Genomic DNA, 144,179 nt, shown 5'->3' on the forward strand with positions numbered 1-144,179 from the left:
GCTTTCCTTGACATATCTCAGGCTTTTGACAAGGTATGGCACATAGGACTACAAATAAAATTTAAGAAGCTCCTATGCTATCCTCACTTCCAGCTTTAAAAATCCTACATAGAAAATAGACACTTTCTGGTGAAGCACGGTACCGAGCACACTAAGTTATATCCTATTCACGCAGGCATCCCACAAGGCATCGTTCTCGGCCCAATTCTATATCTTTTATACACAGCGGACATTGCAACATCTAGTACAACTATTGTTGCAACATATGCAGATGATGCTATCCTGGCATCCCACACAGAACCATCAACAGCATCAAGAAATCTTCAACCAAACCTAAATAGAATTCAGCAATGGATAAAATAATGGCGCATTAAATCTAATGGAACTAAATCAATACATGTTACATTCACGCTACGTAGAGAAACATACCCCCCTGTATATATTGATAATTGTCTAATTCCTTAATCCGAGGACGCTAAATATCTTGCCATGCACTTGGATCGCCAACTTGAAAAAAACATATTTTTAACAAACGAAACCAGCTTTGCTTTAAATTGAGAAATATGTATTGGGTCATTGGACGCAATTCAAAACTATCTTTGGATAATAAAATTTTACTCTACAAGTCCATCCTCAAGCCCATATGGACTTATGGGGTTCAGCTATGGGGCACTGCTAGCGTCTCCACTACAAACATCTTACAGAGATTCCAAAACAAGGTGCTGCGTGCCATAGTCAACGCGCCAAACTATGTATCCAACGAGGTGATTCAACACATCCCCCTAGAATTCGTGAAAGAAGCCATACAACGTTTTAGTGCTAAATACTGCGAACGAGTGCTAGTGTATCCTAATGCGTTTGCTCGACAACTAAATGTGCGGAACGTCTTTGGAGACTAAAACGGCAATTGCCGTCCGACTTGTCCAACTGAACATAATAAGTGTATTCAACTAATAAAAGTGTAATTTTAGAATTGTAAAGAGGTTACTCACTGGAGTAACTCTCTACATGTCTGCATTTTTTACCATACCAAATGTTTAATGCCCAAAGGGCAGATGGTTGAACTCAATGGAGTTAATAAAAAAAAATTCTTAGAATTTTAATAGTTTTATATCCCTCAGATCTTAATGCCATCAGTAAAGAATCGCATACAACAAAAATATTAAGTTCTTTGTCACTGAATCTTATTTTATGTACTGGAATTTCATCATAAAATAGTTTTTGTATTTTCTACCGTTTTTTATTACGTATTAGTACATGCAATATCTTTAACTTTTTCTGCTTCTTTTGAATGAATGTTACTTAATGAATTATATTAAAACTGATGTATTTAGGCATTTGTCTTTTTGTTGAAGCCTTGTCTTGTTTTAAGCATTTATTTTCCCTAAAATCTTTATATCAAGTACTCAAAACAATGTTTAATTTTTTCATAATTTTCCTTTACAGATTTCACAGCATCGAAACGAGCAGACCACCTGGTGTCACAAATAGGTTTAATAGTCAAGTATTTGCCCTTACAAAATTTTTATAATGCATTCCACCTATGTGTAGAACTTAAAAAAAATACTTACAATTCCTGAACAATATTGAAAAAAATGCAAATTTTCATTTTCCATGAAAATTTCCGCAGAAGCGTTTCCAATTAAATTTATTGAATTATTTGCGCATGGTATGAAATTTTATTCTGGATTGGAGTTTTTATATTTACCTGACATATTAAACGCGTTATCATAATAGCCTAAGATCCCTCTGCAGGATCTCTCTACGTTCATAACGTAGTTAATCAAACTCACATTTTTACATACATTTAAAATTAGGAGAATACATTGATGATAGGTTACCAGTAAAAAAGTGTCCGCAACTATTTTTAATTTAATTAATAGTAATTAATTTTTGATAAATACTTTATTTCCTTCATTACTTTTTTTTAGTAAAATACGCTGCTCATAACGTATATGCATGTTTTTTATATTAAATTAAAGCTAATTTGTTTTATTAATATGATGGGACAAGTTTGACTGAGAATAAAATTATCAAAAATTAGGGTTTTCAGCTGTTAAAAACGCAAAGATAAAATAAAAGACAGCTAGCACGCAAGGCTACTAGTTTGAAGTGTATAACAATATACATATTATCACTTTTCAAACCAGAAGCGTTGCGCCATAGCTGTCTTTTATTTTATCTTTGATACTTGGCGTTTTTAACAGCTGGAAACTCTAATTTTGGATCATTTTTTCTCAGGTAAACTCATATCATTATATTAAGAAAAAAATTGCATTAATTTGATATAAAAAATGCATAATGTCATGAGCAGCGTATTTTATTTCAAAAATAAATAAAGGAAATAAAGTGTGTGTCAAACATTAATTACTATTAATTCAATTAAAAATATTTGTGGCCACTTGTTATAGTGTATTTTTATGTATGAGAGAGTAATAAAACAATAAATTATGTATGTAAATCCCTAAACTGTTGATACGGGTGACTCAATGAAAAACAGATATTTGTCAACAAGTTTACAGAAGTATATAGGAAAACAATTTTAAATTCAGTATGACCACCAGGTATAAAGGTTGGAGCAGAATAGAATACAATAGTTGTGAGGGTTACTAATCCCTAAATAAGGTTGCCAGTGTCGGAGTGATGGAGGTTAACAGGTACTAATGAATTTGCAAGAATTTGCAAGAAATGTAAGATGTTTATTTTATTGGTTATATATAACCAATAAAAGTTTAATAAGTACCTACCTATTTGCAAAATAAAGTTTAATTCTTTAGATAAAATAAAACGTTTTATTTTATCTGAAATGAGTGCATTCCACGAAGTAAGGGTTTCAACAATCAAACATTTAATTCTTTAATTCCAGGAATCTACGACAGTAATTGACTAGATAATTACCTTCTAAACTTATTCCACAGAAAATGTGATAGTGGATTTTTCCATTTTGTATGAAGGTCCAAGTGGCGTATTCAAAATTCTTAACAGTTCACTAAAAGTAGGTACTTCAGTTGCAAGGTGCAGTTTATTGTGTATACTAGTGTTATGGAAAATTTGGAAGTGCCGTGTAAACGCCGAAAAATTGGTCCTTTAACAGTTAATGAAAAAACATTAATATTTAATTGTTTTAAATCATTTACAGACAAACGTTTATGTGAAAGTGTTGATGAGACCGTTGAGTTAGTTAGCAGTACACTTGGTGTTGGGAAATCTACGATTTACAGAGTTATTAAAGAAGAGAAATGTGGTAGGTTTCAAATGCCACGTAATGCTCCAGGGAAACCAAAATTTCAAATAGAATATCATTTTAAAGAAGGACTTCGACGGAAAGTGCATGAATTCTTCTTTAGACAAGAATTTCCAAAATTGGATAAAGTTCTTGTCTCAGTTCGAGATGATAAGGATTACCCAGAAATGAGTCGAAGTACGTTATGGAAACTTTTAAAAGAAATAGGCTTCCGCTGGAAAAAGAATTCCAGAAAGTCTATTTTATTAGAAAGAAGCGATATTGTCATATGGAGAAGACATTTTCTAAGAACCATAAAGGAAATGAGAAACCAAAAAAGAAAAATATTTTATCTTGATGAAACATGGATCAACGAGGGTCATACACCAAATAAATTTTGGCAGGATGAAACTGTTACAAGTCAAAGGCACGCTTTTGTAAATAACTTATCTACTGGTTTAAACCCACCATCAGGAAAGGGACGCAGGCTGATAATAGTACACATTGGCAGTTCAGACGGTTTTGTTGAAGGTGGTTTATTAACTTTTGAATCAACTCGTACCGGTGACTACCATGAAGACATGAACGCTGATGTCTTTCAAGAATGGTTCGAACAAATGATAGATCTTCTTCCTAAGAACTGTGTAATAGTAATGGATAATGCAAGTTATCACTCCAGACTTATAGAAGGACTGCCCACAACCAAGTGGTTAAAAAAAGACTTGCAGAATTGGCTGAGTTCAAAAAATATTAAGTACCATCCCGGATCTATAAGAAAGGAACTTTATTCGTTGTGTGCCCTTCATAAAGAAAAATTTAAAAAATACGAAATTGATGAAATTGCCAAAAATCGTGGAATGACAGTACTTAGATCCCCACCATATCATTGTGAATTAAACCCGATTGAACTGGTATGGGCACAGATAAAGAGTAAAGTTTCAAGAAAAAATACCACTTTTAAAATTCATGATGTTAAACAGTTGTTTTTGGAGGCCGTAAATAATGTAAAACCTGAAAACTGGGAAAAGGCAGTAAATCACACTATTAAAGAAGAGGAAAAAATGTGGAAGCTGGACAATATTACTGATAAAATGATCGAGCCAGTTATTATAAATCTTGGTTCTGAAAGTTCATCTTCTGAATCTGATTTGGATTTGTAACAAGTAGCTGTAAGTTTTATATTAATATTTTTATTCATCTATTTAACACACCTTAGACGGTTTTAAAAACTTTTTTTCTCTTTTGTAATTTTTAAAAATTAAAAAAAATGTGAATTTTTTAAAACCCTTTTTAATGTAGGCCAATCAGTTCTAATATAGTGTGTGATAAAAGAGGTCACTTTTGTTTACATGCACATAACACTTTATAACACTGAAATAATTCATTTATTTTTTACAATTATTCAAAGTAATTTTTCAATTAATCTTGAGCACGCCCATGGAGTGGTCGGAGCTACCAGTTAAAATTATGCTAATTACTCTCTCGTTCATAAAAATAAACTATAGACTGGCAACCTATTGTCAATGTATTTTCCTAATTTTAAATGTATGTAAAAATGTGAGTTCGATTAACTACGTTATGAACGTAGTGATCCTGCAGTGGAATCTTACTATAACGCTTTCCATGACAATTAGTGATGGAGTTAATGTGCTTAATTTTTTATGTACATTTTTCCAATCATTCATCCCTTTTATCATCAGCGATATATTATTGAAAAATAATTTAAAGACACAACAATACAATAAGTTGTTGGTTGATATGCTAACCAATCTCTTTTAACTTTTTAATCGCTATTAATTGTTAGGAAGAAGGAGGCAATAGATAATTTGCTTGTAATCTGTTTTGACCCTTCGTTGAATCGAATAGGAGATGATTCCATTGATCCATTTATTGATTTTGTTGGATTTTTTATACAATACTCTCGTATGCTGCCTGTTAAGTATTGTGGCCATAATGCAATATCGTTTACAAAACTCTAAGTTCATCATTACTTTGATATGATTTTGCTTGATTGTTCCTGGTGGTGTTTTTACAGAATAGTTTCAGATGTATGTGATGTTTCTGGAGTTCGAGCAGGTGAAATCTGTGAAAATGATTATAATTGTTGTAATTGTTCTCCATTTTTAGACAAAATTTGTCCAACAATCTTTTCATTTGTTTGTCACTTTATTTCGATCTGCTTTTTATTTCTTTTTTCATTTGCACTTAAATGTTTATTGAAACTCAGTTTAAAGACTACGTACTAAAAAGAAAGAAGAAAATAATCTTCAATTAAATTTAGTTTTACTCAATAGCACAATCACAAACCAAATCACAATTTATGTTATTTTATATTATATATATATTATTTTAATTAAATAATGTAATACTATTATAAAAATTTTACATTTTTATTTTGGGAATTCCAGAAAGAAAACTTACTTGACTTACTATGAATCCGAAACAATTCATTTTGCAATCAAGCCTATGGTTTGTTTTTTAACCAGGAGGAGTAAACTAAAAAGACAGATTCACACTCAAGAAAGTTACTAGAAAAGTCACCAAATACATCTTCTTTTTTGGTTGATTATCTCGGCCTTGCGGTAATCCAGTAATCAGTATCGAACTACCAGACGTCGATTCTAACCTAACTTTGTTTGTTTATGTTTGAATAATAATTTTTTCCAATTCACTTCCAAATATTTTTTTGTTTTTCTAATTACAATAAAAAATTGTTGGATTGTTATGAAGAAGTTGCTTACTTCTTTTTTGAGTTTATTTACCACATTGTATAAGAAAATCGTCCAGAACGTATATGAAAGCGATATATTCGTAATAAAATTATATCTAAAATCCATGGCAATTTTACAATATTTCATCAGCGCAATAACTTTATAGGAATATAACCCGTTTTTATGGGATTCCTCATTTTGTAAATGTACAGGTATAGACTTATATTCATTATTCAGATCCTACATAAATGAATTGTAGCTCTTTCAGGTCATAGAACAAAGATTATATTACTTTAGTAAGTCTTGATTTTAACAATAACTATTCTGCAAAACTAACCTGTTACCTGTTTTATTTTTGCTACCATGGCTGTTATTTTCATTCCAGGATTATCAATTATTATTTGTTTGTACATGTTTATAATGCATTGTTTATTATTTAATGATAAATGACTTAAATCTACTCAGCGTTTTTTAGATGGAGAAGGATAATTACCACTAGTACTTGGCATTGAATCCATATTGTTATCTTAATAACACTAATACGTCGCTAAATAGTTCTGAAAAGAACTGTTTTTTGTATAAAAGCAAACGAAAAATCTAAAAATTAAAGGAATAACGCAGAAAATACAAAAAATCGTCGATATAAATTTTTAATTTTAAAATTTCATAAATATCATTAGTGTCAAAATGTCCCAACTTGGTGGAGTAAACTTGCCTGCTGTTGGATCAATTACAAACAAGCATTACGGCGCGGTAAATTTGAATTACTCCTCCTGGTTAAAAAACAAACCATAGTAACTTCAGTCGTAATTCCACAATTTTTAAACAAAACTTCACATACGCTGCATTCAGGAGACTTTTGACATTGTGAACACGTGTATAGTAAAAGCTCGATAGGCGCGAAGCTGGATCGCTATATCGCGATGGATAAGGACGGGAACGCTCGTCCAACCTTGTCGACTTTATCAATCAAAGATTCGATATAATTTGGATATGTTTCAGCAATAATTATGAATATTACCTTTTTCTGTCATATAAAAACAAAAATTAATTAAAAAAATTAAAAAAACTCGTTTTACCTAATTTTCGGCCCCAAAAATTACAGGCCCTAGGCACGTGCCTAGATTGCCTAGGCCTTAGTCCGCCCCTGCTTTACATTTCCTAACATTACAAAAATTATTATAGCCAGTCTCTTCGAATTTGTTGTGTTGCCTTGACTTATTTTAACTGAGGATTTTAAACGCTCTTATGACTTTTTCTATGACCGGTTTTGAGAGACTGACCATGCGTTTGGCTATGTGATCCGGCTTGGACGTGAAGAGTTTGTTATAGTGTTGTTTGAACCAGAATTAATTTTTATATAAAGATTCATGCAGTGGAAACTGTGTGTGAAATTAAGATTGCCTATAGTTTCTCCCCATTTTTTTTTCTTGCAGCATTTAGAGGTTCTAGGAATTGTTCACCATCATCGGGGTCACCGCATTGATTATACTTTTACAATAGGTCTTTACATTCGCCATTTTAGCATGTGATTTGGTTGTTTCAGGTAGAATGTTTTTTTTTTTCGTGCAGCTAATCGCAATCTCTGCGAATCTTTCATTTTCGACCTCTGTTTTAAACGTCTGATATCATTTACTAGTTGTAAATCTTCCCTTCTAGTCTTTTAAAAAGTGTAGCTTGGCGACGGAATCGAGTTAACAATGGCAATAGTTGAACCCATGTTGTAACTATTAGCATATGTTGGAATTTAGGAAAGTTCTCAGAAACTTCTTTGTCATCTTTCAGAGTGGAGACGAATTTTTATTTTACATACTGTATTTATTTTACATAAGAGATTAAGATATTAAAACTCAGCACATCCGCCAGTTGTTCCCTGTATGTACGTTGCTTTGGTTTGATCTCCATGCAAAATGGTGACTGTTAAAGTCTGGATGTTGAAAAGTAGGGAGCAAATCTGGTGGCCAAATGGTTTGTATAATTCAAGGCAACATATTCAAAATTTGGTTTGTATATATTGATAATAGTTATTTCGTCTTATTTTTGCTTCTTCATTTATATGTTTCCATTAATTATCTTAACTTAAAATTCTTTTTAATTGGAGTTTAAGAATTTAGGTATCAGTTTTACCATTTTAAAAGGATTTTATCTTTAAATGTAAATGCAGAATAACTAATTACACGTCTATATGTGTTGCAGATTTAATACATATCAATTCTAGAGGTCATTATCTCTTTTTTATTGACTTACATTGATTAAATATTAATTAAAATTGAGGATCGAGTGCTACTACAACGCCAGTGTCGTAAACACGGCTGGTTATCTTTAGCAAACTCATGAACTCACACCATAATCTTTGAACTTTAGACCCTCATTAAATCCTAAAACGCATTCAGAGGCGCCCTTTGATGAGAGATACGTGTACGCCTACGCGGAATACTCTTCTCGAAAAGATAGGTCAGTATTTGATACTATAAGATTAAAAAGGGGGACAGACACGCTTATAATAAATCCTAGCCGTGCTGAGAGAAATAACTTTTTATATAGGAAGTTATTAAAAACAACTAAAAAGTTCTGTTATTAGTTTTCAAATATCAAGAATCTATATAAAAACAATAAAAAATATTTTGGCAATAAACGAACAGGAAAGAAAATTTTAAGTATTTGAATAGAAAAAAGGCTAAGATGGAAGTCACAAAATGCAATAAGAATTTCTAAAAAATCTGTAAGTCTAATTTGGAACCAAGCATGAAAATCATTAACCCTCCGTTAGTCACTAGGAAGAACTGAGCATTAAGTGTCGCTACGGTGTCTGAGACCGACAATTAAAAAAAATAGTTATTGCTATAATATTCATACAAATATTTTACATTGTATATAGAAACGACTGAAAAATATTTTTAAAAATATTTTATTGAGAAACAACAGACAAAATGGAAAACACTAGTATAACAATATATTGTTATTATATCAGTGTGTCTAGCATCCCGACCACGAACGGGTATTTCTTATTGAGTCTATCTATTTGTTCGTTCTTTCCACAATCATTTCTAACATAGCGTGGTTCACAAAATATTTCCAAATATTACTGGGAGTCTTCAAGTCACGTGTAGGTAATCTCGACATCGGCAAACATAGCTACGTAATTTTCTTGTCTTGTTCTAACTTTCCGCGGTGGAACGGCCTTTTTCCATCTGTTAACTCCATCTTCTTCAATAAACTCTAAGGTATTACTTCCACTTTCTTCTTCCTCATCTGTCATATCTTGTTCCGTTTCACTTCCGTCATCGCGTTCCTCAATTTGATCGATTTCGTTTTCACTTTCCTCATCGTCAAAATAATTTTCATCGTCGGTAGGAACCATTTCCCATAATTCTAACATGAGTTTTTGTTCGGCTTCAAAGGACATCTATAAATAAGAATTGACAAAACTTACCGATAAAATGCAATAATAAGATGCTAAATATTTACCTGATCTGCAAGTTATGCCAACAAGTAATAGCTACACCGTTAGTCGCTACGGAGTCTCGCACCGAAAATAACTATAAAACTCGCACAACTGTACCCAGGCAGGTTGTTATAAGAATGTACATTGTACACTAACACGAGTTTGGTTGATAGGGAGAGGTATAGAAAGTGGCGATATAAAAATAACAATTATGTAAATTCCGAATGAATAATTCTGTCATCGGTGTGTAGCTAACGGAGGGTTAACAACTTAATGACATTAGAAATATATTAGAAATATCACCATTTAATCCTGTCCTGATGGCATTGAATTTAATAATCTCAAAACTCACAGAATTTTTGCTTTAAGAAAAAGAAAACGTATTATACCAAATTTCAAAATTTAATGCAATTAAATCGGTTCTTTTTTTCTAAATCTTACCAATAATCTTAACTAATCTGAAATACCAAGGGGAATCTACTTATGTACCAAGTTTCAAGATTAAAGAATTTTTCTATAAGAAAAATAAAACGCATAATGATATAAGAAAAATAAGACCTTTTTGAGGCCGTCTTCTCCTTTGGAGGTTGACGATCAGCAAAGCAATTCTAACTATATTTAGTTTTGTCTGATGACAAAAATATATGACGATATGATATAGGACGGCGTCCTATAGCTCAATTCATGGTTTTACCTTGAAATATAAATTGTAGGATTTCAATTTCTAGGAGTATGAACAACATATAGAAATCATGTATTTATGAAAATGGGAATTTTAAACAAATGAGGAAATGGGAAGCATATGCGGCCACCCAAGTATAATCAATGAGATAAAAGCCCAGAAGCTCAGCTGGACAGGACATCTGCAGAGAGCCCAAGACAAATGAGTCTTAAAACAAATACGAGACAAGAATCAGTCGGTAAAGGGGACTCTTCGGCAGACTCAGACTCAGATGGAACACTCAGTGTTTGTGTGTGTGTGTGTGTGTGTGTGTGTGTGTGTGTGTGTGTGTGTGTGTGTGTGTGTGTGTGTGTGTGTGTTTGTGTGTGTTTGTGTGTGTTTGTGTGTGTTTGTGTGTGTGTGTGTGTTTGTGTGTGTGTATGTGTGTGGGTGTGATAGCATGAGTTACGTGGGCTTTGAGGGCCACTGTGGTTAGTAATTTATTCATATAAACCTACGAAAAGAACCCCACAAGAATCTCGGTGGCCAGTTCACTTCACCTGCAATTGAGGTGACCTTGTTATCCAATGTGTCATGAGCTGTGTGGCACATAGCACCGTGCTGTTGAAACCACTTGTCGTTGACGTCCATCATGCAATTCAGGGCAAAAGAACGAACACAAGTAGTTTTCTAGGGTTGTCTGGGTCAGTTGAATTTTTTACGGGTACAAACCTCATGAGCAAAGTCATGACGTAAAGTTCGCCAAGTTGTGGTCTGTGAAAGGACCGGTTAATGCGACACTGTCACGGACACAGGCGATATTTTCAGCAGATCTTACATTCCATCGACGTATTTATACAATTTATCTACCATACTGCAAATAGTCCCCTGGGAAACAATTTTATAATTTCCACATGTTATACGCTATATCCACCCATGGTGATTTGGCAAAACAAACTGAATAAGTTATAGATGTAGCTTCAATAATATCGCCGTTACCAGCTGTCAAATATTTGGAAGTCTCATTTGAAAGACTCTGTAGTCGTTTCTTTATTGAAAATTCAGTCCTCCAATTTATAAAGCAGAACTGGGAATACATAAAACGATATCGTTTTAATTTGTAGTGTAAGAAATAATTTTGGTAATTTTAAAAATGTCTTTATTCTTATAAAAACTGGTTTTATTTATTCTATACGAGAAATGACTGCGCATTTATTTTCTAATGTGCAATTTTTTTTTTGTAAACATTACCTTTTTTTTATGCATTTATGTTGAAGCCATATTCGTTGCTAAAATGTGGTACTCTGTAAACCAGTCTCAAAAGATCTTCTATAGTGGCTTTGAAAAAAATATATTGAGCCCATTTAGCGTTCTAGAGTTCTTCCTTTTACCAAGAGAAACTTGTGTAGCAGGTATTAACACATTAGGGCTATTTCTTTAGGAAAAATAAAACTCATAAGAACCTAAAAAGAAATAGGGGGCCTATTACGCCAAATTCAACACAGATTTTTTATACCAAGAAATACTTTTATATAGCTACCAAGTTTGAACACTCTAAGACTAACGTTCAGATGAATAGACACAACCACGACACGAATTTAATAAGAACCTATCGGGTTTGTAATAAAGCTTCAAATAGAACTTGCTTTAAGATGAAAATCCTTATACTCCCGATATGAACGTCATAGATATAGATTTTACAATCCAATTTAGTTATTGCGGAATTAAGCTTTAAAACATATACAGTCATGCTGTTTAAAAAGAATTTTCAATTAAAGTGAATTAGGTTACACTGAGCCATATGTTTTACAGGGAGTAAATGGTGGAATACCATATTAGCAAAAGGAGGTGCGTATAGGAGAAGAAATTCTTAAGTGTATCGAATGAAGATCCTTTACAAAAATTGATTTAGTTTACTTAAAGTGATTAATCGGTTGCACGTGTGAGTCCATTTCAATAAGTTCAAAGAAATAATTATTAGATTTACTCACAATCAGTTTATTATACCTTAAACTACCGGTTTCGAACACTTAACTTTGCTGTTCATCGCCAGTTTTCCAAAAGGGTTATTTAAATGCTAAAAATATTAATTGCTAATATTAGGATTCTGTCAGGTATACTGTAAATGATACCAATATTATGTATGCATAGTTTTACGGAGTATATACATTGTACTTACATGCCGATAAAAGGAATGTAGATATATGTACAAGCATACTTAAAGCTCAATTATGTTCACAAAAAGCAATCTATTAAATAGGCATAATTTATATGATTATTTGTATAAGTGTTAGACGAACATAAGATCTTCTTCTATTTCTTGTTTTTGATTTCATTCTTGTTCTCCTCATTTTCTTTGTTTTCCTTATCGTTCTTCCATTAATGCCAAACTTAGAGCGATTCAATAAACTTTAAACTAAAATAAAACTGATTCAAAATAAAGTAATATCATAAATATACATAAAATGTAACACTGACAAAAGAAAATAAACCCCGAATCAAGTATAAAATTTAACTCAAATCCAGGTAAACTAATTATAAAAGGATTGAGGAATAAATACCTAGAAACATAAAATAAAATATCTAAAAGGTATTGCAGAGAAAGAGCTTAAAAATTATTGAAACATGAATATCAAGTTTAAGACACAGAGGTTAAAAATTATTAAAACGTAAAAATCATCCTACTATTCTCTGTTCACAAATTGTTGAGAGCACGAAATGTGCCTCAAAGTCATAAAACGGTCGTAAAATTTGTATCATCATAGGCGTTCCTGAGGTGTTTATTCATTAAATAATAATATAATGTTTTAATACTGTTATATATAATATTAATAATGTTTTAATACTAATATATTTAGCAAAAAACAATTAAAACTTTCACGGCTAATGTTGGTTATTATATTATATTAATAAAAATAAGAATTTTACCATTAACAATTTTGTAAATAAGAATACCTTATCTCTTTGGATATTTTAATACTAATCTTCGCGTTTAATCACTTTACTAGAAAACCTGGAATTCATATCCGAAGGTACTATTCGTTGCAAGATAATTAGGATGGAATTCCCCAGATTTTTATTAATATAATGGGTATAAAGATGCCAGCTTTGGCCACGTGTTACCAAGTACCATTGGCCAAGTTATTACGAACGAGAACAATTTTTTTGTGTAGTACGTTTTTGATCGCATGTAATTTACGGCTCGTCGGTGTTTCCGTGTCTACGGCAGTAATTAGCGTCTCGAATATTTCTTTTGCGAATTATATGCAGTGCGTGAGTGATTTTTTATTCCATATACCTACGAACATATACATACCTTTCGCTCGTGCTCGTTATGTTGGATTGTTTGCGATGTCTTCATCATCAACATCATCAAGTTTTACACCGGTACTGTTGCGTACAGTCAGTAAGTCTGGCTATTCACCAAGAGAGAAGACTATTGTCCTGAATGTTCACGATGCTCTGGTTTCTCAGAATCCCACAAACACTGTTCGCAACATAGTCGAAAGTTGTGCCAACATAACTGGCGTAGAGGAGTCAACTATATATAGGTTCCTATCAGAAAGAAAAAAACACGGTATAGCTAACCCAAACACAAACGAACACTTAAAGAGAGGGAAAAAGCCTATTGAAATTGATGAATTTGCCAAAAATGGTATTCTAAGGAAAATTCATGGATTTTTTTTCAAAAAATAAATACCAAACCTAATCAAAATTTTTATAAGAAGTTAGAGACGACCCGGATTTGCTTCATATCGGACGAACTAAATTGTGGCAAGGTTTAAAAGAATTAAATTTCCGGTGGGAGAAATCAGACCGAAAATCACTTTTGATTGACCGGGAGGAGATAATATGTTGGAGAAGAAATTACTCTAGAAAGTCATACTCTAAAAAAAATTTGGTCAGATAAAAATATATTAAGCTCCAGGCAAGCCTTTATGGAAGGTTGGTCTACTGGTATCTCCCCACCTTCTGGTAAAGGCAGTAAATTAATAATTTCTCACATTGGCAGTGAAAAAGGATTTGTTAAGCATGGTTTGTTAGAATTTCAGTCCAAAAGCACAAAAGACTATCACGAGGAGATGACAGCTGATGTTTTCGAAGAGTATTTTGTGCAGATGATTGAACACATACCACCAAATTCAATTATAGTATTAGATAACGCACCTTATCATTTACGACTAGTAGAAAGACTTCCAACTACTGCATGGAAGAAACAGGATATTCTTGACTTTCTGTGGAATAAGTATCTGCCTTACGAAGATGGAATGGCAAAAGCAGAACTTTTAAAAATTGCCCGGCAACACAAATCTAAGTTCAAGAAATAAGTAGTTGACAAAATGGCGGAAAGGCGAAACATCATAGTCCTTAGACTTCCACCCTACCACTGCGAAATAAATCCAATTGAACTCATTTGGGCACAAATGAAAAGTTATGTGGCTAGAAAAAATACGTCATATAAAATACAAGCTGTACGTGAATTTTTATACGAGTCTTTACAACATATTACAGAACAAAACTGGAAAGAAGCAGTAAGACATGTAATAGAAGAAGAACAAAAAATGTGTGATCTTGATAACATAATTGATGCGACCGTAGAGACACAACCGCTAATTATTAACCCTCAAGACGACTCGGATTCCGAAGTTGATCCTATTTATTTTGAATTTGAATAGTTTTCTAATCGTAATTATATAAGGTAAGTAAAAGTAGTTGTAATCGTAAGGTATTAGGTATACGGTATAATAGTTTTCCCCGGATTCGAAAATAATGGATACATTTAAAACACATTGAAAATTTTGCCAGGTGACATTCGGCGCCTTTCCCCTTAATTAAATAAATGTATCTTTTATAAATGGCAAGAAACTTTTTATTTTTAAATAAAATAAAGAAGTTTTATTAAAACAAAAATACAATTTACATAAGTACAATTTAAAAAATATATTTATTTAGTTCAAACAAATGTTTCAATCATATACTCTACGATACTGGTCGGTCATCTGTAACCATTCAAAATACCTTCGTAATCGGATTATAAGGTTGACTGCTGTATTGTGTTCCTTCAGATACAATGTGGGTTAGTCGAAAACATATTAAACCGTCAGTTTCAGGTTGGTTTTTACTATTATATCGTATTACCTATTCTCTCTGTATTTCAGTTCTCTAATTAGGGTTAAACTTGTAGTGAGCTGTCGACAAATTGTGAACCGATTATAGATAATATAGATAATATAGATTTATAGATCCATTATAGATAATAATTGGTCGAAATAATTGATCAAAAGAAAGATTTGAGTCGTAATTTTAAAGCAACTTGCATAGAAATGCAGAAAAAAGACTAACATAAATACATTTTAAAAATGAACAAAAATTTACTGGTTATAAAAGGAAGTAATACAAAAAAGTAACGTCTGTTTTTCAGAAAAAGTTTTCAATTTAAATTTTGATGAAAGCTTTTGAAAAATTCGTCAAAGATTGATTAACAAGAATGTAAGGAAAAATAATAAATTTAATGAATTTAAAACATTCTTACATTCGAAATTTACTGAAGTAGCATAGCGAAGGAAAATTAATAAAAGTAGTAAGATAAAATGAAATCAACGATGAACTAAATAAACAAAATATGCGTGGAAAGCTGATGCAGCGGATTTACAAATTAACAAAAATTTGGACATTGTGAAATATGCCAAATAATTAGAAAAATTCAAGAGGTTATGTTATTGAATGATATATCTATTAAATATTTGATGACTTTCTTGAGAAATAGATTACAGCGATACGTTAAAAATCCAGTGGAAGTATCAGCAAAGTATATAGATCGTCAGTAAGTCTTTGCGATAATAAATAGATATCAACTGTAATAAAGAATACAAAAAATATGATTATCACATATGATATTAGAGCAAATCTAACAAGATTAGTGAAGAAGGCAATAAGAGACTCTGTAGCAAATATTATATTAGCTGCGAGAAATATGAAAAACATCAATAGAGAATTTGTCCCTTATATTCAATTATTTCTCTGCTGTCCTTTTTCACGATATTTTTTATGACCACTTTACAAATGTTTACAGTAATAGAAAGTTCCATTTACCCTAGATATTTTCTTTGAATACACCAAATAATAATCCTTTTAAAAACGCCGTGAGGAGTACCGCTACCTTTCGACCACTCCAGTCTAAATTGGCTCGTGTTTAATATAATCCCCAAAATCAATAATTCAAGCTAGTTAGTTTTTGTGCAAATATCAATATACTCAAATTATCTTAAATATCTCTTTTTTTATTTTTCTATTTCTCGTTTCTGGGCCTGCCAAGTATCTTATTGTTACTACTCACAGGGTCTTAATTTCGACGGGTAATTTGCCAAATCTTTGCCCAAATTATTCTTCAATTCAACTAGATTTTATTCCTCATTATATTTCACCGAGATACTTTGGTCGCCGCTAATCCGATCACCTAATCCGCGAGTTGTAAACCTTCCTTTCAATTTGAGACTAAAAATTATACATAAAGTAAACATGTATTGTCACCTTCTTTATTTGAGTTAAAAGATTATTGCCCACTACGAAACTTGGCGTAATTACTTACATTTAATTTAGGCAGTACGTAGATTAGTAATTTGATAATATTGACATTTTCTTTGTACAGTTTTTAAAAATTTGAATCATGATTAAGGATAAATAGGATCAACTAAATATAAGTTTTACATTCTTTTTATAAAAAAAACTTTGATGATTTTTATTGCCCGCTTTTTTACTTACAATACAGTTATTCCGTTCCAAAGTTGACTAGAGTAAGTTAGGATTTTCTTTATTCTAGTACATATACATGTATTTGTATAGAGTATTTAACTATATCAAATATAGTTTTTTTTATTTTATTATCATTTGTGATATTTTTACACCTTTTAGGGGTATATTTAGATCTGGATATACATTGAACATATTGTTGTTTTTTTACAGTTGTATCGGTCTTCCTATTCAGTCTTTCTGTTTATTCTAAGCATCCCATTGGTTTGTTTAGGATTTCAATACGTTGCCCATTTTTTATGTGAACGATTATTCTTTTCCTTTTATTTTTTTTGTAGCTTATATTTTTCGCATGTTCTTTACTTCCCTAAACGACCTCGCCCACTATCTATAACGGCTGAGCGACGTCGCTATCGAGACACAAAATTTATCAGAGTTTTACCATTTCTAGTCTCAGTATTGCAATCCTTTTATCTACTATGTTGAATATTATTATGCTGTCTGTGAATTTTTTATTTATTCAAATAAATAGGTTACCGTCATAGGCTAAACGAAGAAGAGATGGACCAGGAGGATAGTCGGTCCGCTAGGTATACCTGGCCACATTTGGCAACAGGGCAAGTCTAGCCTACTCTATTGTATCTTTTAATGTTAGATGCTTAAGAGACGCCAATTGTAATGCATCGTTCCGTAGGATAGATAGATAGATCTATGAGATAGATGGTAGATCTTTACCATCTTAATTTTAAACTAGACATAATGTAAACTAAATTTCATTTAGTAATTTTTAAAGGGTTTTTACCCCCATATTTAGTGGCTACATTCATGTATTAACCTGACACTGATGATGGAATACTTATTCCGAAAACGTTTTGTCAATTTAACATAGCCCAACGGGGTTTTTTATATACCTTTTTATAAAGGATTTTATTGAAAATTTTTTATTATTTCTAGTTTTTACTTATACCAAAACAAATACCAATGTTAAGTTATGTTATACAATTTTCTTAGATTCTGATGTTAATTAGTAAAGAAACAGGCTTCAGTTTTCTAAAATGTGGTCCACCTCTCCTTTATTTACCCTATGTTACTATGAGACAAGATATATATAAATTACTCCAACTAATAGGCAACGTTTAGAAAAAAGACGGCACCTTAAAAAGAACTAACCGTAGCTAAAATACCTAAGATATATATTATTCAGAAAATATAGCATTTTTTACTAACCAAACTTATTTTTGTTTTCTTTTAACCTTCTTCCATGACGTACTTGATAAAAAGTATGTAAATAGAACTCTGACTCCCAGACCTACGCCTGTGTTGACTATCAACATATTGTTGATTTTGGCATACAAACTAACTTATCTTCAATAAAAAGTTCCTCCATATCGAAAGAAAAACCAATTACTCGGTATCAATCATGTTATTAACAAACTCGTTTGATATTTTGACAGTTTTCTACTCGACAATGAGCAGCTAGTATGATCGTTCGGAAATACTTGTATATAAACTTTTTGATATTAATGGAGTTGTCCTATTTCTACGCGACTTTCTGAACGAGTTATAGAATATAGTTTATCTAACATTTGGTATTTTTTTGAGTATTTATTAGTTGTGTTCAAAATGGTTAACTTTACGAAGAGACAGTGGTCAACGTTGATCGTTATTGGAATTGCTGATTTTTGTAACGCCGTTTGTGTGTCGCTGCAAGCTCCATTTTATCCACAAGTAGTGAGTATTATTTACCAGTTAATTTACCATAAATAAAAGTTTAAAATTATTGGAACTTTCGATCTATTATTATTTTAGATACATTTTATTATTCAAAAAAATGTAAGTGATTACTAAAGATCAAACTCTAATTTCAGAGCTAGCTGTAAATCTTGAATTAGAGTAGTTTAAAAAAGATTTTTTTCTCCAGTATTTTAGGAATAAAAAGCCATGAAATTAAATGGAGTAAATAACTATGAAATATAGTTCAAAGAAGTGTCTTTTTTTTCTTAGCATTCCATTGTCCATTTTTGAAAATAGGCCTCTCCCAACTCCTTCCATCGATCTCTCTCCTAAGCAACATACTTCTAATTTGTTCCCACAATTCTTCTTATGTCATCTACCTATCTGATCCATGGACTTCCTCTTCGTCGTCTACCTTTGTAAGGTCTCCAATGTTGTATTGTGACGTTCCAACGTTTGTTTTTTTGTCTAGCGGTACGACCTGTGAAGTTAAATTTGAGTTTGGCAATTTTTGTGGTGATATTCTCAACTTTTTTTTTTTTGATCTTACCCAGGTATTCCCCTTTTTCATTCCCAGACAGTCGTATACCTAGCATTGCTCTTTTCATCGATCTTCCTGTTGTGGCTAGTTTATTCATATTTGTCTTGGTTAGGGTCTAGGTTTGAAATCCATATGTCTTGATAGGAAAGATGCACTGGTTGCACACTTTGCTTCTCAAGTATTGAGGTATTTTGTGGTTTTTAAGTATCCAACTGAGTTTTCCTACATATGCCAGTCTTGCTTTTCTAGTGATTTCCGCATTTTGGTCCTCTTGGTCAGTGAATCACTCTGCCGTAACGCTGTGTGATCTTTCAAAGGTCTTCGACTGTGTTTCTCATGATATTTTGCTAAAAAAACTGCATTTTTACGGTATAAGAGGTACTCCTTTGGAACTAATTTTATCGTATCTAAAGCAATCAAGTATGAAAATTGTCTGAAATAAAGCATGGAGTTCCACAAGGATCAGTTCTGGACCCTCTATTATTTATAATATACGTTAATGACTTGCCCAATTTCATAGCTCCATTTAAAACGGTTTTATTTGCAGATGAAATTACTTTTGTTTTTTCTGATAAAAATCGTTCAGTTCTAGAAACCACGTCTGAGTATGTAAATTCCAATGTTCAATCATGGTTCTTAGCAAATAAACTTAAACTAAATGATAACAAAACTCAAAATTTAATTTTTTCGTCTACCTTAGATGTGAGTATTGAAAAAAATGTCAAATTGTTGGGCATAACAGTTGACAACACATTAACTTGGAATAACCATATTGACCTTCCCAAAGGTAAACTTTCTAGTACCTTATTTTTACTCAGACAATTAAAACTTATTACAAGTGTTGATACCTTGAAAATACCGTACTTTTCTCTTTTCCATTAATTTTTAAGCTATGGTGTTATTCTGTGGGGAAACTCTTGCAATGCCCTAACAATATTTAAATTGCAAAAAAAAGCAATAAGAATAATTGCAAAAGTTAACTACTTGGGATCTTGCAAACCATTGTTTATTAAATATAAGATAATGCCTTTGCCAACATTATGGCTATACAGCGTTAATGTAGAAATACATAAAAACGCTGATGCTTTAATTAAACACTCTGACTTACATAACTATAGCACAAGAGGTGCAAATAACATCAGAACAGTTAAGTATCGTTTGAGTAAATCACAAAAAAACTCAATTGACTATAATATTGTTGTGAATTTATTAATTGTTATGTCTTTAATTTATAATGTCTTTACTAATTTATTATATTGTTCCTACTTTAATTTATTAAAAGGCACGATAATTTATATAAGTTTATTTATCACTACATATACAATAATTTATTAGTAGGCGAGCGTAACAATAATATCGCGAGCGCGAATCTTCTTTATTAACTGTCCCTCCATAACCAAAATTCCTCTATAAATATAAAGTCCTGTTATTCGAGAATGAAAACAGTTGTTTCTCGAAACACATCGAACATAGACCGCTGTTTTGCTGAAAGGCCTTCTAGACAGAGCGGCGAATTGTTCTCAGAACCGGTATGGTTAAATCGGCTTGTCTCCAGAAGGTTCGAACTGTTATGTTTTTATTACAAAGGGGGACCCATCGTGTGTCAGGTAGGCATTACCTAAAAAATACGTGAATGAATGAAAATATTAGTAATAAATATATTTACGGTTTTGGGTCAGAATTTATCGTAACATTGCCCCCCTCTTAAAAGATTGTTCCTCCTGGAACCTTGTCGGGACTGGAACCGGAACGGTATGCTGGTATCGGCAACTGGACCCTCTTTTACAACTTCCAGTTGTATAAAAATGACAAGGGATGGTTTTCTCTCCGCACCAGTAACTATGCGGATTGCAACAGACTAACACCCGGACTTCGGTGTCTTTAAAGATCTCTTCCACCATATTTCGGATAACTCTCCAATCTAATTGGCGGCACTCCAACTTTGGCATGGCTAACTTTTGCACGTCGGACTCCAGTACGTGCTCTCTTAATTTAAGTAAGGCTTCCCATACATCTCGGTAGGTAGGTTGGTCACGGGCAGTGTCTTTTGTTACCAGGTAGAAAAGGTAACGTGAGGCATCTAGGAGTTTCAAGGTTTTACCGGGAGCTGGCACTTGGCATTGAAGTTCTGCAACTCGACCAAACTTCCTTCGAAAGACGGATGCCAACCCTGGTGCGTCTTTGATACTGGCCGGGATGGTAAGGGCCAGCGAGTAGTCATCGGGGAGCGCGAGTAGATCTTGCTTTTCTTCAGTGGTAACACCATGTCTCGCTTTACCGGTACCTCCATAGGCACCCATGAATTCCTCAAACGTGAGGTCAGACACATCGTGGATTTGGTTTACTTCCACTTCTTCATCTACGTTGTGGTCACCTTCGAAAGACGCCAACCGGTTATGGTGTACTATCATCGGCTTTCCCCTCGGAATCTTGCTTATTCGGTAGATGACATCGTTGATCTTCTCCATAATGAGGTATGGACCTTCCCGAAACTGCTGCAATTTGGGAGAACAACCTTTTCGCTTCTTGGGATTATACAGCCATACTTTGTCGTTCTTCTTAAAGCAACCCTTTTCGGCTTGTGTATCGTACCGTTTCTTCATTCGGTCGCTAGCGATCTGAAGGTGGGAACGGACCAACTCATGTACATCGTCCATTCTTTTTCGTAATCCGATCACATAATCTTCACCCGCTACATCTTCTCCAGGTCGACACCCAAACTCTAGATCACAAGGTAGTCGCATTTCGCGTCCGAATAGGACTTTGGCTGGTGTCTGGCCTGTTGATTCGTTAACAGCAGATCTGTAGGCCATTGTGAAGAACGGAAGGTATTGGTCCCAGTCTCGCTGATGATCGGACACCATCTTTGTCAAATACTTGCCAACTGTCCTATTCATTCGTTCTACCATACCATCCGATTGCGGATGATACGCGGTACTTCTTGTTTTCTTCATGCCTAGTCTATCACATATTCCTTGGAATAGATCGCTTTCGAAGTTCCTGCCTTGGTCACTATGGATCTCCAAAGGCACTCCAAATCGGCTGATATATTCTTGGATCAACTTATCTGCAACGGTGGCGGCCTTCTGGTCTGGAAGTGCGTAAATCTCGACCCACTTAGTGAAGTAATCCATTACTACCAGCATGTACTTGCCTCCATTTTCACTTTCTGGAAATGGCCCAGCGATGTCCAAAGCTATTCTTTCAAACGGGCTTCCAACATTATATTGTCTCATAGGAGCTCTCCTTTTTCGGTAAGGCCCGTTACTCGTGGCACAAATAGTACATTTCTTACACCAGTCTTTTACATCGTCGAAACTGTTCATCCAATAAAACCGTTCCCGAATTCGCTGAAGGGTATATCCCAGCGGTATTCTCTTGCTTCCTCTGTAAGTCGCGTTAATGGCTTAGCGATATCTGCAAACTTCTTAATAAACCTCCGGTAGTAAGTACATAGTCCAAGAAAACTTCTCACTTGATGTTTGTCAGTTGGTTTTGGCCATTCCTTAATAGAATCGATTTTTCCCTTATCCACGGCCACTCCTTCTTTACTGACTATATGACCCAGATAATTGACTTTACCTTGAAATAGCTGGCACTTCTTGGGGTTTAGCATCAATTGGGCAGCTTTAAGTCGATTAAAAACGTTTTCTAAATTCCTCAAATGATCTTCGAATGTCTCCCCCAAGACGATTATGTCATCTAAATAAACCAGGCATGTTTTCCTAGATAACCCTCTCAACACATTTTCCATAAGCCTCTCAAATGTCGCAGGAGCATTACAGAGTCCAAATGGCATAACGTTGAATTGCCACAATCCAGATCCTGTGGTGAAGGCTGTCTTTTCTTTATCTACTGGGTCCATTTCTACCTGCCAGTATCCAGACTTCAAATCCAAGGTAGAAAACAATTTACTTCCAGCCAATGTGTCCAATGTGTCATCGATCCGAGGCAGAGGATAACTATCCTTCTTGGTAACGTTGTTCAGCAAACGGTAATCCACACAGAACCTCGTCGTTCCGTCTTTCTTCTTAACCAGGACCACCGGAGAGACCCATGGGCTCGTAGAAGGTTCTATCACCCCGTCTTTCTTCATTTCCTGAACAATCGTTTCAGCTTCCTCTCTTTTTGCCTGTGGTAATCGTCGAGCTGTTTGACGAATTGGCTTAGCATTACCAGTATTAATTTTATGCTTAACAACGGTAGTTCTTCCCGTTTTTCCTCCTTTCGGTACGAAAATATCACGATACTGCCGAAGAAATTCCCTTAATTTCCTTTTCTCCATCTGGTTTAGAGACTGTCCTGCAACTGCAATCATTTGGTCGAATTTGTCGTTGGAATTATCAGATGTTGTCGCCTGACGGATTATGGATGTCACAGGTACACAAGTTCCTACTTTTGTCTCTTTCTTGATTGTCACTGGGTAGTCATTGACATTGATAAGCCTCACAGGAATTTCCTTAGCCAAAGTCACCAATTCCTTTCCAATTATGATTCCACGGCCAACCTCATCGTCGTGGTTCCAAGGCTCCATCATAACAGGTCTCCCTTCGTCTACAATTCCCTGTAGTCGCGCTACTATGATCGTTTCGCTTCTCGCAGGCACGACTGTATCTTCTGTAATGGCTGCTTGCACAGTGTTGTCATTATGTGGATGGAGAAATACCTCCTCGTTGCCAACTTTGATTACCTTATTCTTAAAATCCAATTGGAATCCATGCATATTCATTACGTCCATTCCTAATATAACATCCTCTTCGATGTCAGCAACTATAACAGTATGGACAAACTTTTCTGCCCCAATTCCCAATTGTACCTGGATTTCTCCATGAATGTTGGCATTTTCACCTGTAGCGGTCCGAAGTCATAACCTCGTTGGTAACAGTTTCTTTCGGCTGTTTATAACTGTCGGGCGTATAATGGTTCTGGTCGTTTCGGTATCCACCAACAACGTATGCTTTTTACCATTTATGTCTCCATCTACATATACACTATCTTCACGACATTTCAAAGAAGCTATTAGTATGAGAGGGTCTTTGGAAAAGTTTTGGGTCGAAGCTGCCCCCTAAGGCTGACCCGTTCTAGTTTTCCTGATGGTGCGTTTCTTGATTTGCGTCGTACCTAGGGTACTTACAGGAGCTTCGTACGTGTCCTATTTCGCCACAATTCCAGCATCTGATGATCTTCGTTTTCTTATTTGTCATGCTTTTCATCATATTAACGAGCTGGTCAAGTTTATCTTCATCTCCTTCCTCTTTTACAGTCCTAACTTTACTGTACCCGCCAGAGGCCTGTGTAGCTGACTCGTATTCGAGGGCGGCGGATAAGACATCAACCAGCGTCTTGTGACGAGCTAATCGTAGTGTTCTCTGCATTTCATGATCACGAAGACCATCAATAAACGTTTGAACGGCCAATTTTTCCATCATGTCTTCGGGAGCTGTTGGATAAGCATATCGTACTAATCTGGCAATATCTACCTCATATTCTTGAAGAGCCTCATCTTTCTTCTGTCTACGATTTTTAAGCTGCGACTGATATACATGCTCCAAATGTTCGTGGCCATATCGCATATTTAACCTCTTCTTCAGTTGTTCGAAATCATCGGTCTCCTCTACGGCTATGGTCTGAAGCACATCTAAGGCATCTCCTCGAAGAGCGATAGTCAGGTTTACCGCCTTTTCTTTTTCAGACCATCCATTTGCTCTTGCGGCTGATTCGAACTGTTTCATGTAGTTGTTCCATGACGATTTTCCATCGAAAGTTGGGACTTTCACATGGACAGAACCTCCACTTCCTTCAAATTTCGGCCGTGTTTCCAACTTACATTTCGTCTCTTCTTCTTTTGTCTCCACTGTAATTGGATTGTTTCCTCTCTCTGCTGTCCCTGTTTCCTCCATCTTCCTTTCCATCTCTTTAATCTTTTCTTCGAAGGCCGACATATCGGCAGCAACTTGGTTTTTTAGCGAAGACATTCTATCGTCGAGGGCAGACATCTCGGAAGTTACTTTAGAGATGTTAGCAGAAACTTTACTTTCCAGAGAAGAAATCTCGTTAGAAACTTTGTTTTCTAATGAGGCGATGTCGCCGGAAACTTTCGAAATATCGCCAGAAACTTTGTTCTCCAATGATGCGATGTCACCGGAAACTTTGTTCTCTAATGATGCGATGTCGCCGGAAACTTTCGAAATATCGCCAGAAACTTTGTTCTCTAATGATGCGATGTCACCAGAAACTTTCGAAATCGACGAAAGGGCAGCATCTTCAAATATATAAGTCTCTGGATCTAGTCCTTCTTCTAGCAAAGCGTTCTTTAGTCGTTGGACTAACTCAGCCTTTTTTCCGGTGGAAGCTAATTCTCTGTCTTCAAGATGTCTTCTTAAATTAGTCACTGTCAGCTCATAAATCGTAGCCATTTTCACAATTTATTTTATATTCACTTGTATTATTATTATAAGTCTAATTTATGTTCGATCTCACTTCTGGCACCATTTGTTGTGAATTTATTAATTGTTATGTCTTTAATTTATAATGTCTTTACTAATTTATTATATTGTTCCTACTTTAATTTATTAAAAGGCACGATAATTTATATAAGTTTATTTATCACTACATATACAATAATTTATTAGTAGGCGAGCGTAATAATAATATCGCGAGCGCGAATCTTCTTTATTAACTGTCCCTCCATAACCAAAATTCCTCTATAAATATAAAGTCCTGTTATTCGAGAATGAAAACAGTTGTTTCTCGAAACACATCGAACATAGACCGCTGTTTTGCTGAAAGGCCTTCTAGACAGAGCGGCGAATTGTTCTCAGAACCGGTATGGTTAAATCGGCTTGTCTCCAGAAGGTTCGAACTGTTATGTTTTTATTACAAAGGGGGACCCATCGTGTGTCAGGTAGGCATTACCTAAAAAATACGTGAATGAATGAAAATATTAGTAATAAATATATTTACGGTTTTGGGTCAGAATTTATCGTAACAATATATACAATATCCTACCGAAGGATTTAAAACAACTATCGATGAATAAATTTAAAGTAAATCTGAAAAGATACCTTTTGAGATTTGCTTTGACTCTGTTAGTGAATACTTTGATCACTTCAAGGCAGTAACATGAACATGGATGTACTCACTATGTTGGTATATGTCTTATTTTGCATATTTTATGTTCTATTTTATGTTATGCGCATTAATGTATTTTCATCTCCCATTGTATTTTGTGTATGTTGTCTATTATCTATTTTACTTATACATATAATTGACTTGCTACAAACAAATGTAAAATTTGTAAACGTAGTTAAATAAATCTTGAATCTTGAATGTTGAATGTTGAATCTTGAATCTTGAATCTTGAATCTTGAATCTTGAATCTTGAATCTTGAATCTTGAATCTTGAATCTTGAATCTTGAATCTTGAATCTTGAATCTTGAATCTTGAATCTTGAATCTTGAATCTTGAATCTTGAATCTTGAATCTTGAATCTTGAATCTTGAATCTTGAATCTTGAATCTTGAATCTTGAATCTTGAATGTTGAATCTTGAATCTTGAATCTTGAATCTTGAATCTTGAATCTTGAATCTTGAATCTTGAATCTTGAATCTTGAATCTTGAATCTTGAATCTTGAATCTTGAATCTTGAATCTTGAATCTTGAATCTTGAATCTTGAATCTTGAATCTTGAATCTTGAATCTTGAATCTTGAATCTTGAATCTTGAATCTTGAATCTTGAATCTTGAATCTTGAATCTTGAATCTTGAATCTTGAATCTTGAATCTTGAATCTTGAATCTTGAATCTTGAATCTTGAATCTTGAATCTTGAATCTTGAATCTTGAATCTTGAATCTTGAATCTTGAATCTTGAATCTTGAATCTTGAATCTTGAATCTTGAATCTTGAATCTTGAATCTTGAATCTTGAATTTTGAATCTTGAATCTCTTTGTCAAATTTCAGAATTCGACCTGGATAGATATATTCCTTGACTTGTTGCTATCTCACTGCCATTTATAATTATACGTGTGAGCTTGCCTATGTTTGTCATTGTTTTTGTTTTTGTCATATTCATTTTCAGTTCCTTTATCATAATTTGTAATTTCTCGAAGGTGCTATAATCACGATGTCTCCAGCGAATCTGAGGTGGTTTAACTTGTTGCATTACCCTTGATGCCATACGTTGTCCAATTTGTAGTTTTAAAGACGTCTTCTAGAGCTAAATTAAAACGCTTTGGAGATATTACGTCGCCTTGTTTAACTCCTCTCTTAATGGGGATGGGATTTATATTTTCATCTAGTTATAGTATTATAGTTGCGTTTTCATATATATTATGTATTAGTTGCCTATATCTCATATATTAATAGCTTATTCTATAGCATATATCTTGAATACTATCAAATGCCTTTTCATAGTCTACGAAGGCAAGAAATACAGGTAGTCGGTACTTCGTTGCCTTCTTTGTCAGTGTTCTCATTGTCACAAGATGGTCTGATGTACTATATTCTTTGCGAAAGATAGCCTGTTTAACTGGTTGGTAATTATCCATTTTGTAAGTCAATCAATTGTAAATAATTCGTATAACCAGTTTGTATACTTGACTGAGTAACGATATTTTTGCCCTTTTTTGTGTAAGAGTATTACTAGATTTTCTTTCCAGTCTTTAAGGATTTTGCTATTATGGAGACATCTATTAAATAGCTCTGCTAGTATAAGGATTGTTACTGTCTTGCTTGTTTTCAAGAGCTCAGCAATTATTCCGTCGTGTCCTGGAGTTTTATTATTTTTTGGCTCTCTTAAAGTGCTTTTTGTTTCAAATCCCTCTATATTTGGTAGTACCTCTGATCTCACGTGTTTTATTTTTCTTTTGACGTTCTCCTTTATTGATTTAATAGACTGGCTTTGCAAGCTCTAAGATTTTGTAGAAGACTTAGACTATCTTTGATATTTTATATTTGTTTATTTCTGCGTTATTATTGGTGTCTTTAATTTTGATCATATTTTGGAGACTGAGTGTTGGTTTCAGACATTTAGGCCTCTGTTATTTTTGCTCTATTAAGTTCCCCTTCCATTTTTTTACGTTGCGTTTTAATTCTTTTAAGATGCTCTATTAAGTTCTACGTATGCTTGAATATGGCGGTCGTTTTCCGCTGGTTCTTGACTTCGTTAGTTGTTTAGTTTCGTTTCTTATTTTGTCTTTTTTAGTTTTTGTTTCCTTTGCGACCTGTAGTCCGGCTTCGAAAAGGTTTTTATTTAAATTTGTGTTAATATCGTTAATTTGGTCTTGATTATGTGAAGAACCTGATTTGAACTTACCCGCTAAGCCCTTTCGGATTTCCTCTTCATGTGTTTGAAGGCTTCTATCCGCGTTACTTTTTTTAGAAGTAATTTTTTTCTCTTCTTTTATGTTTAATAAATATTTATTTTCGTTTTAACTATACGATGGTCATTATCACTTGTTCTTTTGTTTATTGTTATCACGTCTTCAAATATTCTTTTTTTTTTTTTTTTGTTTAAGAGAAAACAGTTTATTTCACTTTTGGTAATTTTTTCAGGTGCGATCCATGTCCACTTTCTGTTGAATTTCTTTTTGTAAAAGGTATTTATAGCATATATGTTTTCTTCTTTCAGGAATTTTATGTTTTTTTTTTCTCTTGCGTTTTTTGTGCCAAATCCGAAATTTGCAATCTTATTTTCGGAATCTCCAATTTTTCTTCTAATTTTGGCATTAAAATCTTCCAATATTATTATTATTATAGATTCCTTGTTGTCATCCATAGCTTTTTTAAGGTCGTCGTAAAAAGTATTTATTTTATTCTCAATGCTTTTTCAGTTAGAGCATAAACATGCACAATCTTTATTCTGGTTTGTAAATTTCGTTTTAAGATCATGCATGTTATCCTGTCCGAGATGCTATGAATTATTTGAATTTGTGATTTCCTCTTCTTGTTAAATAGGAAACCTATTCCATCATATGTATAATCTTCCTTGTCTTTGCAGAAGAGCCTGTTAGAGCCTGTTAGGAAAGTCGCTAGAATATAATATAGATACACTTCACATACAATCGTCGACTTCAAAGCAGCCTATGACAGTGTTAGACGAGCTACACTATATATAATGTAATGGTAGACTTTGGAATGGCAACTAAGTTAGTTAATATAAAAATTAAGGGGAAAATCTTAGTAGTTGGCTGTATACCATAGTTAAAAAACTTATACAGAAGTAAAAAACTTTAAAATTTGTATATTGGTATAAAAATATTTACTTTAAAACTTGTTAAAAGTGTCGTCCAAAATTTATAGATGCATAACGTTTTCGATCTAGCTCAGATCATCCTTAGTGCCTTTTTTTTGGTACTTGAAGCTTGCACTTAAATTGCAGCGTAGACATCAATATATGGTTTTACATATTTAAATTTAAATTATAATGCGACCCTAGGTCGATGACAATGGTTGAAGATTTTAATACTTGTTGAGCAACATGTTTCTTTGCTCAACTTGAACACGTGGTTCTTGTCAGTTAAACCGAGTTGGTCTGTATCGCTACAATTTTAGTGTTAGCTTCAAGTAACAAAAGAAGTCACTGAGGATGATCTGAGCTAGATCGAAAACTTTATGCACTTATAAATTTTGGACGACACTTTTAACAAGTTTTAAATTACATTTTTTTATACCAATATACAAATTTTGAAGTTTTTTACTTCTGTATAAGTACCATTGCAAAACGTAAGCTGGTGCAGCGGCGGCTCGCCAGGTGAAGTAGGTGAAGGTGAGGTTCACCAAAAAAATATAATTAAATTGAGACAAATAAATAAAAAATAAAAGCAACATTAATATATCTAAATTCTGAAATCAATTATTTATTCTCTTTTAATTAATCTAAAAATTAAAAAAGGCAGCTAACTTTATTATCGGTTAGGTAGGTACTTGACGGTCAAGTCCTGACCTGTGTCACTTGCTGTGTAGTGCGTATGATTCAGGAATAGGTCGGTGAAGATTATTTTTGAAATGCGAAATTCATCTGCATTAGCGTTCACGGTTGCCATGGCAATGTGACGTCAGCTTGTCCCTAGTGATAGTTGAGAAAAAAAGCAAGTGCAGTGCCGTTGAAAAATATCTTATTCGTCTTCACGCACTGGCCACTAGTTGCATGGATACCTATTTAGTATTTGCAGCGACAATATTTTGAAATTTAGTCTATTATATAGATATTTTTTATATAGTATAGTGTATAATATAGTATTTATAAGTTTAGTTTAGTCACAGTATTAAGTTTATTTGTTTAGTGCACTTTATTAATACATTTCTCTGTGGTTTGTTTCGGATTTCGGATATAAAGTGTTCTCGTGGATTTCGTTTGAACAAAAATAATTTTAGACAGACATAAATCCCATTAATGACTTGGTGTGTAATATATTAGAGACTCCGTTTAGCAGGCGAGGTGTTTTAATCGCCAAAAAACCCCCAATGAAATGTCAAGGTTCAGAACTAAAATACCCCAAGCAAGTAGAACATATCGTATCTAGTATAAGTGCCCTAAAAAACTGTTTTCAAGTTATTAGGGCCCTAAACTCTATTTTTTAACGAATTTTTAATGAGATTTGGACGCGAATTAGGTACCAAAACTCCTTTTGGCTCCGGCAAGCTTTCCTCATCTTCACCACTTTTTTAGGCCACGAGCCGCCGCTGAGCTGGTGTGTTAGAATTCAAGGAGAAAACACGTACGTTCTTTAATATTAATAAAGGTCCAAGGCAGGGAGACGCGCTAGAGTGCCTCCTCTTAAATATTGCCTTGGAAAAGGCAGTCTAGGAATAATCAAAACGATCAAAAATATCTGCCAAAACAACACAATAAAAGTAAAAGTAGAAGAATAACTAACTGACCCTATTCCTCTATTATTGTAGTGAACAGAAAGAAGTACAGTATATCCATGGTCTTTAAAAACATCTGAGAAATAAAAACCTAAAACGTACAGTAAAGACAAGATTACCAGACCTTAATAGAACCGGTGTTGATATATGGGGCTGACACATGGACTTTCTTCCAAAATGACGAGAGACGAATTCAAGTATTATTTGAGAGAAAAATACTTTAAAAAGATCTTTGGGGTCGTAAATGACAATGGTTTATGGCGTCAAAGACATAACTTTGAAGGTGTAGAGATTAAGATGGGCTGGACACGCATAGCCTAAGACATGATGTCTGTCATTTAGCTAATAATTAATGCATGACTACATTCCACAATAAAGGAGATAATATTCTGGTTCACAAAGTTAAGACTGTATCCCCCAGTAATCGCGAATCACGGTTGTTAAGTATGCAGTGTATCGAAACTAAGCCAAACTTTATATTTAAATTTATGTTTTTACTTGACTTTTATTTGGTCTGTAGAATTTAAAAGCTCCTTTCGGAAAACATAAAATATTTTGCGGTCTATATTGATATATTTGTTAGGTACATGCTAAATGATACCTACGCAAAAAGCAGCAACGTCCACTAATAACTAAAAATTATTCTTGAGTGTATTGGGGATATTTACCTCTTTTACGATATTTAAGTGACGACTTTTTTCTTTCCTTCCTACAATTTCATATAAAGTTCTAAATATTCAAGCTAACTTCCACTACGATGCAGCGACTAGGTCTTACGAAATTAGGAAAAGCGTCTATTTATGTTTCCAAAGTCACCACAAATGTATTTCTTATTTTTTATTTCTAGGCTGAAAGTAAGCATTGCACAGCGACAGAGTATGGATTGGTGTTCGGAATTTTTGAGTTTGTGGTGTTCTTGATTAGTCCTATATATGGAGCAAACCTGAATAGAATTGGACCTAAACTTATGTTTAATGTTGGAGGCTACACGATTGGTGTATGTGCCATATTGTTTGGGTAAGTATTATTATTTACATTATATTTATTAAAATTATTTCAAACGATCAATATGTTTATATGCGTATGCAGCTTTTGTTTACTTTATAGTATCGTCTAGTTTTAAATAAATAACTAAAGTTTAAATTGAGATTATGTTCTAATTACACATCCTTTGTTCTATCAGATTTTTATGCTTGGCAAACTATGTATACAATAAATAATTTGATACATAATTAAGGTGATAATTTTGATCATTTGACATCTACGTAAAATTATCATGTACAGATCACATAAATTATTTATTGGAATATCACAAGAATGTTTTTATGTAAGAGTTGGTCGTAAGATCTTTGTATCAAACAATTTCCGTTAATTAAACTTCACTATAAGTTATACGTTCTTTATAAAAGCCAGCAACTTTCTTTAATGATGTGTCTTAATTGTCTTGTTTTGCCGGTGTATAAGTGCCTCACATGTGTTTTTGCTTTTACCTACCTTCTGGTAAGAATAAACTAGATGATATTGCTAATAAACTTCTTCATATGATTTTGCCAATGCATGGTTCTAGATGTGTTGTTATGACCATTTTCCTTTACTTTTGAACCTTATTTTTATCCCTCAAGGAATCTTTCATGACGTCATGAAACGGTTCTGAGCTTTCCAAGGTTTTTCTGTAGCATGCTTTTGTCAATAAGTTTGTTAGTTCATTCTTTTCACCTTTCATAATATTGGCATCCACATAAGAGACATTTTATTGTCTTCTGCCGAATTAGTAAAAAGATCCTTCTAATTCCTTGTCTCAGAAAAATAGGGAGTTGGTTTAACATAGTAAATTAGAAACTTTAAAAGATATTTACATCACATTACAGGATTGCAAAATCGTAATGTTGATCTTCCACCACTGCAAAATAGAAAATGCTTAGTCTTTAATTAAAAAAAAATTATGATAAATGTAAAGTAATAGAGTAACCTTTTACTCTGCCCGTCGTAACAAATATTTTTCCAATTGTTTACTTTATTCTGAAAACAAAGAGATGTGGAAGAACGTCTGAAACATAATGAAAGATTATTGCGAGAAAATAATATAAACTAAGGCAAAAGGAGTAATGGCCTTCTTCGCCAAAAATAATGAAAAAAGGAAGGTTATAATTACATGAAAGGAAACTAAATACATGTTTTGACTTATTGGTCTACATCCAAATTAGAATAAGCAAACTGAGTTGGAAAACCACCCAAGTGAGCGGCGCCAGCACAAACAAAAATCAGAGTCGAAAGACTAAATACGGAATCCACAGAATACTTATCTAAAAAATAATATCAGCGAAGATTGCTGAAAATAAAATATAAGAAAACGGTAACATTGAGGAAAGCTAAGAAAAACTCAAAAATAACATAATTAACGCAGCAACAGAATCACGTGGAGGGAAGAAAGTAATAAACACTAACATATCAAAAAAGAAAATCCCATTAGAGAGGAAGTGAAGACAACATGAAAAGAAAAGAAGAAAGCCGTTTTACAATAGAAAATACAAAAAACACAACAGGCATACAACCAATATCAACGAATCATAAATAAAACGAATACTTTAGTTAGACAAGTAAAAAGAGAACGGGAAAGGGAAAAAAGTTGTCTCCATCTGGCAAAATTTTTGAAATAGATGAATAACTTAAAAATATGAAGTTTTGACCTAAAATACATCATACAAATTTTATTTAGAACCTTACACAGAATCTAAAAATGTAGTAACATACAGGGCATTCTATTATAATAGCAAAGATGCTGCTTAACTCTGGTTTAACCGGAAGTGGAATGTCTGTTAAAATATTTGTTTTTAGTTTGTCATAACTCAATATATAACCCAATATTCATAAATATCGTGTAACTACTTTCCAATATATAGATAGTGTAAGCTCGTCGCGAAACACCCTGTATACCTTTAATCTTTTGTCTAGCCCTCATATATGGTTACAACATGATGCATATTTTCTTCATACTCTTCGGATATGATATTCATTTCTTTTTTTAATTTTTCAGATTATTGGACAAAATTGAAGACAGATATCCTTTTATTATACTCAGTTTTATAATAAGGATATTAGCAGCATTAGGAAATGCAGCGTTTTTGACAGCTAGCTTTGCTATTATAGCTAAGGAATTTCCTGAAAACGTAGCAACTACTTTTGTAAGTATTTCGTTATGTTTAAACATATTCTATTACTAAGTTTATATTTTAAATGCTAATACATTTTTAATAATATACACAGTCCCTTGGTGTCACATTAAAGATATATGAGAGGAATGACACACATATTCAAAATTGAATAAAATATGTTTTAACGTATGGGTTGTATTGTGAATTGAAAAATATAACACTAAATATAAACTTTAAAATATTTTTTGTACTGTTTGTCTTAAAATTTTAATAACAAGTCGAAGTCTTCCCGAAGTTAGTATATTTCTCAAATCTCCGAAGCATTCGTGATTGAAGATTTCAAAAGGGTCATCATAGACATGGTGTGGAAATCTCGACTTTTTTGTATACTCTATATCTTAGGTTAGTCCAAAAGATCAAGGCTTCTCAGAAACCTTATTATTTGTTTAGGAGATACGTTTTTTACATTGTCGACTAAAAAGATCTATTCTAGATAGTCATGGCATTGGCGAACAATTTCCCTGCTGTTACAAATAATATATTTAGCTGTATCTTCCGCATTTTCGCATATGTGTTACTTTATCTAGTGTAACTAGCTAGAATTAGACCACCTATGATTATACCTTTTTCCTTTACCCTCTCGGCTTTTTAGTATAACATAGAGTGGTGTAAATTTGATAAAAGTAATAGTAACTCCTTTGTTAACATTACAGTTATTTTGTGATTCTTCGACAGTTGCTTTTTGCAGTTCCAAGCTGTTACGGACTCGTGAGTTTAGACTGTCCAGTGCACCTTGACTAAAGTAGACAACAAATATTTTGGTTTGATTAAAGCATGTTTTTTAGAAATTTATTCCTGGCAGTTCTACTTAAAGTATCTCCGAAGCATACATCGAATAAGATGATGAATTTCTTTTTGGGTAACATAAGTCGTAAGTAACATCAACTGTATGCCTTAAGAAACACATATCCATTATTAATTCAGGAAGAACAACTCTCGTATGACATCTTGGGTTATACTGTTAAAAAATTGCTTTCTCTAGTTACTGAAAATAATATTTACTGTAACTGCTTTTAGAATACTATGGACGTAGTCCTGAGAATTCATATTTTTTAACGAATATTACTGAAAATCTGCTTCTATATAAAATTGCATCACATACCATAACTTCTTTAGGTGTGTCCATTCATTTCTGTTTGTTGTTATTTGCATCCATTCATGACCAGCCATTCGCTCATCCATATCATCAGTTCATTCAGTTTGAGGTCTGCCTCTACTTCTCTTATTTGCTCTTGGTCGTCATTTAATAATTCGCTTCGTCCAACGGTTGTCTTCAATGCTTTAGATGTGTCCTGCCAGTTCCATTTTAACATGGCAATCTTTTGGATAGCATCTGTAATTTTTGTTGGTCTTCTTATATATATATATATATATATATATATATATATATATATATATATATATATATATATATATATATATATATATATATATATATATATATATATATAACTGTTGTGGATGGGTTGGAGTCAATAAAAGGGCTATTGGTTAACTATTTTTTTAATCTCGAGCTTTCAACTGTGTTTACAATTATTATCAAGAGCTAAAAAAGACAAAATATCTTACAAGGTTGAACTAAAAAGAAAAAACAATTTTTGTTAACTTACCAAATAAAAATTAGTTTAGTAAGTAAAAATTACTGCTAATACATCTTCAAAATAATTAATATAAAAATGCTTTAATCCAATAAATGTCTCTGAAAATTTTTATAATTTTGAAAACATTTTTTTTTAATACAAAAATAATTGAATTTATAAATTATAATAATATAATTATAATTATTATAAATTATAAGTTAAAATAGCAACCAATTACAAATAAGCCTCAATGTCATAAATGCCAACATAAAATTTTTATTTTTGACAATTATATTGCCAAAAATAAAATTTCGTTTAAACATTCTTTTTTGTTTAGTAACAAAAAAGAAGAAGATTTATTCACCGTTGACAGATGTCTGAAAAAATGTAACAGATATATGGAGAATTAAATATGACATTTTTACAAGTTTTATATATAAATCATAAAGAAAGAATATAATTATAAATTTTGCTTATATAAGCAAAATATTATATTTATATTCTTATATTCCAAAACAGTTATATACATATATATATATATATATATATATATATATATATATATATATATAAACTAAAACACTCGAAGAGTGGTGGGTTTTTCGGTCAAAGTGGAGAAATAAAAGACAAAGAAGGTGGCTACTTCATCTATTTATTGAAGACGTTTCGCTTTCTGCTCAGAAAGCATTATCAGTTCATCTAAAAAGAACAATATGAAAAACCAAACATCCATAGAGAAGTTATAACATGTGTGTTACCATAAAAAGACATGTAGCAGTCAATGATATTAAATGTGTGAAAAAGCTTACGATACTGGACATTTAGAGATAAAGTTGTATAAACAATTAATTGTAACTAGGTACAGTTTACAAATTAACAGACTTAGCACAGCAAAAGAACATGTGATAATCATACATGTATCTTCTTCTCATTGAGCCGTCTCCTTTCGAAGGTTGGCGATCCAAATGGCAGTTTTGGAAACTGCTGCGCGAAAGATCTCTGCGGATGAGCGGTCGAACCATCTACTCAGGTCTTTCAGCCACGAGTTCTGGCGTCTTCCTACTGATCTTTTGCCATGTACTTTTATTTCCAGTATAACTTGAAGTAATTCATATCTTTCGCCTCTCAACACATGACCCAAGTATTGCATTTTCCTCTCTTTGATTATTCTTAGTAATTCTTTTTGTTTACACATGCGACGAAGTACCTTAACATTAGTAACTCTTTGTACCCATGGAGTTCTCAATATTCGTCTTTATATATACATCTCAAAGGCATCTATTCTTTTTTCTATTTCAGAGTCCATTGTCCAACTTTCACAGCCATACAGTAAGACAGAAAAAACGTAACATCTGATCATTCGGATTCTAAGCTGTAGACTAGGGTCTGATCTTGTAAAAATGTTTTCATGCTCATGAATGTTTTCCTTGCTTGTTCGATTCTTGATAGGATTTCTTTTTTTGGATTACACTGACTATTGATATTTGTTCCCAAATATTTTATGGAATTTACCTGTTCTATTATTTGACCCTTGGCATACACCTGTACGTTTATTGGTGTCTTTGAAAATACTAAAGTTTTAGTTTTGGAAACGTTTAGATGTAAATCGAACATTTCGCTGTGGTGAACTACCGCATTTATTATGTTTTGTAGTTCTTGCTATTAAGAAGGTATCATCAGCATATGATGTTGTCTATGCTGATTCCGTAATCTTAATTCCGCCTTGGACCTCGTCTAATGCTTCTCTGAATATAGACTACGAATACAAATTAAAGAGTAGCGGTGATAAGACGCAACCCTGTCTCACTCCTCGTCGGATTTGTATGTCTCAGGATGTTGTGTGCTCTATTTCATTTGTTGCGTTTGGTGCCAGTATAGTTCTGAGATAATTCGCAAGTCTCGTTCGTCAACTCCAGTTTTCAGAATTTTAATCATCTTTGAATGGTTAGCGCAGTCAAATGCTTTTCGATAATCAACAAAACATGCATTTACATCTACATTCATGTCTCTGCATCGTTGCGTTAACACATTTAAAGCAAAAAGAGCCTCTCGTGTTCCCAATCCGTTTCGAAATCCGAATTGAGTGTCACTCATCTGGAACTCGCACTTCTGGTAAATTCGTGTATGGATAATTCTGAGAAAAGTTTTAAGGACATGAGAATAAGGACATGACATACATGTATATTAAAAATTATTATGAAAAACTTAAGTAAAAAACATTAAAATTGATATGTAGAGAACTACAAAGATCATTAGATGCACTTCCAACAATGTATTATCAGTTAAATTTAATTTTGACATTAGGTAACATTATTGAATTAGTTAAGATTAAAATATAGTATTTAAAAGTAAAAATGAAGTTTACAGTCTTTAGCTTATTGAGTGCCGCAGGTAAATGAATTAACAGGTGTAACACCTACGCCAACAAAGTGAAAAGACAGTGGCCTTGAGGTCAAAATATGACAGAACAGCAAGACGAAATACCAACCTCTAGTGCAATAGAGCGGTACATTTATAGAATATGATAAATTTGGGTGACAACTTGTCATTAAAAAGCCAAAAAATGAAAGGAAAATGTGGTTAAGATCACCATTTTCCCCCCAATGATTGGTTTAGTAAACCAAAGAACAAAGCATGCGAGGTCAATCCAAAATATTATATATTATAATATCTACGTTGTGACTGGTTAGCCAGCCAACAGGTGAAGAATAATTCAACTTTCACAGTCCAAGGTTCATAGCATTTGGAACTGTGAATGAAAAAGATTCTATGAATCAGTTTCAATTAAAAAATTTTACTAAACAAGTCAGTCAAAAAACAATTACTTAATGTATGTAAATGTGATATTGACAAAATAGTTAATAAAATGTAAGTTGATGAATCTAAGTTAAATAAAGAAAGAAAAATTTATTTTATTTTTATTTGGAATTATTAAATATGATAAAAAAACACCCTAGGGGACAATTTAAAGTAAACAACATATTAAGCCTAATTCTATAAAATTAATGCATGATAAATTTGACTCAAGTTACTAATGTCAGTTCTCTTATTAAGAGCATTTGGGTGTTTTATTATTGAACACATTTCCAAGAACTGTCTTTTGACGAGATTCCCAAGAATTTTAACTTCATTAAAGTTCACTTTGTGGTTAGAGTTAATAGCATATTGGGCAAGAGCACAAGTATGCTTAGATAAGTTGATATCACTGCGGTGTTCGTAAGACGCCCTCTCAGTGATCTCCCTGTCTAACCGATGTAACATGAGTCACACTCAGCACAAGGTATATGATAGATTACATTAACTTGTTCCAGAAGGGACAAGGGTGTTTTGGTTTTAGAAAACAAATTTCTGACAGTCTTAGCATTCTTAACTGCAATTTTAACAGGTACGTTATTCTGTTTGTACAGTTTAACGAGTTTCTCAGTAACTTAAGTAAAATAAGGTAGAGATGAGTAATAGGTAGTTGGAGTCCCAGTATTAGGCAGAACAGTGTTATTAATGGAATTATTTGATATTATTATATTAAGGTTTTCACCATTGGGTATGTCATTTAAAGAGGAACCATAGCTTTGCAAGAAAAGGTATTTGTTAATAAGGGAGGATGGATAGGAATTCTCAAACAGAATATTTTAAAGTAATTAAAAGGATTCCCTTCGATTATTGGATGTGTTAGTCTATTTAGCCTGCAGCTTAAAGCTTTAATTAGGTTTAATTTATATTTAAAAGGATGACAAGAGTGGTAGTTGAGAAACCTATTAGAGGCCATCGGTTTCCTATACCAACTTGTGGTTAAGGTGTTATCTCCCATTCTAATGACACGCTTGTCTAAGAAAGGAATACTATTTGTGTTAGAGTCCTCAAGTTCAACAGTCAACTGTAAATGAGGATCAAACTCATTGAACAAAGACAAGGTGGCCTGAATCTTGTCTGGTGGTAAGGCTTATAACAAGTTATCAACATACTGCTTAATAACAGGCATGTGGAAATCTAAAAGACCCAAACGGTCAAAAACTAAATCATCCAGTAGATAATTAACTAGGATGGGAGAGATTGAGGAACCCATAGGTGTCCCAAATATTTGAAGATAATATTTTCTTCAAATTATTATTATCTTTTAAAGAGCCTCTAAACTAGAGGAGAAAATCAATATCTAAGGACATTATTCTCAAAACGTGTTCTTCAAGGCCTTAGTTCTTCGGGCATCACCAGTATCTCTATTATACTGTCCCCTTCACTCTTTGGTCCATTAATTTCTAACTTAAACTATTGTGGATTTCTATCAATCTTGCAGCTCTATAATTATATCCCGCTGAAATTTAATTATACGAATTCAACTAGCAGGTCTTGTCTCTAGATGCATAGTAAAAAACAATGTTCTTAAAATGAATAACTAAATAAAATTAGGTTATTTTAAAAATTCCTATAGAGTAATACTGCGGAGTTCCAACAAGCCAAACTTAATTTTTATTAGTATATACCCCATCACATTCCTTATATATTGCAGTGTATTTCATTTCTAATTTCAACCAATATATAAACAAATTATAAAAATGTATATTATCTAAATTGTTATCACTAGCATTTTGATGATTTAGAAAATACAACCTATTTTTAATAAATAAAATAAATATTCATCTCGATGTTTAAAAAAATAAAATAATAAATTTATCTCAGCTTACAACTATTTTTGTCTTACGCAAATAAATATTTTTCTTGAATTTTGTATCATTGACCTACAACAATCTTAATGAAAGACACAAAAATTCCTCGTGAATTTTTTTTTGAAAACTCGTGATAAGAATTTAAACATTTTGACTAACTGAATTTTTAGTTATGGCTATCAGTATATACCATGATGTTTTTTATGTGTATAAATAATATTTGTTAGAATTAGAAGTACACCCAGGGCAAATAAACCTATGGTATAAAATTTTACTCTGTCGAATATGTACATTTAAAATATATATAACAACATCCTCTCAATATATACCATGTATACTAAAATAATTTTAATATTAGCGCACTAGTATTGAACTCCGTATTATTAAAAACATAAAAGACTATCTTATTATCTAGGTATATCTTGGTTATCAACATTATTGCAAATGTCGAACAAAAAAAGCATGATTATGCCTAATTAAGCAGGATACTTCTGGTTAAGGGTCCCGGTAAAACAAAAAAATAGCCGTTTTCTAACAAACACTCTGTCCCCTCATCAACAACCATAAAGCTTCCCACACACAGATTCCCAGACCTTGAACAGTTCATATACATGTCACACAACCCTCAAACATATAGCGTCTCCTCCATACATACTTTAATACCTACAGAATACAATCCCTATATATACATTACGTATTTACCTTATCAGCCCTAGAACAATTCCCACAGAGGCGGTACCATCTTCATATACACAGATACATCATTACCTTTGAATGTAGCCCAATTCCCCACTCAAGACTCAGGTTACTCATTCCCATCCACCTGTAATCTCCCTGCACCCCTATCTCTCATCTTTAACGACTACCAAGAGCACCACCTTGCTCACGATGCCGACAGCCGATTCACATACTCACGCTTCTCTCGTGTGTCCATCACCATTAATGACCATTAGCAGATTCAAACTATTAAGGATCAGAAACGTAGTGGAGAATGTAAAGGACAACTATGAATATTTCCCCGAGGAACCAAAAGTGTCGAGACATACAAGAAAATATTCTTAGACAAATCTAAATACACTACCAATCATATTCCTACAAAATTCTGCCACCAAGGTCAACTCATTTCGAACACAGATATTCCCCTGGCCGAATTCGAAGCCGTCTTCGTAAACTAACCCAAAAACGGCTTAACTGTACCCCAAAACTCCAGTAGACGCCAAAGCTATACAAAAATAGCTCAAAATCCATACAGAGAGCAAGCAAGCACCTGACTTTCGCCAGCCGATCGGATCACGAAACCCACATCCCAACTCCTCTCAAAAGCCCCTGTACATTAAAGCTACACTTAAGCACAGCGTCATACACTATAACGCACATTCCACCTAATCTCTGCTACCAACGCAAATCCAACCGAATCTCGAAAAGCCATGATATTCTTGGATCTAACTTTGGTTCCCATAAAGTCAATATATCAGATAAATCTCACCTACACACCAAAATCCCAATCAAAAGCGAGGACAGTAGCATCTCTTTTTCCAATCTATCCCAAAAACAGCCCAAAATCCAACGCAAACCAAACCATCCACAATCCAGCCCATCCCTTAATTAACTTCAATGACAAATTCCACACTCCACGACGAAGTTAGACAATCATCATCCGAAAAGCACACAATCCTAAGTGACATCATCCGCAAATCCTACCACACGACATATTCAAACCACCCCTACAACCCAACAAAATCCATACAAATACAGGATAGAAAACATAACTCCCAACATTTGCCAGCATTGAAAATTCTTCCTTATCATAAAATCCAATGAGTTTCTGTCAAATAATATTGCATTACGCAATACGACGCATTGAGATGGAGTTTGCTGCATTCGATTCGTGAGCGTCAGAAAATTTTGTGAACTAATGCGATCATGAAGAAATGAAAAATTACATTTGGAAAATGTACATGGGCATATCATGTATATCTGCCAAATTCAAATTTTTTAAATTTGCGACTCTGTAAAATGCGTTTTTCTTATGCACAAATGAATTTTTTTATTTCTTCATGATCGCATTAGTTCACAAAATTTTCTGACGCTCTCACGAATCGAATATACCAAACTGCACCTCAATCTGTCTTACTGCGCCGATTTTGGAACGTTCATTGCTTCATGTCCAATCGGCCCATTCTCCCGGCCTATTCTCCCAGATGCCCTACAAGAAAAGCTCCACCAACTAGTCCACATCAAACCTAACTTGTAACCACTCCAGAACACACTTCAATAGATAAAATCACCTCAGACAAAAAGTCGTTAATTCACTTCATGTCTGTGATCCTTTTTAACGTCTTCCCAGAAAAAACGAATGACGTCGCCTGTTTCTATAGAAGTTTCTGAAGTTTCACAAAATATGTACAGCTCCGCCATATCGACGTCGAAAAGGATTTCTGGAAGTGATATACTTCCTCTCTAGAGTCAATCAACTTAAACAATAGCAGAATTAACAGATCTACTTGCTTTATGTGATGTATCTTGTAAATCAAGTTACACGTCAATTAGTTTTTATTCTATGATTTTAGAACGTCCAGTTCTATAAGTAGTAATTTATATAACCTTACCACATTCGTCGCATTTTTTTAAATTTTGCTCTCATTAGATTGCCCTTTTTATCATTCGATCTGGATATTTAACGTAAATAAATCACAAAACAGATTATAGCGCTGTGTTCAGATTATATCTCTATGGCCAACAAAGTTTCAATTCTTTGGCGTTCACTTACTGCAAGCATTTTAAAACTCTGAATTAAGTAATTTTTTTTTAATTGTTACAATGTAAAATAATAGTGAACAGAGCTATTTGTAGTATTTGTGTTAAAATATTAGGTGTTTATACTTATACAGTAAAACCATATTTTTTGCGAACATTCACTTTACTACTACATAAAAACAAAACAGACAACAATGTATAAATACAAGTTTTTTAATGATATAAGAATATATTGTACATTAAATTTAAAAAAGATATCAGTGACGTCATTATTTAAAGGTTGTTGACCCTGTACGTTTTCTAGTAGCATAAGAAAAAATCAAATTGAATTTAAAATATGTATGTACTATGAATTGTTTATATACATATTGGAATAGTTCACCTGTGAGTAGTGTTTTATTTATAATATGCCTATTTATATGTGCCAATCTATCAATAAATTCTAATCTATAATCCTTAATTAATTTATTGTTAAACATAAACAACAGTATTGAAGAACAAGCTTATTATTGTTAACAAATCGATGTATTGTTTGTCTGATTCATCAAGTGGTTATAAATAGAACTTGTTCTTCGATTAAATGAAATATCTTTCTTATTGATAGATACTCATTCTAAATGGTAGTAGAGAAAAAAACACAATTATGAAGAAAATTTATATAATTTTTGTATTTCTTCGACGGATAATTGACTTTTTTGGTTATTTGTAAAGATACTAGAGTGTTATGGTGAAATGATACTGGAAATAAATAATTTTCATAAATATAGGTAATTTTATGACAAAATTAAAAGGTATTTAAACGAAAGGAAAAACCAAAATATCTTAAACGTTCCTTTAAAAGATGGGATCACTACAACGAATAAAAAAAACAATTTGTTGTTTTGGTCAGATCGGTGTAGCCAAGTTAGTATAGGAGAATCTTAACTTGGAAAAGGAACACTACAGGTGCTTCTTCTTATTCTTCCTATGCCGTCCCCATTAACGGAGGTTGGCGATTACATTTCTAAAAGTTTCTCTGTCTTTTGCAACGTGCAATAATTCGTCTACAGTCATGTTTGTCCAGTCTTGAATATTCCTTAAAAACAGAGTATTCTGAATTTAGCGGGTCATAAAAGCTGACATCCAGAGGTTGGACCTTATGTGATGTGTGTGAAGGGATAGACAAAAGTATTTACTGCCATTGGCATATAGCAATACCATTGACTTCATAAAATTGAGAAGCTTGCAGCGTAGAGTGAGTTGAATCCTTTCCTTTGAATCCATCCTTTATTCTAACAAGCGTAAATAGCTCCAAGTGGACCTATTTCTGAAGTTGCATATTTATTCTTTTTCTCGCAAAAACAAACATGGGAAGTACACAAATTTCGTTTGCGCTGAAAGCACACGCGACTGTAATATTTCTGACCTTTTCCCAACTGGTAGCAAATCCTACTTGCTGCAGTCCCTTCTTGGCTAAAATCTTTCCTGGCATCTAGCCAGCAGAAATGCCTGTCTCATCAGTGTTAAAAATTCTATGGCCCGTAAAATTGTATTTTGCTTGCACTTCTTCTAGGTTATGAAAAAATATAAAGACCTCTTCTTTACAAAATGCTGTTATTTGATTTATGGATGTTGGTGTCGGCTTACGGAGAGCGATCGAAGGATTTATTTTCATAAAACCCAACAGCCAATCCTCGCCTGCAGTTTTTGTAGCTTTATTAAAAGAACAATGCAAGTGATTTTTTGAAGGGATAATCATATGCACATTTTTTAATTTCTTCCCTTGAAATTTAATAGAAAATTTTCAAGAGATGTATAACATGCCCTACTAAATATTTTTCTTCTACTTCTGAAAACACCGGTGTGCGGCATAAAGAAGGTCCATTCTGCTGTTTTCTTTTAATAGTTTCTGCAGGGTATTTCGTGTAATGTTAATGGTAGCTATAAAATAAACGAAGAATATATGGCTACCTTTAACTGTTCACCATTCCATTCACTTTTTCAATTTGCCTACGATAGGCCCTTGGCACCTGAAAAAACCAACACTTTAATGAGGACATCCTTTAGCATGTTTGAAATAAAGATATTTTATTTTTAAAGTTAAAAATTATGTTTTCATCAATAATGGGGTAATGGTGGCCCATAACCCATAAAATGGAGATGTTTACTTTAACCCTTATAAAAAATTTAACAGTAGGTACACAAAATACTACACAATAATCCTAGATTCTACTTATGATTGTTTTTTTCTAAAGTCTATTGATCACTAAAGAAGCACTGTAATGGGTTTAATGAAAACCAAAAACATAAATTAAATTTCAATCGCAAAAATTTACCAAGATTTCTTGTTGGACGCCTTAATTCTAGAAATCGATGGCTATTTCTTCGTTAACTAGTTAACCTAGCCATTAGTAGATAACGCTACTAGTTGCTTTCGTTAAATAAATTATATACCGTGACATTCCATCAAATAAACTTTTCCATCAAGTGCCAAACAGTATCACTAACGAATATAGACGCCACACGCATAGGTACGTCTATAACGAATATCCGTCTATATTCGTTGTTATCACTACTATCAGTGGTACCAACAATTCAATTCTCGGATGTTGTGTTGTTTGTTTGTTATTATTATTTAAAGATATTTACAGTCATTTAGGTTTAAATCATAAATAAATATTAAAAATCTACATGTAGGTAAGCTGTAACAAAAAAGTACAAACAACTATTTTTGTGAGGCATATTTTTCACTAAATATTTTATATTATTTATATACAAGGGAATAAACTAACTAATTAGTGAACTAAGTAATGGTCAAATTTGACATCAAATATTGCTTTATATCCGTTGAATTTTACCTTTTACCGATGAAATTCCTTAATAAATTTATCCGCAAATTTAATGTTGGTATAAAAGCCGTATTTATATATATATATATATATTTTATCCCTTCCTGATGAAGTGCGGCAGCGATCATCAGTAGGAGCTCAATACGCAGATAATCAGAAATAGAAGATGCCATTTACACTGCGAAATACCAAAGATTCTAGTAAATTAGATAAACAATTTCTTGATAACCTAGTTGCACTTTTTAATAACATAGATATATAATAGCGGAAAACTCCCGGAAAACTGGCTGCAATCGACAGTTATTACAATCCCGAAGAGACCAAGTACCCAGCTCTGTGATAACTAGCGACTTATAAGCTTGATCACCAATATCATTCATAGAAGAATATAAATATGATAAATGTAAGTCAAATATTGATAGATCGCAATTTGGCTTTCGGAAAGCACTTGTAACTAGAGAAGCAGATTCCGTTCTCCAGGTACTTATAGAGCGGTATAGAGACGTGAATAAGGATGTGTATTTGTACTTTGTAGAATTTAGTAAAGCATTTGACAATGTAAATGACGAACAACTAATAATAGATAATCTACGAAAGACAGATATTAACGACAAGGATATTCAGTTTGTGGTAAGCCGGAGTCTTGACTGCAACCTTGACTGGAGTCAAACAGCAAGAGCACAAATAGGCAATGAACTAACTGCAAGTGTGAAGATCAAAAGAGGTGTTCGAAATGGGTATATCTTATCTCCACTCCATTTAATATTTACTTCAAGGAAATATCAAAAAAATGTATGAAAATTGTAACGATATTATATTGCCTACCTCAGGGTAAGAATATGGGGTAGAAATAGGGGACAGAAACTATGGGGGCGAAGATAAGGCAAACAAAATAAACGCTACTAGTGCGTACGACACTCAGTTGGTTGTTGGAGAGCTGGGGTCGTAGATAAGTTGAAATAAATGGGTCGGATTGGGGTATCTACACAAAAAAATGAAACAAAGGGGTTACTTAAGTAAATCTCCTGGGCAACTGGGCAAATAAAACAACAAGGAAGGGCTTCTAGCAATTTAGAATAAGGGCGCCGCTTTGAAGGATCCTAAACTTGCTGGAGGAAAGAAAAAAAATTGCTCTTCCTTCCTAAAAAGTAAACACACAAAAAACAAGGTTAGGAGATTTTCTAAATAAAAACAAAAAATTGATCAGAGAAACAAATCAAAACGTTTATTTTTGTCTCTTACAAACAGTTATCAAACATATAAATGGCACAAAAAATATACTATATAAATAGTTGCCAAATACAGAATAAAAAAAACTTACATGTGTTCGTTTACAAACTCCGTATACAAAGGGGTTGGAGATACTACAAAAACTTACAAATGTTGCCGCACAGAGATTAACCTTTTTTTAAAACAACAAAACAAATTATTATCGAAAAAAAATAAAGCTAGCTGTCATATGTTAACATTAAATTAAAAAAAAAACAATTAAAATGACCAATTGTGTGCTGGCATCGATAGTGTCCACATCAATTAAGTGCTAATTAGTTTTCAATTTCTAAGCAGTTAAAGTTTAGTTTTTTAAATAGTAAGGAATAATAAAACAAGGTAGGATTGTTCTTTATATTTAAAAATGGATGATTCTTCGGGTGGCGAAAAGCCACCCCCTGATAAAGGTGAAAATATGGAGGCAGTAAGTGCCCGTTTTGATTTAAATAATAGATATAAATCTTCTGATAAAGGCCCGTTTTTTTGTTTTTGTCGAGTCCATAGACCCAAATATTAAACGTTTATCACCAGTCCGAGTAGGTCATTATTTATTCATTAATAACTTTTTTAAGAAAGATGTTGTCGATATTAAACTCGTCGGTAGAAATAAAGTGAAAATAATTTTTAATTCTTACACTTGTGCAAATAGTTTAGTCAATCACGACATAATTATTTCTAACAAATTTATTGCTTCTATTCCGAATTGTTTTAATCACAAAAAAGGAATAATTAGACAAGTTGATACTTTTTTGGACGAAAATTACGAGAATTTGGACGAGATTTATTGATTCAGATAATGAAAATATTTTTGTTCCTAGGCAAATGGTAATTTTAACATTTGAAGGAAATATTATTCCTCAATATATTACATTAGATTTGGTAAGGTTTCAAGTTAAACAATACATATACCCTGTAGTACACTGTTTAAATTGTTTTAAATTTGGTCATACTCTCAGACAGTGTAAGTCCACTTTCAGCTTATGCAAAAATTGTGGCAAAGAACACGAAGAGAACTCCCGTTGTAGTAACTCACAATATTGTCTTCACTGTAAAACAAACGATCATACGACTCTAACGAAACAATGCCCAGCTTATCAACATCAATATAATATTAAAAAAATAATGGCGATTGAGAATACTACATTTAAAGAAGCTGAGTTTTGAGCAAAAAATCCATCCTATGTCAAAATCACGACACCTAAACCTAAACAAAGTTCTAATCCTCTTAAACGAAAAGCCATATCCCCGACTCAATGTAAAAATGCCTTACAATTTCCTTCAACTTCTAAAATAAAATCAGTGTCACATCCTATAATTCCTAACCCATATCGTAATGAGTTTATAGCATATAAAGAAAAATTACAATTACAAATTCTACAAGAAATTCCATTTGCTTTAGAAAGAATAATTAAACAAATTGACCCCAAACTAGTCTCAGTTGAATTCCAAAAAGTCACTCAAAATGAAATCAGAAATATACTTTCTTGTTTATCAGACAACGATAGTGATGGGGAATCATAGAACACTTAATATTCTTCAGTGGAACTGCCAATCTATTATAAAACAAAAGACTAATTTGCTTAATTTTCTAGAAAATCATACAATTGATGTCATTCTTCTGAACGAAACTTGGTTGTCACAAAATAAAAATTTATATATTAAAGGTTTTAATAATGTTAGAGTTGATCGACGTGATGGCTATGGAGGCGTTGCTGTTTTAGTTGCAAAAAACATTTCCTTTTCAGATCTAAAATTCAAAACAAATTATAATCCAAATATAGAGGTTTGCGGTGTTTCTCTAGAACAAGTAAAATTATCAATACTATGTGTTTACAAACCTCCTAAAATATATGTCTCATTCAAAGATTGGGAAAATTTATTTTTACAAATTAAAGGCAGAGTTTTAATTGGGGGCGACTTTAATAGTCATCACTGTAGGTGGGGTTCCATACAGGATAGTTCACAAGGTAATATTTTAGCTGACGCTTTAGACAATACTAATCTAATTTTACTCAATGACGGAAGACCAACCAAACTATCCAGACCAAACGAACGTCCTTCAATGATAGACTTAACATTAGTATCTCCTCATTTAACAGGCTTTACTACCTGGAATCCTCTAAATGACTCACTAGGTACAATCCACATCCCTATCCAAATCACCCTAGATTTGAAATATTCCCCAAGAACAATCCATACCTCCACAAAATGGAAAGAGTCTTCAGCGAGCTGGTCTATATTTGAAAATTACTTAGAAAAATGCCTTCTAGACACTCATTCTATAGATGTTACACCTTTGGAAATGTTTAATAACTTAATAAAAACAATTAGCGAAGCTGCAGACTCTGCTATGATTACTCAAAAATCATTTCAACCAAAATCCGGTCTTCCCGTATGGTGGGACGACGAATGTAAAAATTTAATATCGTGTCGAAAAAAGGCTTTTCGAGAGTATAATATTGTCTCAAATCTTGAAAATTATCAAAATTTAAACACATCCGAGCCAAATGCAAAGTTGCTTTTATGAAAAAACAAAAAACATCTTGGATCAACTTTGTAAATACTATGAATAAAAATACACCGCTCAACAAAATATGGAAATTTGTTAATAAAATGGCTAACAAAAATTATTATTTAAAGACACAACCAATTTCAACTGAGCTAATAGAAGAGTTACTTGACAAGTTCGCTCCATCATACGTTCAAGACCAATTAAAACACGTATCACTTATTCCATAATTAACCACCTTCCCGATAAGGCAAAAAATCATTTATTAAAAATATTTAATGATTGGCTTTTGAAAGGAAATTACATTGACAAAATGAAAGAAACAATTATATGTCTTTTTATCAAATCCAACAAAGACAAAACTCTCTCACCGTCTTATCGACCCATTTCTCTATTGTCTTGTATAACAAAAACTTTCGAAAGAATTATCAAAAATCGTCTTAACTGGACAGTCGAACACTATAATCTTTTGCCAAGCACTCAATATGGATTTCGATCTGGTCTGGGAACACTAGATGCAATAAGTCACTTAACAACAGATATCCAACTAAATTTTTCAAAAAATAAATATTTAGCATGTTTCTTTCTAGACCTTAAAGGCGCTTACGACTGTGTTAATTTAACAGTAATGCATTCAAAGTTATGCAAACTGGGGTTGTCCACAAATTTATCTGCTAATATAGTTAATCTTTTTAGCAACCGAACTTTATATATCAGAGACCATAGTAATCAGTTATATGGTCCACGAATAACTCATACAGGATTACCACAAGGGTCTGTATTAAGCCTAATTCTCTTCAACATATTTTCGGCAAGTATACACGACATTTTTGTTGATTCCATAAAATGTATACAGTACGCCGATGATATATGTATTTACTCCGTCCGTGATTCATATGACGATTGTGTGGAGGTCCTGGAACATATCAGGAAACTAGTAGATAATTGGACTAAAGACCATGAACTTACTATATCCCCAGAAAAATCTGCCATTATGATATTTACAAGACATAGGTTACGTACGCCTGATAGTCTACACCTGTCAGGATATGATATACCCGTTGTCACTGAGTATAAATATCTTGGTATAATCCTAGACCCCAAATTACTATGGTCTAAACATGTCCAATATGTAAAAAAAAGATGTGAGAAAGGCATTAATCTCCTTAAATGTGTCACTTGCAGGAAATGGGGTGCTGATCCCAAAGTTGCATTGATGTTTTACAGGACCTACGTGCGATCAATTTTGGATTACGGATGTGTGTTATACGGATCAGCAAGCAAAACACATTTACTAAAAATAGATCGTATTCAGTTTAAAAGTTTGAGATTACTTTTGGGTGCTATGAAATCAACACCATGCCCCCTGTTACTTGCTGAAAGTAATGAAATGCCATTAGAAAATCGTAGAAATTTATTAGCAACAAAATATGTATTAAAATTAAGGGCTAGAACAAGTGACCTACTAAGTATGATGTATGAATTATCCATACAAAATCTAGTAAACAATTATTGGAGAATAAAAAATTCACCACCATTAGCAGATGCCTTTCTGGAAACCAATGATTTACCGGTTACACTTTCAACAAATTATATTAAACCATCTTATAAATTAGAATTTAATACAATCTTCAAAAAATTAAATATTATATTTCCGAAATATTCAGATTCACATCAAATAAATAACAAGCTGTTGAACTCCATATTGAGTGAATATACTAATAAAACTATAATTCACACAGATGGCTCTAAACTGAACGATGGGAAAGTAGGGTCTGCAGTGTATATTCCTTCCAAAAACAAATCACTTAAAATAAAGCTTCCTCCACATTGCTCTATTTACACTGCAGAAGCGGTAGCTATTAGGAAAGCTCTGGATTGGCTAGAGCACGCAAATTTGCAAGATGCTGTGATCATCTCAGACTCTAAGTCAATTCTTAGTGGACTTAATAATACTGAGTTAAATCATAAAACATGTGAGCTGATATGTAACATTAAACAAAAAATGAGAAACAAAGATATAACATTTATTTGGGCAAAAAGTCACTCCGGGATAAAAGGTAATGAAATAGTAGACGAGCTCGCTAAGGATTCTACTCATTCAGGTATACAAGAACATATTTACACAGTATCAGACCTAATCAATTTTTATAATAAAAAAATAAATTTTTACTGGCAGACAGATGGAAAATATTGGCGAATACTTCAAATAATTATTATTACAAGATCCATCCTACGTTACCATCCCTAACAGAATTACCACACATATTCCATTATAATATATCTAAACAGTCAGCAGCAACTATTACAAGATTAAAAACTAGTCACGGTGCTGTTCCTGCTCACCTGGCTAGATTAAACATTATAGAATCAGGAAAGTGTTTATGCGATAATATTTCCCAGTGTGATGTTAATCACATCCTGTTTGGATGTATTAAAAATTAAGCACTCTCATCTACGTTTTATGAAAACCTAGTTAAAAGTAATGTGCAACTTCCAGTAAACATAACCCACCTACTGTCATTGAATCAGAAATCTATATACGAACTCATATGTAATCACTTATATGCATCCGGATATATAATATAAATTTAGTACAATCAAGTTTTTAATTGATAAACATAACGTAAATCATTTAAAAATCTGTGGCAAAACGACTAGTTTCCATGCCAAACACACTATCATCACTATCACTAATTAAAATGACAGCTAAGTTAAACCAAAAAATTTACAATTTATTAAATATTACAATTCCTTTAAATTTTAATGAAAGCAATTATTAATAATTATCAAAAAAAAGTCTGTCTTTACTTTAAAATGTTAATTGTTACCTTAATTTCACTTGTTTCACTTAACTTCAAAGAAAAAACTTGCTACTATCTCTGGGATTGGAGCTGCAAAGGAAAAAACTCTCAACTTGGACAAAAGGAAACCATTTTCATACGCAGGCAGGAACGATGGAAACAGGAACTTGGTGGAGGAAATCAAGCTGTCGACGGGGACATCCTATATACTCATTTTACAAAATTTCTTCAGTGCCGGTGCACAAATCTTATGGTGATTACTCTGTTTTAAACTGCCATTATGCAAAGAGTATTATCACTTAAACCGGTCTTAAGACATAACACAAAAAAATTGAATCGACTCGCGATTCCTAATTACCCAAACATCTTTCTACTCTGACATTTCTTGCTTGACTCACATTCTCGCACGTCTGCCCTGCTTGGAACTCAAATGTCGACCCCTATTTGCGTTAAATTTTACAAATTCCACGCCATAAAATAACTCTTCCCCTTGTGTTTACAAGACCTAAACAAACAAATGTCCCTCGGACCCTCGTTCTAAGCGACAAAAAAAACCTTTTAAATATTTCAGTTTATTGCGTTTTAACGACTAAAGACAAATAAAAACTCTTTTTTATATTAGGGGGCATCATGAAATATAATCCTCTAGGCGACAAAACTTGTCGAAATAGATATAACATAATTCAAATTAACAAAATAACACGTAGTTTTTAAACCGGAGTTCTACCTGACTTTGTAACAAAAGGTTATGGATTTGAAAGTACACATAGACAAAAAATATATCCAGCGTTATTTACGCATTAAGGATTTTCTTAAAAGACAAAAACAGATTTTATGGCAATCTTTATACGTACTGACGAGATAAACGAACAGGGACGTATTATAAAATTCAAAACGCTACAAAATGCAACAGGGGCATAAAAATAAACGGTGAGTTAACGAACAACATAAAATATGCAGTAGCATAAAATATTACAACAGGTAATGGAAATGGTTAATGCAGTCAGTGAAGAGTACGACATAAGCGTCAACTTCAAGAAGACAAAGCAGATGTCAGTATTTAAACAGCAAAACAATTTTGAAACCCACTGTCAAATATCTCAGCACTACTTCAAAAAGAGACTATTCTTGCGTTTTCATAATAAATGATTTTTTTAACAATGTTTACTTTCCGTATAACATACTGTTACGAATTACATACGTTAAGCTTTTTTATAATTCTAATTAACGACGAGCTAGTTTAGGTTTGCTGAAAACGTAAAAGAGGGGTAGAAAAACTCATATATCATTTATTGGGAAATATAATTTTTAAATATTCTGACTAAAAAAGGTATTTGTTTTAGGCATGTTTAGAAACATTCTTCGGTCTCGGACTAATCGTTGGACCCACCGTTGGTGGTGCCCTCTATCAGACAGGAGGTTACACTCTACCGTTTGCCGTAATGGGATCACTACTAATTCTCTCTGCGATTTTGACGGCGTTTGTGTTGCCTAAACATGAGGATTCTCCTGTTGACAAAGTTTCTCAAAGTAAGTACAAAGAATATAGACGCTATTCTTTGGTAAGTAGAAGATATATATACTTACTCCAAATTTGAATAATAATATAAGAACATTCCGCCATAAGAGTTAAAAAAAGCTTGAAAATCTTCAAATGGAAGATAGTACGCTAAAACTTCATATAAATTTTTGTTTTAGTATTTTATAGATCGGCTTTTAAATCTGAACGGAATCTCGTTTACAGTTCTACAAATTTCCGAAGTGAAAAGTCACGTAATCTCGGTTTTCTGCATGTGTTCTTTGGTTTAAATGATTTTAGTACAAAAGTTATATGTTAAAATTCTATAGAAATTACCTTCACTATCTTAAGACAAAAAGTAGTAACTCCTTATCGTGTGTTTTTTAATTGTCATAAAAGTGGCTCTATTTTAAAATTAATTTAATTGTAAATTTCAAATTACCATTTTTATTTATTTTTTAATTGAATATAAGTTCTGGCATCTGGCCGGAGCCGCAGCTTTGTAGGTGTAGTCAAATCGTTGATCAATTGAGCATTGGGGCCACAAATGGGAAACTCGCAATGAGTCATGTCTTTTAAGTTGTCAATCGCGTATTGATAAAAAAAAGTTGACAAAAGTCCAGCGGTAGTAAATCGTATTATCTTGGAGACCTATAATAATTAATATGCACTTGCATTATTCATGCTTATTCTTCTGTTTTTAATGAAAGAAGTCTGCAACAGTACGAACGAACGGACTATACCTATATTCTAACGTCAAAAACAGTTAATTCAAATTACTTACCTACTAATTTTTTCACCATCACATTTTTTTTTCAGCATCACTATTATCGAAATAATTAATTTGTTTATTGTTGGCATATACTTCATATATTTCTTTCCAAATTTAGTTAATTATTGTTGTTACTCCTTGTCTACTTAACTGGAGAAAGCTGACGAAAATTTGGAAGCCACATTTGTTTTACTTATATTTCCTTTTAGTTGAGCCCATATTAACTCAATGGTTTTAGAATAAAAAAATAAGAAGGTTGTCTAAGCAAGGTATGCCAATTATTGCAATCCCAATTATCAACAACATATTCCTTTTGATATTTTTTACTATGGAAAACTTATAACAACTGCTTTTTACTATACGAATCTTTAAAAAAACAATTTTCCTCAAAGAGCAATTTTTTAATTTGTGGTTTGGTCGAAGTAGTATTTGGAATTTTTCTGAGTAATCGAGAATGACTCGAAGCATTGTCCATTCAAAAAATGTTCTTTCCCTGTTCTCATAGTAGTCTAAAGATGCATATTTAACTTTATTTGGCTAACACGAATAATGCATAACGATCCATCCATTTTATCCACCGCAATATAAAATAATAATCATATGTCATTTATTGGAAGGTGTCTACTGCATTTGAACAGTTTTTATTATCATTTATTTAGCTTTTTTCACAGTGGTATCAAACCGAGGGGTCAAACTAAGTCTCATCTAAATATACAATGTTTGATTTAATTTTCCATACGTCTGTTATATTTATTATATAATCTTTTCATCAAACAATCATTCTACTGCTTTCCGTGAGGGACTGGCATCTATAGTTTTATACTTAAAATTATTAGCTTTGAAAAATTATTGGTGCTTGTTGCTGAACAAAAAAGAATGTGTTCTCGAACCAATTTAGTTCAAGGCTTAAAACATTTACTGCATACATTTCGTATAGTGCACTTTTCACATTGTGAATAAGGTGGCGTTCTATTTTTCTGAACTTGCTACTATCGTTTCTATTCTTCCTAGATGAAAATGTCCCTCCTATAATCCAAAATAGTCAATTTTGGCATATTTGTTAAAAAAGAATGTTACCGTGATTGTCTCTAATTCAGAAAGTTTAAAACGAAGGCCTCGATAAACTCTTTTTATCATGCGTTTGCCCTCAACAGGGAGCTATTGAAAATGGCGCTCATGTTTCACTTTTGACAGTCTTGTTAATCTTTTCGTTGATTAGAAGATTTCAATATTTCTTTAGATACAAACTAGTTAATCCATATAAATATTCTTATCTATACTAGAAAATTCTCAAATCCAAACCACTGGTGTATCTTTAGTTGTCAGCGGTTTCTATTTGTACACATTAAAAGTCATAATTTCTTCTGATTATGCTCGTTGAAGGAAATATTCAAAGATAAACACGTATTTAAGATAAATATAAACGCCTTGTATATTTATTTTTTAAAACCGCCAGATAATCGCAGCCTAAACATATTCTTATGAAATTCAAGCTGCAACTATATAAAGCCCGTTATTAAAGGAAATGTCATTGATAACATCCATAATGTCAGGTTTTTATTCGATTATTACTTAGCTTTCAATTGTTCACAATAATTTTTTATTATGTTTATTAATAATTTAACTAAAAATAAATAAATGCTTGTGAATTCTGACCGAAATACGTGACTATACTATATTTTTACGTTATAATAAAAAATCTTCAGTAATTTTTAATCCAAGATTGCCTATTCTGTTTTCTTTTCAGAGTCTATGCTGTCTGCTTTAAAAATATATGGCGTCCTTTTAGCAGCTGCCAGCGTGGTGGTATCCAGCATGTCGATCGGCTTCCTTCAAGCTACCTTGGAACCGCATTTGCGAGAATTCAATCTCTCCCCCATTATAGTCGGACTTATGTTCGTCATCAACGGGGGTGTGTACGCGATTACTACTCCTATTTTTGGATATTTCTGTGATAAGCTACAAGTACCTCCGAAGAGGATTATTGCGATTGGATGTGTGGTTGTGACTATTGGTTTCGCTTTGATTGGTCCTATGCCTTTAATACCGTTTAAAAAGTAAGTAATTATCCACTTTTAAAATTAAATTTTTTAAGCTTATAGGTATAAAAGTGATTTGTAGATTTATAAGATGACTGGCGTGAAGCTTCGAGAATTATATTATATTATATATTATATATATATATATATATATATATATATATATATATATATATATATATATATATATATATTATATATATATATATTATATATATTATATAACTAAACAAATTAATGCGTAACTCGTATAAAACCTTATTGGTTTAAACTACATCCATACGGCAATGGTTTATGGCCTTGACGGTAACCCTTAACTTACATTTGAGGACTGGCGTTTGTAATGAACTGCCAGTTGCAAACAAATAGATTATAGTGACCAAGCTTTCCATCTAATATTTTACTTTTTTGTGTAGTAATTTCACCAGTGAATAAATTTACATTTAAAATGATATTGTTCTGAAGCTATTTTCTTGTGGCATTTTAAATTAATTAATATTTAAATGGGAATAAGCCACAATTAAAGGTTAAAATACATTTATTGACGTTTCAATTTCCACTTCGGAAATCGTTCTCAAAATACAAACATTTGTATAAATAATGTTTGTATTTTGAGAACGATTTCCGAAGTGGAAATTGAAACGTCAATAAATGTATTTTAACCTTTAATTGTGGCTTATTCCCATTTAAATATTAATTAATTTAAAATGATATTATTCATTTAAAGTTAATTTGTTATTTTTAACTATATGTTTAAGGTCCAGGTGTCTAATCTTTATGTGGCCATAATAAATATTATACGTTTACTAGTAGTGATAATGCTAAGTTTCTTCGTTACTATATATAGCTTGGTTATTTAGCTAGTTACGTCGAGACCAATCTAATTAGGAGGATTCACCTCCTGTTCTGCAACTATTAAATTTAAAAATGAATTAATTGAAAAGAAAATTACTTTAAAAGATGCGATCTTTGTCATGAAACAAATCTAGAAGTCAATAAAATATAATATCCCGGTCTATGTATCGATCGTATAGAACTTAACTATATAACTCACATATTTATTATATGACCAAAACATACCATCAGATTTTATTAAAAAAATTCCAAAGATATATATCGAATAACAGAGTCTATACCCGTCAAGAGAAGCATTCATCAGGATGACTCATAAAGCGTTGTATTTAATCTTATTATGGACAAAATTCAACAAACTTCGAAGTGTAGGTATAGCATTAGCTTTATTTTATATTATGCACACGATGCCATACTTGCTACAGATAGTGAAGATGGTCTGCAGAGATTTCCATGTCAATTTATTTTAATAACAAAAGAAAATGAATATGATAATAATAATAATAAACAAAACTAAAAGTATGGTAATCTTCAAATATCCAATAAGAGAGTGCAACGGATAATTAATATAGGTAAGGAGAAAATCTATTCTCTCAGATTCAGAAATGTTTATTGCTTTAAATTATAGTAATTGGTTAAAGTAATAGCTCTCCTAATAAAACAAACATTTATACCCGCATGACCATTGGTCCTCTGGGGGTCTTGTTTGAATATGCATTCAGAGTTCAAGTCAAAGAGCAATGGAGACATGGCACAATCTTGTCGGACACCAGATTTTTTCCATCTATCTTCATTTTTTGTAGTTCATACAACAATTTTTTATGCTGGACTCTATCAGAAGCCTTCTGGTAGTCGATGAAACAGAGATATACTTTTTCCTGGCAATCGAGGCATTTTTGAATGAGTGTTTGTATATTTCAGATTTATTATAAATTCGATTCAATAAATTCTGTATTATCTTTAAGAATATTTTTAGTTAGTGACTCGTTAAGCTAATATAGCTATGAATTATAAGTTAAGCCATTCCTTTGGCATTACGTCTTTTAAAATACATGTTTGGTCTTTCTTTTTTGGACTCTGAAGATGTTGATGATTGTTTTGCGTTTGATTATGGAGCAATCTTACCCAAACATTTGCCTGTTCAAAAATTTGCAGATTTCTTTTCTTCCAACTACTATGTGGGCCGAGAATACTACGTCTTTACAAAGAACGACGAATGCATGCAAAAGTTTTCATTCAACATTCAATTCTTTGTCTTATACTTTCCATCCGAACATTTTTCAATTTTCGGAAATTCTAAAAAATGTTTAAATAGATCTATATTAAAGTAAGAAGTAGTAGTGTCCCTAAAAGAGTATATCGAAAAGCAATACGTCTTAAAAGAAATTTAATGGAACATCAAATACGTCTTTTTCAGGAAAAAAGTATAACTTTGAATTTGTAAAAAATATGTCAAGAAGGCATCAACCTTCTATTTCAATTCAACTATAAAGGAATTTTAACTAGTTAGGAAACTGATGCTAAGCATATGAACTCTACATCTACAAACAGACACAGTGGCCAATATTCATAAGCCGCCAGTGGAGTCGGTTAATGACATATACTAAAGAAAAAGACCAAGGCCCGATACAAAGAAAATAAGAGGATTAGTGAAGCACGCGAAATGAAAATTGTCAAAGATATCACTGGAATAACACTATGAGGTACACAGTGTAACAGTTCTCATAAATAAAAGTGTATCATAGATATCATGAAAGACTGGATACGGAATAGTAACAAATGTAAAATTATATGTAGATTCAAATCACAAGTATAGAAGAATAGGTCAATATATAAGTATGGGAAAGCCAAGAAAAAGATGGAATAACAACCTGGACATCAAAGAAAACGTCTAAAGGAGCAAGCTTATCAAAAAAGTAAAAAGACGAAGAAAAACTACTTCAATCTTCAATTGCAATTCCATTTCTAGTAGACACAGTTTTTGAAGGAAACATTTCATTATGAATATTCCAAAAAAATATAAAAAGATATTTTGTCCTTAAACAAAACCAACTATCTCATAACTACCAAAGCAAATAACAATTCAATTGGTTACTAAATAAAGAATCGATTTGTTTGATTATCTATATATATATATATATATATATATATATATATATATATATATATATATATATATATATATATATATATATATATATTTTATATCACGAAACACCTTTTTGACTTTTTAAAAATTAAATTTATTTCAAAATACAATAAACAAAGTTACGTGTTACAAATTTGATTATACTGTACTTAAGACTAAAGAAAAATGAACGAATATAAAGAGCGACAAGTGCTTTTATAATATTAGAAACTGCTGACTCAGTGGGAACATGCAAAAACCTTGGGTCCCGCTGACTCTGCATGTGTACGGATCCTTATCGGCTCTGGTACTTGGAAGTAGAAACCTGATACCCTGGGAATCGTCGTGGTCAGCAACATTAGTTGGTACAATGCATATAACAGCTCCCTCTTTTAGATGAAAGTTGACGCGTGGCAGCAACTTTTAGACTGTTTGTTTAATGGTATTCAGTTGGATCTGCTCTTCTTCGTCTATGGATTCGCTTAGGTGAATACTGGGTCTTCGTCTTGGAAGGATCTTCCTCCAATTCCTGGCGAAGGCTGTCACTGGTTGTCTTGGTGGAGAGGGCGGATGGTCATTGTCATTGGTGTTGCCAATTCCTATCTTGTATCTTCTCTTGGATCGGTATTTACATATGACATAAAGAACAACAAAAGTCACAATGACGACTATTGTTAATATCGTGAACCAGCTCAGGTGTTTGTTGACGAATGGTTCATTTATTAGTTTGTCCAGTTCTTCAGAATACTGATTGAGTTTGTGATGGGCTATCTCGAGGTCTTCAGTATTGATTTTGCTAAGCTTTAGTGGTTTTAAGTCGGGAAGTTGGATCTTATCTGGGAAGTGTTTGCAGCAGTTGAATGGTATTTGGACTGGGTGACTTCTGTAAATAACATTGTCATGAACGTCGATTAGTTTTTGAGAGTGTACTCTTGTACTTCCAATAAAGGCAATGCACGTGGGTTGTAGTTTGAGTACATGATTGGTGTGGATGATTTCTGATTTGACGTCTCTGGATTCACATTTGATGGTAATAGGCAGTGGGTCAGAAACTGTTATGAGCCACAGGTTCATGTTGATCTTCTGGACGTTGTAATCTTTGGCGAATACTACGGAAGTCTGGCATGTTCTGGGAAGACGTTCTTGTCGTTTGAGAAGTTGGGCTTCGCATATGGCATCGCTGTCGATCGGATATGGAAGTGTGTTGTAACAGATCTTGGTTCGAGCTTGCAAAGTTTTGCATGACTCAAGACTATTTATTGTAAGGTATAATAATGAATCATCGTTTCGCGCAATATATTTATGCGTTGTTATTAATATTGAATGAAGACCTGTTCGATTATCCAGTATTGGTATTGGATACAGACGATATAAAGTATATTGTTCTGCATCAGTTAAAGGAATATTTAAAACGAATACAATTCTTGTGTCTAGTTGATAGGCTTGTAATTCGATAATATCTAGATATTGAGCTAGATTTGAAGTGTAGATCGATAATGGAAGATTATTTTTTTGTAATAATTGTGATATATGCCTAAGCGATTCAATTAAGTCAAACGGGGTGATGATTGAACTATGTAATATTTTTAATCAAGCAAAGGTTATGGCATTTACTATATCATTTAAAGAATCTTCGATAAATGAATAGCTTTCCATTAGTAATTCACAAAAGTTTAGTATATCGATTTGAGATTGATAGAATTTTAATTGGTCAGAGATATCCATTATTGACTCTCGAATTTCTTTAATATTATCGTTAAATGTTTCCTCATCTATTTGTAATTTTCGGATTGTGTTGTTAAAGTTCTTAATAACAGAAGTGGTAACCGATATTTGATTTTTTAATAGGTTTTCGATTTGATATTCATCGCGGGTTATTTTATTTATACATTCATTGAAATATTCTCCATCTGACGAATCTAAGTTTCCGGTAATTGATTTCCATATCGAACCTATTCCGTTAATAAGCCCACGTTTCTCTCGGAATGTGTATTGTTTCGTATCAGCCATTATCTCTGTATATTTGAGATTAACAGAACTAGAGATTTGTTTAAGAAGACTTATGTGAGTTTGGACTTCGGATTTGAATGCCAGCATTCGAGGTACATCTTCTTCAATAGTATCTAATAGATTTTCTAAGATTTTGTCGTTTTTGTCGATAACGTCTCTGATTGGTTGCAGGTCTTTATATACAAGGAGGGTCCATTTGTCGTTTGAAATTTTGAGATTGGTTTCTTCATGAAAAAAGATTCCAATGGTGTTGTTGATTGGGGTTAACGTATACTGGGAGTGGATGACTGGAATCCGTCCGAGGAATCTGAAAGAAAATTACTCATGATAGGGTTTTAGTCTATCAAAATTCACTTTCATGGTTCTATTGGTTTGGGTATTTAATAAAGTAGCAGAATTTATGTGGATTTCTTGGATTTCGAAAGGGCCATTAAACTTATTTTGTTCTTTGTCTTTAATTTGCGATTCCTTGACGTAAACCTTATCGCCTATCTTATATTCTGGAGGGTTTGGTGACACATGTTGATCGAATCTTTCTTTAGCCTTTTCTTTTTGTCTTTCTGTCTTGGCTCGTGCCACTTTATAGAAATATTGCATACGATTACTTAAGTCTCTAACGTACTTTGATATAAGGATTTTCTCGTTGTAAAGTATTTCGGGTGGTCTAAAAGAAGTATGTCCAAAAATGAGTTCATACGGTGTAAATCCGTGAGTTTTGTTTTTTGTGTTATTGTAGCAAATAACTGCATAAGGTAAAACATTGAACGGATGTTCGTCGGGATTTTCAGCTTGATTAGCTCTTATCATTTCGCTTAGGGTTGCGTGAAATCTTTCAATCGAACCGTTAGATTGTGGATGACCCACACTCGAGAAGGTTAGTTTTATTTGTACAATTCACAAAGATCTTTCATCAAAGCATTGTCGAATTCACGTCCATAGTCACAGTGTATGCGTAATGGTGTACCATAGTGTTGGAAAAACACAATAAGATTATTGACGACTGATTTAGCTGTTTTGTCTTCAAGGGGATATGCCTGTGTGAACTTAGTGAGCTCGTCTCTGATAGTTAGGGCATAATTTCTGGTAGGGTATTCGAAAAGGTCTATGTTAATTCTTTCGAATGGTGTTTTAGGTGTTTCGGTGATGACTAACGGGTTACTTAAGTTTTTTCTACAGATCTTTACTTTTTGACAGATTTCGCAGTTTTTTATAAAATTTTCTACATCCTTTGTGATACCTTGCCAATTATACTTTTCTTTTATTCTTCGTATAGTCTCATTTATACCCCGATGGAGATTGCTTTTACCATGGTGATAATGATCTAGTATTTGGGGTATTTCATCCTGTTCCGGAGTTTTAATAACATCTTGACAAATTCTTAATTTTATTTCTTTATCGGCAAAGATAAATGAAAATATTTCTAGAATTGGTAATTCTAGTTGATTTTCGACGTAATAGATTTGCGATAGGTTAAATTCATTTTGTGCGACATAAACGATATAGAATAGGTGTTGTACTACCGTTTCGGGATCAAAAGGAAGGGGAATGATAAAATATTTCCGATTTTTGATAGTTTTACTGCCCAATATGTTGATCTTTGACAAGTTAAAATCTATGTCGTTTTCGTCAAAGACGTCGTCTAATACTTTATGATGTATCTCTTCCATTTTATTTTGTCTAAGAAAGGTGATGATATTCTTATGCGATTTGTCCAGTAATTGATCGTTAGATATTTCAATTTTAGAGTAATCAATGAGTGATTTAGTTTTATACAGTTCGACAAATCTATTAAAATGTTCAGTGATTTCTTCTTCATTGATTTCATTTAGCTCTTCGTCAGATTCCGTATCATTCGAAGCTAATACTGATATTTTCTTATGAAAATTCGCACATTCTTTAAAATGATTGATTTTAATTCGAGAAAGGGCGTCTGCATTTTTGTTGGTTTTTCCCGGTTTATGAATGATTTTATAATTGTATTCCTCAAGCTTGAGGCGCCATCTAGCTAGTCTGCTTCCAGGGTCTTTTATAGAAAATAACCAGGTAAGTGGGCGGTGATCAGTTACTAGGGTGAATTTTCTTCCAAACAGATAGGGTCGGAAATGTTTTACAGCCCATACGATGGCAAGAAGCTCTCGCTCAATGGTCGAATATCGTGTTTCAGCATTACACAGGGTACGTGAAGCATATGCTATAGGTAGATCCTTTCCAATGGGGTCTTGGGATAATATAGCGCCGATGGCGAATGCACTTGCATCTGTTGTGAGAACAAATGGTTCCTCAAAGTTTGGATAGGTCAGAATCGGGTCAGAAATTAAAGCGTTTTTCAAATCTTCAAAAGCTTGCTTGCAATCTGGATCAAAATTAAAAGAAACATCTTTTTGGAGTAGTCTAGTGAGAGGTTTAGAGAGTTTGGCAAAATTGGGGATAAAACGACGATAGTAACCGGCTAGACCTAGGAAAGATTTAATGTTAATTTAAAGATTTAATGAGAAATTCACATTTATCAGGCTGGATTTTAAGATTAGCCTTTCGAAGACGTTTGAAAACTTCAGTAAGACGGGAAATGTGCTCGTGAATGGTAGGAGAGTATACTATAATGTCGTCCATGTAGACAAGACATCGTTCGTTTAAAATACCTAAAAGAATATTTTCCATGACACGCTGGAATGTGGACGGTGCATTTTTAAGTCCAAAAGGCATGCGAGTAAATTCATAGTGTCCGTTTTCAACGGAGAAGGCTGTTTTAGGAATGTCATTGGGATCGATTTCGATCTGATGAAACCCGGAGGCAAGATCAAGAGTTGTGAAATATTGACACTTACCAAGCTGGTCTAAGAGATCGGAGATATTAGGAAGAGGGTATTTATCGTCAATTGTACATTCATTGAGCTTGCGGTAGTCTATTACTACTCGCCATTTTTGTTCTCCAGAAGAGTCCATTTTTTTTGGGAACAACCCAAACAGGAGATGACCAAGGAGAAGTAGAGGGTCGGATGATACCTTCGTTGACCATCTTATTTACTTGAGATTTTACTTCCTCTTTGTGGACCTGAGGATATCTGTATGATTTCGTAAAAATGGGTTTGGCGTTATTAGTCTCAATTTGATGTTTAATCTCACTGGTAAAAGTGAGATTGTCTCCCTCTAAGTAAAATATGTCTTCATAATTTAAGCAAAGATTTGTAATAAGTTCTTGTTCTTCCTCGTTAAGATGTTCTGTTCGAAGTCGAGATTTGATTTTGTTGGTACGGTCAATTTTATCAGAACAATAATTTACCAAGTTATCGTTCGATTGGAAATTTAGGATAGGATAGTTTGAATAAGGTTCAATTACGATATCGGAAAAATCGATAATTTTGGGAATTGCGTTTGCATTTACTACGGATGTTAGAAATTCTCCTTTTTCATTTACGTGTACTAATGCGTTGGGGATATGGACTTTATCTTTTTCTTTTTTGTGCAAAATTGCATCTGTATTTGACAGATGACATGTTAACTTGAATATTTGCTCGGATCTAGGATCTATTTTAATTTGGTTAGGGGGTTCATTGTTAAGCGAATTAGTTTCTACTTTGTAGAGAGGTAATGTTTTAAAGTTTGTGATAAGTTGTTTGTTTTTTATGTCTATTGTACATTCATAATATTCTAAAAAATCGAGGCCTAAGATTCCATCGAAATCAATATTTAAATTATGGATAAACACCTTATGGGGGTTTCCTACTTGAAACGGGACTAAAGTTGATTCAGTGACAAAAATCTTTTGGTCTGTAATACCTTGTATTGTAATTTTTTCGGGAAAACGTGGTTTGAAATTTTTCGCGGTATTTTCTTTAAAGATAGAGATACCAGCACCGGTATCGATAAGTAATTTAAATGTATTCGATGCGTCTTTTATATAGTACAGGTTTTTAGAGTTCACAGCAAGAAGAGGGCTCAGAGAAAATTCTGTTCTGGAAAGTTCAGAGATGGGTTCATGTCGTCCAAATTTAGAGTTTGAATCTGATTCTGTATTTGAGACAAAGATTCGTTCATTGAACTGGCATTGTCTGGTGGGTGGTTCTGGTTCGGGACTGAGAGAAAATCCTGATAGTCTTGGCTATCAATTAAATCGGGTGATTGATCGAATGAATGGTAATAATCAGGAGGTGAATAATTATTATCAGAGAAATCTTCGTATTGATAGCTTTCATCTGGAGCTGAAGTGTAGTCATTAATATAGTCAGGTTCATAGTTAACGAAATGAGCTCTGTGCCTATCGTTTGAAAAATTAGGATTCTTATGGATTACAGAAGCGCGTACTTGTGAATTATTTTGATTTGGTGCGAATTGAGGTCTTTGTTGGTCATTGGGTCTATTGTTTTGGAAATTATTATTTGAACTGAAAGTTGGTCTCTGAAAGCCATTGTTTTGAGAGTTATTGAAGTTTTGATTGCTATTAAAATTTCGGGAACCGTTAAAATTATGGGAATTATTGAAATTTTGCTAGTTATTTTGGGATTGTCGAGATCGACATTCGTTGTACGAGTGGCCCATACGTCCACAAAACGTGCATCTATGTGGTTGAAGGTTTGGTCTTCTGATGGGTTGATTGTTTTGATTGGGTTTTGGAGGATTGAGTCGATTGATTTTCTGTACTTCGAAATAGGATAATTGTAACTCTCGTCTGATGCGGACTTGAGCTTCGAGAAGGTCTTTTGGATTACTAGCACGAATGATGTGAGCGATCCTTGGATCGAGGCCGGTCAATAATGTATTAAGCGCCATTGATTCGATTAAAACAATTTGTGCCTGTTTCTCTACAGCAGAGAGGTTAGATTTTTGTATGTTGGCATGCATTTTTGCATTAAGGACTTGGACACGATTGAGGAATGTAAGAGCCGATTCATTCGGAAGTTGTTTGACTCTCTGTAAATCTTGTATCAAAGAAGATAGGTCTCTAGTGTCCCCAAAATGAGAAGTAAGAAGCTGTTTGATTTCTAGATACGATAATGGATTTCTTGAACTTATAAGTTGTGCCGCTCTACCGCGTAATTTATTTTTTATGTGAATTACTAATAGTTGTTTTTGATCGCGAGTAGACATATTGTAGGCATAATCACAAGCATTTAAAAATGTGTGTAAAAATATTTGATCGCCTTCAAATTCGGGTACGATAGAAAATATTTCAGATAATTTATAAGGTTCTATTTCAGGCTGGTTCTCATTACGAGAAGCAGGACGAGGAGTGTTGCCGTTATCGTTCATGGTGGTCAGTAAATCAATAAACGAAATAGAAAAATAAAAAGGAAAAAAATAAAAATATAAGATTATGGATTGTTTAACTAAATAATTAATCAAATAGAAATATCAAATAATAAATCAAAATATTAATATCAAAATAATAAATCAAAATATCCGAAAAGTATTTTTCTAAGACAGTGTCTGATTAGCGGAATAATCGACAAAAATAATCGTTTAATAAAAATAAAAATTGACGATTTGCAGAATAATCGCCAAGTATATAATTATTGAAGCAACTATCAAAAATATTCAATTAATATTGGAATATCGAACAGTATGGTATAAATAATATGGTATAAAACAAAAATTATATTCGAGATGATTCAATATTAGACTTACATTAGTTCCAAAAACATCAAGTCGTCTTGTTCTCGACAGCTGTTCTACCAGGGGCTTCACTTGGTGTTCCTTCCGTAGATTACTGCAAAGTTAGGACGCCGCTGCTTTTTGGAGATTATTGGTTCTTTTTCTGATTAAAGGATTAGAATCCACCGTTGTCAGTTAGTTCTTCCTTGTTCTGCCAACGTTCCAGATCCTACTGACTTTTGCGCCACTTTTTATATCACGAAACACCTTTTTGACTTTTTAAAAATTAAATTTATTTCAAAATACAATAAACAAAGTTACGTGTTACAAATTTGATTATACTGTACTTAAGACTAAAGAAAAATGAACGAATATAAAGAGCGACAAGTGCTTTTATAATATTAGAAACTGCTGACTCAGTGGGAACATGCAAAAACCTTGGGTCCCGCTGACTCTGCATGTGTACGGATCCTTATCGGCTCTGGTACTTGGAAGTAGAAACCTGATACCCTGGGAATCGTCGTGGTCAGCAACATTAGTTGGTACAATGCATATAACATATATATATATATATATATATATATATATATATATATATATATATATATATATATATATATATATATATATATTGTTATGATGTGTTTTTTGTTTGAATGATGAGCAATGAGTATTTTTAATAATATAATATATAGGGTTTTTATCGCGGTTCTCAAAGAATTAGCTTGTAAGTACTTTTTTAAATTATCTTTATTATAACTATTATGAAACACACATATATATCTAACCTAGTCAATGTAAATTTAAAATAAACTATCTTTAAATTGATATTCTTATAAAACTAATTAAATTCTATAGACAATCTAAAATTTAAACAAAACTATCTTCAAAATTGAAATTGTTATGACACTAACTAAATTATATTAACAAAATTTTGTACCTTTCTTTCACTGAATGCCTAAATGAACTGTTTTCCACTATATATATTCTAATCACCACTGAAAGTCTTCGTACTTCGGTTATCCTTGTTTTTTGTGAAATTACTTTTTTCAATTATCAGCTTCTACCAATTTAAGATATAGTTTTCTTCACCAGCATTTATACACCACCAACCAAACCAGCAAACAGCATTTATATTTATTCTTCTTTTCAATATACCAATATCCAATTATTATAAGTTGATTTATACTAATCTCCAACCATAATATAATTTAATTTCTTCCAATATACCTTTTTTTATCTTCAATAATTATTTGTGTATAATTATAAATGTGCATTAAATTATATGCATAATTTTTAATCTTCATTTAACTCACTATATTAAACTATTGGACTATTTGTACTTGATTCACTGACTCTAACTAACTTTCATAATAAACTGCTTGACTTCTGACTAAAAACTTCTAAAAAACTCCAAAAACTTCCTAAAACTCTTCTGACTGCACTATCTAAAACTTTTCTGACTAAAAACTTTCAAAAACTCCCATCTTGAATCCAAATCACGGGTATTTATATCTTTTGGACATTCTAGAACCATCTCGTAAGAGATCATGTTCCAATTTGTTCTATTTCATACTTGTATGAATTTTCTGGAACAAACCATTTCGCAAACATGGCCATCTCCGGAGATCCAGAGAATTCCATTCTTTTCTATTAATAATTTTGTTTACATTTAGGCTTTTCAGATCAGAATATATAATTAAATTAGTAACTAACACTCTAATTTAATAAAATACACATTTCAAACAATATATTATATAACCCCACTTTTATTCGTAATTATGATTCTTAATTTGACACTTGGAGTATGTATAGTTGGTTGCCTAGGCACATGGCTCACTTAAATCTATTTACAACATTAAAATTACTAAATACAACTTTTTACAATTATTATATGCTAATTTATTAAAAATGCCATCACATAAATATATTTTTATTAAATTCTCTAGTATATAACTTATTTAAAACAACCAAATATCTAATATTATGTAGTATATAACTTATAAATTATTTTCTATAAACCCCAATCGTCACAATATATATATATATATATATATATATATATATATATATATATATATATATATATATATATATATATATATATATATATATATATATATATATATAAATACGTTCGAATTATCGGGAAAAGTGGTCTGTAATGAAAATCTTTCTTTTATCTGAGATACTCAATATTTCGCCATTTATTTCCATTTATTTAATAGCTTCCTCAGGAGTAAACTAAAACAATTTAAACATTACAAAAAATGGCGTACAAATACATTTTAAAACACTCACAGAATTCAAAAGATTTCGCAAATAAAAACTGACATTGAAGTATTTGAAATATTGAATGTCAAGATTAAATTGTCTTAAGCACGTTCGTTACAGCTATACGATAAAAAATTAAAATTATTTCAAATGTAAAAATAATAATAACAATAAAAGAAACGTTAGAAGAATGATATTTCTTTGATGAATTATTAAGGTTAGTTGTTATTAAGATGAATGTTGGCTATTTTGAATATTTATAAATTTTGTTCAATATGTTACAATATATGTTACTTAACTGTCCAGTATCCGTTTTATAATTTAAAGTGTTTTTATTTTTGTTAATGTAATACATCTCAAGAAATAATCTACTTTTGTAGTTATCAATCTGTGCCAAAATGTGAGCTTTGTTATAATCTAGCATATGACCAGTGTTTTCATAGTGCTCAACCACTGCGCAAGTATTTTTTCCCAAGCGGCAATCACTTTTATGTTGTGTGATGCGTTGTTTTAGCCATTCTGATGTTTGACCAAAGAAATATCATTCTTCTAACGTTTCTTTTATTGTTATTATTATTTTTACATTTGAAATAATTTTAATTTTTTATCGTATAGCTATAACGAACGTGCTTAAGACAATTTAATCTTGACATTCAATATTTCAAATACTTCAATGTCAGTTTTTATTTGCGAAATCTTTTAAATTCTGTGAGCGTTTTAAAATGTATTTGTACGCCATTTTTTGTAATGTTTAAATTGTTTTAGTTTACCCCTGAGGAAGCTATTAAATAAATGGAAATAAATGGCGAAATATTGAGTATCTCAGAAAAAAGAAAGATTTTCATTACAGACCACTTTACCCGATAATTCGAACGTATTTATAAATTATTTTTTGGTCGAAATATTCACTTCTAATATATTCTTCTTCTTCATGTGCCTTGTCCGTTCCGAACGTTGGCAATCAACATGGCTATTCTGACTTTGTTTGCGGCAGATCTGAATAGTTCAGCAGATGACAATCCGAACCATTGCCGCAAGTTTTGGAGCCACGAGTGTCTTCTCCTCCCTGGACCCCTTCTGCTGTCTATTTTCCCTTGGACGATCAGTTCTAGTACTCTATATTTATTGTGTCTCATAACGTGACCCAAGTATTCCAACTTTCTTTTCTTTATACTTATTCCTACCTCTCTCTCTTTACCTATCCGGCGTAGTACCTCTTCGTTGGTCACGTGTTCAGTCCAGGATATACGTAATATACGTCGGTAAGCCCACATTTCGAAGGCCTCTACTTTTTTCATCAATGTTGCGGTCATTGTCCACGCCTCCATTCCATATAACAAAACCGGGAATACATAACATTTCAGAAGTCGAATTTTGAGAGGTAGGGTGAGGCTTTTAGAGGTGAAAATTTGCTTCATGCTAGTGAACGATGCTCTTGCCTTTTCTACTCTTATACGTATTTCCTTCGCTTGATCCCAATTTGAGTTAACTGTTGTTCCCAAGTAGATGTACGAATCCACGTGTTCAATTCTTTCATCGTCTAATATCAGTTGCTGTGGTGGTTGTTGGGTTTTGCTTACTAACATCCATTTGGTTTTTGTGATATTTAGTCTGAGTCCGTATTGTGCACTTGTTTTTTGTATCTTACTCATTAGGCAACTCAGTTCCTCCATGCTACTTGCTAGAATCACAGTGTCATCAGCATACCTTATGTTATTAATTATTTGTCCGTTTATCTTTATGCCTTCTGTGCTTTCCTCCAGCGCTGTCTTAAATACTTCTTCTGAGTATATATTAAAGAGAATAGGAGACAAGATACAGCCCTGTCGTACCCCTTTCTTGATCTCAATTTTATTGGTAAATGTAGATCCTACTTTCACTTTAGCTGTTTGGCCCCAATAGAGACTCGCTATTGTTCGAATGTCTCTGTAGTCGACTCCGATCTTATGGAGAATTTCAATTATCTTTTCGTGCTTTACGTTATCGAATGCTTTTGCGTAGTCTATAAAGCATATGTACACGTCTTTGTTCATATCTCTGCAGCGCTGGATAAGTACCTGTAGACTAAAAAGTGCTTCTCTTGTCCCAAGAGAATTCCGAAACCCAAACTGCGAATCTCCAATGTTATCCTCGCATTTTTTGCTTATTCTGTTGTAAATAACCTTGGTGTATGCCTTCGAAATGTGGTTACTTAGACTTATCATCCGATGTTGATCACAAGACTTTGCTTTTGGTTTTTTCGGTATGGCAACAAAAGTTGACTCTAGCCAGTCTTCAGGAAACTCCCCGCTATTATAAATATTGTTAAAGAGTCTGACGAGTGAGTCTAGAAATTGACTGTTTGTTTCGCACAGCATTTTCAATACTTCCCCGTATACGTTATCGTTGCCTGGTCTTTTGTTATTTTTAAGACCCTTTATAGCATTCTCCACTTCTGATTTTAGAATAGAAGGGCCAGTATCATCATTGCTCAGTATATACCCACTAGGACGGTCATCATTAAACAGTTGTTCCACATAAGTTTCCCAGATTCTAACTATTTTGTCGGGGTCTAGTTGTAGATTTCCATTATCATCGCATAGCCCTTTCGATAAAATATTGTAGCTTTTCTTTGTTGTGAGTTTCTTTATCTTCTTATGCATATTCTAATATATATATATATATATATATATATATATATATATATATATATATATATATATATGTATATATAAATATATATATATATATATATATATATATATATATAATTGATATTGATATGATTAATAATTTATATATATATATATATATATATATATATATATATATATGTATATAACCGTTGTGGTGACTATGAATTTCATCTGAGAACTATACGTTCTTGAATAAATCAAGATCTTCGTACACTCGGCTTAGCCTATGCCCACAGAAAATGTTTTTCTTATACGTTGTTTATTGGCCGATTCAGACACGTAATGCAAATGAAAGTTCATTTATACTGCGTATCAATACGAGTTATCAAGACATTTTAGTGATATTAACTTTATGGGAGTATATTTATCGTACCAAATTTCTTTTCTGAAATTTCTAATAGAGAAGACACTTCTTAGAGGGGGAATCGCGGTCTTTATTGGAACCTCATTTGCTAAATAACCACAATGCCAAACACTTTAATAGTAATGTGTTATGTAACATCAATTTATTTGTAATTTATCTTTTCTTTTTTGACACTTTTTTTTTGTTTTAGAGACATTTGGTTAGTCGTAGGTGGCCTCGTCCTTCACGGTTTTGGAATGGGAGCCCAACTCGTAGCTTCGTTTTCAGATGCTCTTACGACTAGTATGTAAGTATAATGCAACCAATAGATATTATTAATTAAGATTCTGGACTCTATTAATATTCTTAAAAACAAACATTAATAATATCGAAACTACACTATTTACTACTTTATTTAAATATGATATTAATGTTTGTAAAACAAGATTACAGATAGAAAAAACGAACTATATAACAAACACAGTTTTATTAATGGCTTTCTATAAATATCAACATGTTTCCTTTTCTTTTACGATAACATGATTATCTGAATAGATTTTTAATGTAAAATCTTGTTGGTTCATTTACAATGTTTAAATATGTCTAATTAATCAGAAAATGAGATTATCTATTAAATTACTTACAAGAATTTAGTTTTGACTATTTAACTACTTTGCAGTCTGAAATCCTCTAATATATTAAAACAATAAACAAATTCTAAATAAAACCATTGATAATATTATTGACGCCAATAAGGTTATGTCACAATTAATATTTCTTTAGGTTTTTGTATATAAATAAACCAAATATCCTATACTACGTCTATAGAATGGTTGATTTTAATTCATACAACGGCAAAATCGAAAAATACCAGAACCGAAATACAGAAAAAAAAAGGATAAAAAAAATAAGATACACGATATAATATAGTAAAAAACCAAGAGTATAAAAGTACTAAACAAAAAAGGGCAATAACAAAGAGGTACGTTAGATCAATGAAAAAAAGGAAATTTCTGTAACAGAAGTATAATAGAAATCTTGTTTATCAGCATCTTTTAGTCTTTGTACATCTAAAATAGCTTAAATTCTCTTTGGATATTATGAAATTTAATTGTTTGATAGTAGTTTGGAAAAAGTGTATTTCCCAAGATTTAAATAGCAAAAAATGGAGTCATTTAAAGACAGTTGTCCGCATTCTTCTGACAACTTCTTTGTTTTTTTTTTATTTAAAGAAATAAAGTCGCATCCACCCAAAGGTTATTAGCGACATTCCTGTAACATTTGTAATAATATTAAATTTAACATTTGTAATAATCAATCATTGTAACAATTAATTACAATTTGTGAACAATAAAACATTTGTAACAATTAATTAAGTTAAATTTTGTGTAACATATTTATACATTTTAAGTAACCTAATAAATTGTTCGGAACTAAAATTTGTTGAGGAGTGCTTTCAGGTTATTTGGCAAATTTTAAGACTGTCTTTGATTTACATATTTAGGACAGTCTATCAAGAAGTGCTTTATACTGTCTACTGTATTGCATGTTTCGCATTTTGGAGGTTCATTATTTGAGAAGAGATGTGCATGAGTATACCTACAGTGTCCAAGTCGTAGATGTGTAATAATAGTTTGACATCTTCTACTTCTGGCTGTGGATTTCCATGAAAAAATATCACTTTTGATGGTTCTGAGTTTCGAACTAGAGTCATTCAACTCCCGATTCCACGCACTTAACACCTTATTTTTAAAATAAACTTTTAGATCGCCTGCGATACTCCGACACTGTGTTTCTGATGTGTTACGCGCACTAGTATCTGCTTCTTCATTCCCTTCTATGCCTATATGAGATGGTATCCATAGGAAGTAGACTCTTCTGAAATTTTCTTGAGCTTTCATTAATTCGGCCCTAATAATTTTCTCAATGGGGTGTTTAGGGTATACATTTTGCATAGCTTTGACTGCGCTGAGAGTCAGAAAGGACTAGACAACAAGGGATGTTTTTAATTAATGTTGGCTTAACTGAGATGTGTCACTTTCCGCTTCCGATGCCTCACTGCTAATATAATTATGGATTTTTTTCATTATGGACGTGAATTTACGTTTTATGGATCTTTCCTTTAAATGAGGATAAACTTGACTGAGCATATGGGACAAAGCTGATAGGTCTGTGGTATATTCTTTAATTGTGGTTATAGGATCTGCTGACCCCGTGATATTCATTAGGAGCATGTTAAGTTGATCACCGTTTAGAGGGAAAGGTAGAGGGTGATTTTCTATGAAGTTTTTAGCAGGGTCAAGTAAGAGAGAAAATGAGCATTCAGAAGTGCTTGCTGAACTAATTTTAGCTTTTTTAGATTTTGCTTGGACTTTAGGTGGTGGAAAAATGTTACATTCTTTTGAAGATGGATCTGCTTCAGGTGAAATAATTTCATCAAAGTTTCTTTTCGGTTTATTAATTATGTGACTGTCCTTATTTGATGAGTCTACTTTGTTCGGTATCTCCGGGATATTATAAATAGACATTTGTTCACACTGAGAAGGGTTTGTGTCATTGGATGCTTGCAAGGATATATTTGTTGCGCTGGATACCGATGCTTCGTTGTTTTGGTTGGGGTTTAGTTGAGCTACTGGTTCGGAGCACTGTGAAACGATGTGTCCTGGCTTCTTGCATCTAAAGCAAACTAAACTGTCTTGAGAAATGAATATTCTATATGTCATGTTATCAAAAACAAGAGTAAATGACTCTGGTAGTGTTAGATTGTGAGGACTGATATAGATTTGTCTTCGACAACTAAGGATGTGATTGTACTCAGGCATAGAAGAACTTATTTTAAGGAAGGTCATGGGGGAGACAGGAACTATGCCGATTTTTTGTAACTCACTGATTAGCAAGTCGTGCGGTATTGAAGGACATACGCCGGAGAGCACAAGTCGTTCCGCTGGTGTAACTAACCTTCTTGCTCTGACAATTTCATCTTGTATTTCTATTTGACCATGATTATTCATAAAATCGTCCACTATTTGTTTATTGGATAAATACATACATATGCGATTATTAGATAATCTAGAAGAGAAGATTATATTTTTCGGTTGAATTATATTTCCAAGTGGGAGAAGGTAGTCTTGAAGTTTGGTGTTTTCTAAGGCACTAAAGATAATTGCTTGGGACTTTAATGGAAATTGCACTCTCGACGCTGCCGAAGAGTATGACTGTGATGTGTTTATTTGATTTTGATGGTCTTGTATTGTAGAACTGTTGTGTGATTGCATGTTTGAATTCATTTCGCTAAACGTTTGTGAAAAGTAAGTGCGACTCTGTACAACTGCTATAACAGGTATATCGGTCTTTACTAAAAGCGGTTTTTTGCTGGTAAAACTGGATTTGTTTATTGACAACAATAACAAATAATTGCAATTGGCTGACTTTAATACTAATTTAACTGGATATTATGTAAGGAGTTTGTACACTTACAGTTTATTTCAATATATCACTAAGATTCACAATTTATAACTTACATTAAACTTTGTTAATGTTAAAAATATTCGGAGCCCATATTGAATACAACATTATGATTATCGATGCAGAACCGAACCAACTTCTTTGTTGGTTCCATTTACTTTAACATTTATCGACATATAGGTAAAAGTTGGAAATAATTTGGTCTGTAACTTAGTTAAATTCTGAAGGAGTATTTTAGATTCCAAAAGAAATTCGACGAATTCAGTATGTAGGTACCCCCTAGCCCGATATATTGAATTGGTTTGAATATAACTAATGAATTATGGTGGAAAATAGTGGAAAGGGGAGGGAATCATAATTATTGAATTAACCATTTTATTAATAACTTTACGACATGAATGTACATAAACAAAAATGCAGATAATTATATTTTATACAAATGTGATTTCGTTCATTTTTTGCTAAAATCAATAGTTAGGGTCCTACATATGCGTTAAAAGCACGAGTGTAAGACCTTGCGTAGATTGGTTTTATAGGAATTTTTCTATCCGATAATTTTCAACTTTTTGGCAAAATGGTACAGACTGAAATTGTTGTAAATTTTCAATTTCTTTTTTACAAATTTTTTCGTGCGGTTGATATGTTCCAAGTTATAGAGGAAAATAGTGGAGGAGGGAGGAAAGCATAATTATTAAATTATCTCGTTTATTAATAAGTTTACGACATAAATCTACCTAAATAAAAATAGGGAGAATTATATTTTATACAAATTTGATTGTTTCCTTTTTTGCTGAAATCAATACTTGAGGTAGTACTTATGAGATAAAGACGCGAGTGTAAAACCTTGCGGAGATTGGTTTTATAGGAATTTATTTTATTCAATATCTTGACCATTTTCAACTTTTCGACAAAATCGTGAAGACTTAAATTGTTGCAATTACGATTTCCTACAATTTCTTCTTTGCAATTTTTTTCGGGAGATCGATATTTTCCGAGTTAAGGGGGAAAATAATGACAAGTATAATTATTGAATTTTAAATCCTTTATTATTAACTTTATGACATAAATTAACAAAAATGGAGGGAATTATATTTTATAAAATTTTGATTTTTTGTGCTACACTTAACATTTAAAGTCTTAAGCCTCACGAACCGCAGATGGTGACATAATCAGCAGCAAGCCATTAACTGGAATGGACTTTGTAACGATAAGACTACCAAAGAGAATTGAAATACTATTATAAAAATAATACCTCAATCAACCATGGGAGCTTATCGTCTATGCTTCGCCTAGCTCACTATCTCAAGCGTAAGTTCGTCTTGTCTTAAACTAGGAATCAAACCTGATCCCCCAGCTGATAGCAAATAAAATAAATTTTAACTAATCATATTTACTAAAAATAGGAAACAATCAACCCTGCCAATGCTTAACAATAAATATAGTGAGGGTGATTATTAAGGCAACGATGGTATCAATGGGCTGCTTGTATGTCCTCCCAATTAGACGGTTAATTCCTCCTGTGATCTCCCGATTAAATAGTTAGGTCCTCCAATGGTCAATAAATTTTCATAAGACGGCCAATATAGTCTGGATAAGGCCAATTAATTCAGCCAATAAAATTTGGAATACGGCCAATAATAAACTAAAATACAAGAAACAGCTCGTATTAGAGACACATTATAAAGGGTTTAATTTCCTTGCCATTTTACAAAATTGCAATTAAACAAATAGCGGATGGCAAGGATAAAATGAAATATAATTATCATTACTTAGTTAAATTCTTTGTTAAGATTCCTATATGCATATAACTAAAAACGTGTTTTCGAAAGAAGTGAGGTTACGAATATTTAGAATGCTGTCAGAATTATAGAATAAAGATTACAATGAAAGTACTAACCTCAAGAGAATGTTGCAGACCATAAAATGAAGCTTATTATAATTTTTGCCTTCTTTTATAAATTTTAGAAACAGCAAAAAAGACATATCCCACTATGTCAGAAAAGCTGATTGAATTGAAATTAAAATCTTGAATTTATCCAATTTAAAAACAGATGCTTGTTATAGGAATGTTCTTTATAAACATGTTTTTTCTAGCTCAAAATTTTCTGATTCTTCTCCAGAATGGAAAATTTTTGTTTCTTCTCCACATAGGAAGGAAATTTTGCAAATGTATCATGATGATCATACATCTTCTCATTTAGGTGTCATTAAAACCCTTTCTAAGGTTTCAGAATTGTATTACTGGCCTAAAATGAGATCTTTTGTTGTGAACTATGTTCATAAATGTAAAGTTTGTGCTTCTTGCAAGCCTAGTAACTTACTTCCAGCTGGTCTTATAGGACAATCGTGATATTAATTTTCCTTTTAAGTTTTTATCTGCTGATTAAGTTATCTTTTTGTTGTTGTTGACTGGTTTACAAAGTTCATGTTTGTACATCCTTTGGCTAATGCTGCTTCTTATTAGTTTATTGAAAATTATTATTTAAGTTTATTGAAAATCAAGTTTTTCTAATTTTTGGTGTACCACAGATCTTTGCAGTTGATAATCGAAAACAATTTGTTTCCAAAGATTTTAAAACTTTGATGGAAAAGTACAAGGTACAAAAAATTTGGCACAATGCTAAATACTTTCCTCAGATTAATCCTACTGAACGAGTTGATAAGACGATTGTTACTGCAATTAGGTCTTTTATTCAGGGCAATCATAAAGATTGGGACAAGGAGATTTTTTAATATATACTGCAGTATAGTTAGTAAATCATTTGGTATTTTTAGGAGCAACCAGTCCAGATAACGTTAAAAATATAAATGAAGTAACTTCATTTAACAATAGCTTTGCTGCAAATATTTTGTTCTCGAATACATTTTTAATTTTAAGATAATTTCCTTAACGTTCTACGCGTATGTGGCTGTGGAAGTTGCTCTTCATGTTAATTTTTTTTATTTAAAACGAAGCGAAAACCTTAGTAGTAACTTATAGTAGTAAAAAGTAAAGTGTGAACATGATTGGGAGAAGTTAAGTTGGTTTTTAGATAATGAGAGTTTTCTGTCGCCAAATTATTCATTTGTTGTTTAAAAATGTATTTTAATTGGTTTTATGGCTTGGATCGCTGATCCTACAGATAGTCCCATATGATAATATAAGGTTATTTTGGAGTATGTGAGTTGAGTAAATGTCTAGTTACCAAGTAAACTCGGCTTTATTATTGTTATAAAAAATCGACTACGATATATCGAGTTATAACAAATTTATAGTGCTTCACTTTGGGCGCTACTGTAACAAATATAGTAGGCAGATCCCTTGGGACTATGTCCCTGATGTTATATGTAGAGTATTGTGAAGATAAGTTTGAAACTAAATTAAAATAAGAGTTGAAACTGAATGCAGTTCGGCTAGCTGGGTATGCTTGAGACTGGCCAGTTGATACTCAAGGTAGGGTTAGGCCTATTTGCATGCCCTGAGAAAACAGTAAAGAATAGGAAAGATGTATCTTAACTAAGGAAATATAAGAATAACCAAAACGAACTAAGGGTAAGTACTGACAACAGGAATATATGAGAGAAGAATGATTTGGGCGCCAGGGAAGATGTTTACTGGACTCTTAGTCTAACAAACACTTCACCTAGTGATTTTATTGCTGCTGCTAACTATGTTTTCTGTAACTAGATATAACCTTATTAAAAAAAACAGATTTAATAAAACAGATTATTACTTATAACCCAATTTAATAATAATAAAATAGAAAAACCTGTAAACCGTAATGTACAATTTAACTTAAATACCCTATCATACAAAAACCTATTGATCCCTATTTACAATATATTTACACCCTCTAATATGCTAGAAAAGTATGAACTTTTATTATGAAGTTTTATTCATTAATTAAAACAAAATTTACTGACAACCAACCTATTTATATATTCAAACAATTATTACCCCTCCCTATATTTAACACAATGTATCAGTTTGCCAATTTCTAAGTTGATTCCAATCAGATAACCTGTAGATATATTTCAATGGGTCTGTTCAGAAAGGAACAGATCCAAGATGAATCAGTGACGTTACCAGTAGGGCTGTAAAAATACAAAATGGACCTTTGTGCACAAATGACCTTACAAAGTGTATTAAAATCCACCCCTACCCTGTTATTACTAATACATATATATATATTTAAAATATTTAATGACAAAAAAAAATAAGCAAATGATGTTAAGAAAAAATTGAATGTAATATAGATAATGATACGCAATCATGAATTATGAAAATTGACTAGAATTATTTTTAAGTTTTGGTTCGTTCACTCACTAAAGTTTAAACAATATTTAAGTAACTTATTTTTAAGATATTACAAAAAACAGTAAAAAAAAGAACCTGTCTACTCTCAAGCCGAGAAGGTTCTTCTTCCGGACGCCTTACGCTGCTGGGACTCGTTCGGGTGAAAGCTGTAAGCCCACTGTTCTAGCACCAAACTGAACCGCTACTCCAATATCCGGGAAAAACCAAAAAAAAAACTCCAAACTAAACTCAACTGAAAGCTATTACCCCAAATCCAAAATAATCTTTATTGTATTGACTTTATATTCCTTCTTACTCCAACGACTAAAATAAAATCAAAGAAGCTCTCATTAGCTTTATTCAGAGTTGATAAACAAAAAGGCGGTTAGGACAAGAAAAACTAGTCCGAAGATGATAATTAGTGAAGGTTTCGTACACTTTTTGTGACCTTGGGAAATTAATCGAAAACTATGTATTTAAAAAAAATGTTGGGATTTTACTATGAATATTTCACTGAAGAACTAAAATTTAACTTATCACGAATATATTATAGGCAAATAGTAATGAAGGATCTCCTTACATTACCGAATTGCTTGGATATTGATGAGAACGTGTACTTAGGAGAATTTCTAACAGAAAGAATTCTGAACGTGATTTGACTGATATAATTAAGGTAAAATTATTGAATAAATGATTTTAATATGAAACTAATAATGGTTAAAAAAATAATGATGTACTTGAATTAAAATGAAACTTACCCAACGCAACAATATTTCAACACTTAAACCAAAATCTTCTTTTCCCAAAACTTCTAATATTTAAAAAAAAAACGCCTTCTTTAACTTAAATTCACCTCTGAATAACTTAAAATTTTTTTTCTGATAACTTGAGCCACGTGGCGTTGGTCGTTGAAGGATCACTCTTCTGACCCGTTCGAAGGTTAGATATAAAGTGAGCTCTTACACTTTTAAAATCGTCAGCTTCCGTCAGTTCCAAGCTAAGCGGAAGCGGCAGGTAAGCAGTTTGACCAATTGATAAACAATTGATAATACGATTACATGTATAGTTGGTTGCATACCTTACAGGCAGAATTAAGTTATTTTAAATTTCTCAGTAACGATAAAGTAATCTTATCGTTACAGAGTGAGTACCGATGCGCCAAAGATAATAAAAATTTGCATCCTTATCGAATTCGAACTCACGACAACTGAGTGTTTACCCTCAGTAAGTTAACGCTCTTACCACTACGAAATCAAGGAGTTATTTAATTGTAACTGTGGTGATGAGGGACACCACCGCATAAAATACCAACAAAACGGAACATACGATGGAAGAAACAAAAAATCTAATAGAAAGGAATGCTAAGATTAGTGTAAATTAAAATACATCATAAATTGTAAAAAAAAAAGTTTAGTATCATTCACATGAAAACGATTTTTAAGCCTGCAACTACCTGCAAAAGTCATACAGCTTTTAGATAAATATATAATCGACGAGGAAGAAGGTCGTATAATATTTCTCATAATATACTTTGGTACTCGTATATTGTATTGTGTGTTGCCGAGATTTGCAGTTTATAATTATTAAAAATTTTGATACCAATAATGATTTATTTTCCGAACACTTCTTAACATATTATTTTTTTAGTGGTCACGGATTTCCAAACAATTTAGACACTTTTGGTTTAATATCAGGTCTCTGGACAAGTAGTTTCGCCCTTGGAGCCTTCATCGGTCCATCCATCAGCGGTATACTATACGATGCCATTAAATTCCCTAATGCATCCCTATTTATAATTGTGCTGAACATAATTCTAGGAATCGTGATTGTTATATTTAATTGTTATACTAAGCCACCGACTTCTTACGAAGAACTTAAAGAAGATAAAGTTGTTCAAGAGGAAACGGATAAAAATAGTATTATAAAATCGTACCATCAAAATAGTGTGACTGAAAGTATGAAAAGGTAAGTTTTATTATAATCATTTTAAATATTTTTTTATTAATTAGCAAGTAGTGAGTAACTAGTGAATATATAAAATTCACTAGTTGACGTACTAATCTTGTAGTTTTTTTATTTCTACTTTATAACGTTCGTTTTATACAAAAAGTTTTGGGACTTTTTGTTTACTAAAGTAAACTAAATAATAGGTTCAAATATACCACTTTCTTTTAAAATGCTTATCTTAAGTTTGCAAGCTGTTGTGCGTAATTGTAGCACATGCATTTTATTTTTTTAATCAACTAGACTACGTGTACTCTCGAGATTGTTGCCATAGATGGTGGATTTAATAAGTCCCCGCAAAAAGAAATGTATAGTAGCAAAATCGGGAGATCTCGCATGCCATTTAATTTGACTTCCTCCGCTTTTTGCTATCCTGAAAAAATTTGTTTAAATAATTTCTCATGATACGCGCATTATGAACGGAACAGCCAACTTGTTGATACCAGACATCTTCTAAACGTACATCTGGGAGGGGAGATTCTGAATAACTGGAATAGTGTTTTCTTGTAAAAGACAAAGATATTTTGCTGAATTCAGAACTCCCTTAATAAAAAATGGACCAATTACATGGTCACCTAAAATACCCGTCCACATCGGACGGGTGATGACCCCGTACTGAAAATGTCGATTCATCGATGTGAAAAGGATATTTTTTCTAAAATTATCATTTTCGTGAGATGCATTCATTGCAGCTTCACAAAACTCCATTCGACGAAATGGATCTCCGGAAAATAACTCCTGAGTTTTCGAATATTTAAAACACTTACACCACTTTTTTAAACCTTTAACAACTGTGGTAAGAGAGAACTTCAACACCTTGGTGACACTTCTAGTGGTTCTGGAGTTATCCACCTCAATGGTAGTACACATACTTTTATTTTCTCCTTTCGATTTCCTGCTGTCTTTCCTGGGACATCCCTTTATTTTTGGGATATTTTGTACAATCTTGTAAACAATAGTGTGTTTCAAAACTATTTACAATATTTGCAATTGTTTGTCTACCAGGTATGGGTCTATTTTCAAAAGTATTAGCAAATATATCTACACACTGACAAAGAGCATTTCTTTTAGCTCATGCATAGGCCTTTCGCATATTCCTGTAATTTGACCAATTTTTCTTTTTGGGCATCTTCCTTGTGATCTTTAGCCTTTTATCTTTCCTTGGATAATGAGTCTTTCCATGTTTTGTATGTCTGCTCTCATAACATTTTCATAGTATTTTAACTCATTAACGCCTAAAAAGAAACTAGCTTGGAAAAAATGTTAAACGATACAAGATTGTGATGTTTTGTTTATATTTACTATACATATGTATATTCAAAAAAAAATTCCAAAAACATTTTGAAATACAAGGGTGTCCTTAAATGGGGAGGTTAGGTATTTATATGGTATTTATTAAAACATCTTGAATTCATATGATACACAGAACAGTTAAGTGTTTTTTGAGTTTTCCCGGAAAATAAGAAAACCTTCGGTGAGTTCAATGCTGGAACCAGCTTTTCTTTTTCTTTGTGTTCTTGAAGTGAACATCTCTCAAATAACTACGTTACTATATGACGACGGAATTCTAACTGATCCATCACATTTTCAGCAGAAATTTGATTGAGTTTCCAGGCATTAGTCATGATCATGTCAAGAAAGTACGTAAATAAAACCTGAACACTTTTTAACTTTTATATTTATTCGATATAATAATAGGCACTGATCATGCACATCTACTCCACCTATTCCAGAATTGTAGGAAGCAAACAATTTTGGCTGTACTACATTTTCTTTTGATTTTGATGCTATGGACCACCGTTTTACGTGACCCAGTGGTTCAATAGTATCATAATTGGATAACCTAGAACAAACACTATTTTCATGCCTTTCACACACAAAATTTTGAATCTATAATCATATGTACCTCTTGCCATTTTCTATTGATTCTATTCTTTTCATTACTAGACATTTTTACACACGATACAGTTCCTGTCGCCTTTATCTTTTTTTGTTTCAGATATATGATTCGTTGATACGTCATGAAATATATATCGAAAAAAATTTAATTTCTAGATAGTTTGGGAAGGTATTTCCAAAGATCAATTACTATTTTAGCTTCAAGTGGTATTCCTTGAGTACCTTCAGTATCATTTGTGTTTTTTCACAATAAACGTCAAAACCATAACAATATCCAGTGGAATCAGTTATCATCCAATTCTTAAATCCAAATCCGACTGGCTTCCCTCTAATAAATTATTATCATTAATATATTCATAATCATTATGGATTCGTCTACAGATATATATATATATATATATATATATATATATATATATATATATATATATATATATATTCATGGAAACATCCCCACATTTTTTTATAATTTTATGAGCTAAGGATTTAGTTTTGTACATCCGATCTTTAGAATCGCCATTTTGGCATTATTAGCTAGATGAACAAACTATGTATTTTATTACTAAGTGCCTGTCTCTGCTCATAGCGTGGTAAATACATAATCTGCTATACCCATTTAGATATAATATTGCAAAAAAATTTGCATTTAGTTTAGAGATATTGTAAAAGAGTAATTATTTTTGTCGTGCGTATAAAATTGACTAGTCACAAATAATGTATGTAATAATTTCTTCAGTAAGTAATTTTTAAAAAATTTGAATTGGTGATGTATTCCTCACAGCTTCTTGAACGTTTTTCTTCTCCTCTTCAAATGATATATTTACTGTTGTGGTACTATATTGAAAATCGGTTTTTACCCACTTGTGTTTTAAAAAATTAGCATATTCCCGATTAGGATATTGTACCCGAAACTTCATCAGAAGTTCTCACATCTTCTGGTTTATCATAAGTCTTAAGAGAAGTTTTTATAGTTTTGGGAATTTTATTTGGAATGTAATTTGGATCTTCTAGAATATTATCATCAACTTCTTCGGTATCTGTCAGTTCATCCAAATTTGGTGGCAGAACACACAAATTAATATTCTCCAGTTGTTCATATTCTTCATTTTTAACTTCTTCCAACGCTTGTTCCAATTTTTGGTTTTTGAGCCATAAAATATTGTAATATCCATAATGATCTAAAAAGAAGCAAATACACAAACATATTTTTGCCTAACGTCCTCGTTCGAGGACGGTAAACTATAGTGGCTATTAAATACTACCAAATATAAAATACATTTATTATGGTGAGTACTTTCATTTAGAATAGTCCGTGGACTTCTAATTTCCGGTATAAATAAAACTCTTAAAATATATTTTTTTCTTGAACGAAAAATGTTTTTAATCTGTAACTCCACCTCTTCATTCTTAAATTCACTCTTCATTTTTAAATTCAACAGAATGTTTATTTTTATAGGTGTCCTCAAATGAGTCCGTTCGGCGTTATTGGTTATTGGTGATGGACTTTGCTGGATAGCCGTTGGCTAACTTTTAGCTCATTTAGAATTAAATGATTTGTTCTGTAGTCGGTCCACGGAGTTCGTAACATTAGTTCATAATCTTAAACCGGTCAATTGTGTTTATGTGTGGATGATTGTTTGATAGTCTATCTACTATCATGGTCTTTGATATGCTTAACTGCAAACCATATATTTGACTTTCGTTTTCAACTAGTCATATAAGATCAATTAACCCTTCTTGAATATTTGCGAGAAGGGCTGTGTCGTCTGCAAAAAGTAGGTTGTTTATTTTTCGGCCATTTATTGAGATCCCTTTTCCCGTTCTTCAAGCGCTCTTCTCATAATATGCTCCTCATATATATTAAATAATTGTGGAGACAGTATTCATCCTTGTCTGGCACCTTGTTCTGGATGAAATTTGAGTTTAAGGGGATGTCAGTCACTTTAACTGTTCCAGTAGGTTGGTCGTATAGTTGAGTTATAAGCGAAATAATTAAGTGTTGTAGTACACCTACGTCTTTTAGTATCTGCCATAAGTGTTGTCATTTGACCCTGTTGAACGCTTTACGATAATCTATAAAACAAATATATAGTAAGATATTGAATTCTCTAGATTTTTTTTAATTTTTCTTATGTTCAGAAGATGTTCTCGAGAACCTCTACCTTTGGTAAATCTAGTTTCCTCTTGAGGCATTTTGTTTTGTAGAAAAGTTTTTAGTTTCTTATTGATTATGTGTAGCATTATTTTGATATCATGTGAGATAAGAGAGATGGTTCTATAGTTGTTGCATTTTTGGAAGTTGCCTTTTGCATGTATTGTCGTTATTGTAAATTTTCTTCAGTCGTCAGGCCATTGCTTAAAATGCCATATTTTCTTACACAGCAAATGAAGTAATTTTAATCCGGTTTCTTCTGTAGCTTTGAGCATTTGAGTCAAGTCGGCTAAAACATACGAGGGGTTGTAACGCCACGGAGTAAGTAAGTAAGGCTTCAGAGTTGAACCTCTTTCGACATCCTCTCTGACGTCTTCTTCGGGGTTGCCGGGGTCTCAGTCTCCTGAGTTCCCAGACACTACTACACTGTTCACTAATCACTGCACTACTGCTACTGGGGACAGCGCATATTTCATTTATACCGTCGATGAAAACGTGGTTAGGGTGAGTTAGGGTAACCGGATGTCATTATCTCTTTTATGGAGACAATTTGGTATTTTTTCAATTTTTATGGCTTCTCATATAATTCTTGGTTTATAGAAGCGGATAGGGGCCATAGTTCTGGAGTTTTTAAAATCAATTTTGTGACCTGTATGAAGATGGTGTTGACCTAGAGCTGTAATTTAATTGGAATTGCAAACAGAAATGGAATATTCATAAATCCTATTTTGGATTGTATGATTTGTTTAGCCTACATAAGATCGGGGTAGTCTGCACGAGAAATTTCATAAACTCTATGTTGTTCATTTGGATGTTAACTTTCATGGATCAAACAAGGAAAGAAAGTTTTTGTTGGGGGTAAAGATTGTCTTTATTCCTCTTCCCCGTCCTGCGGGGAGGGTGGAACCCCACAGTATGGCTACCGTCCACCCTCATCTGGAGACGGAGTCGCAGGGACATTGGTTGTGCCAGAATAGGATAGACTTCTGTGCCCTGCTGTACCCAAACAGAGGTTTTTTGGGTCGTCAGTGTTCGGGGGTCTCCGGACATCACCACCCAGGGGAATCTACGTTATCACGGATTCCTTGATGTTTATGGGGTCGCGTGATACGTGCGGAGTGTCTTCACCTAGGCCAGAAACCACATAGTGTTTAAAAGTCATAGTGCTCCTGAAAATGCAATCCAAGTGGTGATACTGCCTTTTAATGCCCGCCATCCAGCTATCCTGTTTAGATGAGTCGGGTACTGGTGTAACCGGCAAGAGCCGGACTGGCGGATTTTCCAAGTTAAAAGTACTCGAGTTGATCACATTCGTCTCATAAAATATAAAATCCGACATTTGAACTTCGTGCTCAGGGGGGGGGGGGAGCAGGCCACCATGTTGGAATCCTAACAATGACTCTTAAGGGATAGAGGATATAATCCCTCTACATTCTTCTTTCCGGTACGTTTCATAATTTTGGATTTCTGGAGTCTTTATTTGGTAATTTGGTAATAGTTGTGCATATTATTCGTTTTTTTTTTATATCCTCACGAATTAAATGCTTTCATATTTACATTATAGCACATTTCTGCGATGCGAATTCTATTAGTTTTTGGTCAAGACGATCTTTACAGAATTCTTTTGTTGATTTTTCTTAGAGTAGTTGTATTATTTTACTTTTTTGTACTATTCTATATTTTTTCTGTAGGACAGTATTGTTATAATATTTAATTTTATTTCCATATATACTGTCAGTCGGAACTGATGTGATCTTTATTCTGGTCCTCTTCGGCCTCTCATATCTTATGTGTTTAATACATTTGCTTAAAATCTACAGCTTATGATTTTTTTAGACAAAACCAATGTTTGCTTGCTTTGCTCATACTATAATATAATATTCTATAATTGAATACTAATATTAATAATTAAATACTATACAAAAATTTAAATTTAAATAAAGCAATGTCCATACTTGATTTAAACTAAGTTATAATTGTGTATTTCCTTGTTTTTAGTATCAAGTCAGTGGGTAATGGAATTTCTATAGAAAAGAGCAGACCTCCAGCGATGAACAGCTTGATTGCCTGCAATAGTCTAAGTCAAGCTTGGACAATGAGGGATCCCTCCAACCTCAGTATTGGACCATACAGCTATAGCTACGGTACTGTCAATCACAGACCTTCCAATGGAAATATTTCCAGCTCATATCTAAACGGTGTTGCTTAAATATAAGTATTTTATTGTATAGGTATAAGATTAAAAAATAAATGACTTTAGACTTTTGTATTTAGCGTTTTTTAATATTTAATAATAACAATAATCAAAGCCTTATTTTCCAATGGGTAATAGTAAAATGCTACCTGATGCACTTTTTCCGTCCATCTGGTAACTCTTCTGCGTAGAGAATTCCTTCCGATTGCAAAATTGTATAATAAAGTATTTTCCCGCACATAATAATCTTTTCTATCGGCTCTGCTAACAAATTTAAACCATTGCCAGTTTCAAGATAAAATCCAAACATACCTAAACAGTTCTGTCATAGTCTTATGATAATCTTATGCAGTATTTTCTTGTAAAAACATTAGTAATTCATATTTCTCATTGTTGTATCACAATGGTCATTGTACTACGATATTTTAAAATGAAAAGTTTCTCCTGTTTTAATAGAACTAAGTTCAAAATTCCATCTCATAACATCACCTTCTACATTAACTAACAAATCCACAAACTGGGAACAATTCAGAACTACTAAATTGGAACTAAATATCTCACTAAAAACAAACCTGCCAATGCCACAGAATTACTTAACCAATCCATACAAGAAGCTGCATGGGAATCAATGACAATCAAGGAAATAAACTGCCCTTCACGAAATATCCAATAAAATCAAACTAAAAATTATTGAGAAACGAATATTAAAATGTAGATGGCTGCTGACGACAGCACCACATAACAAGGCAAAACTTAATAAAGCTACAGCATATTTAAAATCGTTATTAAATAACCACAAAATAGTGCTATACATTCTATTCTTGAACATTTTACACTTACAAAAGCTACCGGTAATCACTCTGGAAAGCAACCAGGCAAATAGAACGTTCTCAATTCTCTAACCCTCCAATCCGCACTGAAGATGGCGCATGGACAAAAAGTAATATAAAGAAGGCCGAAGTTTTTGCTGAACATCTTAATACGGATTTCCAATAATTTCCTGTAGATGAACATATTAATACAGATAATGAAATCCAACTTTATCAACGCCGAAGAAGGGTTTCGGTCCAATGAATGGCCTTGTTTGGCCATTTCATATGCTTTTTTATTGCCCTTATAACTCTCGTACTTCGGTACACAGTCTAACATGCTACAGTTTTCTAGTTTATTTAGGGTACCCTGACAATCCCATATTAGCTTAGAATTGACCTCTACAGAATTGAGTGCCTTAAGCGCTGCCTGGCTATCTGTGAAGATAACAATTGAACCAGTCGTTCTTTTCTGCTTTTATATTTCTTCGACTCAGATATGGATCGCCGTTATTTCCGCCTGGAAAATTGTGACATTCTTATGTGTACCAGGTAATATCTGCTTGTATGGGTACACGTTTCTTCCAGCCTTCCCTGCCTGGTATACCAATTTTGAATTTATTGTCAAAGCTATTTCTTGGAGCTGTGGCTTCTATCGGTTGCCACATTACGTTATCTGCTTTTAGTTCCTCAATTAGCTTTCTATTATCAGAACTATGCGCCTGGTTTATGTGTTGCTGACTATGTATTAATCTGTGCATCACAGACTTGGCTTTGCCTTGTATAAAGATATGAAGTGGCGGAAGATTCAACAGGAAATCGAATGATGCTGTAGGAGTTGTTTTTACCAGGTGGTGGTTTACAAAGGCTAGTGTAGACACACCAGCCTTTGTGTATTACTTAGCAACTTTATTGCTCCCACTTGCTGCACTGGTTAGATCAGGATATAAGTAACCTAATAAATGAAACTAGGGATGCCGAATGTATGATGATTTTTGACCATATCGCATCCGGATACAAGCTTTAAGTACTTTTCCAAGTGGACATTTGTTCACGAAAGGGATGAACCAGGGGAAACTTTCGACTTATACTGTAGGCTTGTAGCATTTATATTTCACTATTAGAATAAACCTCTATATTTCAGCAGAGATTTTTGTAATTTCGCAGAGTGCAAGAGAAATTAAGATGAGGGCTTTCGAACTAAAGAGGATCAATATATGCACAGATAAGGCTCTCATGGAGTATGGTGTATGGGTATCAGGTCATCGAGGAATATATGGCAAGAAAAGAGCTGATGCACTTGTCACAAAAGTATCAGCTACAAAGTACTTCGATCCAGGGCCGGCCGTAGTAGTATCAAAAAGGCGTCCGCGACTGGAAAAAAAGCCTGGATCTGCAGCTAACACAACTCACACTAGGCAAATTTACCCGGTCAAACACATGACAAGATATACATTGGACGAACATTATACTAATAGGGCAATAATATAGGACTAATAGGACTAAAGTACTACAGAAAACAAGCCGGAATTAGCTCAGAATCAGAACAAGCTTCCTTACTGAACATGCGTGAGTTAAGGGACACCTGCATACAATGGGACTGTTTTATGGAGACTTAAGCTGCAGATTCTGTAGCAGAAAACCTAAAACAGTCAACCACATCTTGCATAACTGCAAGACATGCGATCGCAGACGGCAAACACTTTTTGGAGACAATGAAGTAAATTCACATATATATGGTTCCATGTTTAAGAATCCAGGAATGGGTATCATAAAGCAATGGAAGATGTGCAATAAGCCACCAATTAACTGCAGTACAACCGATTTATATAAGACGGCTTCCAGTCCATTATTGTTTGTTTTGGATTTTTAACTTTCAATTAACAAAGTACGTTTAAGAAAAGAATTATTTTCTCACATACATTTTTCCATTCTTCAGATGAACATTGTTTATAAAATTTAAAAGTTATGTTGCTTTATCTTACAAAATTTTTAATACAGCATAAACCAATTTGATTGGATTAAGATTAGGATGATAAGGTGACTGTCTTAATACCTCGTGACTATATTGCCTTGCGATAGGATCAATCACATATTTTACAAACCTGGACTTATTGATTTTAATCAAATTAAAAAGGTCAGGGCCTGCGTAGCGCAAGCGGTAGGGTGCTTGCCTCGCATTCCGGTGGCCGGAGTTCTAATCCTACCGCCGGCAAGAACAACTAGACATTTTTAAAAATGTCTATAGGCCCCAGGTCGACTCAGCCTGAATAAAATGAGTACCTTGGGTAAAACCAGGGGTAATAATAGGCGGTTGAAGCGTAGCACTGGCCATGTTACCTTCCTTGTATACCGTAGGCCCTAGATATAGCAGACTACCCTGCTATACTCCCAAAGCCGCGGGCGGTATAAAACGGGAGACTATTATTATTAAAAAGGTCAGGTCGGAGCATGTTATTAGTATTAAAATATTTCCTTTTCTTAACAGGTTTTATTTTTATTAGATACTTAAAGCAGGAGTTTTGTCTGCCTGTTTATTGTGATATGGTGCGTTGTTAACAGTGATAACACTAGTGGGTGGTAAATTTACAAGTGATTTTTAACTTGATAACTTTCAGAATTATGGTCGTCATGATAGTCTTCACTTTTTGTTAGTGATTTCCACTATGATCTCCTTAGGTTAACACCTTGCACAAAATCATTCTCATTGCCAACGTTTGCTGGCAGCATATTCTTTGTCTTTAAAAGGCGATAATTGATTAAGTGTTAATACTATATTCTTCGTCATGTGAAAATTAACGATAGTGCGAATGATTTTATAGTTGATAGACTTAAACTTTAATTATATTATTTATTATTTAACCTAAATATTAGGTTAAAAATAATAATTATTCAGTGGTACATAAATACCTGCATGCTCAGCAACACATACCTTCACTTTTCTTAAATCTATAAATAATTGTCCATTTTTCACTTTATTTTTGATAAATTACACAGGTACATAAATACCTGCATGCTCAGCAACACATACCTTCACTTTTCTTAAATCTATAAATAATTGTCCATTTTTCACTTTATTTTTGATAAATTCTAAAATGTTATAAACTACTTCCTGCTTTTGATGATTTTTCGAATTTTGTCACTGCGAACCCAAAAATCGCGTCGCTTCACTAACTAAGGCTAATGTAAATATTACAAGATATTACATATTCGATTTCTGCATCGTTAACGGAAATGTTTTTCTATTAAGTCTTTTTAAAGTTGATTTTTAAACCTAACTCAATTAAAGCATAGTTTAGTATGCAAGAACTCTTGGTTTTTGAGACTGTCTGAAATCAGTAAAAAGTTGTGGAGAGATGTTATCACATTTGCTATAGTAGTATTAGTGGAACTATGGTGGGACGTTGGCCAGTAGAAAGACCAAGGAAGAGATGGATAGACGAAGTGAAACCCGATGCTAACGAGATATTGAAGGTATATAACTGAAGGAGAGCAGCCAAGGAAAGGAATGTTTGGGTGGATGCTGGAGAAAGTCTGGGTCCGACTTGATATGTAGCACCGTAGGGGTAAGAGGGAGGTTTGTTGCATTCCACTAGTCTTTTCTACAAGTGTTTTTGTAAATAGTAAGGCCTGAAAAGTCTTTATCTTTAAGTTGATAGAAATATCAAAGTTATTCGTCTTGTTAGTAATATTATAGAAGACTGTTCGAACGGTAGTTTTTAAGATCTTAACAAGGAAAATAAATTCCTGTTGTTGCTGTATACTATGCATCACAAAAATTTTTATTTAAAAAAATCCGTTTATTAAAGTGTATATTAATATAAAAACCCTATCGGGCTACATTTCAGACCGTTTTCGGAATTCCTATTATTCCATCATCAGTGCTATCTAGTTTTACATTTTTGAAGCCACTTAATGTATGCACAGCGTTAACAGGCCTTTTAGGCCCATTGCTGGATGGATCATTTCCATCGTTTTCTTTTCTTAGCTGACAGCTTTCAATCTATCCCTGATTTCCATCTCTCTGATATTTTCGATCACTACATCTCTCCATTTCTTTTTTGGTCTCCCTCTCTTTTTTGCCCTCGGAACTCTTCAACCAATATTCTTGGATTTGACCTCTTCTATTACCTTGCATTCTTTCTAGGTATCTGAGCTATTCTATTTTACGTTTTTTCACTACTTTTGTTATTGTAGGGTTAGCATACAATTCGTAAACTTCTACATTAGTTGGTCTTCTCCATTCTTCCTCTACTACTTTTCCTCCAAGCATTCTGCGAAGTATCTTTCTTTACCATGCTTCCAATCTATTCTGTATGGTTTTATTCATAGTCCATGTCTCGGCAGCGTATAGCATTGTCGGTCTAATTATAGTTTTGTATACTCTTATTTTCGCATGACATGCAAAGATATATATTTGGCCTTAATTATTTTGTTCATGGCCCCAGTACATCTGTTGCTCTTGGTCAGTCTCAAGTGGAGTTCAGTTTCTTCCTCACATGTCTGATCAATAAGGGTATCTAAGATCATATATTTATCCACCTTCTCGAAATCTACATTCGATTCATCCTCCACCTCCAATTTAAAAGAATATAATAGAATAAAAATATGCTTTATTGTCACTGAAAATTGTACAATTTTATGGACAAATCTTACAAAAAGAAAAATAACAATAACAATTTAAAATTTACTGAAATTACATAAATCGTCAATATTACAAAATAAAAGACAATAAAATAAAATATACAATCCATTGCAAAATTTAAATAAATTGCAAATTGCATAATAAAACCTAGGAACTTATAAGTTTAAATTGCTGCATGTGATACCCAAATATATAATATATATATATATATATATATATATATATATATATATATATATATATATATATATATATATATATATATATATATATATATATATATATATATATATATATATATATATATATATATATATATATATATATATATATATATATATATATATATATATATATATATAAATACTTTAGTTACTTGTACATAAAAGTACCGTTATTTCTCAGTTATTCGTTAAGAAACTTTTCTACTGAATAATATGATCTTTCAGATAGATCGGCTTTTCTGATTTTACGGAACTTAAGAAAACCAATTGCAGATTTAAGTTGCAAAGGGAGATGGTTATATAATTTGTTTGCCGAATACAACATAGATTTCTTTACTAACTCAGTGGACGTGATCGGTAAATACACATTAAAGGTTGAGTATACGATACTGATCTGACTGTTATTACGAAGCAAGGATTGAAGAGCTTCTTCATAGAATAATGCTGTTGTTTTATCCACGTTAAAAGAGAGTAAATTAGAGTGGGACCCGGTTTTTATTTTAAGTAGCTCAGACGCTATAGTTGCATGAAGAGTTGCAACATTCGAGTTCCTCCAGGTGATCCTGATATCATTAGCAAAAAGAAACATTGTTCCATCATTGTTAAGTTAATGATGTCATTTATAAAGATAAAGAAGAGTAGAAGACCCAATACTGAACCTTGTGGTGCTCCACATACAACGCTTTTGTGTCAGTATCATTTGCTTTAACTAGTTGTTTCCTATTCCTCAAAGAAGATTGAAACTAATTTAAAGAAATACCTCGAATTCTGTAGAAATTTAACTTTTTTATCGAAATGTCGTGATTTACACAATCAAAAGCTTTGGCATAGTCACAAAAAACAGTGGCAGTGTAAAGATTATTGTTTAGTGCTTGATAGATCTTATGTAGTACAGTATAGTGTAAAACAGTACAGAATAGTATCACTGGTACATTTATTAGATAAAAAGCCGAACTGACTTTGTGATAAAATATTGTTTTCAACGAGAAAGGACATAAGTCGGGCTTTTTAAGTCTCTCAATAATTTTGGATAGAACAGGTAGAAAGGCAATGGGTTTATAGTTGCAGAAATTCGATTTTTCACCACTTTTATGAAGAGGAATAAATAAAGGAAAAAATTCCTTTTTCAATGGAATCATTAATTAGTCAGACCATGACTTCCAACACATTTTTGGGAGATTTAAGAAAATTTTTAAGCCCCTGGTGTTTATTCCTTTTTTGCTCGAGATTTTCATGTACTTGGATTTATTGATATTAACTGTCAGTCCCATTTTAGACCTTTTCCGAATCAGTATTTTTGCTATAAAACACGAAGGGTCAAATAAAAAGTACATGGGTAAAAACACTTTAAATATGCTTAAGTTGTAAACGGAATTAACTTCATGGCAGCGTAAGATCGTAGGAGTTGCTAACCCTTAGACGAAGTGTCTCTTAGCACTTGTAGATATCAGCAAGACTAAAATAATACGCATACAACATAACAGATAAATAGGTTTTCTTTAATTTGTGACCTTCTTGGGGAGAGGGGGAGTTCCCTTTTCCCTCGTGTATCCGCGCCAGTCTGTAAATCACATGTTTTAAACTTTTGCCCACTGATTGTAATATTTTTTTTCGGTACTGCAGCGCCTCAAAGTTTTTCGAAAAAAAAACCGAAAAAGTCTGTTTTTCGATTTTTTTTTAATTCTGTTCTATTGCATCTCATTGAAAGTGTTACTGTGTAGCGTTTTAAATTTGGTGAAATATTTTCGTTTTTCTGTTTGCAAATGAATTTTAAAGCAATCAATATATTATGGCATTTTAAGTTGAGATTCTAAATATCAAGTTTTGGTATTCAGCTGTTTTTGTCTTTCGTCGTTAAAACGCAATAAACTGGAATATTTAAAAGTTGTTTCGAGTCCCCTAATATAATATTGCAAGTCAGGTATACGGTTTTTCTAAGACGTATTAACTGAGAATATTTTTTTTGTCTCTGTTTACATTAATATTTCCCTATTCTCTGTATGTATTGTGAGGTAAAAAATTTCCAGTTAACCAATTTAAAAGTAAATAATCAAGAGGTTTTTTTGTTGGTTCGTTGCTAAGAACGAGGTCAAAAAAGGGTAGATTGTTTGTTTTAAGTTTGTAGGCAAAAACTAGCTGTGAAACGTAAAGGGAAATTTATTTTGCGTTGAAATTTGTAAAATGTAAGGCATTAAGGAGTCGAGATTTAAGCCCCAAGCAGAGCAGACGTGCTACAATGGAGTGAAGCAAGAGATGCCAGAGTAGAAAGATTTTTTTTTGTGTTATGTCTTAAGACCGGTTAAGGTGATAATACTCTCTGCAATATGGCAGTTTAGAACATAGTAATAACCATAAGATTTGTGAACCGGCACTGAAGAAATTTGGAAAATTATTAAATAGGATGTCCCCGTTGTCAGCTTGCTTCCTCCACAGAAAATAATTCTACATCTCTTGATTGTTCGTCCCTGAGTATGGAAATGTTTTGCTTTGTCCCTGTTGGAGAATATGTCCAGATAGAGTCCCATAGATGTTAACAAGTTTTTTTTGAAAGTTAAGTGCTAAACAGTGAAATCAAGGTAACAATTAACATTTTAAATTTTAAAGTAAAGACAATTTTTTTGATAATTATTAATAATTGCTTTCATTAAAATTTAAAAGGATTTGTAATATTTAATAAATTGTAAATTTTATGGTTTAACTTAGTTGTCATTTTAATTGTTTTTTTAATTTAATGCTAACATATGACAGATAGCTTCATTTATTTCGATATTTATTTGTTTTGTTTGTTTTAAAAAAAGGTTAATCTCTGTGCGTTAATATTTGTAAGTTTTTGTAGTATCTCCAACCCCTTTGTAAACGGAGTTTGTAAACGGACACATGTAAGTTTTTTATTCTGTATTTGGCAACTATTTATATAATATATTTTTTTATGCCATTTATATGTTTAATAACTGTTTGTATGAGACAAAAATAAACGTTTTGATTTGTTTCTCTGATCATTGTTTGTATTTATTATAGAAAATCTCCTAACCTTTTTGTGTGAAGAGCCCTTTTCTTCTTTCCTCCAGCAAGTTTAAAATCCTTCAAAGCGGCGCCCTTGTTCTAAATTGCTAGAAGCCCTTCCTTGTTGTTTTATTTGCCCAGTTGCCCAGGAGATTTGTGTAAGTACCCCTTTGTTTCATTTTCTTATAGCTGCCCCAATCCTAACCCTTGTCGTTCACTTATCCACGACCCCAGCTCTCCAACAACCAACTGAGTGTCGTTCGCATCAGTAACGATTGTTTTGCTTGCCCTATATTCACCCCCATAGTTTCTGTCCCCTATTTATAGCCCATAATCTTACCCTATGGTAGGCAAAATAATTTCGTTACAACTTGGTGTTACGGCTGTCAGTTTGCACACGAATATAAATTTATCGCTGTACCAGCTAGACCGTATAAATCAGTCTGTCTTGCCCGTGGAGGGATTGATGTGTCCTGTAAATTTGTTGGTGGGTAAGGTACGTGAGGTATTTCTTCTTTGAGTATTTAAGAAATACGTTGTCAAAAAATGGATAAATAGTATGGGGCATTTTTCGTGATATTTTCCAAAAAAATGCTAACATACAACATAGTTTCCTTTGATAAGGAAAAAAAATATATTGAATCCTATTTAATTTAAATTATTATGCATTTTGTATGAATTTATACTGGAACCTTTTTAGTCATGATCAATTTCCGTAAGAATAAAATATGCAAGAATATACTTCCTGTCCTGTAGCCGTATTCGAATGTCTTTCTAGTCTTGCACTAACGGGCTACTCCATTACTGGCATAACACGAATCCAACAGGTGAACCACTCTTTAGCATACCTGCAGACATTAACCGTCGAGAGTGAGCGTGAGAGAGACGGACAACCACATCGAAAACAAAGACGGAGGTAGAATCGCAGCCTCCGGTTCATTTCATTTCATGCAGACCGCTCCCGCTTGTTACATCGGTGAATAGTTCAAAAACGAACCCAACGTTCTTTCTACTCAACAGTTTGTTCGGTAGATACGCGAATTTTTTCGTATTTACGCGTAACCGGGGTGAGTTTACAAGTGTTACCTTTCTGGATTTTCTTTGCACTTTATGGAGACTGCCCTTTAAATCATAGGTAAGCTTTTGTCTTTTGTTTGTGTAAAAAAATGAATGTTGATTTGGCCTCCACGGTACACCTCTGCTCAAGAAACGACACATTTGTACAGTGTGACGTAATTGGCACTCGAACCGAGATGAAAGTACAAGTCTTCAAGAGTCATATGAATTCTTTACTCATACATCTAAAATAACTGTTGCAAGTTTGTTTTTTAAATATTTCTTAACATCCATTAAGTATTTGTCGGAAAATTAATTAGATACCTCACAACTAAACTTTAAAGAAAAAACACTCACTGTTTATACCATATATATTTTACTTTTACAGCATAGCTAAAAACAAGGAATATAGATGCATAATATGTCTATACTAATTGCTAAAGTGATGGCTAAAGTGTTCAGTTTATATTTTAACGGAGAATGGAAAATATATTACTTATTGCCTTTAGTTCTGATATTGTCGGTAAACGTAAAATATTTTTATCAAAAATAACCTACCAGTGTTTAATAAATATGTCCATAAATAACATATTGGCCAAACAAAACGTTTAAACAACGATCAAAAGATGTATATTCTTCTTCCTTACCTTTTCCTTTTTCAAGGGTCGCTGTTCCTTACTCTTTTTTACCACTTATTTCTGCCCATCGTGTCTTCTTCAGCTATATCCTTCGTCCTACATAGTTTTCATTTCTATGTCAGACGTGACCAAACGCTCAAAAGTTGTATAAAAATAGTTTTAAAACTGATTCGTAATTATATGTCCCTTTTATTATCCCCAGTACTCTAATTTGGTGTGTGTGGCATATATTGTATTATATATCTATACACCAAAAAGACATATGAAATTATTTAAAGTAGGTATTTTTTCCCTTGTTCTTTGTTTATTATCAACATTGTCAACAATCTTTATTCCCATTATTGTGATTTATTACATCATCGCTTCTACTGCATTGCTCTGATTTTTTATGGAAATTCCTTTATTTCCAAGGAAAAGACTATGGATTAAAAGTCCATATCGTGCAATTTAACTTTCCCTTTTGATTAAGCAATAGTTTTGACAATTAAAAAAGTACATCTGAGAGCACTTTTGCGATCACAGGGTAATAAAATACTTTGCATGCAATTAAAATTTTACGTTTTTGTACGTTCAATATTTTGTGTTCTTACTTCTGATTCTCAGAACGATTCCTAGAAACGTCAAATATTCTTACGTATAAAAAATAAATATGTATATATAAATACGTATTCTTTATTGAAATTGTGGATTCTTTCCATTAAATATGGTAGATAATACACAAATTTCACCCGAAGATAGTTTCAGAACCTTATTTGTATTTCATTTAACCAATTGATTGGGAAAGTGAAGGAAGTAATATTCCATCTTATTCTCCTTATGCTTACGTATTTGAAACAAAGGTGACGATTTTTTTACTTTTAAACTAAAAAATGTGATTTATGCTATTAAGAAATCCTTACTTTTGAAAAATTGGATCCTGGTACCGAAAACTTATTGTAGCTTTATATTTGAAATTAAAGAATTCTCTTCAAAACACTTTGCAGGTACAAAAACACGTATACCTGTGGGATTATTAATACAAAATAGTAAAAGGTTAGGTCATAGAAGATGACTAATAAAGGCCTTTGAAATAATACAGGTAGAGAATGGAATAACAGTTATTGGTACAAAAAACAAAAGTCCGGTTGCCGTTGCCTACAATACTTATTTGTATATTGTTCTAAACATCAGTATTTATTAATCTCTCAAACCTTTAATTCCTAATTGCAACATGTAGATAATTTAAAGTGAGTTGTAATTACAAAATAAAAAAAAATCACGTTTCAAAATACAATTTTTAAATTTTAAATTGGTTTGGTGTATTAATGCTTCTAATAATTTAATTGTGTCTTTAGGGGCAGATCTTTCTATAAAGTAAAAAAGCATGAGTTATTATCAAGCAAGAAATGAAATTCTCACATCTAGATACAAAATTATGTTTTGGCTATGTTGAGATCATAATAAGAGAACAAACAATAAAAGCAGCAACAATTTAGGCAAAAGTATTTAGACAAAATTAAGAAGAATTTAGCTGGTACTATTTTCAATAAAGCATCCAACTTGGAATGGAACACATGCATGACTATACTCAGTTTGGGAATTCATGGTGGAACAATTTTTAAGGCAGTGGATTACAACGGTCTTTAAACAAAATTGTTCAAGATTTTTGCTCAGTTCTGTACAAGAATTTAGAAAAAATAGTATGACCACCCCGACAAACTTAGAATACAGACAGTACAGTATAACATGCAAGTGAGCTGTGTCATAAAAACTGTGCTGTCAATAATTTTCAAACGGAGAATAAATATATAGTCCAGTAACCTATAATACTTACTATCTATGTAGTCTTTGGGTTCGGAAGTGTTGAAGACTCCTTATTATTATTAATAAACCTGTCAAAGAGTTAACGATGGCAAAAATTAACGGAATATAGCGCAAGCACTTTAATCTTGAGCACTATCAGCTGTACAGTGAACCTGGCATTATCTGGTCATCAAAATTAACCTGCTATGATTGCTGGGCTATATAGAAAATAATGTGCATATATAAAAAGTAAAGGTCGACATAGCTCGCAACAAAAGAAAAAAAAATATAATAAAATATGTGTATAAGATAGAAGGCAACCGTATATAACCGCCTATCGGTCGTCTTCAGTACGGTGCAGCCAAGTTAGAAAAGAAGCACGCAGTAAGCTAAGATGTCTGAGAAAAGGAACGCCAAACGTTTAGAACGTTTCAAACAACAAGAAAAAGGTTAATGCGACCTTTATTTTACTATTGACTCACAATAATCTTTTTCTTGTTGTTTGAAACGTTCAAAACGTTTGGCATTCCTTTTCTCAGGCAGCTTAGCTTCCTACGTAGATGTGTTAGTTGTTGCTCTGAAAACCTGAGAGTCTTCTAACGTTATTGTCACCAATTGGTCGAATTACTCCTGTAGTGATCCTTTCCCAAGTTAACATGCTTCTTTTCTAACTTGGCTGCACCGTACTGAAGACCACCAATAGTCACAAATACGTATATATGGTTGCTTTCCATCTTATACACATATTTTATTTTTTTACCTTTGTTGCGAGCTATGCCGATACCTTCTACCTTTATTTTACTATTAACTCGCATTACCCTTTTTCTTATATATATATATATATATATATATATATATATATATATATATATATATATATATATATATATATATATATATATATATATATCTATAACCAAAAATCGGCTGGAAAAAAAATGACAGGCAGCCAAGAGCAAAATTTAAAAATCAAAGTCAATTTTGCAATTCTGAATTTCTTTGCTATGTATTTTTATTACAATGTATGCTAGGGTTATAATCTACATTGAAGGTATTTTAATGACCATAAAAATTAAATCTCATATTTAGTCTAATTCTGAAGTTATTTTCTTATTATAATATAATATTTTTTTATTAATCTATAACTTACCATAAAGTAAATAATATTTTTATAATAGCCATTTAGTTCTATAACTAATGAAATATTCTACAGATTAAAACATTAACAAGTTTTTATTAAACAAGTAATTGATTAACCAACAGACAAAAGAAAGCGAGTAGATACATTTAAATATCTTTTACTTTCAATATAATTGCCAGTCTTCTTCCTTGTTGCAAGTGTCTGATATTTACATTGATAATAATTCCGTTTGAAAGTTCTTTCTGTTGTCAATTCAAATGTATGATTTTCAAAATGGTATGGCAAAGGCAAATAGTAAGCGAGAATTAGTACTAATGTGTTATTTTGTCGATTTAATAAAATTTCATGATATATTCTAAATATTTTTATTCATTGATTAGACTCTCAATATACATGATAATCGGAAATAAGCACAATTTTAATTAAACATATATTTTTCCATATTTCTGGAAAATTATGGTTTATTATCTATTAAATAGGGAGTATTTCCTTTGAGCTGGTGATTAAAGAAATACTTGGTTTTGGCGCAAAAGCGCCGCTATTGCTTGAACGTGGTCTATTGTTTTGGGAGGATTGTAATCGAATAGATACAACAGGTACTTATCCAATCAACTTTTAGTTTGTATCAACGAAAAAATTGCAATTTTCTTGTACTTCTATTTTTTTATTTTAATGGAGTTACTCTTTTTTAATCAGCTATGTTTAGCCTTTTTTTGTATATTTGAAACAAGTATTACAATATTATTACTCATTTATTTTATAACGAATATTTTAACTTTAAAACGATTATTAAGTATAGTAATATTAGTAAAATAACTTTTATATAGTAGATAAAGGAGACATTTGTAAGTACATCAAAGTACCACAATGTTATATTATGTTATTCACTTTTATAATCAGATTTACTGTTGTCGTCGTTGGAATCATTTAAATCAATCCTTTACTTTTGAGTCATACTATGCAACGTTAATTTTCAAAGTAAGTACTTATTTTCGACCTTGACAAGATGTTTACTTACTTTTTTCCAGTTATCTACAGTAACTTTGGCAAATTGCTGTTCCACCAACACGTTTACAGCTCCTAACTTAAAAATAACATGTTGTTTTGCAATTCCATTTTTGCCCAAATTATTACTACAGATTAAGTCTGGATGATATACTGGAATTTTTAAAATATGTCCAGATTCTTGCAGTAACTTGTTAAAATATTAAATAGGATCCTGTTTGCTTCGTTTGATGATTTCATACAATTGCAGTTTTAACATTGATGTTACTAATGGTAACCAAGATATCATATCCCATTTTTTAGAATTACTGGTAGGTGCTCTATTAATTTATACCTTATGGTCAGGAGCATTGTCAGTGACAACAACAGATGCTTCATGTAAATTGGAGATTAACTGTTCTTTCAACTATTTTTCCTAATTTTCTGCATTCATGTCATTATGATAATCTTCCGACGACTTGACACATGATTTAAGAATCAAAAGTGTACTCTCTAGTATTTTAATATTGTCTAAATACTTAAGACGTAGAGCACGAATGGCATTCATTTCAATTAATTAACGACAATTATCTTTTGTTTTCTTCCATTAAATCACAATTATTTACAATTATGTAGGGAGAACTCATAGTTCCAATCCACTCTTACGCCTCTTCAAGCTCATCAGTTTTTATATGTCCCTAATGATTATGTAATAAAACAATATGTGTAAAAGCAAATGTGATTTATTGTTTAAGTGAGTAATACAATACTTTGCGGTTTCAGATATAAAATATTGCAACTTAACTGCGTAGCTGTTTCTATTGTTTCTACTGTTTTTATTTGAAACCAGCTTTACATTAACACCAGATACAGAAAAAATAATCCAATTAGTGACAGATTTCTACAGCATACTATCTAAAAAAAATGCCACTAACAATGACTTAACAAATATGCCAATCGTTTACAATCAAGACGCAGAACATATACTGGAAATTACATTATCAGAAATTGGAAAATCAGAAATGAAAAACAACAGGGCTGCAAGAGAAGGTGACTCTCAATGTCCTATTTACGTTATGAAACAATTTCGTAATGGTAATTAATATGCATAAGAAGGGCAATCTAACAGATTTTAAAAACCTTCATTCAATCAGTCTTATTTTGACTATTTTTTTCTCTTGATTTATTTATTCCCTTGTATAAATCGGGTTATAGTTTCAGCGAAATGTGAATTCATCCGGTATAAAATGCAGGCTATATTTTTTAGAAAATTTTTTTAGCTCTTATCCTTAAACTTCGATAATGAAGTGCTTTAAGCGCTTTACAGACATTTTAAATGAAAACAGAAAGTTGGCTTTTAAAATTATAAAATAATTCTAATACACAACTGGTGTAGGTACTTTTTTCTGTGCATCTTTGCTTTTGATACATATTAATTTAAATATCGTAGGAAATTTTAATTGCACAAATTGGTATACGCTGTACTGTTTTTAAAATCAGTGAAATCTCTGGTTTCGGTATTTTAACAAAAATTAAGTTGATAACGCTGCTGCACAAATTCAAATGATTTATATTAATTATTGTTAGTTCCAAATATTTACAGATATATTCTATTTTGTAAATAAATAGAAGTCATTATTAATTTTAAGAATTAAATGATAGGTAAACGACAAATTATCCAAATATGACTTTCTATAGAATTGTGTTGTTCTATAAATAAATTCGACCGAAATTACTAGAATAATTATAATAATTCTCCGTACTATTCTGATGAGTAAGATAGAAAATACCTACATACAAGATTATCTTACGATCAATGGCTATGGTATATTTATTAACATGAAATGTTCAAAAGAAAGATTTTGTTTTCTTGTGAAATATATAGTTGCATAAAAATATGTCTTAAAACAAGATGCAACTAACAAAAGAAGCAAATTACTTTTAAAATGGTAAAATATGCATTTATTGGCATATTTTATAGAAATTCAATAACATTAGAAGCCTAGTAATGAAATTCTTTTGGAATGGTGATCCTTTCAGGTTTTTACGATGGTATTCGTTAAACCATTACTATAAAAAATATTATTTTAAAATTAACACTTAAGTAGATTTTATAGATTTAAGAATAATAATTTTAATTAAAAATGGTTATAATAACAAAAAATAATTATGATTAATTTGGTGATTTTAATGCTGATTGATAATATTGTTGGGGATTATCCCGCACATCGAGGATAAATAAAAATGGAGAACGTCTGAGTGATATCTGAAATAACTGTGATATGGTTTTAAAATCCACATCTTTCAAACATCTATCTCGAAAAACCAAAACATCCTAATCCCATGGAAACATCCCAATCCTATGCTTAAATGAATACCAACTTGATCATGTGACTATATCTAAGAAATCCACAAGAGAAATTCTCAATGTTAAAGTTTTGATGAATGCCAATACTGATTCAGGTATAAATAAATGAATATCATCCCTGGTAATTAAAAGAGGAATTCAAATGCTTAAAAAATAATAAACCTAATTTGATAGAAACAAATTAAACAATGTCAGTAACAAATTTACAGAAAATCTACCTCTATATATATATATATATATATATATATATATATATATATATATATATATATATATATATATATATATATATATATAAACAAAACGACCTGAAACGAAATTAGTGAAGCCATAGTACAATCAACCACTGAAACGATTCACTCAAATAAGAATCTATTGAAAAGGCTATTAAAAATAGAAAACAAGTTTGAATAAAAGTGAAATGGAAAAAAAATCTCTTGAAAATCATAAAAACTTTTTGAAGATTATAAGGAAACTGTTTACAAATATAAAATATCATTTGTTCCCGTAAATTTTTCGGTTCAGGAAAATTGAATGTACAGTTCTGTATTTTCGTTCCCATGTCTGGCTTTTTAAATAAATTGCTATCTCCGTCTTTCCCATAAGATCCCACGTCATTCGGTATAGATTTGTAATTTGAATAAATTATTGCTAATAATACTATAGAAAAGTAGTTTTTATAGTTCAAGAAAAGAGACTCAATGTTTTATGGTGATTTTATACGAACATGTTTGTCATCGATACTACCGACGCAATTGGCTTCACTATCATTCAAATGTCTTTTGATCAATGTTTTATGAGAGCCTTTTTCCAGTCTAGTTAAGTACAATGGTTGTGTAGGGTTTCTCCTAAAGCAATATTACAATAAGAAATCGTCGTCATCTTCTTCTCGCAGTAAACTCATACCATTTCATAATACCCATTTTTTCTGTCAAATACCCAACCTTAACTATTTTATACCGCCACATAACTGAAGTGGCTCCTGCTGACTTCGGAATCAATACGACGGTAAATGCTGCAAGACGACCAAAGACTGCCGTCTGCGGTCGTTGTCGGAATCGTAACTTTAACTACCAATCATCCCAACTTTATCCAAATCTTTTTTTTTAATGATCCAAGAAACCTAAACAAAATTTTTCCGAGCCAAATAGTTAATTTTTACAATTTATTTAAAAAATTGTAAATTGTTAAAAAAATTGGGACTACTTTTTGCATAGGTGACTTCTTAAACAAGGGGATTATAAACTCACAGAACGTGGAGGTCTCACCACAGTTCAAAAGAAGTTCAATGCCTATGCAAAGAAAGCTGATGTAGAGCAGCAGGTACTTACCCCTCCAACCCTACAGTCTCGGCTAGGGTCTGGTACGGTTAGTGTCGTGTTAATTTTAGTATGGAGTGGTATAACAAAGTTGTGTTGGGATTTTTATTATTGTCATAATATTCAGGTTCATCTCACGGTGTGGGTATCTTACGAAGATGATTATGAACAAATATTTATGTCTTGTGTCTGAGACATGTTATACAAGAAACGACGTTTTTGTCTCCTTTCGATGGCATTTCGATGTTCTTTTCGTCTTACATTGATTCTTTGTTTGGTCTGTCCGATGTACGATTTTTCACAGTCCCCACATGAAATCTCGTATACTCCTTGATTTTCTAACGATATTTTTGTTTTAGCGGATGGTAAAATCGTTAAGATTTTTCTGTCAGTATTAAATATCGTTTCTATTTTGTGTTTTCTTAGCACTCTTCTTATGTTTTCTGTTGTACCCTTTATATATATATATATATATAGTAGAATGGCTTTTGCGATCGATTTTGCGTCATCTCTTGAGTCCTTAATTCTTTCTTGAGCATTATCAGCCTTTTCAATGGTACCTATGTTGGGAAGTCGTTTTTTCTTAGCGCTATTTTTACATTATGCATTTCTTTATTTTTATGTTCTTCGTCTGTCAGTCTTTCAGATCGTGTCATCAGGGTTTTAATGACTGAATGTATTTGCGCAGGATAGTGATGTCAAACTTCTAGTAGATATCTGTCGGTATTTGTGGGTTTTCGGTATACTGTGTGTAATATGTGCCGTCTTCTTTATTATTAACACATCTAAAAATGATAGTTGTTCGTTTTCTTCCAGTCCCATAGTAAACTGGATTTTATGGTGGATATTATTGATGTGTTTTAATAATGCCTTTAGTTTTTCTTCACCATGTGTCCAGATTATAAAAGTATCATCCACGCACCTAAGCCAAAATTTGGGTTTGTGTTCGGTTGTTCCTATTGCTCGTTGTTCTACTTCTTGCATAAACATGTTTTCTATTATCGGTAACAGTGGTGAACCCATCGGTGCTCCTTTAACTTTTTATATCTTTGCTCCTCATAGATGAAATATGTGTTATTTAAGCAGTGATTTGTTAGATTTAGAGTGTGGTATTGGATACTTTCTGCTTATAATTTATAATGATTCATCTATAGGAACATAGATATATATATATATATATATATATATATATATTGTTATGATTGTTTATTTTGAGTTCAAACTTAGTTTATTGAGCCAATAAAAAAATTATAACTTATCTGTTATCAAAAGCAGAATAATCCTTATATTACCTGTGTTCGATGGATTCAAAAGATTTTCTAGTTGTCTTTTATCGGGATAGAGAAGAAAGGATAATAATACAAATATATTATATTACAAAGATTTACGTTTCTTTATTTTATATGAACGAATAAAACAATTATTAAATTCTGTCGTTATCTTATTAATCAGCATACAAGAAAATAAATCAAATTATTATGATAATAAGATTATAAAGCTACATACATTTATATTACGTGAAAAACCAATTTTACTTAAAATTTTCTTTACTTAAAAAAAGAAACCACAAAACTTTAAACTTTTGATTAGCCTAACAAAACCTCAGTTCTTAAATTTGAATGCTAATGACCATGATGTCGAAACGATCCTTCACAGATATAAAACTCAATTGTACAAACACTTACAGTTTATTTTCTTCTTGAGTTGTATGTTGGAACATACCCAGAAAAGTCCAGTCTCCTCAAAGATGTGATCTCCCCTCTTTGGCACCTCGGCTCCTTCTTTACGTCTCTGCAAACCTCCTTCAGACTACACAAAAAACACCTGATTCACTTCTCCAAACTCCGCTACTTATTTATGACACCAGGACCTCCTTTTGTCAACTTGATGCCGTAAGAATACTTTCACATATACTTTATAAAATGCCCACGGTAGATACAAGGACCTCTTTTTTCTACTTGTTATCTCCTTCTTCAAACTATTCACTTTTTTTCGTTACGCCGGTATCCAAACTCACGAACCACACCCTATCTTGAGACACCCAACTGTTTCCTTTCGATGACCAAAATATGACTGACTTCTCCTGTCTCATCATCGACTCCCAAATTCCCATTTAAAAACGACCGTCCAATCAAAAAGCTTAAATTGTGTTTACTATGATATTGGAAAAGCCTAATTTCGGTTTCAGAGAAAACTAAATAGCTTTCTTTAAAATTGGTTTTTTTTAATACATCATTTATACATATTTCAAAAGATTAGAATATGGTTATTTAATACTCGACTCTACAAACAATGAAGAGATTAACCTTCAGGTAAAATGTCTTCGAATTCTAAACAAAGGATTTTTGATAATTTTGTTTGAAACGGAAAAGGAAATTTCTACTCTTATCTACACTAAATCTTATCTTAAATTACTATATACAATTTGTTTATATTGATATCTTGAAATTTTATTTCGATGGATTTTTTTATTTATTTTTCTTTGGTTGGGAAAGAAGAAACATAACAATATATATATATATATATATATATATATATATATATATATATTATATATATACATATATATATATATATATATATATATATATATATATATATATTTATATATATATATATATATATATACATATATTTATATATATATATATATATATACATATATATATATAGCTATACACCCCAGTGTGGGGTTAAACCGCAAATGCTTTCTAGATCCGATTTCTTAAGTGGATCAATCTTTTTTGTTTATCTTATCTTCTTGACAATATCTCTCCATTTTTTCCTATCTCTAGTTCTTCCTCTCCATTCTCTGACTCCTGCCCTTTGGAGGTCTTCTTCAACTTCTTGCAGCCACTTTGATCTAGGTCTTCCCCTTCTCTTTTTTCCTCCTGGATTCCATTCCATCATTGCGTATGTCACTGCCTCATCGCCTGCTCGCCAAATGTGACCTAACCATCTAACTCTGCATTGCTTTATTTTAGTTACGATGTCTTCCTTAAGTTCTTCCTTAATTTCTGCATTTGTTCTGCTTCTATATTCATTTTGCTCTGTTCTGATTGGTCCTAGTATGGTTCTCATAATCTTTTTCTCTACTATTCTTAAGTCTTCTTCATCTTTTTTAACCATCGTCATTGTTTCTCCTGCATATAATAATATTGGCCTAATTATGGTGTTATAAATGCTCATCTTACTTTTTTTAGTCAGTGTTTTGCTTTTAAGTAATGTTTTGTTTGCAAAATAAGCTTTATTCGCTGCTAATATTTTTTCTTTTATTTCGGATTTCCTTTCTCCGGATTTACTTATTGTAACTCCTAGGTATTTGAAGTATTCTACTTCTTCAAACTCAGAACTTCCTATTTTGATTTTTTCTTTCATTGGTTTTTTCCCTAATCTTAATATTTTTGTCTTTTCTTGATTTAATCTTAGCCCCATTACCTCCCCTTTTTCTCTTATTTCTTCTAGCATTTCTTTCATTATTTTTCTGTTCTTTGCAATAATAGCAATATCGTCTGCATATGCAATTATTTGACCACCTCTTGTTCTGAGATTTCCTTTATTTATATTTCGTAGTACATATTCTAATGCTAGATTAAATAGCGTTGTTGATAAGGCATCTCCTTGTTTCATCCCTTTATTTATAATGAATTCCTCTGTCTCTCCTCTTTGTGTCTTTATGCTTATTTTTGTAGTTCTCATTGTCATTTCTATTAATTTTCTGAGTTTATGTGGAATTTTTAATTTTTTAAGTGCTATCATTAATCCGTTCCTTTTAATTGAATCAAAGGCCTGTTTGATGTCTATGAATAACATTTCCAATTCTAATTTATACTCGTTTGCTTTTTCCATTATTTGTTTTATTGTGTGTATTGCATCTATTGTAGATCTTCCTTCTGTGAATCCACATTGGTACTGTCCTACTGTCTTCTTTGTGATCTTTGATAACCTCTTTTTTATTATTGATGTCAATATTTTATATGTTGTATTTAGTAACGTTATTCCTCTAAAATTTTCACAGATTTGTTGGTCTCCCTTTTTATGTACTGTTATGATCTGCACTACCTCCCAGTCCGCTGGCATTTTCTCTTTTTTCCATATATTTTTCAATAGTGCCAGTATTTTTCCTCTTAGTTCCCTTCCCCCGTAGTTTATTAGTTCCATATTAATGCCATCTTTACCAGGGGCTTTTCCATTTTTGCTTCTCTGTATTACTTCATCCAATTCCTCTAATGTTGGTTCTTTTGAAATTTCGATATCTACTTCATCTGCTTCTTCTTCGTGCACCGTTTCCTCCTTATTATGCATTTCTTCTTCTGTTGTTTCCTCCGTCAAGAGCTCTCTGTAGTAATCTCTCCATACTTGTTTGTATTCTTGGTCCTCTATTATCACTATTCCCTCTCTATTTTTTATTCCGTTTGTTTTGCCCTTGTATTTTTTGTTTTGTTCTTTAATTTTTTTGTAAAAACTTTTCGTATTTCTGTTTGTTCTTTCCTGCTCTATTTCCTGCATTTTTTTGTCTACCCATCTTCTTTTATTTTGCCTTATCACTTTCTTAGCATTCCTTCTTAATTTTTCATATTCTTCTCTGTCTTCCTCTTTATCTGTTCTTAGCCATTTATTTCTGGCTTGCACTTTTTTTCCTGTTATTTCTCTACATTCTTGGTTATACCATTCGTTTTTTGTTTTAGCCTGACTTTTACCTATCTGCATATTTGCATCTTCTTCTATTGATTTTTTGATCGTCTCCCATTCTGTGTTTATATCTTCTGCTTTATATTTCTCTTTTATTTGAACTGTTACTGCCTCTTCATATTTTTTTCTTACTTCTTCATTACTCATTTTATTGACATTCCACTTTTTATGTTGGTTTTTTTTGTTTTGTTTCAATTTTAACTTTTTGTCTTATAGTGACTGTGACCATGTAGTGGTCTGAATCTGCACACGCACCTCTGAACGTTCTTACATCTTTTATTGACGATTGCTTTCGTTTATTAATCATTATGTGATCAATTTGACTATATGTTTTCTGATCTGGTGACCTCCATGTTACCTTATGTATTTTAGGGTGTTCAAATTTTGTTGAGCTTATTAACAAATTTGTTCTTGTTGCTAGGTTACATAGTCTTTGCCCATTGTCATTCGTGTTTTCGTGTATTGTATGCTTTCCTGCAATTTGTTGTAAAAAGTCCTCTTTTCCAATCTGGGCGTTGAAGTCTCCTACTACAAATATGACATCCTCTTTGGGTATTTTTTCTATCTCCTCTTCGACCCTATCATAAAAGATTTCTTTTTCGTCTGCATTGCTTGTTTCTGTGGGGGCGTATAAATTCAAGACTGATATATTAAATGGTTTGCTGTTGACTCTAACATAGGCCATCCTTTCGCATATTGGCTTGAAATTTATAATTTTCTCTCTTAGGTGCCTTAGTATCATGAATCCCACGCCTTTTTGCCCTTGTTTTTTTCCTCCTGAATATAACATTGTAAAGTCTTGTTTGTCAATCTGCCCCTGTCCCTCCCAGCGTAATTCTTGCAGTGCTGCAATATCTATTTTATACTTTTTGAGTTCTTTTTCTATTTCTAGCATTTTTCCTGGAGTTAGCATGGTTCTTATGTTCCATGTGCTTATTTTCAACTCTTTAATTTTTTTGTTCCGTTGTCTTCGTTTTTTATTTTTGTTTTCTTGTCTATCTTTCTTTATTGCACTTTTGTTGTACCCGGGTTTATCTGCAGTCATTTCCTGTTTCTTTGCCTCGTCCGTCAACGAATAATGCATCGTCTCATCCCTTGCTAGTTTTTTGAACCACCTCCATGATGGTCCTCCAGCTGGTTGGTGTTTCTATTCCATCTCCTTTCTAGACCATCTATTATAAGTTTGTTGGCTTTAATTTGGACACGTTTACCTTTCTTTATTTCATCTTTTGCTATTCTTCGTATTTCCTTCTGTATTTGTAATTCCTCTGTCGTTAGATCATTGTTTATATATATTTTTTCTTTTTTCACTTCTTTAAGTTTACTTTTGTTTTCCATAATTTTTGTTTTTTCTTCTTTGTTTGGCAGTCTGACTAAACATGTTTTATCTCCTAGTTTCACTGCTTCTTCTATATTTACGGTAATATTTAGCTCTTTTGTCATAAAATTTCCTATTACTTCTTTTAGTATTCTTCTATCTCCAGTTTCTATTGTCATTCCCTGTATTATCACATTATTTTCTTTTCTTATTCTATCCAGCCTTTTAAGGCGTCCTTTTGTCTCATTCAGATCCTTTTTGATTTGTTCATTTTCTTTCCAGATTTCACTATTCTCTTGTTTTAGTTCTGCTAGTTCAGTTTTGAGTTCTCTCATTTCTTCTCTGTATTGTTTTTGTTCCGTTTTTACTTCTTTTATATCAGTTTTTAATTCTTGTAACTCTATTGTTAAATTTTTTATCATATTTGATGTGGTGTTGGATACTTTCTGCTTATAATTTATAATGATCCATCTATAGGAACATAGATATATATATATATATATATATATATATATATATATATATATATATATATATATATATATTATATATATACATATATATATTTATATATACATATATATATATATATATATATATATATATATATATATATATATATATATATATAATCATTTACCATTCGATTTCTTAGGGTTTTACAATCCCCACTTTAATTTACTCTGTTGCACACATTCATGTCGTATTTCCAATGAAAATTATATTCGCAATACGTCTACGTAGATGGTTAAATGTGTTATGGTTAATGTGGTTCCCACTTACAAAGTTTAAAAAAAAAATAGAAATGAATTTATGCCTTTGGAAATACCAAATCAATATTAAAATATTCTCAGAAGGCGGATAGTAATTCTTGTTAACAAGAATTGACTCATCATATCACCTATAAGGTATAGTTGCTTTCGTGATGATTGATAGGAGGTGGAAAAGGGTTAATTATAATTACAGGCGTAACTACCATCAATTGTATTCTTAATATGTTATATTCCTTTGTGTATTATATGATATAATGGGATTTAGAAAAATGAATTTTCAGAAAAAGTACTACAAAATGAAATAATGTTGATACAATGCACAGATAACCTGGTAATAATGCATTTTTTTGTTGTCTGATATCAAACTTGGCTCCGACTAAAGCCCGTGCCACACGTCTTTTTCTTTTTGGTTTGTAATTAAGTATTTGTTGTTTATTTAGTCGATTTTCATTCATTTTGTTTATATGTTGTTTCCATTTTGTTCTTTATTCTCTTATTTTCTCACTGATCTAGTAGATATTTAGCCCTTTTTTTTCTTACGTCTTTAATCCCCTATCAAGTATTATAATGTTCATCACTCTTTTCATGAGAAATCTCATTTCGCTAATCGTGGCCGTTATTTTTTAAAGTTTTAGCATTGCATAGTTTCTTGTTCTTTAATGTTCTAACCATCAATTGTTTGCTCGATTTTTCTCTTTCCCGAAACCTCGCAAGACTTTAGGTCTAGGTAATGGAAATGACTCAATTGGTTTAGTGGATGATCGTCACGTACTATTTTTGTTCCTATGGTATTTTAACTTTCATAGGTTCAGTGCCTTTAATGGTATCAAATAGAAGTAAATTTAAATCTCGTTTTGGTAAAGTAAAATATTTATTGGTACTAATAATGTTAGGTCTGTGTTAATAAGTTTAGAACAAGTCCCAGCCAAGGGAAGTGAATTTTTTCTTTTCCAAAATGGGTTCGTTATATTTTCTGTGTTTAACATGGAGATTTTATCGATTAAAAAAGTAATCAATGATCAAAATTTAATAGTATGTTTCGTGGTCAGATACTGCGTCGGAAGGCTCCAGAAAAACATGGTGGGGAGATTATAGTCAGATCAGAGTCGTACTCCCTAAGCATAATTAAAGCTCAAACCTGTTTGTCAAAAAGGGTAAATGTAGAAATATGTTTATATTTCATCTTGTACAGAGTAAGGAAGGCAAATAAAGAAAGGTTGGATCGAATCGCAACTATAGAACTTATTAAAATATTTTTCCACGTTGTTAGTTTTGCAAGCATAATTGGACATAATTTAACACTTTTACCGTTAACAATAAATATTTATCTATGAAGTATTTAATAAAAACTTGATCAAAAGTAAATTTCGTTAATTAAATTAAAGCAAATTACCGATTAACTGAACTTACGAGAAGCCTCAAATAAAGACATTACGGCACTATTTTAACACATTTTTTTTTTCAATCTCCATTTTATGCGTATAAGTTTGCTGACTTTGTATTTTTTTCTTAGTATTTCGTATAAACATTTTGCAAAAAATGCGGTGGGAGAGTCATTACGGCATTGATGACTTAAGTATTTCTGATTAATGAAATGAACCATTTGATACTTCCTTAGTCTAATTGTAATAAAATCAGGAACAAAAAGAATTGTTGAATACCTTCACGATCAGTAATTTTCATGCACAACACATGTATATATCAGAACCGCTACAAAGATTCTCTTTCACGCGTATTTTCTTCCCAAGACACAGATAAAAATCTTAATCAGTTAATTTTATGTGAAAGTTCAATGTAACTGCTAAAAGCAGTCCATAGAATGGTACAATATGCATCATCGTGAACCGTGGAAACTGGACAAAACATAGTAATATTCGCGTGGTATGCAACATCCCGTTGTCGTTGTGGTTGCTCTGCTGATATATTAAGTTACAATTGCACGTTTTTTTTGTAATTTTGTTTGTTTGTAGCTGGTAATAGTGGTTCCGCGCGTTCACTGGGAAGTTATTTCTTTGCTCGGTGACATAATTATACATTGAGTAGAACTGGTTTGAATTTTGTTCAACTTTCATTAGAGAACGGTCTCATGCATTTATATAAACATCGACAGAAACTATTCAATTTGTCGCAGTAAAAATTTTATTACCGGTTTTTAAGATGATAATTTTCGTAAAAAAGGTGAAATGAAAAGGCATAAGTGGGTCAGAAGAACATTTGTAATTAAAAATTATTCTGCGCATACCAGTAATTATTTAAACTCTATTGTCGAGTATAACTCTTATAAATCTAAGAAAATGTCAAATCTGAGAAAATCTAAAGATGTAGAAAACATAAAGGATGTGTATAGTCTGCATATTTTGAGCCATCAATAAAAATGAGAAAAATTTTGACTAGCATTGTATCCTTAATGTTTTAAATATGCTACTTTAGCCCATTCACCTCAAAAATTTTATTGTAGACAAGATTTTTAATGTGGAATTACGTCCCTGTCCTAACTAATAAAACAATAAACTTTTGCAAAAATTCGACTTATTGATCAATGTCACCTTTTTCTTCTGCATTTCATATTTCGTCCAATATAAACAATCTCAAACGTTTTCAGCTATACTTTTTAAATCTACTATTTTCCCCTCGAGATTCTTCTGCAGTATTATATATTTATTTATTCTCAATATATGATTTAAATATACTTGACTACATTTACCAGTTTTTAACTATTATTAACTAATATTTTATTGTTAGTTATGTAAGTCATCCAAAGAATTTTTAATATTCGTCTATAAACAAATTAGTAACAATATACCCTGTACTTCATGTAATAAGTCGTACATTGGCCAAATATCTCAACTACTTAAGTCTAGAATCACTCTCCATACAATTGATGCAGGTCTTCATCCAGACTGTTTTAGCTAAACATATCCATTCCACAGGTCATTTCATTGACTTTTATAATACCACCGTTCTTTATTATGAAAATAACAAATTAAAAAGGAATTTGTGAAACTATCCTATATTTTCCTGAATGTTTCGTCTATTAATGTTAAAGGTGATATTAAAAATCTGTATGATATAATATCATCTCTTACTTAGATCAGATACAAGCTACATATTAAGTTTACTTGACTGAGAACACATAGTTAGAATCAAGAATAATAGGTAATTGCAAAGCAGAATACACTAACAAGATCCAACATTCCCCATTTAAATAACTTATTGCTAGTTTAGGGAACAATTTTATTAATTTTGAAAAAAGGAACGTTAAAAGCTTTTATTTCAAGCTATTGGACGATGCTAATAACCTTTTACTCTGACAATATATCTACAGTTCACCATTGAAAATACTGTCTTTTGCACTCTTTACGTAGAGAAAAACTTTAAAATAAAAATAGACGATTGCATTTTTTTCAATTCGAACGCCACTATTGTTCTACGCATGTTTCGAGTTATACAACTCTTATCAGAAACACTTGTCGCTGTCTAAACTGAAATGAATACCAATCTATTCTAACTGTTATAATGCACAAGAAGTCAGGAGACCTCTCTTCGATAGCGAATTTATGTCTTGAGTGTTATATTGAAGTCGCTCTGATGAACCCTGAGCGTGAAAAGTTTCTTCCTTGTACAACTCTGTATGAACGAATACCAATATTTATATATGTCATTACGTGGCTTAGTGCTAATTCTAGGCCAAAAAAACAAAAAAAGGCAGTTAACTTTATAGCTCACCAAGAATTTTCATCTACCTACCTGTCTCTATTTTATTAATTTACGCTGTGTCTCCACATTCTTCTTAGTCTTCCCCATTTTTTTTTTGTTCCAAGGTTACCCAACTTAATAATATAAATTAGTAATATATCTTCTGTCATCGTCTGCTCATGACCGTATTAAATTAGTTTTCTTATATCTTTGTATATGTCTAAGATCAAAATATATTCTTTATTTATTGGTTTTCGATATCGTCTTGTCATAGGGAATTCCATATAACATCGATATTGTCGCCCTACCCTGTATGTTTCTAACTCTTATTGCGTGGTCTAATGTACTTTCATTCATAGTTCCTAAACCTAAATTTCCATTTCTTCGCATTCCCGTTTCCATATTTTTAATGCTTGTTGGATATTTTGCACGTTTGTGGTATGAAACCATTTTTCAGCCCTTTGGTTACTTTGATGCTTCTTGATAGTATGTTCTCCATTTTTACTCGAGTATGTGTTATAGTTCTTTAATACGTTAATAATGTTTATATTGATATCGCTTGATTCCATTGCTTCCCAGAGACGGGAAGGTTTTTTGAGTTTTTTCTATTATTAGCGTTACGCAGAATAGGTAGTCAACTGTGGACTTCCCTGTCCTCAAACCAGCTCGCTCTTCTGCTCCTTTATCTTTGTATTGTTTCAATAAATTTTTTAACACTCTTTTATATTTCCGACTCAGTCAATTTGTTATCGTTTTCCTTTTATTTTATGTATTGTAAAATAAGATGTTTCCATTATGTCAAGGTTTGCGCACTGTTGATACAGTTCTGGAATATCTGGCTCAGTTGCTGGAATAGTGCTCTGTATGCGTATATAATTATGTTAAAAGATAATTCGCCAGAGCTAGAGGCTTTTCTGTTTTTAAAATTAAAAAATTTTGTTATTTCTGATTACTGTATTCCCATCAGAGGTGTTATACTATATATACTTTATTGCTTATGTTTTATATCTTTAAATCTAGCTCTGGTTTCTGTTAGTAGGTATTAAAATGTTTTTTTTTTTCGTCCAACTTCAACTTTCATTCTTTTTCATACTTATTTTTTTCTTCCAACTTCAACTTTCATTCTTTTTCATACTTATTTTTTTCTGGCTCTTGCTCTGAATGGTTTGTAAGCGATAATGTCATTAGGTTTTGTATTTAGATATTTTAAATACTTTTGTCTCTTGTCTATGATTTTAGTTTCAATTTTTTTATTTACTAATATGGTTTTCTTTGATTTTTATTTATGTTTTGTATATATCGATTGCTTTCGGATGATGCAGCATATACACTTTTTATATGGTTGTGATGTACGGGTATTGAGTTTAAGTGATTTCTTATGTAAGACATGTAATTTTCACTCACTACTGCAAGTGGAGTGTAAAGATCATAATCAAAAAGATAACGGAAGGACTGTCCAAAAATAAAAATAAATAAACCAATATAAATAGATAAAACGCCGTCCAATACCTAAATGTAAGGTATGAAAGTCCACCAGGAAATAGAGAACAACGGTAACTAACGCTACTGTACACATTTTTAATATATTCATGATTCAAATTAACAAATAGATAAACTTTTACATTTTTTTAGTACTATAATCTTTTAGTATTACTAAAAACTAAATACAAAATTTGCTACATTAACATTATAATAATTTGTATTGCCAAATTTAAAATATTATCTAACCATCACAGTTATCATTTCATATCTCATTTTCTCTATGAAGCATTTAAAAACTAATAAACCAAAAATTTTATTTGTTTACGGTAAACAGAAAGGTTAAAATACTCGCAAATTGCTCCGTCCTTTGCGGATCAACGAATTTAAACAATCATATAGCCGAATGTTAAGTTTATTGTTTCCAAAAAAGAATCGAAAAAGTGAATTACCTACTCCGAATCTTTTTCTGATGATTGAATCTTTAACGGTCTTGTGGTGGCCGAAAACAAATTGATGCTATAAATAAATTTAACTATGGTTATGCATATATATACAGAGGTGATTAAAAAAGAATTTTATGTAAAGTCTTCATTTTTTGCTTAAATATACTAAGATTGACCGTTTTGATGTTGTAAACTCATACTTGTATCTGGGATCATTGATCACACATATAGGAGGAGACAAAAACGTAGATGTGATCTAGCAAAAATCTAAAAATGAGATTGGTTAACTGTTTAATATTCTCGATACAAACACACGCATGTGAATCTTGGACACTCAGACAATCGGAAAGTAGAAAAACAGATGCCACTGAAATGTTCAGTTAGAGAAGAATGTTATCATAGAGTTCCGTAGAACGACGATAGAACATTTAATTTGATATTTTAAAACAACTAAAGATTAGAAAAAGATACTCCAGCAAAGTTCAGCTACAACAATTTAAATATTTCGGACATGTCGTTAGACTCAGACTGTTGACTCAATAAAATATGCCAAGACTCATCTGTCAAGGAAAGATATAAGGCCGAAGACCACGAGGAAGATCCTCAATAATATGAATTGACCAAATCACAGGAAATTGCCAAACAATAATGCTCAAATTAAATGCAATGATGAGGGACAGATTGAGATTATACACGTCATCATTGTAGATTGGTTTGTGGAGTTGGATGTTCTTTGAGTGAATTGGTTATGAGTCCAGATTTAGGTGACTTTTCTAGCCTTTTCAGAACGTGGTATATATTTTTTGATAGCATCACTAGTTTTGTCGTTGGTCACTGGTGATGTTCGGTGGCGGTTGTTGTTTGAGTCCTGTGGGGAAGGTCATCATCAAAGGGTTTGTCAGAGAAAAAAGAACTTGGATGCTAAAACGGATCTTTTCTGATTTTTTTTGTTTAACTTTGATTGAGTTTACTGTGATTGAGATAAATGAATTGTTAATAGTTAAATAATATAAATTTGAATTTATATCACGTTGAGGAAACTGTGGCTTTTTTCTCCCTACGAACAGGTATAATTATTATGCAAATGGGATCGGGAAACTACAGAAAACCAATCTTTTCCTGTCCTTGTGCAAAGCTCGAAATGAACTATTCATCTAGGTGTTCGGTAGAGAAGTGGAGTTGCCTCCAGGGTGTGGTGTGATGTGATGTGTGATGAATTCATCAGGAAGTTCGTTGCTGGCAGAGTTCAGCAGTTTTGTCTGTCGGAATCGTAGTTTCCGTTTGAAGTGTCTGATAAATGCAGATAAAATTGAGCGGGTAGTTTTGAGTGTATTTTGGGCTCTGAAGTTTTGGCCTTTAATAGACTGTAATGTATAAATCCTGCCCGGAGAGATGAGCCTCCCAAGTATGATTTGGATGTTCGATAGCTGATATACCTATTAGGGCGATGGGCTATTCAGATAGTTTGTTACTTTACGCAGAATATTTCTTACACTAGATTATTTTATTAAATTAAAATAAATCAATTTTTTCTTAAAGAAAGCTAGAGAATCAAGATGGTTGTCTTAAATGATTAATAGCTATTGGACAAACATTTTCATTTTATTGTTTACAAAAATTTAAGCACAGCTTAAAAAACATCCATTAACAATACTAGAGTGACTATAAATGTTTTCCGTTCAGTTTCATTTACTTCTGGTTCAATTTCTTCCATTGGTAAGCTAGATACAGCTCCCTTAATTCGTTGAAACATACTTTCTCGAGTTAAAGGATGTGTTTTAAAAACAAAATAGAGAAAATACAAGAAATAAAGAAACTTTGAGTAATTGAAAAAACCTGTCATTCTATAAGTAGAAGGTAACCTCAAAAGCGTCACTAAGAGAAAACTACGGAAAACGGACGAAATATTAAAAATTATCAATTTTAGAACTTAGATTAGAACTGAGGATAGAACTCTAGAGCTGCCACGTGTTTTCTGTACTACAATGTGGACTAAATAGAACACATAAATAAGCTACTGTTATTTGAAATGTGGTATTACAGAATGATGCTTAGAATAACATGGACACAGAAGCAAACGAACACTGATATATTGCGGAAAATAGGCAAAGAATACGAAATAATCAATTCAATAAAGGTAAGAAAATTAGAATATCTGGGACACGATATGAAATGCTAAGATTGATAATACAAGAAAAGAGAAGGACCGAGTATAGGAAGAAGAAGAATGTCATGGTTAAAAAATTTAAGAGACTGGTTTAAATGCAGTTCAAGATAGAGAAAAGATAGTGAAGATATCCAACCTCCGATTGGAAGACGGCATTTAATGAAGAAGAATTTGAGACAAAAGTACACGAATAAAGATAACGATAAATATAAAAAACTGCATAAACTTATAAAAAGAGGAGGAACCTAAACTTTCCTTTGCTTTGCATTGTAAACACAACGGTGTGCCTGAAGCATATGTAGGGCAATAGAAGAAAGTGCTGAAATTGTGACAAATTAGGAATAACAGGTCATCTGGTTAACATATCTCAATTTAATAAATGTTGTATAGAATCATGTTAGTGAACTAACACAGAATAATGAAGAGGAACAGCACCAAGATTTTAATAAACAGCACACCTTTATGAAATATGTTATTTTTGACAGAGCTTGATACAGTTTCTTCCTCAGTGTATACTCACAAATGTCGTAAATAGTTTTTTTATTGCTTACTGTATACATAGATGTAAAGTTTACTATTAATAAAAAGAAATATTCCTTATTATAAGCCACATGCTCAGAACGATAATAAATTCCACGACATATGGTATTTAATTTGTAATGTTTCCGTGTTGAATTACTAATGGAAATTTTTATTTTTAACACGTCACTTTCTAATACAACTAAATATGTTTTTCCGTTTTTACTAAGAATCCGAAATCTCTGTAAACATTATATGGAAGCAAAAAGGTTGTTGTTATGTAATATTAGTATATCTATTTATGAATACTGCATACTCTACTGGTACTATATTTGGAATACAGATTTATCGATACATATGAATAATACTTTAAAAAATATATATTTAATACATTCATTTTTTCCATTTATCATAATTAGGGGTCCCTATTACATTTTTTTGAGCATGTCTCTACATGTTTTCATCTGAGATAGTACCATTACTACTTCCTTTACACCTTTATATATTGTCTAAATTTTATTTGGTATTTAAAGGGGAGGATTAATAGATCGCACTGTCAAGTAGTCATTCCTTAGGCGTACCTGTTTATAGGTTACAGATTATTGTATTATTAATATTATTTTTACGACTAATATTTACTATAACCATAGAAGTAAATAATACACTGACCATCTTAAGGCCGGTTTTCACGCTACGTCTTATTGTACGTTTTGTTGGATAGGACAAATCCTATACAATAAAACGTGGCATGTAAACAGCAAAACGTAAGTCTTGTCGAATCGAAATGAAATCCAAGGTCAGATCGTAGAAATGATGGGAGAAGCATAATTTTGCGAGAACTGATAGGATAAAACGTTACGTGAAAATACATGTTCAGACAAGTCGTCCGATCTTGACTTATTTGACGACTAGTTCCACTGCAGTTCGTTTCATTTTTCCCAAAAAAAGCCTAATAATGTCAGATTTGCGGCAATGCACCCACGATTTTCTCGGGGAATTTATTGAATTGTATAACAGTTTTTAAGTAGTTATGTTTTAAAACCAAGTAGATTGCATTACAGGTTTCAGGAATTATTTGGCTTAACGCTGGTTTGGATATTATGATTGTGAACTCCAAGTCCTTGACGCTGCGTCCTATTGTAAGATATCTGAGAGTTGCTGTGCGTCTTTCATGGGGTGTAATGGCTTTTCTCATGAGGTGTCTTATTTCAATATGTATGGTGTTACCAACTCTAGCAATTGACAATAGGCTGAGGTGTCCATTCGCAGTCATCTGGTTCGCCTCTTTTAGTAACGAGACGTGGGAATACTGGCTTCTTTCTAGAAGCCCACTCTCTTGACCATCTTGTCTTTTCCCTCTTCATCCCCTTTTTCCTCAGTCGTAGTATCATTATAGTTGAAAAAATAAAAGAAAGCAGTCGTGTTTCCTCCATAATAAAAAAAAACACTAAACAAACTTCACACAACTCAAGACTCTGAATTAGAAATGAGGTAGAAAACGGTAGGAAAAGTCCAGTGTATACACTGGACAAAACGTACATTTTGTCGTACGTTTTATATGACCCACAAAACATACAATAAGACGTAGTGTGAAAACGGGCCTTTAGGAAAAATATCCAAAATAAAATATTCATTATAAGAATAGGCCAGAATTTCTGCGAAATATTATACAAATTTTTGACAAATAATAGAGTGTAATAATCTGACTGTTATACTCATTTGATATGAACACCAATATAAATTAAAACCTTTAAATGTGAAATTATTGATTATATTAAATAACTCCTAGAAAACAAAGCGGCCCAATGAATCTCATGGAGTATGTAGTTTATAAGGCAATTTGGTCTGCCTAACATATAAGTATAAATAATAATTATTATCTAATTACTACCCTTCCAGACATCTCACAATTCTACATTCTTACATTTTCTCAAAAATGTATGTCCCCTCGTCGAGATTCTAATTCGTATCACAATAAATAACAAACTCATATTAAATCGTTTACGTCGTGTTAAAAATGGAAAACATTTCGGGATTCATTTCAGTTAAACGTATGACTTAATGTGCCTTACCTAAAAACAAAAAATAATTTTGATTCACGTATTTAAATCACTTTACCGCCAAAATATTGCAAAAATCTTTGAATATAAGGTGGAAATCTGTTCAAAATTGGCCGGAATTGGACACTCAACCATCTACCGTCGCAAAGCATGTTGCACACCGCACACTTCGATCCTGTCCAATCGCATCAGAATTGGACAGGATCGATGTCCAACATATATGGCAAATTGTCATCTGGGCCAAAACCTGCACAATCGACTGCGGAGAGTGTCGAAACCATTTATTAGTAGAATTGTAGTAACCATTTATTAGTAGTATTGTATATAGTACAAAAATATCTTCAACAACCATACGAAGGCAGTTATTAAGATAGTTCTTAAGAATATTGATGTATGATGGTAACATTTAACATTTATTTAACGATTGATTTGTTAAATAGTGTAAATGTGATTTTGTAGTGTTATATTCTTAATTACATTTAAATTAAATCCTACAAGGTTAGTGATCTACTACAAATATATGTGGACCTATTTGTAGTGATCACCACCTATCTATTGACGTTGTTTCGTAAAAAATCGACTTGATTTGTATTGACATCATCTTTAAGTTTGATGGTAACAAAAAGACCGCGTAAAACCTTCAACAAAGAATCAACCATTATTTAAAGTTTAACGATCGAAACTTGTTAAACCTCAAAGATTTGATACTTAATTATTTTTAATTTGTATCTGTAAAACAGATTTTTTATTTCGTATTTGCAAACCAGAGACCGAACAGACCACGAAATGAATAGGTAATTAGTTCTGCAAGATTAGATATCGATGGCATTGCAATTTTTGTATTTGCTGTCGGTTATGGGAAGATATGAGTCTTTAACTACGAGTCGAGTAGACGAACGGAAAAAAATATTTCACTATTTTTACGAGGAAATCATTAATAATAAAATATGTTTATAATTAAATAAAATAAAATTATAATATATAATAAAAAAATTCCTAAATAATAAGACGCAATTCTCCATGAAATTAGAACAGAACAGATTTAGAAGTGTTAGTCGAACAAAAACTAAATCGAAATCTTCTTCCTTAAGTGCTGTCTTCTTTAAGAAGATTGGCTATCATTACTGCTATTTTCACCTTTGATACTCCTGCTCAACAGACTTACAGTTGTATTATTGTCTCAAATTATTTAACCTAGATAAACGTTATTCATTCCATTTTCAGCTCCCATCTGCTAAGATCCATGTTGCTAATTATTTTCTTTATACGGGACTATTCCTAGGTATTTCTTCATTTGTTATTATTCTATTCTTGCTAACTTGTGAAAATCGTTTTTTTTTATGACACCTATTAGAATGCCGCAAAATCGTTAGAGATCTTCAAAGTTTTGAACGTATATCGTTGCGCATACCCGATGACAGTTTAAGAAGTAGATATGTGCAATTTCCTAGAAATTTAAATAAATGCACCATTTATTATTAAAATTTTAACCCGAATGGGCAAACTTAGAGTAGAAACTTTCTTCATTCTACGAAACACTGAGTAGTATTAGCTCAGGCTGTATGATTTACAATATTTACTTGCTTATCCTATAATCGCTCATGTGTTCCTGAAATAGTGTTTATCCAACATTGAAACATATGAGATCCCATTTTGTATGTTTTTTACTAAGTGAATTGACAAATTGTCAAAATCCGTCTTCAAACTGTTTAACCTATACAGAAAAATCTAATATTTGTCGAAGATTCAACACACCTTTTATCTAAATCAGGAATTTATCGCATTTATGCAGTTATGGTTTAATGTATATGGGAATATTAACACTTAAAATCTATCAAAAAATAAGCAGTTTCAAAATACCTACGCAGTTGTTGTAAAATATTCAGAGAATAAAATAAGATGGTACAGTAGGCGGCACAGTAGATTAGCGCGAAGCTTCAATCAATGTTTTCTGTATTTTTAAAATTTAAATATTTTTAAAATTGAAAAAAATAATTTTATTACTTATTTATTATTTATATTTTAAACAAATTAATAAAATAATTCAATGAATTATTATTCAATTAATTACTACGTATGCTCCTAACGCCAACTATTGACGTATTAACAAAGCATACGTTGTTTACTTCTGCCAAACCTCTCAAATTCAAACGAATTATTAAATTATAATAAAATACAAATAAATATCATTTAATAGTAAATTTAATTATTATATAAACTAAATAAGAAATTTAAAAATAAGAATTGTATTTATATGAGATTATTTTAAAACAAGAAGTGTCATAAAAATTTAAAGAGATAATTCGATGTTGTTATTAATTGAACGACATTTACGACTTTTAAATTTTGACAATCAATACGAATCGAATCTTTTATTGACAGATGTTCTTTTAATTTTTTACTTCTAACTCCACCAAATATTCATGATTCGCCGTAAAGTACTACTATTGATAAACGCCTGAAGATGTGATGTTACTTACTCCCTGCTGTCAATATCTCAAAAGTATACAACAGAACAGGCTTAACGTTGGTGTTGAAAATGTTAAACTTGATATTTCGGGAGATGTATTTATTCCTCCAAATAGGGTAGAGCTCAACAAATGCCGCGTTGGTCTTTTTAATGTGACTTTTAACATAAACTAGCCCCTCTCCAAGCTCTGTTTCAACGGTTCCTAGATATACAAAGGAGTCTATTACTTCTACCGTCTCATCTCCAACATTTAAGTGCTGGTCTATATTTGCTGCATTTAATCTTATCTCCTTGTTGGTAACTTATTAACATAATGATAATTAGTGTCCACCAGATTACAATTTTGGTTGTTTAAAAAATTGTCTGTACTATTTTGACTAGTAATAAAAGTAGCAGTTTATTCTTAAATTTGTGTTCTAAATTGTCAATATTATTACGAACAGGTCCAGTTAGTTTATTACAAAGTTTGTACATTTAGTACTGTCAACCGTTGGTGTGGCTTTCTTTGTATATAAATAAATAAATCATAAAATCAAAAGATAACACCCACACTTCTCATTATTTTTATAATGTAATTTTTTGCTTAGAGTAAAAGCTTCAATGACATTTATCCCATAAATTTGAATAAAAACAAGTAACAAACAAAATAACAGTTTATACCAAACAAATTAATTTTTTGTTATTTGTGTATCTGCTTATAAAATGTATTAAATAAATTGGGATTTAGATAATTCGTTAAAAGGGACTTCAATAATACTTTATGTTTTGGGTTACTGTTCTTACCGAGCATTGAAGTTAGTCGGAGAATGTTTAAGAATTAAAAACTGTATTTAAAGCTGTTTATATTATTTGTTTAATACTTATTATTTTAGTCTATGACACATAAACCTTTTAGTATGTGTCTTTATAAATATTTTGATTATATCGTGACAACATAAAACTGTAGGTATGTTTACATGTGAAGTTTTAACGATAGGAAGAATCGAATTAACGTAAAAAAATATATGCCATTTTTATGTGATATAAGTTGACTGTTGAAGTAGTAAGTTACTAGTTTGCATTTTCGTCATTGTGTTTCCCCTTTTTTTTGTCTTTTTTAAGCTAAAAGCATTTTAGGTTATCAAGAAATATAGACTTTCACGACATGTTACCTATTTATGCTTAACGTTTTAATTGCCGCTGCAATCAGATTATGTCCATTGCTCCAAAGGGTTATTGTAAACTTCTTTTTAAAGCGAAGCTTCTATACTGGTGTTGTATAACTTTTGAAGCGAAGCTGCTTAACAACTTTGATGTTATTTAATATTCCACTATAGAACCAACTCGTGATGTTGGTAATAGTGTAGGTAGAATTTCAATTATATATTATAAGGGATTAAATATTAAATATGTTAAATGGTTTTTCCATTTAATATAAAGATTGATTTCCCATTATCAAATCTTTTGTGGTTTTTACAGCTTTGATTTCTGTGTAATGTAAAAATTCTAAAAATGCATATTTTTTATTTTACCATATGCTTGATCAGGTATACTTTTTCTCTGAGAGTTTATTGTGTTCGGAGTTCGGATCTAGGCTTTTTATTCGGTTTGCTTGCTGTGCTTTTTGGCACTCCTTTGACACTGTTATATCATATATACATAGCAGCCATACTCCACCACACCACTGCGCAGATCAAAGTGGAAAAACTTAAGAAGCCGATTTCAAAGGACAAAAGGCAGATTATTGTTCATACTGGAGGATAGATTGGATTTGCACCTAACGCTATGTTAATTTTTAAATCAGGTGCGTGTTTATAATTAAAAAGTCAATTTTAATAATAATAACAGTAATGTAAGCCATAATTACTTTTAAAGTTTCATAATAAACCAAATTCTATTGTTAAGAAAAAATTCGTAAAAAGCTTATTAACGACTGTCTACGAAACTAAGAACGAGGCAAAGGTCGTTCGGCAAAAAGTTCTTGATAAACATTCAGTAAAAATAATAATATACCGTGATTATTTAGGCGAAGGGATATTATGGTAAAGTGGTTGCTAGAAGAACAGATACGATGGAAAAACTGATAGTCGAGGGTAGAGTTGAAGGACAGAGACCTAGGGGAAGATCTCCAAGCCAATTAGGACTGAGGAGGAGGAGGTTACAAAAAAAAGTATTCCTTTTCAACAAACACTAACCAAACCGGAGTTATATAAAATTATACAAGCCCATAAACCACCTTTTCTACCTGTTTATCTATTATATTATAAGCTTGATCAACATGGACATAAAGTACGCTTGCCTCCCTATTATCCGGAGTTAAACCCTATCGAAAAAATATTGGCTTTGGTAAAAGGTAGAGTGGCAACTAATTCATCCGAAGAAAGTCTTGCTGAGGATGAAGATAATGATTCAAATTCAGGAAATGAGATCTTACAATCATACGAGGAATCATAACTAAGGCAATATTTGTTAGATAAATACATTTATTATTTAATTAGTTAAAATAAACTACTTAATTATTTTCTTATGTAATGTTGAAACCTCTCCTTCGTGAAAATTTAATAAATTGTAAGTATTGAGAAACTTGTTATTTATTAAAGTACTCCTAATATGTTACTCCTTATTTTATCGAGTGCAAGTGACTATATACTTCATAATGATTAAAAACTATGAAAATAAAAATGATCAAATTTATTCTTCACTTTAATTGAATATACTTATGAAAAATTACTTTAAATCTACCTGTTTCCGCCTGCCACTGGTAGAAACAGTCCGCCCACCGGCGCTAAACACTACGTCACAATCCCAAACTTGAATTTGTTGCACTCTATATTTCGCCAGTCTATCAAGTTCTTTCCAGCATCCCGACAGTAGCCTTGAATCTAGAACGTCCTAAGAGCCCCCATAGCCACTTAACGATCTGTGCATGTATTTATCCGCTTAAGTTTGAAATCCCCTCTGGTGATTTCTTTTACACAATGCAAATTTGCATAAAGAACTGCCTCAAATACAGATATATACTCTTCTAGTTGAATAGAGACATCCACATTTTCAGCACTATTCTATTATCACGAAAGTTCCGCAAGATTTATCCCATATAGATGAAATTATTTGACGAAAAAGAAGCAGTATTAAAATTCTAGAATATTCAAGATGTCATTTTCTTGTGGGTATGCTAGTGTAGGTGCTGGTTTAAGTCGTTTTTTTTTATCTACGAAGGCATTTTCACAATCCAGTCTAGAGTCAAATCCAATGTTGTTTTCGGTTAGTCGATAAAGTGGCAAAAATCTTTAATAAATTTTGTGTAATATGAACAGAGTCCAAGAAAACTTCCAATTTCCAGTCTTTATTCTCTAACTAAAATCTTCTCTAGATCAGTTTTAATTCCTTCTGCTGAAATGTATTAAATAGTACGCCTCTCTTTAAAATAGTGAACATTTCATATAATTTGGGTATCGGCGTTTCTCAATCTGTCAAATACCTCACTTAAGTTTTTCAGATGCTCATCTAAGGTTTTGGACATAATTATTATATCATCCAGACTTTACTAGACCTTTCAGGATTTCTCTATGGCATCATGAATATTTTAGAATTTTAATACTTCTTTTTTGTCAAGGGACTTCTTTAATGTGAATAATTAAGATATAGTGTTATCTACAGTAGATATTGCTCGAATTATTGCATTGCTATAAGACGGAAGAAGTCAAGTTTATGTATCCGAAGCTTTAAGTTTTTCAAAAATTACAGTACGGAGGGCTTTCCATCGCTTTATAGAGACTTGTACATACTCACGTTGACCTGGGTCCGGTTGTAGCAGAGTTACCTCGCAAAGAGATGATCGTTTTATTGTGATGGAACTTTTAAGAAATCGTCATTCCACTGCAATTGCTACAAGAAACCGTCTGCAGGAGGTTCGAAAGGTAAATGTAAATGAAAGAACGGTTAAAAGACGCCTCAATGAAAGAGGACTATTGTAAAAAGTAGTCCGGGAACTATTGTTCCCGGATTACAACCCAGACACTGTAGGAATCGATTAATTTTTGCTCGAAAACATCAAAAATAGAATATACAGGAGTGGAGCCGAATTCTCTTTACTGATGAATCGCGGTTCTATTTGAAGTCTAGCGATGGTCGAGAGAGGGATTGGAGATGGAGAAAAGAAAGATATGTCCAAGCTTGTCTGTCCCAGAGGAAAAAGTTTGGCAGTCATAGTATCATGGTTTGGGCTGGAATCTCATTTAAAGTTCGAACTGAACTTATTTTCATCAATGGCCCTTTGTATGCCCACAATAGAAGATGTTTGGCGAAACAGTAGTTTCATTTGGTTCATTTATTGGAGACAATTTGGTTTTTAGACATAATAATGCACAGCCGCATACTGCAAGAATCGTTACAAATTACTTGGCTAAAGTAGAAATTAATACTCTAGAATGGCCAGCCTGCAGCCCCAATCTGAATATCATCGATTATATTTGGGGTGAACTTCATCGTAGGATTAGGAGTCAACCAGGCCAGCCAGAAAGTCTTGCACAACTTCGAAACATGATTCGTGAAGGATATGAACGTATTCCTCTAGTTTTTATTCAAAATTTGTTCATTTCCCTTCCAAACTGTATGCAAACGGTTATTGTAGTCCATAATAACCGATATTAGACAATTACTCGTAATTTTTATAGTTTTTAATTTGTTTACTACACTATACACCAGCAGTACCCACTTTATTTCTTCGTAGAAAATCTTGAAGTTCTGCTCCAAGAATAAATTTTTTTTCTTTTATATTTTATCATCGTTTTTTCTTTTCTTTTTTTTAAGGGGGAAGACATTTTTTAAGCAAGTTAATAATTCAAACCCCCGCTATATACTGTATTGTTATTTTCCACATTTACGTTAATTAAATTTGTTTTAAATCGTCTCCATTCATTATATAACCAATGATCTTCCCATTTAAAGATCTATACCAAATATAAGAAAGTTGTTTTTCAAATTTTTTTTAAAGGTGTTCATTAGAAAATGCGTGCCGCACCAATAACTTGCACGTATGAAGTTTTGCACCAAATATCTCAATAATGACAGTGGATATGGTTATTAATACAGGTCTTCCTGTTCACATGAAAGTCGATGTCAAAATAATTATTAAGAATCAAACAATAAGAACCACAACAACATCAGGCAAAGCCGCAGAATCTTCACATTCTTTTTGTTTTAAATTATTAGTGGGAATTAGATAATTATACTCAAGATTATGAAAAGCAAAAATGCCGTGAGTTGTTTAACGGTACAACAAGAGAATATGCATGAAATATATTGTATAATAGTTCATGAGTACTGTTAGCTTCATAAAAAAATATATATCTCAAAACATATGTGAGTTGAATATATCTTAATATAAATAACTAGAATACAAGAAAAAATAATAAAAACATTTAAAATAATCGAAAGATTACATTTGAGAATAAAATTGTACCAAAGGTTATTTGGTAATAAAACATAAAACTTTCAAAGAGTAAAGAAAAAATATATAGTAAAAGTATGTAATAGTATATGACATATCAGAATTTTTATAGAGTCTAGGCAATTAAATTTTTTTTTCTGTATAACTATGTGGAAAACATCAAATAGGGTTACCAACGTCGCACATCGAGTTCAGGCACAAGGGACTAAAAAAGTTGAGATCTATACTTCTAGAGAAATCCTATCCCATAGGGCTTTTAAATAAACTCATTTCCGGTTCTCCTTTTCCTTCGCAATTTTCTGACAAACAAAATTTTCATAATAATGAGGTCCGACAATTGACATTGACATACAACATCAGTAATACCATCTAAAATAACTGTTGGTTCCTTACCCTACATTCTAGTTCTGACACTTAAGCTAATTAACATTTTCAAAAATGTTAATGGCTTAAAAATTACAACTAGGAATGTGACAATGGTATCTAAGTTATACACAAAAACAAAAGATCCCTTCACAATAAGGAGTCTTCGAATGTTTTTTATTCTATACCATGTACCAATTGTAACAACGTATATATCGGAGAATCATTTCATAATTTCCACAGTAGGGTGATCTCACATCGTAGTGACATAAAAACCAATAAAATAAATGCATGTGCACTTACAGAACATGCATTAAATTTGAAACATGAGTTTAATTTCGAAGATTCTTGTATTTTAAAAAACCATTCAAAACGTGTTTTCTTGGAAATGTGTTTCATAAAATTTAGTACGTCTTGCATAAATAAAAAGTCTGACATTGATAAACTAAGCAACATTTATTGTTATTTACTGGAAAAACATCAAAAATAAAATAAATATTTACTTATACATATACACTTCACAATACACCTGTGTGCATACCATTAAGACAGGTTTAAAAATTAAAAGTTACCCAGTATGGGTCTCTTGGTTTTTTGAAAAGAAATACAATATTAAGAACACCTAATTACATTTTATTCTTATTGTTTTTTCTTTCTGTTCTCTATGTATCGGAGTTAAAACACACCATCAAAATATGTCATAGAATTAACAAAGTTTTACTATCCTTACCAAAATTTTAGAATGTATTTTGTCCATTATTTTATGTTTTTATTATTAATGTTGAGGGTTAAAGCTTATTATAAATAATCTCAACGACTAGTAAGTTGCACTGATTAATTGTGATATTTTGTAAATATTTACATATTCTTTTTATCTATATTACAGCGTCTTGAAAAAGAAATAAAACAATTCCGAAAGCTAGACAAAAAGTCAAAAGAGTGTTTCTTTAACATCCCGGCCAACCTTCTGACTACAGCCCTAATAAACTGGTTGTTTGTTTATATCGATAGTCAGTAATATCCTGTATTTCTTGTATATATATATATATATATATATATATATATATATATATATATATATATATATATATATATAATATCCACTTTTCTTCCATTTCTTTTTGTGTTGGGCTAGCTTATTAAAAATCTTATATCCTCAACAATTTTAGATATTTTTTAATAACCATCCATTTTATTTAAGGAAAGCCTCTTTTTGTTGTACCAGCCACAGTATTAATCCTTTAATCCTTTGAAAATGCGACCTTTTTACTCCCTGGCTTTTCTCTCGAATCTATTTAAAAAATCTTTTATTGCAACGGTTCTTCTTAATATTTGATATATCAAATGATAATCAGGGGCTAAGATTAACAGACGCACAGTTGAATTAAAAAAGAGGACGATATTGAAACTGTAGAAAGATTGACATATTTGGAAGTTGCATTAAGAGTGGATGAAACAGAAGAAATCAGAAATTCAAAGAAGAATAGTAAAGCGAAACAAAGTATATTTTTGACTCGCCCATGTGTACCGCTCCAAAAACACACACTGGAGATCGAAAATCAGTGTATACAGAACTATTATAAGACCAATAGTATGTTATGGATACGAGACATGGGTGATGACATAAAATATAAAAAGAAACCCTATTTAAATACATGTCTTTGAAAGAAAAGTTGTAAGGGAGATCTTTCGGTCCAATAATGATAACGGAGTATCGAGATCCAGGTATAACTGTCAACTCTACCAGCTGCTCAAAGAGTCACCGATCTCAGAATACGGTATACTTCCAAGACTTCGATTAGCTGGTCCTGTAGTGAGAATGGAGACCGAAACATTACCAAAAAGAGCCGTAGATGGTAAAATGCGGGCGCAAGGCCAAAAGGAGAGCCACGGAAAAAGCCACGTTTTGCGGAAGCGCAAAATTTGATAGACGTAAGAATCTGGAGAAGATCGGCGTGGGCCCGGCAAGGTTGGAGGAATAGTTGGATGAAGCCAAGGCTCAATTTGGGCTGGAGCGCCATTGGAGAGGAAGAGAGGGTCTTGTTATGATTATGACAAGATTATCCGCATTTGATACACATTGATGCCTATGATGATGTATTGAATCTTTAGTGTGGATATTACTTTCACGTAAAATTATCTCCAATATTAAATTGAAAAATAAATTTGATAAAGTTTCACCTTGGCTTAGGCATCTGTTGATGTTAAAACTGTCTGGGACATATTATTTTTTGGGGAAATTCAAAATAGTTTAGTGCTTAAAAAAGTTTATTTCTGTTTATTGTATCATGCGCATATCGTAAATCAAAAGATATATTAAATACTGAGTTGAATTCGTATGAGCTAGATTATTTTTAGCTTTGGTTTTAATTTTAATTCTTACCAATATGACCAACACTTTATATATTCTTTGATCCACACTTTAGTATTATTTCAATCCTTTTTTCTTGCATGCATTCACCATCACATTTTAGAAACTCAGCAATGATAACGTTTTCATCAGGTTGTTTCACCTTGTTTTTTTTCAAGTTTTTTGTGATATTTACAATTTTTTCCTGGTATGGTGTTTTTCATTGTTTAGTCGTTGATAATGTTTTGCACTAAATATATTTTTGAAAATGTTTGCTGGTATTATGTTATCCTCTAGTGTTATTTTTTTATAGAAGTTATTAATTTTTTTATTTACTTTTTTAATCTTCTTTAATTTAGCCCAATTTTTGCTCCAAGAACAATTTTTGTTTCATTCTACATATCTTTTTCACCTCCAGTCTTTTTTCAACGTATGCTTTTTCAATTTTTATATTATTTATCATTATGATAGTTATTTTGGCTTTATTTCAGAATGCTTGCGATTATGGCCTATTCCTTGGTAATACTAAGTCGGCTGCTCCTTGTATTTGTTCTTTTAGTTGTTCCCATCTGTTTTCTATATCTCCTACCGTTCTCTGGCTTATAAATTTTTCTTCAACATGCTCTCTGAATGTGTTCCTAATAGATTGATTCTGTCACGGAATCAAAATATCACCGTTAAATCTGTTTAATTAATTTATTTATTTATTTTATTAACTTGTAGGCGTTACTTGTTCTTTAACTTTATTAACTTTGACCAAGAAGTGGCCCGTATTTCCTCTGCTTTCCTATAGGTTCATATATTTCATATGTTTAGCTTCTATTGGCACATTACATCACGTTAACGTATCAGTGATAGAGTACATACTAGTTAATATAGTTAATAAAAAAATGCCAAAAGGAAATATCGGATTCTATCCTGATCTCCAATATTCACCATTATATAGCGCGAAATTTTTATAATTGTATTTTCTTAAGTCTCGCTATGAACATATGGTATTTAATCAGCTTACTGCTCTTCTTTCTAGTTATATTCTCTGCTTGATCTACTATCTATTATTTCCTTCTTTTTATTGTTGCTTGAAATGCACATTGCCCCTCTTGTTGTTAATCCCTTTTTTGTGTTGATGCTTTATTATTATTGGATCTATATTAAATTGACTTTCGATAAACAAATTATTATATTAGATCTTTTCCACGTGATAGAATTTTTAATCAAACTCACTCAACATTTTCAAAACCGGTTAATGTTTAAACACCTAATATTAATATCCAAGTTATATATTTATGTATAAATGATTAATTCTGTTCCCATGATGTTAGATAATAAAAGATAAGGCGCAAAATTAAAACTATTTTGAAACAAACACCTTTAGCAAAAGTAGGATGGGAGTTATAGTTACGATTCTTACACGGCACTACAAAATAAGTCTTTTGTCTTTGGAATATAATGAGTAATCAAAAGCAATGACAGTCTTTAATATAAACGGAACAAATTTTTCAAGAATTTGAATATTTGAGTAGTTTTTTGTTTTCTAAATTACGACATAGTTACCATGAACAATGATGCAAACGAGAAATATTATTTAAATAATTTGTGACCACACGGCATCGTCTATAAAAATATATTGAACTCAGAATGAATATTATAAGACATAGCCTTTAAGTTTTAGGAATTTTTTTGTATGTGCGAGCTTTTTACAAACAATTTACACCGAAATAATTACTTTTAATAAAAGTCGTTTTGTTGGTTCTATTATTTGGATGACACCTTATCTCATCTGTGGTCTTCTTCTTTTATACTTATATGTTTATGGCCGGAAAGAAAAAGAGAGTTCAAAATACGCCCAAAAAACGCTAAAATTGAAGCACCGTAAGAGCCAAAGACAACATCGACGACGAGTCAAATGTGTCAACCTTTCGTACCGGAAACGATACCCAAATGACCGCTTTAAATCCTCCATCACAGATACAAAGGAGTTCTTATAAAAACGTTAACAATTAGAGCTATCTGGACATCTTAACATATATATTTCTATTAAGAGCTGAAATATCTTTAAAAACAGTTCTAAACATGATAAATCGAATATACACCTACCAAAATATGTCATACGATGTTACATTTTTCCTATACTGCTGTACGGAGTTGAGTCGTAGACTCTCACAAATGCTACCTGCAAGAAAATTGAGGCTTTCGAAATATGGCTTTATCATCGAAACCTGAAGATATCCTTTACCGACCACGTTACTAATCAGAACGTTTTATTAAGAATGCAAAAAGGAAAAGAATTGCTAACCACAATAAAAACAGCCAAAATCGAATAACTCGGTCATATCATGAGGAACAGCGAAAGATATGGGTTGCTACAATTAATTCTACAAGGAAAAGTAAAAGGAAAACGAGCACCAGGAAGGCGAAGGATTTCCTGGCTGAAAAATCTACGTACGTGGTTCAACAAAACAACCACAAATCTTTTTAAAGCAGCAGTTTGCAAAATACAGATTATCATGATGGTAGCCAATATCCGAAACGGATAGGCACTACAAGAAGAAAAAGAAAAGATGCCAAAAATATATACCCTTAAAGCTGCCCTGTAGAACGACGAGTATCTAGAAGTAAAGCTTTCGTGACTTATATCAAAAGTCTGATTGATAGAATTGACAAATTGTTAGCAAAGCTTTAAATATAATAACTTTAAAAATATTTGATAATTCAGTTATTTTTATACCAAAGGTTTTATTGAAGATGTCACCAAAATAAGATTATATAATAATGGCGACCAAACTTATTCTTGTCATAGACCGCCGTATATATTTGCGCTTAGATATAATATCTGGCACTTAAGAACGTCTTATATACAGCTCAGATATTTTTAGTCTACTCTTGCTATGAATTTTTTATGTTGTATGCAATTCAAAGTCTTTTCATAATGAAGGAAGCAAATGATTACATCTTGGTATACGTCTAGGAATTTAATAGGTACTTTTAAGTATTCTATCCAGATCCCAAATTGAGACTATCATATTATGTACATATTTCTGAAATATTAGACTAGATAGATGACTAAACTAAAATTCGGTCATCGCATTAGATCAGATGTCCATTACATTAGTTATCAATCGAATAAATATTATGCAAATTAAACATTTGCGTTTAATTTAAAACAACTTACAAAATCTGACAAACATTACTTTCATTGCCGTGTAACTGTCAACTTTCAAATTTAGGTAAGAAGTTTTGGAATGAGTATTTAATTTCTATTATACTGGGTGATGTGAATGTGGATATATAGTACGGCAGCTAGCGATACTGGAATATTACGCAGAGTATTTTTTAACAATTTTACTGTCTGCAATATTTTTACATCCACTACTATATTTTTACAACCAATTGTTTTAAGGTTTATTTTGACTCTTTTTACAGACTAATCGTTTTAAAGGTAATAAGTGAGCTTTTTATTACTTTTAATAGACTACACAGTTTTATATACCCTGTGCGCCGCCCCATCCCTCCAGTTGTTTGGACTATAAAACATAAACAATAAATTTTTTAGTAACTGAATTAAAGCATTTATTATGGGCATTGTGGGTGACAAAAAAATAAAAATTAGGAAAACTTTGGAACAGGCTAAATTTTTTTTTTCCAGTTTCATATATCATATTTTTGACAGATGTTAATGAAAGACAACAATAGAATAAAATTTGAAAAGTAACGAATCATTAGGGGCACTTCATATTTTTTTACATTATTTCCATTAAATATTGAACGGTAGCCATTCTGAAACTTAGCGACAGATTCGCAGAGAAATTTGCTATATAAATAATGCTATATTATGGTCCTCCAAAAAATAAACAACTAAATTTTATCAGTATATAATAATAGCAAATTTTATATTTTACATCATCATTGCTATTTGTCCGCCGCCTTTCTGAAAAGTGTTATGCCTGCCTTCATAAAATTACACAAATTCTTGACATTCTTTAGACACCTTTGGCAATTCATATTATTTTGGATAATTAGCTTGATATTTCGTATTAACCAGTAGATATACATATATGCCAAAAGCGGTGTACTTTTTATTTTTTGATTATTTTGCAATTTCCGTTTATTTATTTATTTGGTTTACTAATTCTGTTTTTCGAACCAGATGGCAAATGTACAATAAACCAATTGACGAAAGTATGGCCTGTTTATAACAAGCGGCTTCCGACAAAAAAAAACTAGAAGATTAGACACGACATACAGAGTACCCATACTTCGACTAAATATTTAAGTATAGTTGATTTTTAACTTAAGTTCCATATCTCTACTCTTATCTGCCACACAATTCAAAAGTTCGTGAAAAATTTTCAGTGTGTTTACTGAAAGTACAATATAATCCACGAACCTATTATTTATAGCTGGACTTTTTGTCGAAAATATGGGTTGAATTTATTTATTTTGTACGTTTAATAAATTTTACTAAAGAGAGAATATCAATTACAAATTTTTGTTTTATTTCACATATGTTTTGTTTCCCTTAAGCCTTAAGATAATAAACGTTAATTAAGCGAAGTCTTAAGTGAATCTGAAAGTAAATATATGATTGAAAAACGATAACATATTAAAATCAATAAATGCGTAAAGAATAACATGGTATGCACATATAATGAGGAATGAAAATGTAAACCTACTAAACTGGATTATCAAATGGATACCATGAGGAAGGAGAGCTAAGACCGAAGGTAAGATAGAGAGCAGTAGAAAAGAAAGATTAAGAAAAAAAGTTACAATAGAAAATGAAAATTAAGAATGTGCCGATCCTCCACTAAAAAAAATTACGTGAAAAATTGGTACAATACATGTCTACGGGAGTTTGCAACTTATTTATGTTTCTAAAATGGTTATATTTCCTACCGAAAAATAATAGTTATTAGTTACCTTCATAAAAGAATATTGCGCTTCCTTACTAATAATTTCTAATAATTTTTGTTTGTACAGAGAGTAAATATCTTAACGAGATTTTTTGCATAATTGACAGAAAATATGGCCGCCAGCGATTCTGTTGCTAGCAAGAGGTTTTATTGTCACTTTTACTTGACCTACCTACACTTATACCTGCGGAATGCTGATTACGTTGTGTCTTTGAGCTGGCGAATTATGTATTTATATATAATCAATATGTGAGTTGGTATTTTGCGGTTGCTGCCCACATTTTCCTGTATGTAAGAGGAATTGTCGACTATGTAATCGACTATTTTAATGTTTTTTTAAGTATATTTCGGGAAATTTGCTCTTTTGTCAGAGTTCATTTGATTTCTTGATATTAACACAAAAATCTTTATCTAATATGTCGTAATAACAAGTGATTGTTTTTTACACACTGCGAGCCATTTATATCGGCAAGAACCCTGTAAAGTTTGAATTTATTATCCTATATCAACCGATTTTTTTGTCAACTAAATGCAAAGGTATAAAAGATATTCTTTAGGAAAAAAATTTTATATTTAAAAATTAAATTTTTGACATTTTCGGACATGAATCCACTTGATTCAAAGGGCCTCCAAATAGCTATGACCAATATTTCATAAAAATCTATTTATTGATAACGAAATAGAACATTTTAAAATTGCCGTCATAAATGAAGACCATGTATCATCATAATATTTATTGAAACAAACTTAACTGTAACAATTTTATTTGAATATTTCAACAAGTTTGTGTAAAACTTAAATTTAATTGAGATTCTTTCTATTTCTAAGAATATTTCTTGTAGCCAATTCCAAGCGTAATGTTTCCAATTACATTTCTGTTGAGGGATAGTTTCTGCAAATATCTGTTGAATTCGGGCACAGTTCGTTTCTCTCTCATTGAGGGATTTTGTAAATCTTTTGTGTGATAAATCTCCAGAAAGGGAAGTGTAAAATTATGAGATCTGAGTGGCTATTCTATAAATGGTCTAAAATAACCTCCATCGCCTTACAGCTCTGACATGAGGAACTGAACACACATCTAATTGGATGAATAAATTCAATCGTTTTTTAATTGGAAAGCCGTGAATGGAATTCCACAGCCTGTGTTTAAAAAGTTATTTGCGTCATGTTTTTCTAAAAAAAGATAGAAAGGGCAATTAATTCGTCAATTTAGTATTTCAGACGAGACGTTGAATATTTGAGTGTGTACCATAAAGTGTGCAATACTGCTTCCTAGAATTTTTCAATGGGGATATACGCAGATCAATTGATAAGATTTTTTTATATATTTTATCATTTAGCTTTATTATAAAAGTAAGTTAATTATTTCAAATAACGTCTCCGTTTCAAAGGTTGGTAGTTATCAAAGCTATTCGTACCTTCGAGGCCAAGGTTCTAAATAGATGGTCATTAGTAATGTTGGACCATTCATGCAGATTTTTCAGCCAGAAATGCTTTCTCCTTCCTACTGATCTTTTTCCGCTGATTTTTTCCTGTATTATGAGTGGAAGCAGTTGGTATTTGTGGTTCTCATAATGTGTCTAAGGAAGTTTTCGGAAGTAATTGGCTGGTTATGTATGTATATTATATTATCGGTATTTTGGGAACATAATTTTAATGGCATAACTCTAACCGTCCAAGGCTTTATTCAAAATGTCTTCCGAGTATATGTTAAAAATGATTGGCGAGAGCACACAACTCCATATTTATTTCTACATATTCGATATTGTTTTAGATGATCACGGCCACCTTTGGATGGTTTAAATACAGTAGTGCAGAACTATTTAGCTCCGGTCAACAAGGTCCGCATATGATTTTCCACCTTTAATAGAAAATGGAAGTTAAAGAAGAAGAAGGCGAACTTTTTCGAAAGCTTCATTATAGTCGATAAAGTACAAATACATGTATTGGTTTATATCTAGGCATCTCTGGGACATTATATTAAGTGCGAATATCTTGTTCTAGCCTTGTGTATATGCATGTATTAGTTTTAGGAATTTTTTCAGCCCCATCAGGCTTATAGTGTAGTAATCTTGGCAGTACTTAGCTTTTCTTTTTTCGGGATGGTTACAATGGTAACCATAATATCAGCCATTTATGTAGTATAATTTCTGATGTATAGATGTTGTTAAATAAATTTACCAGTATATGAATATGCTCTTCATCAATAAGTTTAAGAATTTCGACTGATAGTTTTTCTGTTTTTCATCGAACTTATTGCATGTAGAATTTCTTCCTTTGTTATGTCGGGACTTTTATTTCCATACGTGCGTTCAAGGTGGTTTATTTGGCTGTAGTCGACAGAAGGTTCCTCAATTATATATTTTCTATATTTTTAGTTTCTCGTGTCTTACAATGTATTGGGTTGATAACTTTTTTGTAGACCTCCCAATTATTTAACTTTTTTGTGAATATTGAAGCTGTAATATTTTTTTGTAGCTCCCCAACTGCTTCCTACTTTGTTTTATAAAAATATTCTTTCGCCACTTTTATTTTATTAAGTATTTGCATGCACCTTTATATGTTCTTTTATTTATGAATTGCAGGTTTTTTTCTTCTTTTTTATTTCCGTTATGTATCTTTTACTTTTTAAGCCATAATCTACTGTATTTGATATTAATTTTATCTGATATGAGGACAATTAGGTGGATATCTCTTAGGTAATTTAAGTGATACAGCTAAAGAAAAAATAACATTTATAGTGAACAAATAGGCCAAAACTGGTACAATAATTGCAAAGACGTAATTTGTTGCAAATTATCTAAAAGTTCGGATAAGAACCACAAATAATTTCCACGTCAATATTGTTATATTTACCATTTTTACTTTGTTAATCATTTTGTAAATACTGTCAGAGATTTTGCTTTCTGACTTTTTCGCTAAATTAATAAACCGTTTCTTTTCGTACTTAGCACCAAATGCGATAACAGACGTGTTAACAAATACAGCAAATTTAACAGGCAGGTATTTTGCTTTCAGACGGAAACTTTCACAAACCAGATAATATATATAATGAGTCGAAAATTTTTAATATCGTAATTATTTGCTGCCGCACCATGGTGTGACCCTCAAATATTCGACCTTAAACTACATAGAGCCTGAATCCGCAATTAAAAGAACAATATCATACAAATTTTTAATATGTTGCCCAATAAGGACAATATAAATGAAGTTTTTATAATATAAAATATAATATGAACATTATCGATAAGAATTCAATGTCGTCAACTCTTAAGATCTTTGAAAGAAGTTCTTGAAAAATGGAATGAATTACCAACGAAAGATAAATAAGACGGAGATTTTTCCACTCTAAGAACATTATCCATTTATACTCTTTCCTTCCAGCAAGCGCTTAGTAAAGTCAAATGGCATTATAAATATACTATATTAATTAACATTTTTTATTAATATTTTCATTATTTGCAATGAGAGGTGAGTCACTTTCTCAATTCAGTTTTTATTCTGGATATATCATTTAAAAAAATTTCGAAAATTATAGTACATTTCGATGAAAATTTTAGTTACATTTCTATGAAATTTAAATATAAGTACATTAAGTTAGCTTGGTGTCAATCCAAAAAAAAAACAGACAACTACAGGAGGCTTAATAATATTAGGTACCTTAATAATAAAGAAAAAGTAAATGATGCGTTAAAGAAAAATATGATCAATATATGTAAATTGTGAATATAACGTGGCAATGTTATCAAGAGTATACAAATTACCTAATAACAATATCAAAGGAATAATGAATAATAAAAAAATATTATAGTGGCAAGGAAAATAGAAACAATCCAAAAAAATAAAATGATACTGACAAAATATATCTTAATCATTCTTCTATTTAGTCCCGTTTACTTTTAGTACATTAAAGTCAACCGTACATCTTCTTTATCGATATATTAATAATATAAGGGTTGATATTTTCTGCCTGGCGAAATATGCATTAGAAATTACACACCAATCTCGGATATCATTCATTGTGGTATAGCCTGGTGGAAAGCCTGCTTCATGAAAAAAAAATACAATATTGGACGTAGAAATGTTTTCTTCTATTTATCTTGTATATGTTCTCTTCTGCATAAGACTACAAATAAATCTCCAAGCAATGTTTACCTGCTTTAAAACGTGTTAAATCAAGTTATATTCACTCAGCATAGTAGATACACCGTGCAACTGCATTACTTAATATCAATAGTTATAATAGACAACATTTTAATAACAGTACTAATAATAATAGACAAGATTTTAACAATAGAAGAAATACAGAGCGACCTAACTATAACAGACAGGTAAATTGTGTTCGAAGGAATAGAAGCTGCGAAGACAGGGAACGAAATCGTACAAGGCAAGAAAATGTGAGTAGAAGTCATAGTAGGGAAAGACATAGGACATCAGATCCAAGTGGTCAGATACAATCTGACAATTCTAATAATCAAAATTTTGTTCAGTAAACTTTCTGAATTACAAGTTAGGCCATTGCTATATAAATAGATTAGACAAAGTTGGACTAAAAATAAATCAAGAAAAATGTACATTTTTTCAAAAAGAAGTAATATATCTAGGTTATAAACTTAATACTAAGGGAATCGAAATGGATCCAGAACGGACACAGGTCATTCAGGAATATAAAACACCACACAATTTAAGAACTTTAAGAGGATTCATTGGAATAATTAATTATTATAAAAGGATGATACCAGATCTAAGTATAAAAGAAATTCCATTACTTGAACTACTGAGAA

At 32.1% G+C, this 144,179-nt stretch overlaps 2 protein-coding genes across 2 annotated transcripts in view; both read left to right on the forward strand.

The window, feature by feature from the left end:
- The first annotated feature begins 18,184 nt into the window (after positions 1-18,184).
- LOC140436948 (MFS-type transporter SLC18B1-like) lies at positions 18,185-88,824 on the forward strand. The gene is made up of 8 exons (XM_072526130.1): positions 18,185-18,521; positions 31,786-31,955; positions 33,973-34,120; positions 53,902-54,088; positions 56,597-56,906; positions 72,971-73,066; positions 82,148-82,465; positions 88,554-88,824. Exons 1-8 carry the CDS (start codon positions 18,414-18,416, stop codon positions 88,762-88,764), a joined length of 1,548 nt encoding a protein of 515 aa, XP_072382231.1. The 5' UTR covers positions 18,185-18,413; the 3' UTR covers positions 88,765-88,824.
- Positions 88,825-98,321: 9,497 nt separating this feature from the next.
- LOC140436949 (uncharacterized) overlaps positions 98,322-144,179 on the forward strand; it is a 243,695-nt gene continuing 197,837 nt past the window's right edge. Inside the window, exon 1 of the mRNA XM_072526131.1 lies at positions 98,322-98,565. The gene's annotated coding sequence lies outside the window, so the exon portion shown is untranslated. The remainder of the gene's footprint in view (positions 98,566-144,179) is intronic.

Source organism: Diabrotica undecimpunctata, chromosome 3 (genome assembly GCF_040954645.1).
Source record: "Diabrotica undecimpunctata isolate CICGRU chromosome 3, icDiaUnde3, whole genome shotgun sequence".
In the NCBI taxonomy this organism is placed as follows: domain Eukaryota; kingdom Metazoa; phylum Arthropoda; class Insecta; order Coleoptera; family Chrysomelidae; genus Diabrotica; species Diabrotica undecimpunctata.

Bases quoted from the DNA above. Each gene is read 5' to 3' on its own strand.
- LOC140436948 (XM_072526130.1), top strand. From the start codon at position 18,414: ATGGTTAACTTTACGAAGAGACAGTGGTCAACGTTGATCGTTATTGGA. The intron at 56,907-72,970 runs GTAAGTAATTAT...TTTTTGTTTTAG, and splicing joins CCTTTAATACCGTTTAAAAA to AGACATTTGGTTAGTCGTAG. The intron at 73,067-82,147 runs GTAAGTATAATG...TTATTTTTTTAG, and splicing joins GATGCTCTTACGACTAGTAT to TGGTCACGGATTTCCAAACA.